The sequence below is a fragment of the Hyperolius riggenbachi genome, chromosome 11 (genome assembly GCF_040937935.1).
Source record: "Hyperolius riggenbachi isolate aHypRig1 chromosome 11, aHypRig1.pri, whole genome shotgun sequence".
In the NCBI taxonomy this organism is placed as follows: domain Eukaryota; kingdom Metazoa; phylum Chordata; class Amphibia; order Anura; family Hyperoliidae; genus Hyperolius; species Hyperolius riggenbachi.
In genome coordinates, this window is record NC_090656.1 from 113,455,142 (window position 1) to 113,599,320 (window position 144,179).

General features: G+C 45.4%; 1 protein-coding gene across 2 annotated transcripts; it reads left to right on the top strand.

The window, feature by feature from the left end:
- The first annotated feature begins 3,624 nt into the window (after window positions 1-3,624).
- MOB2 (MOB kinase activator 2) lies at window positions 3,625-103,893 on the top strand. Of its 2 annotated transcripts, none has more exons than XM_068261592.1 (5): window positions 3,625-3,746; window positions 93,678-93,838; window positions 98,366-98,459; window positions 101,997-102,121; window positions 102,846-103,893. In XM_068261592.1, exons 1-5 carry the CDS (start codon window positions 3,730-3,732, stop codon window positions 103,136-103,138), a joined length of 690 nt encoding a protein of 229 aa, XP_068117693.1. In that variant the 5' UTR covers window positions 3,625-3,729; the 3' UTR covers window positions 103,139-103,893. The 2 variants fall into 2 exon arrangements, with proteins under 2 accessions (XP_068117693.1, XP_068117692.1); XM_068261591.1 differs by lacking the exon at window positions 3,625-3,746 and adding an exon at window positions 65,044-65,194.
- The last annotated feature ends 40,286 nt before the right edge of the window (window positions 103,894-144,179 follow it).

Genomic DNA, 144,179 nt, shown 5'->3' on the forward strand with positions numbered 1-144,179 from the left:
ACAAACAGTGGGCGGAGCCAAAAACAAATTTCCCTGGGAAAATGTAAACTGCAGCCATTCTTATACTGTTTATGGCACGGTTCCCAAACTTTGCCCAGATTAATATTCAGGGAAGTGGGTGGAGCCTATAATAGCCAATCAAAATTCACCTGTTGATTTTCAAGTGGAATATTTAAATTGCTGCCATTTTTACACTGTTAATAGCAGAGACCTCAAACCTGCTACAGTTGGTCATTGGGTGACTGGAGTTCAAATGCTGGAGAGGGGGTGAAGCCAAAAACAGCCAATCTGATTTGTTTAATTTCTATTGGAATATACAAATGATTGATGCCAAGGACCCCAAAGCTCACAAACTTGGTCATTGAGTGTTTGTGCGTTAGGGTTAGAAAGTTGGCAGAGCCAACACCAGTCAAAAACATTTTCGGGCAACGCCGGGTCATCAGTGGGTGGAGACAAATACAAATTTCACTGGGAAAATGTAAACTGCAGCCATTCTTACACTGTTAATGGCAGGGTTCTTAAACTTTGCACAGTTGGTCACTGGGTGACTGGGATTAATATTCAGAAAAGTGGGTGAAGCCTACAAAAGTGAATCAAACTTTACCTATTGCTTTTCAAGGGGAATATTTATTTGCTGCCATTCTTGCACTGTTAATGGCACAGGGCCTCAAACCTGGTACAGTTGGTTATTGAGTAACTGGGGTTCAAATTCAGAAAAGGGGGTGGAGCCACAAACAGCCAATCAGATTTTTTTCATTTCAATGCAAATTATTGATACCAAAGACCGCAAAGCTCACAAACTTGGTCATTGAGTAATTGTGTGTTAGGGTTAGAAAAAGTTTGCGGAGCCAACACTAGCCAAATACATACCCGGGCAACGCCGGGCAATCAGCTAGTTGTCTATAATATATAATAACCAGGTTTTGCATGGAGATAACCAGATGAGAGATCATTGTCCCTAGCCTAGTAGTTTGACAACTTAAGCCTCAATTCACTAAGCAGTTTAGACTAGTCTACTGATGGTTTTTAGTCTACTGATGGTTTGATGTAATGTTTTAGACCTGTTTTTAGACCTTGTCTAAAACATTCGTAGCTAAGACTGACATCCAGGCAAACAAGGAGTAACCACGCCCACTTTTTCTGACAGAGATTAGACCAGCTGATTTCTGTCAGTAAAGTAATTCTGGGAGGTATTTTAGACGTGAGGATGGAATCTTGAATTAATTATGCAGGAGTTTAATTGTATCCAGAGGAGAGCTCATCAGAGGAGAAGGATGTCAGTCATAGCTACTTGTTTGTGAATTGCATCTTTTGATCATTTCCCCTGCTTTACCAACCTAATTACCAAATGTATTAGACCAGGTCTAAAACATTCAGTAATTATTAGTGAATTCCCTCGATGCAACTGATTTACACCAACTGTGCAGACACTTGCGCAAGGCAGGCACCGGAGAGACGGAGGGAGTCACTGCACATGGATAAAACTGGCCGCGACTGTCCGAAGTTACGGGACCTGGTACCGGCGACAGAAAAGGCTGAGGACAGCAGTGTGGGAGTGATCCATGCGGATGGGGCCGGAGGAAGCCCCAGGTATGTATAAATCTATGATCTTATTTCATCTCTGAGTCTCTTTAAAGTAAACCTAAAGCAATAGAAATAAATCCAGTTTAACTTACCTGGAGCTTCTACCACCTCCCTGCAGCCGCCCTGTGCTTGCGCCATCACTGAGCGATCCTCTGGTCCCCCGCAGCGTCCCACTTTTAGTTCAAGCTACTCAACAAGTTGATGGCCACTGCACCTGCGCAGCCCTGGCTGTGCGTGTGCTCAATCGCACTCCCGTCACTGGGAGCGTCTTACGCATGCACAGTATGAGAAAATCTCTACTGCGCATGCTCAGTCTATTGAGGATGCACATTGCCAAGGCCGTGCAGGTGCAGTGACCATTGACTCACTGAGTTACCCAAAATGAAATTGGGGCTCTGTGGGGAACCAGAGGATCACTCAGTGACGATGCAGGCAGTGTGGTTGCCGGGGGGGGGGGGGGGGGGGGGATGCGGTATAAGCCCCAGGTAAGTTAAATTGACTTTTTTCTATTACACTATAATCTCGTTATAGTAAACATTTCGGTATAGTAAACTACCTCTCCAGGTCCCAGTCAATCTCCAATATACAGTAAGTCTATGGGAGCAACGCCTGGTATAGTAAACTCTGATATAATAAAACTGTGGGTATAGTAAACCTGTTTTTTGGCCCCTACATGACACTGACTCCAGATACTACTTATGCAGTCCATTCTGTGCTTGCTAGAGGTTTCAAAGTCTTTATTTGCTTGCTGGATTGCTGAAAAGCATCTTCAGGCCCCAGGATATACATCTGCCTAGTTTAACACCATGCAGTTTAGCAGACAATTTGGCCACGAGAGATCATTTTCCCACAGTATATGGAAAAGAATGGCGGATTGCGCTGCTGTTACAAGAATGCACATTTGGAGGACAAGTTCTAGCATACCTTAGGGCTGCATAGCCAGGCAACACTAATCTCAAGGTGGACAAATTGCAGAAAGTGTCCTGCAAAAGGGTAAATACATTTCTGCTCACACTTGGGCCAATCATGCACCTTCTGTCAAAAATACAACCAGTCATGCTCTCCAACTTGTGCTAACTCCCGCCCACAGAGGTATCAGATGCCGCTGGGCATGCTGGACCATGTAGTCCCCCAGATGTGTAGTGTACACCCCATGTCCCTCAACTTGAAGGCAGCTTTGCTTCACAACCACCAGCCAGATCTGGGCACATAATAGACAAAGAACATGCTTTACTGATTGCTCAGTACTATAGTATACTGTACTTTATGTGCTTAATGTTTTCTGATATAGTAAACCACTTCTCCTGGGACCTTTGTGGGGATTCTACTGTACTTTAGGTTTCCTTTAAAGAGAAACCATGACCAAGAATTGAACTTAATCTCAATCAGTAGCTGATACCCCCTTTCCCATGAGAAATCTTTTCCTTTTCAGAAACGGCTCATCAGGGACCTCTGTATGGCTGATATTGTGGTAAAGCCCCTCCCACAGTGTGATGTCAGGACCATAGCCCCGACAGTTTCCTATCTGTGAACCTCATTGCATTGTGGGATAAAACAGCTGTTTACAGCAAGCAGCATCCCCTTCCAGTGACATCACCTGCCAGCAGTTAAAATGTCACCATGTGATGAATGTCAGAATGTAAATCAGGGAGAGGAAAGATTTTGCATTGGGAAAATACTAACTAAATCATTTGTACATAATTAATGTAAAAATGAAGCACTTTTTTTATTACATTAATTTCACTTCAGTTCCTCTTTAAATGGATTTGGCAAAGATGATTTTAGAACCCTGAACCCCCAGCCATGTAGGTTACCCCACTGGAGAGCACCATTGAAGCTTTGCATTGCACACAGCGCCCCCGTTAGTGATGAAAGCAAGAGCTGCCTGTGTATTGGGCTGAGGAGAGCGGGCTCTGCACGGTGACTAGGCACAATCTGTCACCGCACAAGTGGCTCCTCCACCGGCTTCTCCCACAACGCACTGCGCGATGTCTTCCGCCTCCCATACTGCTCTCTGGCGAGTGACGTCGAACCCGGAAGTGTGCGTGCTGCGGGCGGTGCTGTGTTTACTTCCGCCGGAGCTGGAGCTGGAGCCGGGGAGCGGGAGACACCGAGGATGAGCTGAGCCGGTGGGGGGCGACAGACATGGAGTGGCTTATGGGGTAAGCAGAGGGTGGCAGGCGGAGGGGGCGGAGAGAGCTGGGGCTGCCGCTGGACAGGACAAGGTGAAGGGCATGAGGGAGATGGGGAGAGCTGCTATGGAAGGGCAAGGCTGTCATCAGGCACAGGAAGTGACAGGTGCACTTCAGGTTGCATAGACTCACTGTAGTGACAGCAGTGAGAGGCAACATGACAGCAGGGTGACAGGTGGGAGCAAAGTGGGGAGATGTGGAACATGATACGCAGGAGATTAGATGAAGGAGAGGACAGTTCAGTGCATTGAGGTCCATGGGCACATGAGTGAACTACCCTGGAGAGACAAGAGTTGTCAACTGACCCAAGAGGTGACAGGTTCTCTTGTGGCTGTATTTATAGATTAGCTAGAACATATGAGGTGCAGAGGTGGGGGCTGATGCAGAATTTGATGTGCAGGATATCAGAAGAAGAAGAGGGCTCTGTGGGAATGTGTATGTGGTAAACATAAGGGTTGAGCTGAGGTGTATATGCTTGAAGCATGGCGGGTCATTCAGAATAATTATTGAGGACAGAATACTGGAGTTACTGGGTTAATTTATGTAATATATACATTAAATAAGACTAGAAACCGGAAGTGGTCCAGCAAAACCTGGACATGCTTTAAGTATTTTCTGCTGTTAAGTGACAGCAGTTTTTTTCTACATTCACTTATATCATTTTAAAATATAGTGGTATTGCTGAAGTAGGTGATTTGTGCAGCTAACTTGTGACAACCATGGGAGCCTCTACTCAGTCACTTTGGCTCCAGTTAGTGCTCTAACAGCCCCTACTGTTAGGTGAAGTGTCAGGTTTAATTTGAGGTATAGGTGTTAATCTGCAAGGCTAGACGGTATTCTGCGTGGGGACAATATGAGCAAGTATGTCAAGATCTGCTGCCTGTGCACATTGTTGAAGTGTTGTTAACTTCCTGTCACTAGTGCTATGACAGGAATTGAGGATAAAGTCCTCAGAGGGGATGTAGACATTATTTTCCTGACAGATGTTATAACATGTGCAGCTGAGCTTTTCTGTTTTTAAAGTTAAAATCCCATTAGTCCTTTACCTGTGACTTTGTATAAAAGACTTGAGCTATGACTTTGTCTAAACAATCTGGCTAGTATACTAATACCATGGTTCCTAACATTCCTGAGAGTACTGCAGTAAACCCTCTGTAACCTGTTTTATATGTCACTACTTGGCTTCATGCAATGTCATACATACCAAGCTCATTTTTACATTTCATCTCAACGCTTCTTTGTAGAGACAACTCCCAGAGCTTCACTTAAAAATATACTGTTGTGTTGCATTTGTGGATATTCTCAGATTTCATATGGTTATAATTTAATTAAATGACTACCATTTTTTTTTTTAAATTTAACTAGCTTTTAGTTTCTGAGTTCAAGCCCTCTTTACACAAGTCAGCAGTTTGTGCTTCAGTATATCAACAGTACCCTTCCCCCAGTGGAAAAATCTGCTTTTAGTTGCCATTGGCCTGAAAATTGGAAAAACAGAGTTTAGGGTTTGTGTATTGCAGGACTGCACAACATGCAGGAAAAAGCAATTGCTTCTGGAGATGTGAATTAAAGCACAGCTGACACTAGACTGCTCTGTGAGGGAATACTCTGGTGTAGCTTTGAAGAGTCACGTGACCAACTAAAAAGACTGGAAACATTCAGCACTTTTAGAGACCAGGGTTCGAATCTCGGCTCTGCCTTTTCTGTAAGCCAGCACCTATTCAGTAGGAGACCTTAGGCAAGTCTCCCTAACACTGCTACTGCCTATAGAGCGAGTCCTTGTGACTGCAGCTTTGGCGCTTTGAGTCCGCCAGGAGAAAAGCGCGATATAAATGGTATTTGTCTTGTCTACCTCAACTACATATAATAATTGGCTAAGGATTGCTTATATTGAAACCAGTAGTGCCTTAGACTTTTAATTCTGAGTCAAATCTTAATTATACTAAATAAACTCTATTTAAGGCATTCTCTTGTTTTGTTTTTTTTAAATGAAGGAAGTGGCGGGTTTGCTTTAAAGTATGGTTTTCTTCGTCTGTCATAGAATCCCAGGAACAAGCCTGCCTCTAATTCCCTTGGAACATGACTGTACTTGACTATGCTGCAAGAGGATGATATAAACCACCCTGGAGTAGAACGAAAATCTCACTTCAATTTTTTAAGAATCTAATGTACAAAACCTTCTTTTTTTTTTTTTAAATGACATATCCTCTTGACACTTAACCTTGTGTTTGATGGGAGTTTGAACCTGCCAGAGCTATTATACTACTATGGGTCCCAGCAGGCACCAGGGGTGTACCTATTATCTTGTGGCTACTTCAGCTTGGATACAGTGTGTCTGGACAGAACACATCCAGTTGGTCTATGGTCAGACCAGTTTGTTGCACAACAGGCAGGCTGTCAGATGGCCCATTCTGCTTTTTGGTTATAGTGTACGTGCAAGAACTGTAATAAGCTGTTTGAATTATTTTATTGCGGTCATACAGCATCATTACAAAGGGAAGCACTTTATATTGCTTTGTCTATTTGCATAAGTACAGCTTTTACTTAGATTCATCATATTGGCAGGCCTTATTTGAGACATGCAGAGCCACAGCAAACCTATCTCATACCTAGGTTATAGGCTCTTGTCAAATCTGTATAACACACACGTTCAGTGAAGGCTGCATGTTGTAGCTGTTACAGAAATACAGGGAGTGGACAATAAAAAGTGGAAGCACTTGGTAAAACGACTTATAACCTTGGCTAACATGGCGTAGGACCACCTTTGACATTCACGCTTGTAGTCTCCTTGGTATGGGTACATAGAGTTCCTGTGTACTTCTCAGCAGACTTATCCTGAAAAACATTGGCAAGTTCCATCAATGATGATGTAGATGGATAGCATGCTTGAACATTTGTCTCTGACACTGACCACAAGAACTCCATATTATTGAGGTTGGGCGACTGTGGAGGCCATGGCAGATGTGAAACTTCATCTTGGTGCTCAGAAAACCAGTCCTGGACGATGCAAGCTGTGTGAACAGGGGCTTTGTCAGCTGTTCCATGGGGGAACACATTTTGCATGATGAGATCGGTCTGGTCACTCAATGGTCATGTGGTCGTTACCAGTGACGTGACCTTGCAGGGTCATGATGGGTCTGGCGGAATACCACGATATGGCTGCTGATACCATAACTGAGCCCTTGCCATATTTTAGAGCTCTTTCATACGGGCAGCTAAAAGCGGTAATTTCACCAGTTGTCAGCTGCTCTCTTGCATTGGCTGGCCACTTATTAGCGCTCAGCACTGGTGGTGGACAGGCCCCCCCGCAGAGTCGGATCTGAGCATGTCCACAGCCGTGCCCACACATGTCACGGTTCTCTGCCACCGAGTAACACCACCGCTTGTCAGTCTTGCAAACTCTGCTATTAAGCTGCATTTTAATAGCACCAAAATGGTACTCGAAGATTGCAGACGAAAAACTAAGAAGGAAGGAAGCGTCTGGATTCTTTAAAGTGCTTCCTAGGTCCTCCTTGCTCCTGCCACTACTTACCAGGACCTTCCAGAAGATCCAGACAATGCTCATCTTCAAGCACAAGTGTGGCCGCTCCTGCGCAGTAGCACAGATCGGCTTTTGCACAACCGGCTCTGGTTTGCAGCGCTTATGCTTCAAGAGGTATGCGACTCTGACAAGCCCTTGTTGGAAATCTTTGAGGGTCCGTGAGCAGCAACAAGGGACTGGAGGACACCATGGGAAGCATCTACAGGATCCAGAGGCTTCCCTCTTCTTAGGAATTTCCTTTTTTTGACCCAAGCTTGGGCTTAAAGAGGAGCTGTCAGCCATACTATTTCAGGAAAAAAAACAAATATATAAGTAGATAAATACTTGCTCTACTTACATAACATATGTATTGCACTGTCCACATTATGGTTCCTATGAATTTTATAAAGGAAAAGTAGAGAATCCTATTCTAGACAGTTTCCATATTTACTGTGGCCATTTTGAAACCAGTTGTGATGTAATATCCGCCCTTAGTCTCCTCTGCCTGATTTGCTCGCCCTTCACTATAGAAAGTGCATTGTTTCAGCCTGAGAAATTTTGCCCAATCGGAGAGGAACAGAGGTGTGGGAGGGGAAAACAGGAGGGAAAGAGGCTTCAGTCAACCAGGCTGCATTAGTTAAGTCTGAGGGGAAGTAGAGAAGCAAAAAAAAAAGACAACCCAGCATGCCCTGCAACTTCTCTTTTGTGTAGCAAATAAGTCATGTAAACTGGAGAATGATAATTTATCAACAAGAAAAGTAATAGTGATTTTAACTTTTGGATTGCCTGATTAGCATCCTTATTACTTGTTTACCAGATACAAATAAAGAATTGATTTTTGATTTTATGCCCAACAGTTACTCTTTAACCTGCCTGGCGTTCTATTAAGATCGCCAGGGAGGCTGTGGGAGGGTTTTTTTTTTAATTAAAAAAAAAACTATTTCATGCAGCCAACTGAAAGTTGGCTGCATGAAAGCCCACTAGAGGGCGCTCCGGAGGCGTTCTTCCGATCGCCTCCGGCGCCCAGAATAAACAAGGAAGGCCGCAATGAGCAGCCTTCCTTGTTTTGCTTACACCGTCGCCATAGCGACGAGCAGAGTGACGTCATCGACGTCAGCCGACGTCCTGACGTCAGCCGCCTCCGATCCAGCCCTTAGCGCTGGCCGGAACTTTTTGTTCCGGCTACGCTGGGCTCAGGCGGCTGGGGGGACCCTCTTTCGCCGCTGCTCGCGGCGGATCGCCGCAGAGCGGCGGCGATCAGGCAGCACACGCGGCTGGCAAAGTGCCGGCTGCGTGTGCTGCTTTTTATTTGAGCCAAATCGGCCCAGCGGGGCCTGAGCGGCAGGCTCCGGCGGTACTGGACGAGCTGAGCTCGTCCAGACCGCCCAGCAGGTTAAGTACACTTTAAGGTACAAAGCAGTACAACATAGTGAAAAAAAAAAAAAGCCCTACCATTTTGCCAGGTGTTTTCATATTTCTGTCTACCCTCTGTATATATGCACCTGGTTGTAAAAGCACATAACAGAAGCTCAATGTAGTTTTGCCTTTGCAATGCAAAACTGATCCTGCAGGTTATCTATTAAGATGCAATAAGAGTTTCCCACCACTTTTTATCAGATGTATTTGTTTCACTAGTAGTAAAAGACTTGTGTCTTGCCTCACTTAGGGAGCCGACCTTTCATCAACCACCAGTCAGCCATTTTTTTTTAAAATAAGTGAATGGGATGTTCTCATATTTTCACTCTTGCCTTGTTCTGATGAGACATCTGTCTTGTTAGAACATGGGTGTCAAACTTGATCACGTAAGGGGCCAAAATATAAAACCTAGTCTAAGTCGCGATCCAAATTGTTACTAAAGATTTACCATTTATTGAACAATTGTCAAATAAAACGGTGTAACTACAGTGACCATGAGTGACCTGGATCCCCACTCCTTCCCATTCTGCAGAGTAGCGCAGTGCAGCAGATTAATATTTACCTGCTCCAGTGCTGCTTTGAATCTCCTCTAATCTTCCTGAAAGACACGTGTTCTATGCTTGTATACCTCTGGTTCTGAATGCACGTCACATGATTGGGTACTGGAGGTAAGATAAAATAGTGTGTAGCTGCCAGAAAGAACAGAACAGACATGATACGACGCAGCACTGAAGCAGGCAAGTATTATACTGCTCAGCTACTCTATGTGGAGAGAGAGTGAGGGGAGAGACGTGTGTGTACTGTGTGTGTGTGTACTGTGTGTGTGTTGTGTGTGTGTGTCTTTGAAGTGAACCAGAGATGGTTCACTAGTGCTTATTTATACTTACCTGAGGCTTTCTCCAGCCCCATGAGCAGTGCTGAGTCCGTCACCGTCCTCTGCCCCTCCGTTAAGCTGCTATGACTCCTGGTAAACCGGGTAGGCCTTTTGCTCATGCGTGGCTCGGCCGCATGCGCATATCTTGTCATGCTCCCATCCCCTGGAGCGTTCTGCGCCTGCTGCAGACGCAGAAGGCCCCATCGGATGTAAATGTGGCAGGGGCATGTGCGTGGCCGAGCCGCGAATGCGCGGAAGACCTCGACTGGCGGCGACTGACCGGATTACCTGCAGTTGTAACACCAGAACGGAGGGGCTGAGGAGGACAGTGAGGGACTCGGCGCTGCTCATGGCGCTGGAGGGAGCCCCGGCTATGTATAATTTAAGCCTAGTGTATCCTCTCTGGTACACTTTAATCAGCCGCCTGGGGTATTCTTGTTGTATTTAAAGGGGAACTGAAGTGAGAGGGATACAGAGGCTGCCATATTTATTTCCTTTTAAACAATACCAGTTGCCCGGCAGCCCTGCTGGTCTATTTGGCTGCAGTAGTGTCCTGGATAACACCAGAAACAAGCACGCAGCTAATCTTGTCACATCTGACAATAATGTCAGAAGCGCCTGATCTGCTGCATGCTTGTTCAGGGTCTCTGGCTAAAAGTATTAGAGGCAGAGGATCAACAGGACAGCCAGGCAACTGGTATTGCTTCAAAGGAAATAAATATGGCAGCCTCCATATCTCTCTCGATTCAGTTGTCCTTTAAAAATTCTGTGAACCAAATTTGTCAAGCCAAGTGCAAACTAAATGTAAAGCAGTTCCCCAAAGCACCCAAGTATTACAGCTGAAAGTTGGTTGCTCTGGGCAGCTGTGCTACTTCACTTCTCGTCGTGTTTGCAGCTGCCTGGGTAGATCCATACTGGGGTATCCTGGCTTATGTAGCAATGAACTGGAACTGAAGTTGTTTCTCTCAGTTGATTCCACTTTTTTTGTGATCTCTGGTAAATAGCAGAAGTCACTACAGATAAACGTTATGGAAGTGGCTAATCAACCTCTCCAGACAGAACTTTTGCAAGCCGGTTGCTTCATGGTTTTCCCTCTTTACTGCTATTTACACAGAAATAGGTGCCCATCCATACCACATATTGTTTTTTTGCTCATATTTCTCTATTACCATTGCTGACCACTTTCTGATATTTACAAGTCCGTGGCCCCTACTCAATTACTGTAACGAGTTTCCTCCCAGGAGATATTTTCACAGGTTACCAATAAAAATGTTTAGGCCCCTTTTACACCTACCTGGTCATATCACACCATGGCACTCTCCCTGCTGCAGCTTGTCGAAGTGGCTATTAAAGTCACACTCCCTGCAATGCGACAGAGGTGCTCCAGCTGCCACAGTGTGCAGTGTTTTACCGCTTGTTGTACACTGTAACGCTGTGGTCCTGGAAACAATGCAAGCCAATGGTAACACAAACATTTTCATGATTTTTTGTAGTTGTTGTGTGCATGCACAGATGGGGATTTCCAGCTGATGTATTTCCTGTCCAGCACTGTGCGTGTGACTGGGGGTGTGTACACATGACTGAGCGGCGAGGCTTTTGGGGGTGGGTTGCCTCCAAATTCCTGGTCTGCTTCATGTAACAAGGTGTGTGGAATGGTGTGATGCATAGCAGTAGGTAATTTTGCCCTGCGCATATTGCACCACACCAGTGCAAAAGGACCAGTAAGACACTAGCAAGAAATACAGTAGAAATGTGTTACTATTCATTTATCTACTTTGGTACTGTAAAGTGCTGGAAATTTATTTTATGGAGAAAATGGAAAAAATATTTCCTGGGAGAAAACTCAGGAAAAAATTAATAATTGAATAAGGGCCCATGTTAGTATAGCACGATCAAAAGCAACACAAAGCTAGAGCAAATCTTTGTCACAGACATTGCTACATAAGGGACAACTGATTTATAAGAGAAATGTATTCCAAACTGTCCATAAATGTCCCTCATGCATACCAGGTTTTTTTTATTCTTCTAAGTTGATTTCCAACTTTTTTTTTTTCATTTCCTTCCTCCTCCCCAAATACCAGTGAAAGAGTAGTGGTCCATTAGTGAGCATCAGCAACCGCTTGTTTGTGAATGCCAATAGCTAGCTGGTCTCAGGTCAGAGGTCATGTTGGGCATTATGGGATGGAAATTCAGTGTGCTAAACCCATGCTGCAGACCTGTGCCATCCCTAATGTTTATTAAGAGACTAACCAAGGGATGCAGCATTGGAAATAAAATATACTGTGGCTAAGAATGGAAAAGGAAACAAAAGGGAAGATAGAGATCTATTAATATGTGACAGAACTGCAAGCATTCTGAAATGCACATCTGTAATTAACAAAGCAGGGAAAGGAGGAGTGCAGCTTTGTCTGCTGCTTAGAATGGGGCCATAGACCAATGTCCGGAGGAAAATATATGTTAAGTTAAAATACAAATTTTTGGATGGCCGATTATTGAAATGCAAAGTATAGGTAGGTATAACTGGATTCCATTTTGTTACACCATAGGAATGTGTAAAGGTGTTGTCCAGTTGTAGCAGTGTTCTGTATGCTTGTCCACCAGGTAGGCTCAGTTCTATTTGGAAAGTGATGTCACTGGGTGTCTCTAGAGTCCTTAGTGGAGTTATATTTAGAACGTGGAGTAAACTATAGTGCTTCCAGACTGGGGTCTTCTACAGGCTGATATCTCTGGGGAAACCTGGACTTATTAAGCCTACCATAAATTTCTCGCTGCTGCCTTTCCACGAGCTCTGAGCTCACTCAGTAGAGTAGACTATTTTTATGCTATGAGAACTTCAGACAGTGGAAACTGCACCTATGTTATGACCTGACATTTCCAATATTTTCTTGCTATAAAGGGTCCAGTCTGTTGCCTTTATTCACAAGAACTTTATATTAACAACTGCGGCTATCCCCTTGCTGAAAAATAACAATCTTCATATGTTGTTGTTGTTTTATATTGCACTGATGGTATTCCATAGCACTGTGAAAATATTGTACAATACAGCAAAATGCATGGAACAAAGGCAATAGAGGTAAAACGCAATGTAAATAATGTCTTTAAAAATGTACATATAGATGAAACTGCAAAATAGATGCAGAAATGCCAAGATAACATGGAGAAATAGCCTTGCCAATGGAGGCTTACAGTCTAAAGGGAAAACTGATGGACATGGATAGCTTTTGTGGGACCAAGGTCATAGCCTATGTAGGTGAGCTTCTAGGCTGCAGTTGAAGATTTTAGATGTTGGCAAGCGTCAAACAGATTTTGGGAGAGAGTTCCCGGAAAAGAGATGAAACGTGTGAGAAATCCTGTAGACAAGATTGGGAAGAGGTCATGTGATTGTATAAGAGAAGAGAATTAACATGGTGGCAGGTTTCATGTACTTATGTATTTCATGTATTTAGTAATCCATTGTCAATGTAGTGAAGGGGCCAGTTTTGAGAGAGTTATGTAGGCAAACATCTAAAGCTTGACATGTGTCCTATTTGTTTCATGGGCAGCCAATGGGAAGGCTGTCAGAGTTGAGCAGTATTTAAGAAATGAAAAGAGAAATGGATAAGCCTAGCTGTGTTTGTTTGGTCTGGAGAGGTGCAAGCCAGCTTATTTATACACTTACCAAAGGATTATTAGGAACACCATATTAATATGGTGTTTGACCCTCTTTCACCGTCAGAACTGCCTTAAAGAGAACCCGAGGTGTGTTTAAAGAATGTAATCTGCATACAGAGGCTGGATCTGCCTATACAGCCCAGCCTCTGTTGCTATCCCAAACCCCACTAAGGTCCCCCTGCACTCTGCAATCCCTCATAAATCACAGCCATGCTGTGAGGCTTTGTTTACATCTGTAGTGTCAGTCTCAGCTGCTCCCCCGCCTCCTGCATAGCTCAGGTCCCAGCCCCCGTCCCTTCCCTCCAATCAGCAGGGAGGGAAGGGATGCAGGCGGGGACTGGAGTTCTGCAGGAGGCGGGGAGAGCAGCAGACTGACACTATAGAGATAAACACAGCCAGCTCTGACAAGCTGTTTGTCAGCAGCGTGGCTGTGATTTATGAGGGATTGCAGAGTGCAGGGGGACCTTAGGGGGGTTTGGGATAGCAACAGAGGCTAGGCTGTATAGGCAGATCCAGCCTCTGTATGCAGATAATATTCTTCAAACCCACCTCGGGTTCTCTTTAATGCTACGTGGCATTGATTCAACAAGGTGCTGAAAGCATTCTTTAGAAATGTTGGTCCATATTGATAGGATAGCTTCTTGCAGTTGATGGAAATTTGTGGGATGCACATCCAGGGCATGAAGCTCCCGTTCCATCACATCCCAAAGATGCTCTATTGGGTTGAGATCTGGTGACTGTGGGGGCCATTTTAGGACAGTGAACTCATTGTCATATTCAAGAAACCAATTTGAAATTATTTGAGCTGTGTGACATGGTGCATTATCCTGCTGGAAGTAGCCATCAGAGGATGGGTACATGGTAATCATGAAGGGATGGACATGGTCATAAACAATGCTCAGATAGCCCGTGGCATTTAAACGATGCCCAATTTGCACTAAGGGGCCTAAAGTACACCAAGAAAACATCCCCCACACCATTACACCACCACTAGCAGCCTGCACAGTGGTAACGAGGCATGATGGATCCATGTTCTCATTCTGTTTACGCCAAATTCTGACTCTATCGAGACTCATCAGACCAGACAACATTTTTCCAGTCTTCAACTGTCCAATTTTGGTGAGCTTGTGCAAATGGTAGCCTCTTTTTCCTATTTGTAGTGGAGATAGGTGGTACCCGGTGGGGTCTTCTGTTGTAGCCCATCCGCCTCAAGGATGTGCGTGTTGTGGCTTCACAAATGCTTTGTTGCATACCTTGGTTTTAACGAGTGGTTATTTCAGTCAACGTTGCTCTTCTATCAGCTTGAATCAGTCAGCCCATTCTCCTCTGACCTCTAGCATCAAAAAGGCATTTTCGCCCACAGGACTGCTGCATAATGGATGTTTTTCCCTTTTCACACCATTCTTTGTAAACCCTAGAAATGGTTGTGCGTGAAAATCCCAGTAACTGAGCAGATTGTGAAATACTCAGACCGGCCCATCTGGCACCAACAACCATGCCAAAATTTCTTAAATCGCCTTTCTTTCCCATTCTGACATTGTTTGGAGTTCAGGAGATTGTCCTGACCAGGACCACACCCCTAAATGCATCGAAGCAACTGCCATGTGATTGGTTGATAAGATAATTGCATTATTGAGAAATTGAACAGGTGTTCCTATTAATCCTTTAGGCGAGTGTAGATGAAACTGCAAAATAGACGCAGAAATGCCAAGATAACATATGAGAAATAGCCTTGCCAATGCAGGCTTAAAGTCTAAATGGAAAACTGATGGACATGGATAGCTTCTAGGCTGCATTTGAAGATTTTATATGATGGCAAGCGTCAAACAGATTTTGGGAGAGCGTTCCGGAGAAGAGATGAAACGTGTGAGAAATCCTGTTAACAAGATTGGGAAGAGGTCATGTGATTGTATAAGAGAAGAGAATTAACAGGGTGGCAGGTTTCATGTAGGATGGTATTTAGTAATCATTGTCAATGTAGTAAAGGGGCCAGGTTGGAGAGCGTTTTGTAGGCAAACAAAGAAGTGAAAAGAGAAATGGATAAGCCTAGCTGTGACTTGAATGGTCTGGAGAGGTGCAAGCCAGCTTATTTATGGATCACAGAGCAGGGTGTTACAATAATCTGTGTATTGCATGATGGGGCACCAGGATTTTACTTGTGTACTGCATCAGCTGATCTTTCCTGATGACAAAACTGGTAAATGTGATCTGAATGAGAGTCCTGAATAAAACTAAAACCTGTCACAGTCAGCTTGAGAATCTTATGTCATTGGTGTCTTATTGAGGTTTATTTACTTATTTTAATTGGTAAAAGAAAATTGAAGAAATGTGTTGCAATTTATAAGTAGCGTTTATCTTGAATAAAAAAGACTTGTTGCAAATTGTGTGAACACCTTTTGTAGTTAAGTCCACAGCTACCTCTTTTTAATCGGTTCTTAATAGTTTTTATGCCAGCACTCGGTTGATGGGTCACAACCTAGAGTCAGAGGGGCTCACAATCTAGTCCCTACCATAGTCATATGTTTATGTGTGTATCATGTAGTGCATGTATCATACTCTAGGGCCAATTAACTTATCTGTATGTTTTTGGGATGTGGGAGAAAACCGGCATGCCTGGAGGAAACCCACACAGACACGGGGAGAACATACAAACTATTTGCAGATGTTGACCTGACTGTGATTCAAAACGGGGCAGTGTTCTCCCCAGAAATTTTTTCCAGCCGGGTGGCAAGAAAAAGTAGCCGGGTGTGGCGTGATAACAGAATGCAGGGTCGGCGCTTCTCTGCATACAGCAGAGGAGAAGATGAGCCGATGACAGCCGGTGGTCACCAAAACTAGCCAGGTGTAGCACCAGCTAAAAGAGCCTGGGGAGAACACTGCGGGGACCCAGCGCTGGAAGGCGAGAGCGCTAACCATAACGCCACCATGCTGCCCACCATCCAAACGTGTAATGCAAACCGCACTGTGCATGCGTAATTAATGCAGCTTTTTTGTTATGTGTATTTATAAAGGAGGAAGCTGGAGATTTATTTAGACTGCAAGCTTTAATGGAGCAGGAACTCTTGTGAATAGTAAAGCTAGTCATTAGAGAGCGTTAGCAATATTAACACGAGTAATTAAGACTGTATTACAGCATGGAAATATTTGCAAACAAGGTTTATGACATGAGTCACTATAGGAATGCATAATTATAATAATAATAAGTTATTAACTTCCAATTCAGAAACCTATTGCACAGCACTAAATAGAGGGTGAATGTTACCTGCATACGAATGGAAACTCTGACACATCAGGAGACAAGGACCCTGCAATCCTTCCAGGAGGGGCCGCATTGATGGCACATCAAATGGTCAGAATGGGCAGAGACTGTAGTACACAAGTAATCTATTTTAGCTGCACAGGCTTGACGAAGGTAACATTGCACACAACAGCAGGCTGTTGCTCACACAGCTGTATTTTATATACTTCTACATCTTGCAATCCATTTTGTCTACTGTAATAGTGGTGCCGGCCGTGTGGGACTATTATTATTATGTAGCATGCAGCGCAGATCTATGGTTTGGGTAGGCAGTACACATGGCCACTATTCTAGATGCTGCACAGATGGCACCAGTCAGTGCTAACAGCTATGGTGTAGCTCAATAAATGGCAGGCTGTGTCAGTTGTAGTAATCTGTCTCAGCCAGCAAGGGGAGCACAGCCTGCAGCTCAGGAATACCTAAAAGACTGGTACAGGTAATTCTTTGAAGCAGGTGTAACAAGTTCATTGGTAAATTTGGAGCTGGTCTGCCCAGTCCAAAAGCTGACAAGGAATGTTTAGGAACCAGTTCCATTGAAAACTAAGAGAGAAATCCAAAGGTTAGACAGCAGCTGTAATTTTTAAAGCCCTTGCTCAGCTAATTTTTATGAACCTGATGGCCGCCTCCCACTTCCAGCAGCCTAACAATAATATTGTGATTATAAGAAATTTCCTGAATACCTCACTGTAGATGTAAACACTGGAAATACCTGTCCAGGTTCTGTCAGGCAGCATCCAGTATCTTTTCATTGCAAAGGAAATGGTAGCTTATTTTCTAGAACAGAGCAGATCACCCGACTTCTCTCATTTCACTCTTTATGGCCAGCACTGCAACTATTGTTCTTCCTTGCTCTGTGCAACTCTTGCCTAAACCTCCTCCGTCTCATTTAAACATGTGTTTTGCATACAGTAAAAGAAATAAGCAGCAGGTTGTGCATGTTAAAAACGTTACAATACAAAACGCATATACAGTGCTGCCCACATGTATTCATATACCCTGGCAAATTTTGACATAAAGTTACTTTTATTTAACCAGCAAGTCATTTTTTGACGGGAATGACATAGGTGTTTCCCAAAAGATAATAAGACTGTGTACCAGAGGCATTATTGTGGGGAAAAAAAATATTTCTCAGCTTTTATTTACATTTGAGCAAAAAGTGTCCAGTGCAAAATTATTCATACCCTTCTCAATAATCAATAGAAAAGCCTTTATTTGCTATTACAGCAATCAAATGCTCCCTAAAATTGCAGACCAACTTTTGGCAGGTCTCCACAGGTACTTTTGCTAATTCATCTTTAGCAATGATCTCCAAATGTTTCAGGTTGGATGGTCTTCTTGCCATCACCCTAATCTTTAGCTCCCTTCACGGATTCTCAATTGGATTCAAGTCAGGACTCTGGCTGGGCCACTCCAAAATGTGAATGTTGTTGTCTGCTAACCATTTCTTCACCACTTTTGCTGTGTGTTTTGGGTCATTGTCCTGCTGAAATGTCCACTGGTGCCCAAGGCCAAGTTTCTCTGCAGACTGCCTTATGTTGTCGTTGAGAATCCTCATGTATTGCTCTTTTTTCATGGTGCCGTTTACTGTGATTAGTTTCCCTGGTCCACTGGCTTAAAAACCAGGGCTGTGGAGTCGGTCCAAAAATCCACCGACTCCGACTCCTCAGTTTAGGATTCCACCGACTCCGACTCCACGACTCCGACTCCTCTAATTTGCATATTACAATTTTGTTGATTAAAAGTATGTAACATGAAATTTGTCTCTTAACTGCCAACGCTTAGGAATTTTACAAGACAACTGAAGTGAGAAGGATATGTAGACTACTATATTTATTCCCTTTAGACTAAAACTAGTCCTTGGTAAGAGTACTTGTAAAAGGTACAAACCGGAACAAAGAACATCAGGCCCTAGGCAATGTAAGTGTGGGTACATGTAAGAATGATGTGCAGGTACTCTGCAGGGGAATGAGGAGATTGTAAACAGACAACACCTCTGTATTCAATGTGCACAGCATTCTCAGTGGATTCCCTGCAGCTCTGTGGGGAGTGCATATGTAGAGTATAGTACTACTGTGTAACAAAGTAAACCTGAGACAGATGAAATTAAAGTTTTATACATACCTGGGGCTTCCTCCAGGCGCCTTCAGGATAATCAGTCCCCCGTTGTCCTCCTCCGCCACCTGGATCTTCTGCTATGAGTCCAGGTACTTGAGCCAGTCAGGCGTAGTGCGCATGCACACACTCTGCCGCCAGGAGCATACTACACCTGTGCAGCACTATTGCGCAGGTGCAGAATGTTCCTGGCTGTGGGAGCGGCATGCGGCCGGACAGCGCTGACTGGCTGAATAACCAGGACTCATAGCAGAAGATCCGGGTGGTGGAGGACAGCGAGGGACTGATTAGCCTGAAGGGGGCTGGAGGAAGCCCCAGGTATGTATAAAACTTTACTTTTCATCTGTCTCAGGTACCCTTTAATTTGTAGTCACCAAACCAAATTTTAACAACATATCAAATTATTTGATTTCATCAGCAAAGGGAGTGCATACATTTGCATAAATCAGCATCAATGCAGAATTATTTCCATCTCGTTGACCATCTCTATTAGTGACACAGCTACACATCAGGCTTTATTCTTACAGCATAGATGTTATTTAGTATATATAAGAGATTTCTGTGTACACATCATATATACAGTCACAATCAGATATGTATATCTGACCTTAAAAATACGGGGACTGCTTTATTGAAGCAGCACAAGTAACTAATTTTGATTGGTTTATTTCATTTTTGTGGACTAAGCACAGCTATTACTGTATATATACTGTATATATACATTATTTTTAATGACTATTATCTGAGAAATAGAACATTTTATCATATTTTCTATTTTAATTACAGTTACAAATTCATTAGGAGTCGGAGTCGGTGCATTTTTTCCCGACTCCGACTCCGACTCCAGGCACCCAAAATTGCCCGACTCCACGACTCCGACTCCACAGCCCTGTTAAAAACACCCCCAAAGCATTAGGTTCCCACCACAATGTTTGACGTGGGGATGGTGTTCTTTGGGTTGAAGGCTTCTCCTTTTTTATGCCAAATGAAGAAAACCTCATTGTGACCAAATAATTCAATTTTTGTTTCATCTGACCATAACACAGAAGACCAGAAGTCTTCTTCTTTGTCCATATGAGCATTTGCAAAGACCACGCGAGCTTTTGTATGCTGTATCTGGATTAGTGGCGTCCTCCTTATGCTGGGCATACACGGCGCGATTACTCTTATCAATCGAACCGCTGATGGGCGCGATTGATAATTTCCGACAGGTCCGATGACATCACTCTATCCCCGCCCGCTTGATCCCCGGCGGACAATAGCGGGGAATCGAGCGGAAGATAAGGAGTGCCCGCGGGGACGAGCGGGAATTGATCCGGAGGGCGGCGGGGACTAGCAGGGATGCGGTGGGGGTCGATCCGGCGGCTAATTGAGCTGCCGGGTCGACCTGTGTATTCCCAGCATTAGTCTGCATCTGTGTTCTGTTGGATTGTCTGCCTTGAGACATTGCCACCAGCAGACCCCAGAATCATCAGGATGGCCTTGGTGGTGAACCTTGGATTCTTTCTCACATCTCTCACTATCCTCCTGGCCAGCACAGGTGTCACTTTTGGCTTCCAACCATGTCCTCTGAGATTTTCTACAGTGCCGGAACCGCTTGTATTTTTCAATCATACTTTGCGATGCAGCCACTGGAACTGGACAACATTTAGGGCCCGTTTCCACTAGTGCGGAAACCGCCGCGATTCCGCAGAGTTTCCCCTCACATGAATCGCACAGGGGAACTCTGCCATAGAGGAGAATGGCGCCGCCGGCCGAATCGCTTATCCTAGCGATTCAGCCGGAACCCCCCGCAGAATTCGCTGCGGAGGCTGCGAATCCCATAGACGTGCATGGCACGGCTCATGGGATTCGCCTGCGATCCCGCTCAGAGCCGGCGCGCGTCTCGCAGACGCACGCCGCACTAGTGGAAACGGGCCATTAGGGATGGCATTGTAGCCCTTTCCTGACTTGAGCAGCCACAATGCACAGCCGCAGGTCCACACTGAGCTTTCTGAGCCATGACTGTCCACAAACCAACTGCAGAGAGCTGCTGTTTTTCACCTGAGTTGATTAAAACAGCTGTTCCCAAATAATCAGGGTAGTTAGGATGCTTTAGAGCAGCTTGGATTATTTGGAATGGTATAGAACTTTGGATTTTCCTCAGACTGTGACAGTTTGTGAAGGGTATGAATAATTTTGGACTGGACACTTTTTGCGCAAATGTAAATAAAAGCTGAGACATTTTTTTCCACCACAATAATGCTTCTTGTAGATCGTCTTATCTTTTGGGAGACACCTATGTCATTTCCCTTCAAAAAATTACTTGCTGGTTAAATAAAAGTAACTTTTAAGTCAAATTTTCCCAGAGGTATGAATAATTATGGGCAGCACTGTAGTAGAATTTTGCACTGCGGCCCTTAAGGTGGCCATACACTGGTCGATTTGCCATCAGATTCGACCAAAAGATAGATCCCTCTCTGATCAAATCTGTTCAGAGAGGGATCGTATGGCCACCTTACTGCAAACAGATTGTAAATCGATTTCAGCCTGAAACCGATCACAATCTGTGAAGCTGCCACTGCTACCGCGTCCACCCCCCCCCCCCTCCGGAAACATTACCTGTTCTGGCAGGCGCAAGTCCCCTTGTCCACCCGCTGTCTTCTTCTCCGCCTGGTCCCGACATCTTCTCCGCATCGGCTCCCGGCTGGCATCTTTTCCCATCACCTTCCGCATCACACATCCAGCATCCGCGTATAACTTTGTCACTCCAGTGACAGCGGAAGTTCAAATAGAGCGCCCTCTATTTGTACTTCCGCTGTCACTGCAGTGACACAGGAAGCTATGCCGGATGCCGTGATGCGGAAAAGATGCCAGCCAGGAGGTGACAGCAGGGACTCGCGCCGGCGGAGCAGGTAATGTATCTCCGCTGTATTGCGTCGGTCATTGGGCATTCGAACGCCGCAATCGACGCACTCACGACCCGCCGGTGATCGAGAAAAATCTTCGGCACAGATGGATCGACGGCAATGATGGATTTCGGACGGAAATCCATCGTTCTGTCAGCGGTGTGCACTGCGATTTCACGGCCGTTTCGATCACTGTGATCGAAACTGCCGTATTTCAGCGGTAAAATCGTCAGGTGTATGAGCCCCTTTAGACTTTTTTTTATTTTGTGCGATTTTGCTTGCATTATCCCCACTCCTAGGAAACCCATGCGATACTGCAAATTATGCTCCCTGCCTGCATCACACATCTGAAACAAGCATGCAGCTAGTCTTATCAGATTGTTGTCAGAAACATCTGATCTGCATGTTTGTTCAGTAACTATGGCTAAATGTATTAGAGGCAGATGATCAGTAGGACAGCCAGGCAACTGGTATTGTTTAAAATTAAATGTTAGCCTCCATGTCCCTCTCGCGTCTGGTTTGCTTTAATATCTACTGGTACAAATGAGCAGACTATATGAAGAATCCATATCAGAAGAGACTGATCGGTGACCTGATTTTCCACAAATTGTCTGTCTGACTAGCATAACTATTCCTCTATTACTGATCTATTCATGATATCAAAGTAGATTCTTTGTTCTGCCTACTGCGTGTAGAGATGTAAGGCATTCACTACTCCTACCCCTTCAAGAGCATCACGTGACTTTGTCTTCAGACTGGAAGCATACAAACTTGCAGCTCCAAAGCAGTAAGAACAAAGTATACTCAAGATTGAAGTACTTTTATTCAAAATGATATGTGGCATTCCTGACATGCTGCAGTCTTGTGTAAGATTAGCATTTGTATTCTATTTCCCTTATGATGCATTGCAGTTCTTTCAGAATAAGGTGTTCTCAGACCGTATAGAGTGACACAGAGGGTATCACACCTCTGTATTATCTAGACACCATCGCTTCTTATTGGCTCACCTTTCCAAGCAGCCCTGAATGACCCAGCAGCACTGATGTGTATCTCTGCACAATACTGCTATCCACACACTGCTGCTGGTCACTCAGGCTTGCTTCACACATAAGTGTGTCCTCTCAGCTTTGTATGTGTTTCAATGGTTGTGTTCACACGTAAAAGGTGTACATTTCCGGTGCGGTCCAGTCCTCTCAGTATTGTATGGGTTTCTATGGGTGTGTTCACACATAAAAGGTGTAATTTCCAGTTCAGTCAGGTAAAACTGATATAAAACATATGAAAAACTGACAGGGCAGTACTGGACCAGACCGGAAATGTGCCTTAACAGACCACTCCAGCGGAAAAAAAAGTAAGCAGTTAAGTTTAGGACTAGTCCAAGTCCTCATGGGGGATTCTCTGGGTTTTATTTTGTTTTGAACAGCATTTCCCCAACAACAGTTTAAGTGCCGAAATAGTAAGATACCAGCCGGCCTCCCTACTCCCTTGCACACTATGTTGTCAGTTAGACTAAAGGTGGCCACACACCATACAATTTTTTTTTTTTTTTAAATATTTATTCAATTCAAGAATAGCAATCAATGTTTCTGACTGATTGTAACAATTAAAAAAATTGACCAATGTACCACACACCTACGTTCAATTTTTCCCCAATCATAAATATATTAATTAAAAGCTCAGAAAAAAATTGATTGGAACTGCACATCAAGACATTGACAATCCATCACACACCATACAATTATTGATAAACTTGGTCTGAAATGTCCAACATGACCAATCCCCCCCCCCCCTCCAAAAAAAAACCCAGGAAATTTGATCGGATTTATCAATTAAAAAACAAAGAAAAACTCTATTTTTCAGGACGACTGATCGAAATTATCAAATTGGTGAAAAAAATTGGATTATTTAATTTGCGGTGTGTGTGGCCAACTCTTAGCAATTGCCACTCAGGGAATGCTTTTGAAAACAAAGCAAACCCTGAGTATCCCCCATGAGAAGATGGACTAGTCCAAAATCTGTTGGTTCTATCCGTTTGATTTTAAAGAGACTCTGAAGCGAGGATAAATTCTATTTTTTAACTTGTATTACTGTCAATGACTATAACAGCTGCTAAACTTCCGCTAACCCGCGGCAAAACAAGGGGTCTTTACCCCCCAAATCCCCCCCTGCAAAATCCACGACTTTCTTGGTCGTGGATTTTGCTATTCCTGGAGGCAGAGCTACTGAGCTGTAGCTCTGCCTCCATGCGCGTCATTCGCCGCGCGGATCTCCGCCTCTCCCCCGCCCCTTTCTGTGAAGGCAGATTGAGAGGTCAGGGGAGAGGCGGCGATCAGCTAGGATTGACGCACTGAGAGGCAGAGCTACAGCCATTAGCTCTGCCTCATTCAGTAAGCGCTCCCGGAACCTAGCAGAGGGGATTTGGGGTGTATAGAGCCCTCGTTTTGCCGCGGGATAGTGTTGGTTTAGCAGCTGTTATGGTCATTAACAGTAATACAAGTTAAAAAATAGAATCTATCCTCGCTTCAGATTCTCTTTAACTGCTTACTTTTCTCTGGAGTGGTCCTTTAAAGCGAAACCCAATTATGCTATTCCAGTTCTTCTTCTAGATTTCTGTTGCTGACATTCCCAGTAGATGGAAGAAGTGCACTCCATTGTTTTCTTGTACAATCTCAAACAGGGAGAGAAATCTGAGCCAGTACTCTACCTGCATGAAGTTTGTATGTTCTTCCCATGTTTGCATAGATTTCCTCTGGACACTCTGGTTTCCTCAGACATCCCAAAATAAACAGATTAATTAATTCCCTCAACCTGGCCATACATTTATAGACTGCCACCCCCTGTGGCAAAACGATAGATTCTTTTCTGATAAGAATTGATTTAGAAAATAATTGATTCCTACCACACACAGCACATCAGATTTCAATAAATTCCAGGAGAGAATCTATTGACAATCAATCGAACTGTGATGTTGCCCTTTTTGATGCAGTTCAAGGCTATGGCCCATTGATTGACTACCGCTCCTACCCTGCCCCAATTTACCTAGATCTTCCATCCTGTCCGAGCAGTACTTTTGAAAATCAATCGAAATTTGATGGATCTTGGGGAAATCAATTCCCGGCTGGAATGGAACGATAAAAATGATACGTTTATGGATACCTTTAGACTGTTATGGACCAGAGTGTAAAGGACAGTTAGTGACAGGACTGTGGACTCTGTAAAGCTCTGCAGAAGATCTTAGTTCTTTATAAATAACCCATAGAATAGAAGTGCGGTTTAAATGAAAATCAAAGCCTAAAGCCCCCCTCCCCTTCCCCTCAAGAAGCATCGGGTAGTCACTCTCAGTAGGTAGGGCAGCACTCTTTCCAATGGCCCCGGTTCCTTTGCTGGTGATTAAAGAAGGGGAGAGTGGCTGTAGCAGCTGAGCGCTGTAATCACAGCACAGGAGATTTGGGCGCACACTGAGTAACTTTGTGCCGTCTAAACACGGAGCAGAAGTTACATTTTAAAACACTATAATTCAGCCCCCAGCAATAGCTGGAACCCGAAATATATAATTCCCCACTATCCACGTGGATCTAGAGGGGGAATAGTAATTAGCGCTGCCGGAACTTGTGCAGCAGCAGGATAAGCCATATAGCAGATGTATACGGCGCCCAAGTCTCCTGGGGGAGACCCCAGGTAGGTGAGATGGGAGGGGGTGGGGGAAGTACGTACCATATAAATTAATAATGCAGAAATGCGTTTTAGCAATTTTACTGAAAAATAACCTGAGGGGGGGAAAACATATGGGGGCTGCCATATTTAATTCTCTTTAAACAATATCAGTTGCCTGGAAGTCCTCGTGATCTCTCTGGTCAGTAGTGTCTGAATCACACACCTGTGTTAGGCAGTGGGAGGGAAGGTTAGTATAGGCCAAGGATCAGGAACCTTTTTGGCTGAAAGAGCCATAAACGCCACATATTTTAAAATGTAATTCTGTGAGAGCCATACAATATGTTTGAAACTGGAACAGTAGAGCTCACATCCCTGTTGCCATGGTGATGTGTATACAGTTAATCCGCCAGGCAGCGGATGTGTCAGACACGTCTTCAGCTTCTCTTGGTTTTCAGCAACATCGGCAATTTCCCCGAGAGAGGAGAAATACAGACTAACAGCTTGTACAATTAGCTAGCTGACTTGGGGGATGATTCACTTTGTAGGACGAGATCCCCAAACTTTGGCCCAATAGCCTGCCTGTCGAATGACAGGCAGCCTATTGGGCTAATCAAAGTGCAGGGATCTCGTTCTACAAAGTCACTGGACCTGACAGGGTCCAGAGTGGGACAATTGGAGCAGCTGTTTATTTTGGGGTAGTGCATGATACAGCAGTAGTATGCACTACTTAGAAATTTTTATTTGCACTGCCACACTATGCTGCGCTGCTTGAGCAGTGTAGCTTAGTGAATCAACCCCTACTGGTTTGTTTGTGAGCCAGATGTAGCCATCAAAAGAGCCACATCTGGCTCCCGAGCAATAGGTTCCCTACCCCTGGTATAGGCAGTAGGAGGGGGTGGGGTTTGTTAGGCCCCTTTCAGATGGGCGGCTGAACGGCACGTTTTCCGAGCAGTTCAGCCTCCCGTCTGGCGCCTGCCAGCGCATTTCGGATGCAATTTAAATGCAGCGGAATTGCAGTGGTTGTAACACCACCAATGTCAAGTGTTGACACACGGTGACGTTACTAGGGGGCGGAGGAATGTGGCAACACTCAGATTTCAGTCCATGGGGGGCCGCCTGTGCAGTGCTGGTACCGAGCGTTAACAAGCACCCGCCCCAGTGCAGGCGAGCAGCTGACAGGTTGTGACTTCACCACTTGTCAGCTGCCTGTGTGAAAAAGCCCTTAGGCATTAGAAGGGGAGGCTGGCATTACAACAACTTATACATAAAAATCAGCGCAAAGTGAAAATTGAACATACTTGGTTGCAGCCAAAAAAAGGCCAGTCCCAATGTCCATTAAAAAGGATGTGCATCCAATCTCAGTGCTGACCTCTTTCACATAAACCGAATACGTTGTTTGCAGATAATTAAAGATAAGTTATATGATCATAAATGCCAGACTAAACGGGTGGCTTTTCATTTTTGATTTAAAAGCTTCCAGTGTTGGAGCTGTCTTAATTGGGTGTAGCAAAGTGTTCCAAAGGGTAAGGACAGCATGACAGAAGGCTTTGGCTCCAAAGGTTTTGAGTTGGACTCTGGGGTTGATCAAGTTCCTGTTGATCTGAGGTTGTAGTAGGTGTAACACACTTGCAACAAATCCTTCAGGTATCCTGGGTCTGGGTCATATAGATATTTGAATGTCAGCATGCCAGTTTTGAAGAGAATTCTCAGTTTTATGAGTAGCCAGTGGAGTGAGTAAAGGAATGGTGTTATGTGGAAGTGAAGTACATTTGCAGCTTGGTTGGGACATGCTTTCTTGGCGTGTGTATGCAGCTTCTGTATATAGGGATTTGCAGAATGGGATAGCAAATGTATGCTTTTAAGTGCATCCAGTGCTGTAGCCATGAAATAACTCCATGCTGTAGCTCTATTACAGCACAGTATGTTATGAGTGAATAATTCATACTGATATATCATATGTAAGTGGTATAGGTGTTCTGTAGGTCTGTGCAATCTGTTCCTGGAAATCCCTTAGCCACATAGAAGCAGCATAACTAAGTGGAGGTCACTATGCAGCATGCAGCTCCTGTGACTTGGCAGTCCCAGGCGGCAGTGTCCCTCATCTCCCTGGCTGGAAGGAAGCCCCTCTGCAGGCTCTGTTTTCTCTGCACAATAGCATTGTTTCACTATTCAGTTTTCTTGTTAAAAGCAGCAGGAAGGGTGGTGCAGACAACAATGCTTGGAATGGCTTTGATACTGGCCTTCATGGAATACACTGCTGATATGTGCAGAGCTATGGCAGGAGTGGCCAAATGATGCAAAGTGCTATACTGATGGCACTGAAGGATAGCTGTGCTTTATGTAATCCAGCAGACCACATTAAGGCTAGGTTCACAGTAGGACTTTGCGGTGTGTCATGATGACCGCATTGTAATGCATAGCAGCGCAATGCAAAAGTAATGCGATATTCACAGTGCACTGGGTGAGGTCTGACGGAGTGCGGTATCTCAACACACTGCGACTGTATGCTGCATGCAACACGCAGATAACATGCAGCGCTGCTTTCCTGTTCTGTTGCATTCCTGCTGTTACAGGGAACACAGCGTAACTGTCAATGTGAACCTCTTTCACAGTGCGACGTTAAAGTCACACGTTAGAAAATATTTTAACATGGACTAACGCACAGCAGTATTAAGTCTGTGCAACATTCACAGTGCACATGTTGCGTTGTGTGTAACGTGTAGAAATATTTAGAAAGTGCTGCATGCTGTGTGTTTAGCAATACATTTGTTGCGTTGTGTGTTGCACATGCTCAGTAAGGTTTTTTGTTTTTGTTTTAATGTAACGCATGCGCCGTTTTTCGTTCCAACACTGTGCAACAAAAATGGCGCACCAAATGCAGGGCTAGATAACGTCCAAGTTATAGTCTTTCAATGCGTTGCATTAGGGGCACGTTATGCGACCTTAACGTCGCATCAAACGCAACGTCCCACTGTGAAAGAGGCCTAAACATTTTGTTTAGCAGCAGGCTAGGTTCACAGTGGGACGTTATGTTCCCACATTTTAAAGTTATATAATGCTTTTTAACACAGGGCTGTGGAGTTGGAGTCGGAGCAATTTTGGGTACCTGGAGTCGGAGTCAGAGGTTTCATAAACTGAGGAGTCGGATGATTTTTGTATCAAATCCACAGCCCTGGTAAGTATTAGACTAAGCAGTCAGAGTTGAGGAGTCTGAGTTGGAGCCATTTTGGGTACCTGGAGTCGGAGTTGGAGTCTGAGTCAGTGGTTTCATAAACTGAGGAGTCGGATCACAGCCCTGGTTTAACGCACTGCAATGTTAAGGCTATGCGGCGTTCACAGTGTGACATTAGCGGTGCATTGTAAATGTTGTGTTATGCTATTACAGTGCGCTACCTCTAAATGCACATGGTAAAAGGTACAGGGAAGCATACTTTTCCTTGCCTGTATGCCTCACTGTACCTACTGTATGCTGCATTAACACATTGTTAATGTGCGTTATTACTTTTTGGTGCATTGTAATTTTACATTGCAACGTTAACATCGCATCAAAACGCAACGTCCCACTGTGAACCTAGCCATAGACTTATGTGCCATGGAAATCTCTTTAACCACTCTGCGACCGCCTAACGCAGGATGGCGGCTGCAGAGTGGCTCCCTCGTTCCTCAGCCATGCCCTATGACGTGATCTTGCGAGGAGCCAGATTAGACAGGAGCTCGCACTCTCCGGTCACTAAGCACAGCAGGGCACAGGGATCAGCCTGCCAGTAGCTGATTAGCGCTGGCAGGCTGCAATCTTTATTTACAAAAGAAAATACATGTATATAACGCTGCCATTTAAAGCAGCGCTGCACAGAGTATGTGCTTATCACTTAACTGTCCCTCTGATGGACTCACAATCTAATCCCTATCATAGGCATATGCATATATCATGTAGTGTATGGATTGTAGTGTAAGGCCAGTTTGGGGGGGGGTACAAAAAATGAAAAAAAATATTGCTTTTTTTATATAAAAAAAAACAAAACCCTAAGAATTGCAGCAGCAGTCAGATACCAGCAAAAAAAGAAGTACTATTTGTGGAAAGAAAAGGAAGCGTTTAATTTAGGGGGCGGGGCTATGGATGGAAGAAGGACGTCGAGTAAGTATAATAAAGTTTTATAAAAAAAAACAAAAACGCAAATTGGAAGCTGTGTGTGTGTGACTCAGAGGTTTTCTGTCCTATGCAGCCTGTCATTCCTTTATATGTGCTGCAGCCACCAGGGGGAGCTCTCCTGCATGCTAGAATACAGATTTAGGGCCCTTTTCCACCAGCGCGTTTGCGCTGGCTGAATCGCAAAACCGCAAACCGCTAGCGATTTTACAATCGCTACGGTTTGCTTTTTAACATAGGAATCGCGGTAGGTCATTTCCACTACCGTGATTCGCTTTTGTCGGGAACGCGAACGCGCGGCGGAGCGATAATTGCCGCGATTTTGCTATGCAGTGCATAGCATAGCAAAATCGCGGCCGCAAACGTCGGGGGAATCGCCGGTTTTGCGATTCAGCAATCGCTAGCGTTCAGCATGAACGCTAGCGATTGCAGGTGGAAAAGGGCCCTTAGGGCCAGGGCACACCAAAAAGCCCTAGCGCTAAGCGTTTGTGATTACGCTAGGGCCTAGCGTAATCACAAACGCTTAGCGCTTTTTAAAGCGATTTTCCTAGGTGATTCTAGGCATGTGCCTAGTGATTTTCTAATGATGCCTATTGGAGCCCTTTTGTGTAGCGTTTAATTTTTTTGTTACAGTGAAGCTGTAATTGAACAGCTTTTGTTAAAAAACCGCTTGGAAAATCGCTTTGATCTAGCTCTTTTCAGAGCGATTTTCCACTTTCCCATACTTAATATTGAGGCTGAATCGCCTCAGAAATCAGCAAAATTGCTGCAGGATCCGCGTTTGGGGAAAAAAGCTCATCGCTCTAATGTGCTCCAACCCATTCAAATAGATTAGCCAAGCGCTTTTCAATAAGCGCTCTTGGTGTGCACCAGCCCTAACACATCTAAAGGGATGCAGGAAAGCCCTCAGAATTGTCAACTTTCTCTGCTTTGATACAGTGAAAGACTCTCCAGATACCCCTTCATATCAAATCAGCAGTGGTAGGATGTGTGGCTCTCCCTATTGGCTGCCTGGCTCTCTCCAAAGGCTGTATGTCAAATCTACCGCACAGAGACAGCATGGAGAGAGCGAGTTATCGGCTGCAGTGAGCTGGAGAAAAATACCGAACACTTTTGCCCGGTAAATGAAATGGGGAAATCTTTATGAATTGACATTTCCTAAAGTAATTACCGCACAGGTCGGTAATTTTCCTCACTAGTCGGGAACTCAGATTTTCTGTGCAGAGATAGGTTTAGTGAATTGTAACTTGGGAAGGTGATCAGTAAAATAAGCTGTTTTGAGCATTAACAAATGCGGTAATGCTTTGTGAACAGAGCCCATAGTGTCCGAACAATCAAGTGTGGCAAAACGCATGCTTTTTCACTACTGCCAGGTGTAAACCTTCCCTTATTGTGATATGTGGTCACTTCAACCACCACTTTCTACCCACAAACACCTCCACCAGGCTGATTGTTGGCCGAGATGTTGGGCCGCTGTACATACGTTAGATTCTGAGCATCTAGCATGTGTGCGAGACCTAAAGCGGACCTGAACTCAGAAATTCCTCTCTGCTCGAATAACCTTGAGGCTAGGTTCACAGTGGAATGTTGCATTGTGATGAAATGTTAACGGCGTAACATAAAATTACAATGGTACAAAAAAGTCATAACGCACATTAACGTTGCCTACAGTAGGTACAGTGAAACCTACAAACACTGAAAAGTATGCTTCTTTGTATCTGTTAACCTGTGCATTTAGCGGTAATGCACTTCATTACCATAACGCAACATTTACACCACAATGCTAATGTCGCACTGTAAATGTCGCATAGACTTTATAACGTGCAGCCATAATGTTCCACTGTGACCCTAGCCTCAAAGAAAAACATTTCTTTCTTACAGCTGATAATCCTGCAAAATCTGCAGTTTGTCTGCAGTTTAACATCCAGTGTTTACAGATTAGCAGCTCTGCTGTGGCAGAGGAGATTCTTGAGCTGAAACAGCCGAAGAGATCAAATTACAGGGGTGATTAGTCCCAGATGGGGGGAATTAGACAGGCTAAACTCAGGGTGCATTTCTCTATTTTCCTTCTGTCCTGTGCAAGAGTTTAGGTACACTTTAAGGTCTGTAGTACTCAGGGGCGTAACAATAGACCATGCAAGGGATGAAGCCGAAGGGGGGCCCCGGAGCCACAGGGGGCCCTGTCCTGAGACTGACAACTGAGGGGAAGGAGAGAAAAAAAACGTTCTCCTCTCTGCACAATTGTTCTAATGACTGCATCTGCTCAGCCACTGATAAGGAATCATACAAAGTTTTGTAGACCGTCCCTATTCAGTGTGCAGGGGGAGGGGGCCCCGTCCAAAGTTTTGCAGGGGGGCCATTTGATTTCTAGTTACGCCCCTGGTAGTACTGCAATAGGAACATTCTCATGGAGATTGCATTGGGCATTGACGTGGTTATCTGTGCAATCTTTGCATGACTTGGCGTTATATTTTAGGTGCATTTTTGAGCAGGTATACTGTGTTATTCAGAAGATGCAATGTTCTGCAGAGTGACAAGGCTACAGCATAATAAATGCTCTGTAGGTATAGAAAGTAGTCATTGTCGTTGCAGCAGCCACTTAGTACTATTTTTAACTTAGAAAAGCTTTATAAAGCCAGAACATTAGCTGATCTAATGGAAAAGGATTCCTCACAACAGGCAGACTAGTGATTCAGTGCTGCAGGAGAGAGATTTGTTTGTTGAGTAAAGGTGTTGAATGGTACAGACTATACTCCCTTTTCCCTTCAGGTCTGTGTCTGCTCTTCTATATTTTGCTGCACAGTATTTATAGCAGGTGGGGTGTGTCTCTCCCTGCCTGGCATTACCTCCCCGCCCTCCTGTTTCCTGTCTCTCCACTTTAACCCTCTCCTGATCTATGGATTGCCAGTAAATGTGCATCACTGTGCCAGGCTGTACCTCTAAACGCACAACTATGTGCTGTAATGTCTCTCCTTTATAGGAGCCATTAACCAGCGTCCAGTATAAAATACTGCTGTTCCACCTATCCCACCCAGGATCAAGTTTATTAATTAAGCATAATTGACTCTGGAAGGAACATCTGAGACTGGAGTTTGGTGAAAAAGCTTTCAATCTGGATCTCTTTGTGAAGCTGGTTAAGTGTTGTCTGAGAATCAGGCGCTTTTATAAAGTCCACAAGTAGGTGACATCCTGGGCTGTACCAAGTAGATGTACCTGTGTGTATCAGCGTTGTCATACCTGTGGCTTTTGTGCATCGAAAATTAAAGCTTTATTGAGCTTATGATCACTAAGGCCTCTTTCACAGTGCGACGTTGAAGTCGCACGTTAGAAAATGTTCCAACGCAGACTAACGCACAGCAATGCAAAGTCTGTGCGACATTCACAGTGCACACATTGCGTTGTGTGTAACGTGTAGCGATGTTTAGAAAGTGCTGCATGTTGTGTGTTTAGCAATACATTTGCTGCGTTGTGTGTTGCACATGCTCAGTAATGTTTTATTTTTTTATGTAACACATGCGCCATTTTCGTTTCATCAGTATGTGACAAACGGCGCACCAAGAGACACATAACGTAGTACAAAATAACGTCCAATTTTATAACCTACATGCGCTGCGTTAGGGGCACGTTGTGCGGCCTTAAAGTCGCATCAAACGCAACGTCTTAGTGTGAAAGAGCCCTAAATGACATGGATTTGGACCATTGTGAAGGTTGCTGCTTTTTGTATCTGCTGGAAAGTGAAAAGCTAATATTCCCCTCCTCGACATGCAGCTTGCTGGCTGTTGTCTATCCTCTACCTATTTAATATTTTCTGACTCTAGTGACTGCGTAATTGTCACAGGTGTGTCCTTGCAGCATGAGAGTCTGGTTTAGGTGTTTCTAATGGGGATTACCATTGGGCAGCATGTGTATTCCTCATACTTCAGGCCGTACTACTTTCTAATGATTCTCATTTGCATTGCTATAGCATCCACTAACGTGTCCACACTGACAATGTTGCTGAAAATGAGACGTGAGCATAAGATCTCTTTCAGACGAGCCCCTGCACAGGCTGGGCACTTGTTAGCGCTCGTTGCTATCGCTGGACAGGCACCCCTCATCGGAGCAGTGCTTTTCAGCGCTGCTAGATTTGGGCGCAGCCATAGACTACAATAGGAATCATTCCTATTGCAGCGCTCAGTGAGTAACGTCGGCTCTGTCAGAAGACGGAGCCGAGGTTGCTTAAAAACATAATAATTCGGCCTCCAGCAATCGCTGGAAGCCGAATTATTTCATTCCCCCACTATCCATGGCGGGCTGGAGGGAGAATAGTAATTAAATCGGCCTGGACTTGTGCAGAAGCAGGATCAGCCATATACCGCTGTATCCTGCGCCCAAGTCTACCGGCGCCGATTTCAAATGTACTCCCCCTCATGGATTTGTATCATAGTGCTCAGACATGACTAGTCGCGTAGTCTGCAGCCCAGTGATGCCACTGCATGTCAAACGTGGTTTTACATCCACTGCCATTCGGCTGCATTTAAATTGCATCTGAATGGCGCTTGTGGGCGGCAGATGGGGCGCTGAATTGCCCAACAAGCACGCAGTTCGGTTGTCTGTCTGAAAGAGGCCTTAGTTTTAATATGGTAATCTTAATTTTTTTTTTTTGTTCTGAAATGCGAGGAGATAGTAGAGCATAACCTACAACATTGCACAGTGGTCGGTTATATAATTGGTCCTGTGCAAAATTCTGGTTCACCATGGATTAGAGATTCATGGGAAAGTAGTTTCCTTTACCACTCGTCTTTACTGGAACTGTCCTTGGTTTTCACGACTGAACTTATTCTTCGATTTTTATATTCTTAACCTTCATTTTAATACAAACATGGACTATGAAAGATTTATTCGCTTGGGATGTTTTTACGTTCTGGCTTGTATATCTGGCTTGTAGACATTTTATAGAGCTTATAGACTCACAACTACAGGATTTGAGCCAATAGTACTGTTTGGAGACTCTAGTCCGGTGTATTGTGCTGTAAACCATTAGTCTTGCTTCACATGCTGAGCTGCACATTACTGTATGTCCAGAACTGATAGGTCTTAATACAGCAGCATCACACGGCACTTGGCCACTTTCCCATTTTTGCGCTCCTGCAACGCAGCAGGCCGTCGCATCGCACAACTCTATTGGTCTCCGGTCACTGAATTGCAGCGCATGGATGGAAACAGACAGTGCAGTTTATGCAATCAGCAAATAACATGTGCGGAAGGGTTCTTAGAAATCATCACTTAAAGGAAACCTTAGTGCTGAATAGGATCAGAAATGGACGCCCTGTGCGTGTGTGGGGAGGTGTGCCTAGGCGTGTACCGCACCTCCCTTGGCACAGTAAATCCGCGGGCGTAAGTGCGCACTACTATGGGAAGATGAAGCTGGTGCGGGCGGTCACCAGGTGACATAGTAGACATACTGCACATGCATGTGCATTATGTCCAGGTCAGGTGACCACGTGCACCAACTACATCTTCCCTCTGTGGCCTTAATGCGCCTGCACTGACCAGGGCTATAGAATGGGGCCCTTTAAGGAAGATCGGAAGGAGACGCCGGGTCATGGGAAGAACAGTAAGCCTATGCGCACCTCCCCACACACGCACAGGGTGTCCATTTCCGATTCTATTCAGCACTGAGGTTTCCTTTAAAATCATCTTTTTTTTTTTCCACAAACGCAAGCTCGGGGGCTGCAGCATTTTTTAGATTTGAGGCGTTTCTGCCTCAGTAAAGTATAGGAAAGTGGAAAACCGCTCTGAAAACTGCTAGATTAGAGTGGTTTTCCTGGCGTTTTTGTTACAGAAGCTGTTCAGTAGCAGCTTTACTGTAACAATATATGAAATCTGCTACACAAAAAACGCTCCAAAAAACACTAGGCACGTTTAGAAAACCTCTCTATGGGCTCTATTCATAAAAAAATTGTGCCGTAAAAACTCATGGAGGGAAAATACCGCATCGGTATTTTAGACTTCTGGGTGGGCATTCATAAAAATTTTGGCAGCTAGGAAAGCAGAGCGGAGATCTTCCGCTGAAGGCTGGCGGTAAGCTGTCGGAAGGCATGCGGAAACACTTAAGCTGTTGGAACACCGGCAGAGTCCCTCCGTGCGCTGCTCTCTCTGGGAGGTCTGTCCCATTGACTTGTATGTAATCCGCAGGCTTCTCGCTAAATCAGAGGAAGCGGTATTTCCCGTCCACATACCGCTTCCTCTAATCTTTATTAATGGCCATTTTGTTACTTTTTTCTAGATAAATCTAGAAAAATACTGCAGAAGGCGGAAATTTCTCGCTCTGCTGGGGGATTGTAGATTTTCTTGTGGGAACAGCTTTTATGAATGCCCACTTTGCTAAATGGTCAGGAAAGTCCGCTGTTTTGAGCGGAAAACTTGCGGAAAAGTTTTTTATGAATAGAGCCCTGTGTGGTTGCCGGTAATGGAAGTCTATGGGCCGCAGATAAAAACGCATATGCCTTTTCTATGCATTTTCAATCCTGCGTTTTGTTGCATATTTTGCAGGAAAGCTGGCAAAACGCACATAATGAAAGTCAATGGGAACGCAATGGTATGCGGTTTTAAAAAGATTTTTTTTTACTATTTTCGCTTACTGCTGTCTTCCAAGTGATTTGCATAAATAGAAATATAAAACGCATAGAAAATGCATATGCATTTTGTATATGCGAACCGCAAACGCAATAAAATGTACACAAAATGCATGAAAAATGCATCGCAAACGCAGTAAAAACACACAAAGCACACAACATTAACCTAAAACTTGACAGAAAACGCAGCCTTTAACGCTATGTCATATGTGAACCCAGCCTCAATGCTAATTGCTTGTAACTGAGCCATTCAAAATCTGCTGCATTGCCTGGCCCAATTCCAAGCTGCTTGCAGTTTGCATTAAAGGATACCTGAAGTGACATGGTGAGATAGACATGGGTATGTACAGTGCCTAGCACACAAATAACTGCTGTGTTCCTTTTTTTTTCCGCCTGAAACAGTTAAATATCAGGTATGTAAGTGGCTGACTCAGTCCTGATTCAGACGGGAAGTGACTACAGTGTGACCCTCACGGATAAGAAATCCCCCTTTTTATCTTTCTTGCTTTCAGAAGCCATTTTCTGCTTGGAAAGTGTTTTATAGTTGGAATTTCTTATCAGGGAGAGTCACACTGTAGTTACTTTTTGTCTGAGTCCGGACTGAATCAGCTACTTACATACCTGATATTTAACTCTGTCAGGCAGAGAAAAAAAAGGAACACCGCATAGTTATTTGTGCGCTAGGCACTGTACATACCCATAGCTATCTCATCATGTCACATGTCACTTCGGGTATCCTTTAAATGTGTATACAGAAAGTCTGAAAAATTGGTGCTAGTATGGTTTAGGTCAGAGTTCCCCAACCCTGACTTCAAGGCCCACCCACAGTACATGTTTGCAGAAAACCACAAGCATTCACAGGTGAGGTAATTAGTGTCTCAGCAGAGCTGATTAACTACCTGTGTGGATTTCAACAAAACATGCACTTTTGGTGGGCTTTGAGGACAGGGTTGGGGAACACTAGGTGACCAAGCAAGAAATTCCATAGGCAATAGCTCTCCAATCACAGCGTCTACAAGCATTCTAATTGGCTGAATAGTGTGGGCGTATAATTGCTAAAACCTATCTGAAACCTAGAAACTTGAGTGGATGCTTTCCAACCAATCACGTTAGTGGAATTTCCCTATGAATGTTCACATTGGGTCACCTCAACATACTAGCTCCACAATATTAGTAGTTTTGTTTTTTATTGGCTCTTGTAACTAGTTGAAAGTAGAAATGATCAATGAGATGCAAATGGTTCCAACTTCATGCAGAATCTGCATGCAAATATATACAGCTTGGAAATCAAATGCCACAAGTGGGGAGTTCGATTTGTCCCATTTTCAAGCTGCATACATTTGCACACAGTATTTGCATAATCCTGCATCTACTCCGAACTATTTGCATCACAATGGCCATCTCTAGTCTTTAGGCCTCTTTTCCACGGACCGTTGAACTGTGGGCTTAGCAAGCAGTTACCAGGCAGCAGTGAGCAGTTGCCAGGCAGAAGCAAGCAGTTATGAGAGTTTGAGAGGCATTCCACTGCCTATCAACAGTCCATGGAAAAGAGGCTTTAGGTTTCTAGATTGGATAAGCTCTGTGCTGAATTCCAATACAGCCCCAGCTAATTCCGGTAATTGTAGAGAAAAAAGAAAACCTGGCTAGTTGAACTCTATATCACATCTCTGATTCATTGTTAGGTTATTGCATCTTTCATTGTTGCAGCCAGCTGCATCCTGCCCTCCATGCCTGCACATTAAGTTGCCGTACATTTCTATGCTATTTTCATGTGTTAGGTGTTATCAGGTGTGAAACAGAAATGTGGTGGTTGGTCTCTTGTAGCTGTACTTTGCTCAGGGCTGTATTGAGAAGCTGCTACTGCTTCTGCAAAATATGTGAGGAGTCCTGACCGCGTTAGCCACAGTTTAGATAGTGAGATGAGCTGTACATGGAGGACACATTTTATTGCTGTTACACTTCCTGTACATTCATTTGTGTGCTTCAGCCTAGTCATGCTACTCAGTGACCTGCAGTACTGTAACTTCAGAGGCATCTGGTAGAATGTTCTCTCTGATCTCTCTGCTGTTCCAATAGGGAATACCTGCTTTTCTAGAGATGCATTACTGGCAGTAAGCGCCACCTGCACTACCTTGCTTCCAAGGTAACAGTATTTTGGAGAAGTACAAAAGTAATTGGGAGCACAGAGCAGGAGCCATTGCTGGTCATTTTTAACACCTGCACTAAGGCCTCGTTCACATTGCGTTCCGACCGTGTTAGCGTTCGCCTTGGTCGTTTTTTGAAGCAATATTTTTTTTTTCCACTTGCCTGCGATTTCTGTTCGTTGGACGTTTTTGGTAAGCGTTTTTGCAGAGTGATTCCGTTTTTTTCTCTTTGATCTGGAAAAGAATAAATGGTACTTATCCGTTAGCCGGGCGCATCCGGCAGGTGGCGACAAAACTCCACCAGAGTTACATCTTTCCCTACTATCCATGTCGGCCTGGACTGGGAATATTAATTAGCGCCACCTGCCGGATGTGCCCGGCTAACGGATAAGTACCAAATTAATACATTGTATTTATTCTTAAAAATGCAAATGCAATCTCTGCACAAAGAGATTTTGTTTGCGGTTTTCCTGTATGTTCCATTGTAGCAAAATCCTCCAGCCCCTAACCCGATCCCCCATCCCCCCGGATATGGCCCATGCAGCTCATCTCTGAGCGGAAAGCGAACGGATCGCCCTAATCTGAACTAGCACATAGGATAGCATGGTGTAAGCGCTTTTAGGGCGTTTTGAAAAATCACAGGCGCTTAAAAAAAACGTACATCCATCCAAAGTTGATTGGCCAGTGACTGACCAAGTTGACTACTTCCATGTAGGATGCTGTCTAAGCAGAGAAGGGGGCACTTACCCCAGTATAAGGGCCCGTTTCCACGATCGCTGAAACCGCTGCGGTTCCGCAGAGTTTCCCCGCACATGAATCGCATGGGAAAACTCTGCCATAGGGGAGAATGGCGCCGCCAGTCGAATCGCTACCGCAACCCCCCACAGAATTTGCGGCGGAGGCTGTGATTCCCATAGCCGTGCATGGCACGGCTCATGGGATTCGCCTGCGATTCCGCCCACCCGCTCAGTGCCGGTGTGCGTCTCGCAGCCGTACGCCGCACAAGTGGAAACGAGCTCTAAGCCAAAATTTTGCTCTGGGAGCCATTTTAGGAGGAAATCCTACTTCATACTTGAGTATATATGGTAAGCACTCATGCTGCAGTACATAAAATTGGTTAAACATCGGCCAATCAATCAAAACTGGATGTGTGTATGTACTCTAATTCTAAACCTCTTTCTAATGGTGGCCATACATGGTACAATTTTTTTCATCCAATCTTACCATTTCTATGTAATATAAGGGAACTGCCTAAACTATCCTTTCAGTATATTCACTTAATTTACCCTTATATTACATAGGAATGGTAAGATTGTATGAAAAAATTGTACCATGTATGGCCACCATAACTGTATTTTTTAGAAAAGCTGTGAAATGCATTTGCTTTGTAGGCATGAAAAATAAAGTAAGAGCGCTAAAGTAAAGTTTGCTGTTAATCCTTGCAGCATCTAGCTGAAATGAATGGATTGTGAGTTTCTCCTCAAAAGATAAATGCACCTTTTTATGACTGAGTAGTGTAGCTAATGTTCCATGCCTTATGCCTTCTATAAACATGGGGCTTCATTCTGCAACGTAATGTTACATCAATTCATTTTGAGCATTCATGTTTGTAATTTTTATTATTCAGTGTGATTTCCCAAGAAGGGCCCTGACGCACCAAAGAGCGTTTTGCTGGACGTTTTCGTTTTTTAAAAACTGCCTCCATTGACTTGCATTAAAATCAAGGTAAAATTGTGGCTTTGCCTGGTTCACGATTTTGCAGTGATTTTACTGCAATTTTAATGTAAGTCAGTAGAGGTGTTTTTTTAAAATGAAAGTAGTTTTCGGGTGGGGTTACAAATGCTGCGTTTGGCTGCATATAAATTGCACTTGAATGCCGCTCGCAGCTGGGTGCCTGAAATGCCCTTCAAGTTGCCTCCTTCAGCTGCCTCCTTTCCAAGAACTGTTGATAGGCAGTGAAATGCCTCTTAAACTCTCTCAACTGCTCACTGCTGCCTGGTAACTGCTTGCTGAGCTCACAGCTCAACAGCCAGTGGAAAAGAGGCCTTAAGTCGTCGGCTGCATCAGCTAGTAGTGCCTTGGGGAAAGGATGTGCTTGTTGCAGTATAACTAAGGGCCGGTTCATGCTGACACTTATCTGCTAAACGGATCCGATTTCTGTTTGAACAGATCTCCTCCAGTTCCATTCCTGTTTAGTTCCGTTTCCCCATATCTTCCCCAGACCCCATCACCTAAATAGATTTTGCTGGCTAGAATAGTCCATTTTTTAGCCAGTGTGTACCACAGGATCCGTCTCTCATTGCCCCCAATTCAGTGCTTTAGCATTCGTTTTCATTCCGCTGGGCTCCGCTGTCCAGAGAAAAAAAAGAATTGCTGCAGCAACAAACGTACACTCCTTTCAGCGCAGCATGCGGAACGGAACCGTTCGAACTAACTAATCCATAGGTTAACATTACATCTGTTCAGTTACGATCTGCAAGCGGACCGTGTTTTATTGCCGGTGTGACCCGGGCTACTACAACCCCTAATGTGACCAACTCCTAAACCACTAGTGAGCAGTAAATTAAACCGCTGATAACAAGATGATATTGGATACAGAAGTGAGGACCAAGTGACACACATTTGACAAAAGCATTACATATGCTTATGAGAGAATAACCAAGCAGCTCAGGGTGACCCAAACCACTGGGAATGTATAGGGAGATAAAAGCGACCAAAAATGTCACTGAGCATATGCTTATGAGGAAACTCTGCCTCCCAGCTACCAGTATACAAAACAGTGTGGTTACTTTAGCCTTGTACACAGACTAGATAAAGCTCTACCGTTGTAGCCAATAATGACTGCCTCTGCTGAGAATCTAGCCTGTGTACAGCTCCCCTGATGCTCCAATGTCACAGCCAGCAATCAGCCTGGCTGATGGATTCAGCTGAACCCCGGCCAAGAGCGCTGTTCCCCTCTCTAGTCCTGTCCATCGTGTGATGTCACTCCCGCTGGCCTTCCCCACCCCAGCATAGGAACAGAGCATATCGCCAGCGATGTATCTACAGTGCTCCGGCCATGTAACGCCACTTATACCTCATCCATGTACAAGACTTCCCTGGGTAAATAAAATCAGAGAGCAGCGTGACCAGTATATGCTTGCTACATACTGTTATTATTATTCAGTTGTATAGTGCAGACACGTTTATTTTGCAGTTCTGTACACAGTATATTAAAGAGTTTGTTACTTTGTGCCAATCGGCTGGATTCAAAATATAATGACCCTACCGCAATGTAAGCCAGTTGAATGGGAACCCAATTTACTTACAGCAGTATAAGGCTTCTTTTCCAAGGATAGTTGAACTGTGTGCTCAGCAAGCAGTTACCAGGCAGCAGTGAACAGTTACTAGGCAACAGCAAGCCGTTGTGAGAGATTGAGAGGCATTTAACTGCCTTTCAACTGTCCGTGGAAAAGAGGCCATGTAAGGAGCCTGCATTAGGCCTCTTTTCCACAGACTGTTGATAGGCATTGAAATGCCTCTCAAACTCTCACAACTGCTGACTGGTAACTGCTCACTGCAGCCTGGAAACTGCTTGCTGAGCACACAGTTCAACTGTCCGTGGAAAAGAGGTCTCGGCATGAATCCAGGTGAAGTCCAGGGCCTTTTGTTTAGACTTTGAGCTGTCTGGAATATCCAGGCCTGTTTGGCCAACACCTTGGTAATGTACTATTGCACTGGGTAGCCGTGTCAGCCTCACACCCTTTCTAAGCCAATCTGCTTCACAGTATGTTTCTGGGGTATGAGAGGAGGCTGAAGTACCCAGAGGATAGCCACACACAGGCTGAACTGCACACTTGCTGAGCAGTTCAGTATCCTGTCTGCCGCCCGCCAGTGCAATTCTGGTGAAATTTAAATGTGGCAGAACTGCAGCGGTAGTAACACCATGCATGTCTGGCGCTGGCACTCAATGGTGTTACTGGGCTGCAGAGGGCCGTGACATGTTTAGTCTGATCACATCACAGTTGTGGCCGGACTCAGATCAGACTCCATGGGGGCTACCTGTCCAGCGCCAGTACCGAGCGGTACAATTGCCTGGCCAGTGCAGAAGAGCAGCTGATGGATGGTGAATTCACCACCTGTCAGATGTTGTCTGAAAGGGTCCAACCATAGGGAGAAACTGCTCGAGGGTATAGAACACACTAGGCAGAATAGTGTATGCGTTTTCCACTATGTGCTTTGGAAACCCCATATGAGATTCTGCCTAGTGTGTTCCTACCCTCATATTATCGATAAAACACTTTTTTGTAGTTTATGCTATTTTGGATGCAGTATGTATGCAGATTGAAATCAAACTGCATTTGATTGATTTGGTGTCAATCTGCATGCACATTGCAACCAAATTTGTATCCATTTAGAAGAATGTGCAACCTAATTTGTATCCACTTTGAAAAAATGCAATTTATTGAGCATTCAATCAAATTGTATGCAAATTGGAGTGTCTGTGGTATACTATTTATTGGCAGTGTGCTGAGGTGCATAAAGGTTTTTCTTCCATTTCAGTATCGGAGTAGCTGACAAACTTTTTCACCTGCCAGTTCTGTTTACATAGCTGGTTGTGAATCAGGCAATGACTAAATAGAATTATAATGTAGGCTAACAATGCATTCCATTGCCATGGTGGGGCGACAGCCATGACTAACCGCCTGCCCGCTTCAGCCGTGAACCATCTAGCATGTGTACAAGGCTTTAATGCCTAGTGCACACATGCTATTTTTCCTCATATCGATGGTCGAATCAATTATTTTCAACAGGTGCAATCTGATTTCTGATAGTTTTCTGATCAATTTTGTATTGCAGTGATCTGAAAAACAATTGGAAATCAGATCAGATTTGATGGAAATAATAAATTTGATCGTCAATCAGATGGAAATTTGCATCGTGTATACCAGGTAGGCAATGCTGCATGACCTACTGATAGCAGGGATGTATTATCAAGTGGCTGGATAGTGTAATGGTTAAGGGCTCTGCCTCTGACACAGGAGACCTGGGTTCAATTCTCGGCTCTGCCTGTTCAGTAAGCCAGCACTAATTCTGTAAGGAGTTTCTTGGGCAAGTCTCCCTAAAGGGAACCTAGACTGAGAAGGATATGGATTTTTCCTTTTAAATAATACCAGTTGCCTGACTCTCATGCTGATCCTGTGTCTCTAATACTTTTAGCCACAGCCCCTCAACAAGCATGCAGATCAGGTGCTCTGACTGAAGTCAGACTGGATTAGCTGCATGCTTGTTCAGGGGCTGTGGCTAAAAGTATTAGAGGCACAGGAACAGCAGGAGAGTCAGGCAACTGGTATTACTTACATGGAAAAATTCATATCCTTCTCAGTTTAGGTTCCCTTTAACACTGCTACTGCCTACTGAGTGCGCTCTAGTGGCTGCCTCGCAAGCACTTTGAGTCAGACAGGAGAAAGGCGCTATACAAATACTGGAGTTATTACTTCAATTATTATTATTATGACTGGTACACACCATGAGATGTTCTGGCAGATTTACTGCCAGATACATTATTACCAACATGTCCGATCTGATTTCCGATCGATTTTTCCTTTCAATTCTATGGAAGATCAATCAGAAATCAGATCGGACATGTTGGAAATAATCGATTTGACAGTATATCTGCCAGAAAATCTCATCGTGTGTACCAGGCATTAGTGCGATGCCTTATAACGAGGTCTTTTTTGAATTGAAAATAATGGTCACTTGCTCTACACTCCCTCTCTGTTGGCTGGGCCTTAGTTCCCTGGGACAGCACATATACAGTTCTGATATCACCATCAACTAGATTAGTGTGGCTGGGTGTTTCCTAAAACTTTGTGTAGCAGCCTCTCTGCTGGGTGATCATGCGTGCTGTGAGGACTGGGGACGATGTTTCAGGTTGCACTTTCTCATTTTTGCTAGTAACAATATCAGAACATAACATAACATAATGAATAGCAATATGAAAAATCTAAGTTCTTGGCAGAGCTCTGATGTTCCTTCATTCAGCCTCTAGATCTGTCTGTTCCCTTCTCTCTCTAGGATTTCAGTAAAACAAAGCTGCTTCTCAGACCAGGCATCCTCCACATGAATGCTGCAGACAGTGAGGACAGTTTACAATGTACTCCTATGGGCCGGCTCACATGGGCTCCTCACAACGTTAAACGATGGCCGCATTGCACGTCGCTTAAAGGGAACCCGAGGTGAGAGTGACATGGAAGCTGCTATATTTTTTCTAAATATGGCAGAAGATCAACAGGACGGACAGGCAACTGGCTTTGTTTTAAAGGAAATAAATATGGCAGCCTCCATGTCATTCTCGCCTTAGGTTCCCTTTAAACCGCTACTGTTATTTACCATCAATGCTGTGTTTTTACTGTCACTTGCACAAATGCCGCATTTTTATCCCAACTTTTTTAATTTGCCCAACGCTTAAGGCCCGTTTCCACTAGTGCGGTGCGGAATCGCCGCATATCACCGCTGACAAAATCGCATGCGGATGCGATTCCGCATGCGTTTTTTGCCGCGATTTCGCATGCGATTTCGCATAGGCAGGGTATATGCGATTTTAACCATGTCACTGCCTGTGTCAATTTACATTACTTTCAATGCGAAATCGCGGCAAAAAACGCATGCGATTTCCCTATTAAATACATTGCCTGCGATTCGCCTGCATGCCACACGCAGGCGAATTCTGCAGGGTCTACCGTGCAGAAAAATCCTGCACATAAAAACGCAAATGAAAACTGACAAGTGGAAACAGTCCCATCCACTTGTATTGCCTATGCGAATCCGCATGCGTTGTCTGCATGCGAATTCGCGCTAGTGGAAACGGGCCCTTAGACGATTCTGGAAACATCATCTAGCTTCCAGGGTCCTTTTTCCATGCAAGCATGCAGAAATGCACCCATGTGAGCCAGCCCTAAAACAAGACAATGGGATTGTCCCTCCTCCTTATCTCAAAACGTTGGAGGGAATGCAATATATATTTGTATCTGAGAACCAGCATCCAAATTTTCCATAGTAAAAACCACTTGTCTCAGTGTGGGGAACCTCCTGCTCCCCTTTCACCCTCCATATGGACAGTACATGCTGAGCAAGCATAACCATCTAAGGCCTGGAACCCGCTAGAGCAGTGGTTCTAAACCTGGTGTCTGCCGACCCCTGGGGGTACATCGGCAGCTGTCAGGGGGTCCCCCAGGGGCCGCAGACAAAATGGTGGATATCACCCCCAGGAGAGAACTGTCGGGCACGGCAGGCAGTGTCGGTGGGGCGTAGCAACTTGCTTATCCCCGTTTCTGCGTGGACTCCTGTCGCCGGGCTCTCCTCCTATCGCCACCAAGAGTCCTGTCACCATGGTTACCCGGCAGCCGCGCATGACGTCAGAGTTGCTGCCGAAAGTAACCATAGTGGGAAGACGCGGCAAGGGGAGGAGAGCCCAGCGAGAGGAGTCTGCGCGGGAATGGGGCTACGTAAGATTATAGTGGGGCACTAGCTGGCTATCTGTACTGGGGCACTAGCTGGCTATCTGTACTGGGGCACTGCCTGGCTATCTGTACTGGGGCACTGCCTGGCTATCTGTACTGGGGCACTGCCTGGCTATCTGTACTGGGGCACTGCCTGGCTATCTGTACTGGGGCACTGCCTGGCTATCTGTACTGGGGCACTGCCTGGCTATCTGTACTGGGGCACTGCCTGGCTATCTGTACTGGGGCACTGCCTGGCTATCTGTACTGGGGCACTGCCTGGCTATCTGTACTGGGGCACTGCCTGGCTATCTGTACTGGGGCACTAACTGGCTATCTGTACTGGGGCACTACCTGGCTATCTACACTGGGGCACTGCCTGGCTATCTACACTGGGGCACTACCTGGCTATCTACACTGGGGCACTACCTGGCTATCTACACTGGGGCACTACCTGGCTATCTACACTGGGGCACTACCTGGCTATCTACACTGGGGCACTACCTGGCTATCTACACTGGGGCACTACATGGCTATCTACACTGGGGCACTACCTGGCTATCTACACTGGGGCACTTTCAGGCTATCTACACTGGAGCACTTTCAGGCTATCTACACTGGGGCACTTTCAGGCTATCTACACTGGGGCACTTTCAGGCTATCTACACTGGGGCACTTTCAGGCTATCTACACTGGGGCACGTTCAGGCTATCTACACTGGGGCACGTTCAGGCTATCTACACTGGGGCACGTTCAGGCTATCTACACTGGGGCACGTTCAGGCTATCTACACTGGGGCACGTTCAGGCTATCTACACTGGGGCACGTTCAGGCTATCTACACTGGGGCACTTTCAGGCTATCTACACTGGGGCACTTTCAGGCTATCTACACTGGGGCACTTTCAGGCTATCTACACTGGGGCACTTTCAGGCTATCTACACTGGGGCACTTTCAGGCTATCTACACTGGGGCACTTTCAGGCTATCTACACTGGGGCACTTTCAGGCTATCTACACTGGGGCACTTTCAGGCTATCTACACTGGGGCACTTTCAGGCTATCTACACTGGGGCACTTTCAGGCTATCTACACTGGGGCACTTTCAGGCTATCTACACTGGGGCACTTTCAGGCTATCTACACTGGGGCACTTTCAGGCTATCTACACTGGGGCACTTTCAGGCTATCTACACTGGGGCACTTTCAGGCTATCTACACTGGGGCACTTTCAGGCTATCTACACTGGGGCACTTTCAGGCTATCTACACTGGGGCACTTTCAGGCTATCTACACTGGGGCACTTTCAGGCTATCTACACTGGGGCACTTTCAGGCTATCTACACTGGGGCACTTTCAGGCTATCTACACTGGGGCACTTTCAGGCTATCTACACTGGGGCACTTTCAGGCTATCTACACTGGGGCACTTTCAGGCTATCTACACTGGGGCACTTTCAGGCTATCTACACTGGGGCACTTTCAGGCTATCTACACTGGGGCACTTTCAGGCTATCTACACTGGGGCACTTTCAGGCTATCTACACTGGGGCACTTTCAGGCTATCTACACTGGGGCACTTTCAGGCTATCTACACTGGGGCACTTTCAGGTTATCTACACTGGGGCACTACCTGGCTATCTACACTGGGACACTACCTGGCTATCTACACTGGGACACTACCTGGCTATCTACACTGGGTCACTACCTGGCTATCTGCACTGGGTCACTACCTGGCTATCTACACTGGGGCACTGCCTGGCTATCTGTACTGGGGCACTATCTGGCTATCTACTCTGGGACACTACCTGGCTATCTACTCTGGGGCACTGCCTGGCTATCTGCACTGGGTCACTGCCTGGCTATCTGTACTGGGGCACTATCTGGCTATCTACTCTGGGGCACTGCCTGGCTATCTGTACTGGGGCACTATCTGGCTATCTACTCTGGGGCACTACCTGGCTATCTACTCTGGGGCACTGCCTGGCTATCTGCACTGGGTCACTGCCTGGCTATCTGTACTGGGGCACTATCTGGCTATCTACTCTGGGGCACTATCTGGCTATCTACTCTGGGGCACTATCTGGCTATCTACTCTGGGGCACTATCTGGCTATCTACTCTGGGGCACTATCTGGCTATCTACTCTGGGGCACTATCTGGCTATCTACTCTGGGGCACTATCTGGCTATCTACTCTGGGGCACTATCTGGCTATCTACTCTGGGGCACTATCTGGCTATCTACTCTGGGGCACTATCTGGCTATCTACTCTGGGGCACTATCTGGCTATCTACTCTGGGGCACTATCTGGCTATCTACTCTGGGGCACTATCTGGCTATCTACTCTGGGGCACTATCTGGCTATCTACTCTGGGGCACTATCAGGCTATCTGCACTGGGGCACTGCCTGGCTATCTGTACTGGGCCACTGCCTGGCTATCTGTACTGGGCCACTGCCTGGCTATCTGTACTGGGCCACTGCCTGGCTATCTGTACTGGGCCACTGCCTGGCTATCTGTACTGGGCCACTGCCTGGCTATCTGTACTGGGCCACTGCCTGGCTATCTGTACTGGGGCACTGCCTGGCTATCTGTACTGGGGCACTAACTGGCTATCTGTACTGGGGCACTAACTGGCTATCTGTACTGGGGCACTACCTGGCTATCTGTACTGGGGCACTACCTGGCTATCTACACTGGGGCACTACCTGGCTATCTACACTGGGACACTACCTGGCTATCTACACTGGGACACTACCTGGCTATCTACACTGGGTCACTACCTGGCTATCTGCACTGGGTCACTACCTGGCTATCTGCACTGGGTCACTACCTGGCTATCTGCACTGGGTCACTACCTGGCTATCTGCACTGGGTCACTGACTGGCTATCTGTACTGTGGCACTATCTGGCTATCTACTCTGGGACACTGCCTGGCTATCTACTCTGGGTCACTGCCTGGCTATCTGTACTGGGGCACTGCCTGGCTATCTGTATTGGGGCACTGCCTGGCTTCTGTATTGGGGCACTGCCTGGCTATCTGTACTGGGGCACTGCCTGGCTATCTGTACTGGGGCACTGCCTGGCTATCTGTATTGGGGCACTGCCTGGCTATCTGTACCGGGGCACTGCCTGGCTATCTGTATTGGGGCACTGCCTGGCTATCTGTACTGGGGCACTGCCTGGCTATCTGTACTGGGGCACTGCCTGGCTATCTGTACTGGGGCACTAACTGGCTATCTGTACTGGGGCACTAACTGGCTATCTGTACTGGGGCACTAACTGGCTATCTGTACCGGGGCACTAGCTGGCTATCTGTACCGGGGCACTGCCTGGCTATCTGTACCGGGGCACTGCCTGGCTATCTGTACCGGGGCACTGCCTGGCTATCTGTATTGGGGCACTGCCTGGCTATCTGTACTGGGGCACTGCCTGGCTATCTGTACTGGGGCACTGCCTGGCTATCTGTACTGGGGCACTAGCTGGCTATCTGTACCGGGGCACTGCCTGGCTATCTGTACCGGGGCACTGCCTGGCTATCTGTACCGGGGCACTGCCTGGCTATCTGTACTGGGGCACTGCCTGGCTATCTGTACTGGGGCACTGCCTGGCTATCTGTATTGGGGCACTGCCTGGCTATCTGTACCGGGGCACTGCCTGGCTATCTGTATTGGGGCACTGCCTGGCTATCTGTACTGGGGCACTGCCTGGCTATCTGTACTGGGGCACTGCCTGGCTATCTGTACTGGGGCACTAACTGGCTATCTGTACTGGGGCACTAACTGGCTATCTGTACCGGGGCACTAGCTGGCTATCTGTACCGGGGCACTGCCTGGCTATCTGTACCGGGGCACTGCCTGGCTATCTGTACTGGGGCACTGCCTGGCTATCTGTATTGGGGCACTGCCTGGCTATCTGTACTGGGGCACTGCCTGGCTATCTGTACTGGGGCACTGCCTGGCTATCTGTACTGGGGCACTAGCTGGCTATCTGTACCGGGGCACTGCCTGGCTATCTGTACCGGGGCACTGCCTGGCTATCTGTACCGGGGCACTGCCTGGCTATCTGTACTGGGGCACTGCCTGGCTATCTGTATTGGGGCACTGCCTGGCTATCTGTACTGGGGCACTGCCTGGCTATCTGTACTGGGGCACTGCCTGGCTATCTGTACTGGGGCACTAGCTGGCTATCTGTACCGGGGCACTGCCTGGCTATCTGTATTGGGGCACTGCCTGGCTATCTGTACTGGGGCACTGCCTGGCTATCTGTACCGGGGCTATTATCGCTAGTATTTAGCACCACCCACATCATGTAATTGCCACGCCCACTTTTTTGCCGCTTTTTCCGCTAGGGGGTACATTTGCCTAGGGATCACTCACAAAGGGGTACACATGCTAAAAAGATTGAGAACCACTGCACTAGAGCGCTTTTTTGAGTATTTAAGGAGCGCTTTAAATTGCTAGCAATTTCCCTAAACGCTCTGCCAATGTAAATAAATGTAACAAATTCCACAGTAGCGATTGTAATTAGCAAAATTGCAGCCACAGGACACGCAGCATTTTGAGAGCGTTTGCGCTTCAATGTAAAGTATTGAAGCGCTGGCAAATCGCTCATGAATCGCTACACATGTGTGCGATTTTAAATTACTACAAACAAAAAAATTATAATAATTTTGAAAGGACCAATCAGAATTAAAATCGCTAATTGCAAATCGCTATCACAATCGCTGCCAAAAAGCGTACACTTTTTTTTAAATACCTACCAAAATTGCCAGAAAACGCTCATGAAATCGTTAACACCCTACTTAAAAACGTTAGTGATTGCGCTAGCGATTTGTAGTAGGTTCCAGGCCTCAGGCTGCAAGGCTTCATTTGGAGAAATAACAAAAAAAAAAATGGATTGCTCACCTGAGAGATTTAAAGTGAACCTCCAGACTAAAAATCGACACAGCAGCACTGAAAAGGCCTGGTCTTTCTATCGTTTCCACTATAGCGAATCCGCATGCAGGCACTGCACGCGGATTCGCATAGGCAATGTAAGTGGATGGGGCCGTTTCCACTTGTGCGGCTGCGGGGGCGGTTTTTGGGGCGGCAGAAATCTGCACGGCAGAGCCGTCAGATTTCGCCTGCAGAAGGAATGTGCGCGAATCGCCGCTAATGTATCTAATAGGGAAATCGCATGCGGGGTGACCATGCGTTTTTTGCCGCGAAATCGCATGCGATTTCGCATAGGTATTAATGTTAATTTACACAGGCAGTGACATGGTTAAATTCGCATATACCTTACCTATGTGGAATCGCGGCAAAAACGCATGCGGAATCGCACCCGCATGCGATTTCGTCCGCGGTGGAATGCAGGCGATTCCGCACCGCACTAGTGGAAACGAGCCCTAACAGTTTCACAGCATCAGAACATTGTTTCTCTTATACAAGCCTCATTTTTAGCTGCACAGAAGAAAACTGCCCGGGCAGTTTTCCCCTTATGCTGTGCAAAGCATGATGGGATTTCTGATGTTGTTCTCGTTCTGCTGTTTTGGTGCAATTTTTTTTTTTCACTTTTTGAATTTGACATTTGAAGCCTAGCGTGTGCAGCTGGGAGGGGTTATCAGGACACAGGACAGTTGTGTCTCATGCTCCGTCACCTCCTTTCAACCAAAAAGATGTCTGCCCCCATGACAAAGATGGCAGCCCCCATGAATCACAAACATTTGCTGTTCTTTTAAAACAAATTAACTTAACTAATGTAACTTAACCTCCTGAGCGGTATGGACGAGCTCAGCTCGTCCATCACCGCCGGAGGCTGCCGCTCAGGCCGTGCTGGGCCGATTTTCTTCAAATAAAAAGCAGCACACGCAGCCGGCACTTTGCCAGCTGCGTGTGCTGCCTGATCGCCGCCGCTCTGCGGCGATCCGCCGCGAGCAGCGGCGAAAGAGGGTCCCCCCAGCCGTCCGAGCCCTGCGCAGCCGGACCAATCAGTTCCGGCCAGCGCTAAGGGCTGGATCGGAGGCGGCTGACGTCAGGACGTCCATGACGTCACTCCGCTCGTCGCCATGGCGACGAGGAAAGCCAAACAAGGAAGGCTGCTCATTGCGGCCTTCCTTGTTTATTCTGGGCGCCGGAGGCGATCGGAAGAACGCCTCCGGAGCGCCCTCTAGTGGGCTTTCATGCAGCCAACTTTCAGTTGGCTGCATGAAATATTTTTTTTTTAATTAAAAAAAAACCCTCCCGCAGCCTCCCTGGCGATCTCAATAGAACGCCGGGGAGGTTAATAACAGTATGTTTGTTTAGGCTGAAGTTCCCCTTTAAACTTGATAGTCCACGTAAAAGAGGTACATTTCTTGGCTGAGAGAGACAACGTTTTCTAGACAGCTTGGAGGAAGAGTTAAATGGCTGAAGTTTATCTGGGGTAGCATACTTGTATTTCATGCTGCAGGGGTTGTAGGCATACCTTCTGAAAGTTTATTTAAACCTATGCCAGGATAACCCTGCCATTTGAATGTATAGGTACAGAAAAGGCTTGTTTTAGTTGTATATCAAAGTGGATTTCAAGCGTAAGTGTGTAAAATGAATTGTGGTATAATCTGGGTTAGTGAAATCTCTTATAAGGCAGCAGTGCCGTAGATGGTTTGTAGACCTGCTGTCTTTGGATAGTGGACTCCTCAGCAGTGTGGAGGAAGAATGCAAGAGGTGAAAGATTACATTGTGGGCTCTCTGCTTACTGGACTGACACCTTCATGTGTGGATTGTCAAGGTAGACTCACACATTCCTGCTCTTTATCCTGTATAAAATGGGAGGTCTGACCTCTGTGAAATAGCTGTTGCAGCTGTTGGAAGAGGGCAGATACCTTTAGGAATCTTAATTCTTTTAATTCAGTAATGAAATTAGAAGTAATCTGTAATGTTAGTTGTTCTAAAGTTTTCTATATCCAGTCACAGTTATAAATATATTTGATTTGATCGCTTATTAAAAAAAAAAAAAAAAAAAAAGTGCCCGGATGTTTCCATTACGTCGATATTGAGGTGAACATTGTAGTTTACACAGCAGACAGTACAGTGTTTTTAAAAGGTAATTCCCAATTCCAGGGATGTTTTTATGTCGGAGTTCATGTGGAAAGGGAGTGTAGAAAAGGGTCAAAGTTTTTTGTTTTGTTTTGTTTTTTCCTCATCTCACGTCTTTGGGACCTTCATACAGTTTTCTGGGTTTAAAGGGCACCCGAAGTCACACCAAACTTATTAAAATGAATGCTTAAAGGGGCACTATGGCGGAAAATTGTAAAATTTAACAAATGTGCAAACATATACAAATAAGAAGTACGTTTTTTTTCCAGACGAAAATGAGCCATACATTTTCTCCTATGTTGCTGTCACTTACAGTAGGTAGTAGAAATCTGACAGAAGTGACAGGTTTTGGACCAGTCCATCTCTTCATAGAGGTTTCTCAGCAAGGCTTTTATTCTTTATAAAGATATTCCCTAAAAAGGATTTAAACAATGATGCTGGCTTCTTCTCTGCTCGCTACACAGTTTTTTGGCAGTTGAACAGAGCAGCTGCCATTCACTAAGTGCTTTTGAAAATAAATAAATCCCTGAGAATCCCCCATGAAGGGATGTACTAGTCCAAAAACTGTCCCTTCTGTCAGATTTCTACTACCTACTGTAAGTGACAGCAACATAGGAGAAAAGTAATTTATGGCTCATTTTACTCTGGAAAAAACGTACGGTACTTCTTATTTGTATGTTTGCACATATGTTAAATTTTAAAAATTTTCACCATAGTGCCCCTTTTAAATGTGTTCTTTAAAGAGCCCTGATACTCGCAGGCCGCAAGGTTATGCCAACCTCCCCTCCATTCCACCGCCTTTGCCTTGCGCCAAACTCATTCCCCTCAACTAGGCGTTGGCCCAACTGATGTCAGTTGAAGGGCAGCTGAGGGAGCTTGCCATCTACAGTACATGCTCTGGCCTAGCCCTTCCTCCCTGATTGTCAGCACTCCTACATGGCTGTGTGCAGCAGCTGCTGCAGGCCTGGGTATGCGCACCTTAGGAACACCACTCCTGCATATGTGATCAATGTAGCTCTACTTAAAGAGAACCTAAACTTAAAATAAAAGGTCAAAATAAAACATTCAGGTCATTCTTGCCTCCCATGTAGTCTGCTTATCAATCTTTCTCCTCTCATGCATCCTGTTTGTCCTCTGTGATCAATGTAATTCTCTGTCCTCCATTTTGAAAATGGCCAATACCCCATAACAGCTTCCTGGTCAGTACACTGTTAAACTGTAATATCACCCACTTGAGCCATAGGGAAACATGGACATTACTCTGCACATTCAGTTGTAACTGACAGCAGCTGATATATAACTGACAGCAAGTGGTACATTTCAGTTCTGACAAAATCTTGTCAGAACTGGAAGGGATCACTGTAAGAAGAAAATGGTGAGCTTCTGAGAGGAACTGATGGCGAGGTAAGTATGTAATATTCATTTGCAGGTACATCATGTTTATTTTAAATAATTTTACTCAGTTAAGGTTCCCTTTAAAGTGACCCCGAGGTGAGAGTGATATGGAGGCTGCCATATTTCCTTTTAAGCAATACCAGTTGCCAGGCTCTCCTGCTGATCCTCTGCCTCTAATACTTTCAGCCTCACCCCTTGAACAAGCATATGCAGATCAGGTGTTTATGACAATATTGTCAGAACTGACTGCTGCATGCTTGTTTCTGGTGCAATTCAGACACTACTGCAGCCAAATAGATCAACAGGGCTGCCAGGAACTAGTATTGTTTAAAAGTAAATAAATGTGACAGCCTCTATGTACCTGTCACCTTGGGTTTACTTGAAGGAACCCACTTTCCTAAGCGCTTGTGGTTTGTAAAGCTCTTGCTAATGCAATGCTATGGTTGATTTTTAAAGAATCACATCCCTCATGTGGGATCACACCCATAGCATTACGTTAGCAAGAGCTTTTAAAATCACAAGCGCTTAGAAAAGCACTGCTAGTGGGTCCCAGGCCTTAAGCTGATTATACATTGTAATGGCTTCGCTCTGTCCTCACAGGCATTCTCACCTCTCTGGATTCTTGTACAATGCAGTAATGCGACTTTTACTAATCCTGAAGAGGAACTTCATAGTTGCAGAATCGGATCCATTCATGTCAACGTGGATCAGAGGACTCCTCAGGCACAAGGTGTTTGGGTGCTCTTCTGAGGTATTTACTGGCATAGTTGCTTCCTGCCCTCAGGCAGTGTGTACAGCTTACAATGCCTTGTAAACCTGACTTTACTGTAATCTATGTGCTGTGGGCAGCCACTGTTCACCTCAGTCAGTCAGTGTTGTACTGGAGGCCTTCCATGCAGTCAACCTGGCTGACAGAAAACAAGAGGCTGCTTATGTATGTGGCCAGCATGTGGAACTGTCTGCCATTCCCAGCATGCAGGACTGTTTTCCTTACATTCTTACCAAATGCTTCTGAAATAATTGTAGAAATGAGTCTGTGTGCATCCGGCCATTGTGTATTTGTTTTTGTTAATTGTCTGCTTGTTTCAACATACATTCCAGAGCACATTCTGCAGTACAGACGGTATATACTGTGCATTTTTCTTTGCCGCAAATCGCGGCTGAACGGCAGTGCCTCCTGGTGCTTAAATTTACTTTCTGTGCCGCAAATTGCTGTTTAGCTGCAGGGGGGTAAGTTAAGGTTAGGGGGTCCTTTGTACACAGCACACACATTTTTTTTTTTATTCACTATGTGCTGAAATTCATTTTGGGGCTACAATTGTTGACCTCCTAAAAGAAGCTAGATGCTGGTCATGCTTATTTTTTTATCATTTTGAGCCCCTGGCTAGCCTATAATCCGTTTACAGAAATGCTTTCTGTGGTCCCCTTAAACCTTGCTGCAGTGGATAGTATACTGGCAATGAAGAGTAAACCAGAACCGTACCCGCACCTGACCTACCATTACACCAAGGCCTGTACTAACGCTAACCTTGATGTTTGGCCTATGGGGCAACACATTTTTTATAAATTAAAGTCTCTAGCACCAAATACTTGTGAGCCAATAAACATAGTCTGAATTAGCACATTGGTTCTTGGGGATATTTTATCATGGTGCAGAAATGTCGGCACTGTTACTAATTAACCTTCTGTATCTTCTTCCCTAGCCATACAAACATGCTTAAAGTGGAACTGTGGTGAAAATAACAATGAATACGAATACAGTTGCATATTTTTTACAATATTAAATTATAGATTATATAATCAGTGTTTGCTCATTGTAAAATATTACAATGTGAAGGCAGCTCTGTGTGCCCAAAATACTTTTTTTGCAAATCACGGCTTTGCAGCGACACCTCCAGGCATCCAAAATTACTTTCTTTGCCGCAAATCGCGGCTGAACGGCAGTGCCTCCTGGTGCTTAAATTTACTTTCCGTGCCGCAAATTGCTGTTTAGCTGCAGGGGGGTAGGTTAAGGTTAGGAGGTGGGGTTAAGTGTTAGGCACCACCTGGGGGCCTTTAAGGGTTAGGCATAGGTAGAGAGAGGTCTTAGGATTAAGCATTAGTAGAGGGAGATCTTGGTGTTAGACATTGGTAGAGAGAGGGCTTAGGGTTTGGCATCGGTAGAGAGAGATCTTGGGGTTAGGAATCGGTAGAGGAAGGTCTTAGGGTTAGGCATCGGTAGGGGGGGAGGTCTTAGGGTTAGGCATTGGTAGAGGGCGGTCTTAAGGTTAGGCATCAGTAGAGGGGGAGGTCTTAAGGTTAGGCATCAGTAGAGGGGGAGGTCTTAAGGTTAGGCATCGGTAGAAAGAGGTCTTGTGGTTAAGCATCGGTAGAGGGAGGTCTTGGGGTTAGGCATCTGTAAAGAGAGGTCTTAGGGTTAGACTTTGGTAAAGGGAGGTCTTAGGGTTAGGCATCAGTAGAGGGAGGTCTTAGGGTTAGGCATCAGTAGAGAGAGGTCTTAGGGTTAGGCATCAGTAGAGAGAGCTCAAAGATGATGGAGGTGTTGCGCCACTGGTGAGCAGCTAATTCTGATAGAGGTATCCCAATACCTCGAATAAAAATTGAATATAAGAAATCAGATAGCGCTAATAGAACATTTATCAAAATTTAATATAAGATCAATAATTAAAATATAATAAAATAGATTGATAGAAATTAGTGGGTTGTTATGTAAACTTCATTGTAATGAGTAAACATTAATTGTTGTTGTGTCTCAGAGCTGTTCCATCTGTAATGGTGACTTTTACAACAGAGGGTCTTTCCAGAGATAATACTCTTCAATGGTTAATAGTAGTTGGCACGTGATGCCTTTAAAACCTCTATAGGAGTGACATCATATAAATGTTCCTTTCTCAGATGATATCTGTCATACAGCAAAGATTATCCACTAATGCGTTCCAAACTTCATACTTTCAATGATCACAACACTCGAGTTTCTTCACTAAGCTTAGCCTTCTCATTTGATATAGGACAGTGATAGTTTAGTGAGTACTCACGATCCCCGTATCAGACTAGGACTTGCCGTTGAACTTGCACAAAGTCTTTGCGGGAGCCGCTCAATCTCAATGGCCCCGGCCGGCGGCACAATGAGAGAGACTGACACTGCGCGATGGAAGCTGCAGGGTCGGGCAGTCTGCCCGGCTCCCGGGAAGAGAGGCAGTTGAGCTGGAACACGAACTCCGTAACTCCACACTGTTTGCTGATGGTAAGCGGACGCCCCCTTCCGCGTAGCGTGTGACGTCACACGTATTGCCTGACGCTGACGTTTCGGAAGGTACGCCTTCCTTTCTCAAAGCTGGCAAAACGAGAAGTGGAGGGGGCTGTCTCTTATACTGTGTAGACTCGCTGGTTGTCATGGTCACAGCGGCAAGTGTCAGTCAAAGGCAAATAGCTCTATTTCACTGTTCAAGCCATGTGGTTTTAATGTATTTAGAGTATAGATCCAATTAGATTCTCTTCTCGACATTTGTTGGATAAAGTCTCCTCCCCTCCATGGTTTCAAAACTTTCTCTATAGCACAGAACTTCGTTCCCTTAAAGGAACAGTCATGAAATTCTTTATAGTGGGCTGACACTGGATGTTTGCTGTTCCCCTTCAATGTATTCACACAGTGTTCCCCCAATCTTTCTTTTAGAGTGCGTTTTGTCCTTCCCACATACTGTCTGGAGCAGGGACAAGTCAATACATATATAACTCCAGCTGTGTCACAATTCATTATTGTATTTATTTTGAACAGTTCCCCATTAGATGTCGATTTTACCTCACTCATTTTTTCCACAGGTAAACCATTCTCCCTACAGGCTCTACAGAAGCCACATTTTCTAAAATAACCTAGCTGCTTCATGATCTTCTTAGGGTTCTTAACTGTTGGGGCCACCAAATTTCCAATGTTCTTGGATTTTCTAAAAACAATTTTTGGGTGGGCGGGGAGCAAAGGAGTGAGGACAGGGTCTTCTCTTAGTATTCTCCAGTATTTATTAATTATAGTCCTTACTTTATTAGCCTGCGCTGAGTAATTCATAATAAGGGCCAACTGATGACCATTCTGTGTGTCCATCCTTGGTTTCTCTTTCAATAGGGTTTCCCTCTCTCTAGCTCCTGCTTTTTCTCTTGCTTGTGTTACTAACTCCTGTGGGTATCCTTTCTGTACAAACCTAGTTTGTAGAGTGTTGGCCTCCACTTCATAATCAGTCAGTTTAGAACAGTTTCTCCTCAACCTCAGGAATTGCCCCTGAGGTATATTGGTAAGCCATTTAAGATGATGGCAGCTGTCCCTATTAATATAACTGTTGGTATCAACTGGCTTCAAGAAGGTCTTTGTCATGATTTTGTTATTTTCACAGAATACTGTAAGATCTAGGTAGTTGACGGTCTCTCTACTGAAATCCCCCATAAACTTCAGGCCATATTTATTCACATTAATCCACCTTAAAAATTCCTCCAAATTAGCCTGTGTCCCCTTCCAAATAAAGAAGGCATCATCTATAAACCTCCTCCAGAGCACCAGGGCGGCTCCGGGGCCCATGGGGCCACCGAGAATAAACCTCTCCCAGTGGGCCATGTATAAATTTGCGAACGCCGGAGCGAATCGCGTCCCCATCGCCGTCCCGGTGCTCTGGAGGAAGTACTCCTCACCATACTTAAAATAATTATGCTTCAATATAAAAAAAATGCTCTCCAAGATAAACTGAATCTGCTCCTTTTCTAAAATGCCATCTTCCTCCAAAAAAAATTGAACTGCCTCCACTCCCTTAGTGTGCGGTATCACCGTGTACAGTGAAGTAACATCTAATGTGCAAAGCCAGTGGTCCTCCGCCCATTGATATTCTGACAATGTTTCAAGAAAATGTCTGGTGTCTTTAATATAGGACGGGGTAGACTTTACTATTCTCTGTAAATAGTGATCTACATATTTCGATAAGTTGGACGTCATGGACCCAATCCCCGATATAATGGGTCTTCCTGGGGGATTGTCTAGAGTCTTATGAATTTTAGGGAGATGATAATATACTGGTATTCTGGGTTTGTCCACATATAAAAATGCAAATTCATCATCATCTAAAACCCCCCTCTGTTTGCCTTCCTTAAAAAAATTCTCCAATCTTCTGAGGAACTTAAAAGTTGGATCTAGTTTTAAAACTTGATATGTGCTGACATCATAAAGCTGACGTAAAGCCTCCACATGATATTGCTCTAGATTTTGAATCACAACACCCCCCCCCCCCCCCCCCTTGTCAGCGGGGCGAATGATAATGGATTCATCGTTCTGCAGTGTCCTTAATGCTCTCCTTTCTATAGGCGTCAGATTATCTGTAAAACGATTATTCAATTTGTTTAGATCCTCCAATACTAATGTTTCGAAGGCATTCATGGGTTTACTAGATTCATTTAATGGATGGAACTTGGATTTGTTCTTTAAACCTGAATGTACAAATTGGTCCGGTTCACAATTGGTGGTCTCCTTCACCCCAATATTTTTAACAAAATGTTTTTTTAAACATAAGTTCCTCATGAATTTTTTGACGCTGATAAAAGCTTCAAACTTGTTCAGCTTATTAGATGGGGCGAACTTCATACCCTTCGCTAATATATTCTGCTCAATCTCAGAGATCGGTCTTTGACTGAGATTGAACACCCCATCCTCCCCCACACCTACTTGTACTCGGTGCTCCTCCTCAGTTTGGCGGATTTTTTTAGAGAGTCCCCTCCCCCTCCTTCCTCGCAATCTGACCTCATGTTTCTGTTTCTGTCTATGAACTGGTCTAATTTTTGTTGTTGTTGGCGTTTCTTGTCTGGTGGCATTTTTTGCATCTGTTGATGTTGATTGGTGGTGCTTCTTGTCTCCCGCTGAAAATTTGGCGCCCCAAATCTTAAGTTAGTACGATAATCTAAAAAAATGTGTGTTGCTCTTGGGGTTAGCCCCAAGTGCCTCATACCTATTGTGTGTGGGGACCGGTTGAATGATGTTCTGCATATCCCTCCCTTGAGCTTGCTTGATATTTGTGGGGTTAGGTCCTCCCTCACATCTTATTTCCCCTCCACTAGTCAAAATCTCCTGCGTGGCCTCAGTATTGCTAGCTACCTCTAAGTCTTGACCCATGGCAGCCATAACTCCCCTTTCTGGAGTTTTCTGTAAATTATCCTTTAAAATGGTTGGTTCTATAAGTCCTCCTTCTGACTCACCAACAGCCCTCTCAATGATGATTCCCCTAGTGATTGGTTCTGATAGCCTTCCCCCCTGCTCACCCTCAACCTTCCCAGTAGTAGTTCCTTCTTCAGTAGCGACTTTGGGGGACAGATCCACTATGGGTGGGGTTAATCCTGAGACTTCCTCATTCACAATAATTGCAACATCTGTCTGTATCTTCTCATCATCTTTAATGCAGTCTAGTTCCTCATTGAAATTTTCCTCCAAGGATACCTCTTCTAATTCCCATGCACCTTCAGGACTCACCTTTGGATGCCTGGCTAACGGTTTCTCCTCCCCATAAAGTCCATCCCTTTCAAATTTTTTCTTTTTGCGTTGAATAATATCCCCTTCCAAGGTAGTCAGTCTAATTTGTATACTTGATTCTAGATGTTTGTAGAAGTCATTTTGACGGAATGGCTCTATTTGTTTATATACTTGTTTTATATCTTCTCCTGTTTCGAGAAGTTGTATTTTCCTCAATTCAAGAATGAACTCCATTACTTGTAGGGAGAACCCTTTAAACATCCTGTCCCATCTCAACTGTGCTGATTCTGATTGTAGATCAAAGGATGATACTTTTTTTTTACTTCCAAGCCAGGTGGAACTATATTGTGTGAGTGGTATCGTTCTAATGTATAGACTTCCCATAGATTCTTAGTCTCCTGTATCAACATTTTTTCTAAATTTCTGCAGTGTGACTTAATTGCGTCTTTTTCAAACAATTTGATCCCCTGATTGGATTCCCGGCAGAAAAACTTTTCTAATCTGCCCAAACGATCTTCCCTATATTGCCACAAATTGGCACTGGCTGGAATGGTTACCGACATTGCGGCAGCAACACCTACCCTGGGATAGCAGAATAGATAAATCTCAAAGATGATGGAGGTGTTGCGCCACTGGTGAGCAGCTAATTCTGATAGAGGTATCCCAATACCTCGAATAAAAATTGAATATAAGAAATCAGATAGCGCTAATAGAACATTTATCAAAATTTAATATAAGATCAATAATTAAAATATAATAAAATAGATTGATAGAAATTAGTGGGTTGTTATGTAAACTTCATTGTAATGAGTAAACATTAATTGTTGTTGTGTCTCAGAGCTGTTCCATCTGTAATGGTGACTTTTACAACAGAGGGTCTTTCCAGAGATAATACTCTTCAATGGTGAATAGTAGTTGGCACGTGATGCCTTTAAAACCTCTATAGGAGTGACATCATATAAATGTTCCTTTCTCAGATGATATCTGTCATACAGCAAAGATTATCCACTAATGCGTTCCAAACTTCATACTTTCAATGATCACAACACTCGAGTTTCTTCACTAAGCTTAGCCTTCTCATTTGATATAGGACAGTGATAGTTTAGTGAGTACTCACGATCCCCGTATCAGACTAGGACTTGCCGTTGAACTTGCACAAAGTCTTTGCGGGAGCCGCTCAATCTCAATGGCCCCGGCCGGCGGCACAATGAGAGAGACTGACACTCTGCGCGATGGAAGCTGCAGGGTCGGGCAGTCTGCCCGGTTCCCGGGAAGAGAGGCAGTGGAGCTGGAACACGAACTCCGTAACTCCACACTGTTTGCTGATGGTAAGCGGACGCCCCCTTCCGCGTAGCGTGTGACGTCACACGTATTGCCTGACGCTGACGTTTCGGAAGGTACGCCTTCCTTTCTCAAAGCTGGCAAAACGAGAAGTGGAGGGGGCTGTCTCTTATACTGTGTAGACTCGCTGGTTGTCATGGTCACAGCGGCAAGTGTCAGTCAAAGGCAAATAGCTCTATTTCACTGTTCAAGCCATGTGGTTTTAATGTATTTAGAGTATAGATCCAATTAGATTCTCTTCTCGACATTTGTTGGATAAAGTCTCCTCCCCTCCATGGTTTCAAAACTTTCTTTATAGCACAGGGTTTCAATAGGGTTTCCCTCTCTCTAGCTCCTGCTTTTTCTCTTGCTTGTGTTACTAACTCCTGTGGGTATCCTTTCTGTACAAACCTAGTTTGTAGAGTGTTGGCCTCCACTATTGAAAGAGAAACCAAGGATGGACACACAGAATGGTCATCAGTTGGCCCTTATCATGAATTACTCAGCGCAGGCTAATAAAGTAAGGACTATAATTAATAAATACTGGAGAATACTAAGAGAAGACCCTGTCCTCACTCCTTTGCTCCCCGCCCACCCAAAAATTGTTTTTAGAAAATCCAAGAACAATTTTTGGGTGGGCGGGGAGCAAAGGAGTGAGGACAGGGTCTTCTCCTTAGTATTCTCCAGTATTAATTATAGTCCTTACTTTATTAGCCTGCGCTGAGTAATTCATGATAAGGGCCAACTGATGACCATTCTGTGTGTCCATCCTTGGTTTCTCTTTCAATAGTGGAGGCCAACACTCTACAAACTAGGTTTGTACAGAAAGGATACCCACAGGAGTTAGTAACACAAGCAAGAGAAAAAGCAGGAGCTAGAGAGAGGGAAACCCTATTGAAACCCTGTGCTATAGAGAAAGTTTTGAAACCATGGAGGGGAGGAGACTTTATCCAACAAATGTCGAGAAGAGAATCTAATTGGATCTATACTCTAAATACATTAAAACCACATGGCTTGAACAGTGAAATAGAGCTATTTGCCTTTGACTGACACTTGCCGCTGTGACCATGACAACCAGCGAGTCTACACAGTATAAGAGACAGCCCCCTCCACTTCTCGTTTTGCCAGCTTTGAGAAAGGAAGGCGTACCTTCCGAAACGTCAGCGTCAGGCAATACGTGTGACGTCACACGCTACGCGGAAGGGGGCGTCCGCTTACCATCAGCAAACAGTGTGGAGTTACGGAGTTCGTGTTTCAGCTCCACTGCCTCTCTTCCCGGGAGCCGGGCAGACTGCCCGACCCTGCAGCTTCCATCGCGCAGAGTGTCAGTCTCTCTCATTGTGCCGCCGGCCGGGGCCATTGAGATTGAGCGGCTCCCGCAAAGACTTTGTGCAAGTTCAACGGCAAGTCCTAGTCTGATACGGGGATCGTGAGTACTCACTAAACGATCACTGTCCTATATCAAATGAGAAGGCTAAGCTTAGTGAAGAAACTCGAGTGTTGTGATCATTGAAAGTATGAAGTTTGGAACGCATTAGTGGATAATCTTTGCTGTATGACAGATATCATCTGAGAAAGGAACATTTATATGATGTCACTCCTATAGAGGTTTTAAAGGCATCACGTGCCAACTACTATTCACCATTGAAGAGTATTATCTCTGGAAAGACCCTCTGTTGTAAAAGTCACCATTACAGATGGAACAGCTCTGAGACACAACAATTAATGTTTACTCATTACAATGAAGTTTACATAACAACCCACTAATTTCTATCAATCTATTTTATTATATTTTAATTATTGATCTTATATTAAATTTTGATAAATGTTCTATTAGCGCTATCTGATTTCTTATAATCAGTAGAGAGAGTTCTTAGGGTTAGACATCAGTAGAGAGAGGTCTTAGGGTTAGGCATCGGTAGAGAGAGGTCTTAGGGTTAGGCATTGGTAAAGGGAGGTCTTAGGGTTAGGCATCGGTAGAGGGAGGTCTTAGGGTTAGGCATCGGTAGAGAGAGGTCTTAGGGTTAGGCATCGGTAGAGGGAGGTCTTGGGGTTAGGCATTGATAGAGAGAAGTCTTGGAGTTAGGCATTGGTAGAGGGAGGTCTTGGGGTTAGGCATTGGTAGAGGGAGGTCTTGGGGTTAGGCATTGGTAGAGGGAGGTCTTGGGGTTAGGCATTGGTAGAGGGAGGTCTTGGGGTTAGGCATTGGTAGAGGGAGGTCTTGGGGTTAGGCATTGGTAGAGGGAGGTCTTGGGGTTAGGCATTGGTAGAGGGAGGTCTTGGGGTTAGGCATTGGTAGAGGGAGGTCTTGGGGTTAGGCATTGGTAGAGGGAGGTCTTGGGGTTAGGCATTGGTAGAGGGAGGTCTTGGGGTTAGGCATTGGTAGAGGGAGGTCTTGGTGTTAGGCATCGGTAGAGGGAGGTCTTGGGGTTAGGCATCGATAGAGGGAGGTCTTGGGGTTAGGCATTGATAGAGGTCTTAGGGTTAGGCATTGATAGAGGGAGGTCTTGGGGTTAGGCATAGAAAGAAAGCGGGTTCTGTGTGAGAGTCGTGTTAGGTTTAGACATTGTAAAATATCGGTAAAGATTACCAATATTTTGCTATTGGAATTAAGTAGTAAAATATTGGTTATTTTACAGATATTCTACTAGCGACAATTCCCTACGCCCTTTTTTCCAGGTACGCCAATTCATGGCACATGTTGTGTTTTCCTGCAAAATCCAGCAATATCCCTTCTGAGTAGAACCAAATGTGCTTTCATCATTGGGCTCCGTTCTGAGAAAATGCTGTAGTTAATGAGAATCCCTGACTATTATAGTGAAACATACCATGGTTTACATCAATCACACCATCACTTCAGACTGTTTTGTGACGCTGACTTTGTCAGCTCAGGAATTAGTTATTAGGTCAGCTCAGGAATTAGTTATTAGGTTTTAGTAAAGTTGTTAATTAGTATATAATTGACAGGCGTGCGCTCCCTGTTCTGTGTAGTGCTGAGAAGGTATGCTTCCCTAGACATGTCAGTAGTGCATATTTGGGAAGAAGGGGATCTTGGATAGGACAGCTCTCCTCCTCTCTATGAATAAGACCTTTCAGCCTGTTTGTTTTCCTCCTTGCCTCCCTCCCTCTCTCCTCCTCAGGCTACCATTGGAGGAGGACCTGGGAGGGCTTGGTTTCCCTTTTACTGGATGTGCTGGGAAGTTTTGGAGCTGCTCCTGTCATTGTGCTGTCTGTGTATTATGTGAGAATGCTGGGAGACCCCACTCCACTCTCTTCAGACAGGACCCTGCTCACCGGCAGCCCCAAACCTGGATTTAGTTGCAAGATGGTCCTGCAGGCTGTGGGCAGAGTATTGAGGTAGGAGTTTGTGGTATATTAGCTGTGGTTGCTGATCTCTTCACATAGTCTTGTGAAGAATTCCATGTGGCTGTAGACGAGGAGGGGGTTAACCAGTTAGTATCAGCTCCGCTTTACCTGTGTGAGTTCTATAACTATCGCAGCTCACATGTTGTGACTTGCAGATGGTATGGGTTATGTAATGTGCATGCAGGCTCCTCTTGTTGCGATGGTCCTGAATGTTGGGCTCTAGTGTTCCATGATATGCCTGGCTATCCTAGTAGAGTACGGAGTATGGCACAAGTATATTATAAGGGGAGTAACAGACTGTTGCCCAGAACAACCTGTAAGATTTGTTTTCCTTTACTAATCAGTACTAGTGAGGTTCAGTGGAAAGCTCTTTACTACTGGCAATAGGTACACCTCTAAGGTGTACAATGTGTATTCCTGTTGAGATAGTGTGTCATATGTACATATATATATTTTTTTTTTATGAACTATGCTTCAATCTTTTTATGTATTAATGTTTTCAATCTCAAAACTTATTATGATGGATTGCATTTTGGCAGGTTTGTGTACCCGATGCCGCCGGCAAATAATATGCCTACCCTTGCTTGTCAGTCGGTTTATTGAAATCAAGTACATTTCCAAAATTATAAAGATAAATAAAATTAGGCATAATTATGTAACTTAAAGCAATATGATTATTTTTCTTCAGCTAAGAAGCACTTGCATTAGATGTGTCCTGTCTAGGGGTACTGGAAATATGACTTCTATCATGTGGACATATGGCAAGTGAGCACACCTTCTGTCATGGGTTTCCTGCTTCTGCACCTCTCTGATGGGCAGGCTCAAGAGGCTTATACTGAGGTCCAAACACAAAAATCATAAATAAGAATCACTGTTATCTCTGTCCTCCCGTGCTCCTCAAATCATTTCTTAGCTAGCCTTTGTTTAGCATGGGCACTGATCTGGCCCCTTGCAGTGTAGTTTCATTTAGTGCTACTGTGTCTGTAATGGAAGGATGTCTCGTCTGTTAAATTATGTTACTGTACAATGTACATCCTACTAGAGTTTTGATTTATCTGGGTGGAAATTATGTGTGGAAAGTCTAGTTCTCCTTTAAAGGCACAATCTGGGATGTGCTAAGTAAAAGTGTCCTGGTATTGTTGCAATTACATTGTTGCTTAAAGTGTTTCCTGAAGGAAGTTAAAATGTAAAGTTTCAGAGCTTTTCCCACACACCCTCGCTGTGATAATGGTAAGCAGCTTCTGCCAGGCATTGTATTGTCTTTAAAGGGAACCTAAACTGAGAAGGGTATGGATTTTTCCCCTTAAAATAATACCAGTTCCCTGACTCTCCTCCTGATCCTGTGTCTCTAATACTTTTAGCCACAGCCCCTCAACAAGCATGCAGATCAGGTGCTCTGATTGAAGTCAGACTGGATTAGCTGTATGCTTGTTTCAGGTGTGTGATTCAGCCACTACTTTGGTCAATGAGAGCAACAGGACTTCCAAGCAACTGGTATTGTTTAAAAGGAAACCTCCATATCCCTCTCAATTAAGGTTCCCTTTAAATGTAGCACTTCTCCTTGAAGCAGCAATGCAAACTCATGTTCACTTCTCTCTGCTCATGTTCAAACTTTTACAGAAAGAAGAGTGGTCTGATTTCCCCATTAAAGGGAATCTGAAGTGAAAATAATTTTATGATGAGTTGTATGTGTAGTACAGCTAAGATGTAGAACATTAGTAGCAAATATATGAGTATCACATTGTTTCCAGTAAGGAAGACTTAAGAAACTTATTTATTTATTATTTATTTATTTATTGTATTTATAAAGCGCCAACATATTACGCAGCGCTGAACATTAATTTAGGTTACAGACAATATTTAGGGGTGACATACAGCAATATGACAATACAGGAATACAAGAAAACCAGATCACACAGCACAGTATTAGTACAAGGTAATGCTTAGTCAGTCACTGGATGGAAGCATGGAGATTAGGCAAGTTATATTCACTCAGATGCATAGCATGGGTTCACAGTAATGGAGGTGCCAGATCAGGTAGGACACAAAAGGAGGAGGACCCTGCCCAAAGGCTTACAATCTAGAGGGAGAGGTAAGGACACGAATGGCAGGGGACCAGAGTTCAGCTGTAGGTTTAGAGCACTTGTGAGGGGTAGTAGGCCAGAGTGAAAAGGTGAGTTTTGAGGGCTTTCTTGAAGATGTTGAAGGAGGGGGCTGCCCTAATGGGTGGAGGTAGGGAGTTCCATAGTGTTGGAGCAGCTCTTGAGAAGTCCTGGAGGCGTGCATGGGACTGGGTGATGCGGGGGGCGGTTAGGCGAAGTTCATTGGAAGAGCGGAGTGAGCGGCTAGGTGTGTACCTCTGAGTAAGATCGGAAATGTAGGTTGGACAGGTTTTGTGGACAGATTTGTAGGTCAGACACAGTATCTTGAATCTGATTCTGGACTGGATAGGAAGCCAGTGGAGGGATTCTAGGAGGGGATCTGCCGTGGTGGAGCGATGGGAGCAGTGGATAATTCTGGCTGCCGCATTCATGATGGACTGCAGTGGGGCTGTTCAGGTCATAGGGAGACCAGACAGCAGGGCATTGCAGTAGTCAAGGCGGGAAATTATGAGGGCATGGATGAGGAGTTTGGTGGTGGCAGAGGTCAGGAACTTCACTTGTTATCTATACAAAAGAGCTTGTCTGAGCTCTCCGACCCAACTTGGTCGGCTACAGTGCTATTTTCTGAAGCACTTGCATCAAAGAAACAGTGAAATACAACTTTAGATAAGATTTTACTGCAGGGAAGTTGAAGGGGTCATTAGCTCTGCTCTGTTTCATTGTGTAAAATTCAGAGTGTAGTTTGTAAACTGCAAATATTAGAGAATGATGCAAAAAAAGCTGTATAACTGAAATTAAAAAGGACTCTTTTATTTGTTATGTCTCCATTAAAGAAGCTATGTAGCAGCTGTATATTACATTTAATCGGGTTTAAATTACAAATCTCATTCCTAGAGAATACCCAATCCAATGATCTTTCATAGTAGTGTTTTTATGTTTTGTTTGTTTTTTTCACTAGTTCTAGATCTTTTTTGGGGAGTGTGCATGTATTGACACTTTCCAATCCATTTTCCAGACACATACCCCTCAGCATTTCTTTCCCGCTGCGTGGTAGGAGAAATGGGTGATTTCTGTGTGCCGAGGGGAGCCAGGTAGAGCCAGCACTATCTCACACATTGTACCCCGGGTGGTCATAATTACACAGCCTGGTGACGGGGGGGGGGGGGGGGTAGCGTGATCAGAAGGACCTGAGGCTGTGTCAGAATAAATCTGGTGGCGTGGGGAGCCTGAATGCACCCATGTAATATAGAGCAGAAGGGGTTGCTGCTGTGTCGGATTAGATCCGATGGCGGAGTGGCCATCGGCAGCCATATTGCTCCTTAGCGTACATAGTCCGACATCCGGAGCTGGGAGAACAGTCCACTGTTGGTGGATTGGAAAGGGTTAATAGTTGAGAAAGTTTCTTGTATGTGTGTTGGCAGCTGAGGCCAAGCTGCAGTTAGGGAATGAGTGCAGGTTAGATTGTTGTCAATAGCCGGCACCCAGTCATATGAAGATCTGTACCTGTTGTGCTCTGGATAGCAAGTCACCACTAAGCATGACTGACTTTATTTTACATGCAGCCAGGATAAAGGTTTTGATGTAATTATTATATAAGACATAGGGCATCCCCACCATGTTTTCCAGCATTTGTAGACAATCCTGTGCTCTCATTTTCTGTGTAATTAGATGCTGGATGTTTTGCCTCCTGATATGTGCTGACTTCTGGGTAAGCCTTGAGCCTGAGGCACAAACAGATGAGAATTCTGGGAAGTCCGGAGTACAAATCTGTATGCGGTTGCTATAGTTTCCAGCAAGTTTAGTATTAGAAAGTTGTAGCAGAGGCAGACTGTAATGAAAATCTAGCATAACATTACTTGTGTAACATTGACATACATACATACATACATACATACATACATACATACTTACATACTTATGCATATGACATCATTACTTAGGGCAACAATTGAGCACTTATGGTGTAACACCCTGGTGCCCGATCTCTGATGGATTTTGCTGACCGTAACCACCAGGTTCTGGCCCTCGGGGTTGCTCCCACCAGTGACTGAAACATGAGTAGGGAGCCTGCAGTGTGGAGAGGGCAGGAGTGGGAAGCCTGCAGTGTGGAGAGGGCAGGAGTGGGAAGCCTGCAGTGTGGAGAGGGCAGGAGTGGGAAGCCTGCAGTGTGGAGAGGGCAGGAGTGGGAAGCCTGCAGTGTGGAGAGGGCAGGAGTGGGAAGCCTGCAGTGTGGAGAGGGCAGGAGTGGGAAGCCTGCAGTGAGAGGGCAGGAGTGGGAAGCCTGCAGTGTGGAGAGGGCAGGATGGCATATGTACGACTGACTATTGACAGGAGTGGCAGGGAGCAAGGTGAGATAGAATGTGGATTAGGCTGGCTAGGGTTACAATGACAGACTGTGGACTGGAATGGTGATGACAGACAGGACTGGCAGGGCAGTCAACAGCATTGAAGGCCTACTGTGGCTGTAAGAAGCAAACAACACTAAACACTTTTTAGGCCAATTTTACACCAGGAGTCAAAACCTGTGTTGCATTACCCTATTCGTACAGGGGCGCAAAAGCAATAAAAGTCTATGCAGGAAGCATCCAATCCTACACAAGGGCTGCAGTGTGCTACCGCAAGCACGGCAGTGTTCTCCCCAGAATTTTTTACCAGCCGGGTGGCATGAAAAAGTAGCCGGGTGGGGCGAGATGAGAGAATACAGGGCCGGTGCTTCTGTGAGCAACTATGCTTACAGCATAGGAGGTGGTGAGCCGATAATAGCCGGGTGCTCACCAAAACTAGCCAGGTGGAGAACCCGGCTAAAAGAGCCTGGGGAGAACACTGCACTTTGCTTAAAGGATACCCGAAGTGACATGAGACGGACGTGTATGTACAATGCCTAGCACACAAATAGCTATGCTGTGTTCCTTTTTTATTTTTCTGCGTGAAAGAGTTAAATATCAGGTATGTAAGTGGCTGACTCAGTCCTGACTCAGACAGGAAGTGACTACAGTGTGACCCTCACTAATAAGAAATTCCAACTATAGCAAGAAAGAGATAAAAAGGGGGATTTCTTATCAGTGAGGGTCACACTGTAGTCCCTTCCTGTCTGAGTCAGGACTGAGTCAGCCACTTACATTCCTGATATTTAACTCTTTCAGGCAGAGAGAGAAAAAAAAAGGAACACAGCATAGTTATTTGTGTGCTAGGCACTGTACATACCAATGTATATCTCATCATGTCACCTGTCACTTCGGGTATCCTTTAATGCACATTGCTTGGGGTAATGGAAATCTATGGGTAACGTGGTAAGCGTAAACGATGGAGTTGGCCGCGTCATAGTGCACATGCACAGACTGACAGGAATGCTTAGCAGGGAGTACATGATGGAGGGGGGGGGGGGGGGGGTGCTATGCATATGATGTTGGTTCATTCTGCTGCAGGGTCAAATGAGTGAGGTTTGTGATGCAATACGGCACTGCAACACAAAAAAGAAACAAGTGTAAAACCGGCCTTTAAACAGGGTTTAAATGCCCTGGCTTTTGTGCCATTGCCATGGGAGTAAAACATCTCAAGTGAGTACAGTAGAATCCTTTTTATAGTAAACTCCAAGGGACCAGGAAAGGTAGTTTAATATATCAGAAGCTTACTATATCAGTACTACTGTATATCAGAATTGGTCATACATTGTATACAGGTCATAAGGGGCCCATACACTTAGCCGATTTCCCGCCGATATACAGCAGATTCGATCACTGTGATCGAATCTGCTGTGAAATCGTTGCGCAAACGCTGACCGAACGATCGATTTCCATCCGAAATCGATCGTTTCCGTCGATCTCTCCGTGCGGAAGATTTCACTCGATCGCCGGCTGGGAGTTCGTCGATAGCGGCGTTCGAATGTCCGACGACTGACGCTGGCGGCAATACATTACCTGATCCGGCCGGCGCAAGTCCCTGCTGTACATTTGCCGCGCTGGGCTATGGCTGGCTTCACTTACTTCTTGTCCCGACAGGAAGTTTAAACAGTAGTGCGCCCTCTACTGTTTAAACTTCCCCCAACAGGAAGTAAAGTGAAGCTGGAGCCCAGAGCGGAGAAGAGAGACAGCGGAGACTGGATCAGGTAATGAATGCGGGGGGTGGGGGAGGCGTTTGGGGGGTGCAGCGGCAGCTCCACAGATTGAGAATCTGTTTCATAGTGAAATCTATTCAAAATCTGTTTGTGGTGTAGGCAGCCATTAGCTCCCTCTTTGATCAGATTCAATCACAGAGGGATCTATCTGCTGGTCGATCTGGTGGCAATCGACCAGTGTATGACAGCCTATACAGGTACATTTCTGGGACCTGAGGCCTGGGTTTACTATATCTAGAGGTTTACTACATCACGGTTTGCTATAATGAGATTCTACTGTACGGACATGGTTTACTTCATATGTAGATTAACTACTACGTAATTGTTCTGGCCATTTTTACCAATTTATATTAAAAAAAAAATCTTTACAAATAACCTTGTATGTGGGTCAGTAATGCAGCCAGAGCTCACCATTACATGCTTTAAATTTGCCAAAAACAAATCCCCAAGTAACATTAAAGGACTAATTCAGATCTGTTTGTATGTGTGGTAATTGGAGGATTCATGATGTAGATGTCACATGGTGTAAACATGACTCTGGATTTCTCCGGTCACGTGACTGCCTGTTACCTTTTGTCCTGCAGAGAGTTGGCTATTGCTTTTAGCAGAAGGGTGCGGGACCATTTGCAAACAGTTTTCAAGGATGAAAGTAGAAAAAACAAAATGCAATCTGCCTTTGTTCCTAATTAATAGGTCAGTTGAATGTTGGATGAAGTTAAATTTTACTGCTTGCCAATAAATATTTCATTATATTTTGTCTTAAAGGGAAGGTCCAAGCAAAATAAAAAAATGAGTTTCACTTACCTGGGGCTACTACCAGCCCCATGCAGCCATCCTGTGCCCTCGAAGTCACTCACTGCTGCTCCAGTCCCCCACTGGCAGCATGCCGACCTCGGAGGTCGGCAGGGCCGCATTGCGTACATTTTTGCGCATTCACGCTAATGCAGAAACATTAACACATGCATTTTTACGCGTTAGTGGTTTAATGTGTACATTTTTACGCATTGATCCACTAACGCGTAAAATGTATGTGTTAATGTTCCCGCACTAACTGGAATGCGTAAAAATGTACGCAATGCAGCCCGCCGACCTCCGTAGTCGGCATGCTGCCAGTGGGGGACTGGAGCAGCAGTGAGTGACTATGAGGGCACAGGATGGCTGCATGGGGCTAGTAGAACCGCCAGGTAAGTGAAACTCATTTTTTTAATTTTGTTTGGACCTTCCCTTTAAGTTTGCCATACGCTGTTAGACATTTTAGTGGATTCATTGGATGAATGTAAACGTTGAAGCAGATGAAAATTGAGGGACTTTTCGGTTGATTTGTGATCTACATCTCTATCAATAATTGATTAGAAAAAGGATTTTCATTTTTTTAGATAACGTGAGGAAAGCCAATTCTCTCAGCAGGATAGCAATCCTCAGGCAGTACCTGGAAGGAGTTCCAGTTGATGTTCAGTTGTAAAAAGGAACTTTTAACACTGGATTAAACTTTCTCCCAATCATGAGCGGATACCCCCTTTTCCAAGAGAAATCTTTACCTTTTCTAGAATAGATCATCAAGGGGCTCTGTATGGCTGATCTTGTGGTGAAACCCCTCCTACAGTGTGATGTCAGGGCCACGGTACTGACAGTTTGCTGTCTGTGAACCTCGTTGCATTGTGGGAAAGAACAGCTGTTTCCAACCGCCAAGCAAGACCGAGATAGGCCGTACAATAATCAGAATCCCAAGATATGTTTTCTATCAGAGAAATTTTGATATCACAATAGGCATTTTCAATCAGAGTAGTGGTGCTTGGTAACCTTTAGTTTAAAACCATAATTTGTTGAATGTTTTGTGTGCACATAGTCAGTCATGCATTAAGTGGGCCATTTTTAGTTCTGTATTGCATGCAGGGAAGGCTAAGCTGCAAACTCTGTGTGCGATGATGGCTAGCGTGAGGAAATAAATACAGCTTGCAGATACATCTGTTGTATGCACGTCTAAAAAATACAACCAGTTCTGGTCTCTGCACGCCGCCACCTCTCTTAATGCAAGCTGACAAATTTATTTTCTGTTAAACAATGCAGATTGCCTGGCTGTCCTGCTGGTCATCTGCCTCTGTTTACCTTTAGCCATAGACCTTGAACAAGCATGCCCATCAGATGTTTCTGACTGAAGTCTGACTGGATTAGCTGCATGCTTGTTTCAGGTGTGTGATTCATACACTACTGCAACCGAAGAGATCAGCAGGACTGCCAGGCAACATGCATAGATTCAAATAAAATAAATATGGCAACCACCATATACCTCTTACTTTACAGATGCAGAATCAACTGTAGAGTTGTACAGCTGACAACGTGTTTTGTTGCTATGCAGGAAGCGGAGTGGCGCCAATATGAATTCACATGGTGGGGGTAAGGCAAGCAGCGCCAACAAAGGTAGTGGCTGTAAGTTTATCCACCTAGCGGATCGCTTGCTAGTGGAGGGCTGGGGCCACGCGACTTTAATATATCGAGCTCTAGGCCTCGTACACACTCTAAGCCATAACTTTTCTTTTTAATCAGGAGTACTAGATAACCTTGCCCGATAGCTGTTATTTCCAGGCACAGGTGCTAGAAGCTTGCTGCTACTCATCCTACTCCCTCCACAGTGCAGTACATGCTGCTTAGCAGATAGCCAAGTAGTGTGTTTGTACAGTAAAATGCTATGATCATATTGGACAACCTGTATGGAAAGTGTGTATGTAGCTTGATAAGACTGCAGTAGGGCTTGTGGAGTGTATTCAGTGTGCAGGATATACCCTGTCCAGCTCCAGGCTTGTCAGTTGTGTGGAGGTACAGATATACCATGTTCCTCTGCCGTGAGCATATTAATGCAGAGTTCTGAAAACTGTGGTCTGGCAGATGTATGTGAAGAACAAATGTAGATTTGTATGAGAAGGTAAAAGACACATCCGGCGCTGAGAAGAGCTTTGTACAAAGGGCTCTGTGTGGAGCTGTAGGTACAGTCCAGTGTAAGGGTGAACAGCACTGCACCGCCATAGATATAGCAAGGCAACATCTGTACACTGGTTATGTATCAGCACACTAAAGGCCCATACCCACTAAGTGATTTTTTTTCTAAACTATTTGGTGTGAAGAACAATCTTTTTCATGACTCCGCGCAACATCAGTTAACGAAAACTTGTTAAATTATGTTTTATGACGGCGCCATGAACAACCGCCATGTCCGATTTAAAGCTGAGTACCCCCGGCAGATCACCCCTCAGATATTCGTTCCCCGATCCATCTGGCCAAATCATCAAACGTCGTTTGCAGCATTGGAAATGATTGTGTAAAGATTGTTTATTTGATCGCAGCAAAAGTCATTGGGGATTAGAACGATCCTCCATGACTCAATTGGACATGGCGGTTGTTGAAAAATAGGCTATCGCTGCGGGTGGCGTGCATTGTGATACATCGTTTAACAAATTTTCGTTGAACTATGTTGCGCGATATTGAGAAAGATTGATGCCTAAAATAGTTTGTGAGCTTTGCAGTCTTTGGCATCAATAATCAAATCTGATTGGCTGTCTGAGGCTCCACCCTCTTTTCCGAATTTGACTCGGCCATTAACTGTGCAAGAATGGCAGCAATTAAAAATTCCCATTGAAAATCAATAGATTAATTTTGATTATTTTTTTTTAAGATCCAACCACTTTTCTTAATATTAATCCCAGTCACCCAGTGATCAACTGTGCAAAGTTTGAGAACCCTGCCATTAACAGTGTAAGAATGGCTGCAGTTTACATTTTCCCAGTGAAATTTGTTTTTGTCTCCGCCCACTTTTTGGTTATGGGGATAAAAAGTATCCTATATGTTATTCCAGGTAATGTATTATGTGTGTGCCAAATTTCATTCAAATCCGTTCAGCCATTGTTGTGTGATTGAGAAACAAACATCCAAACTTTCGCATTTATAATATTAGTAAGATTATTAGTGCTAGGCAGATATAGGCAGGGCCGGCCCTACCATGATGCAGGCTGAATTGTGATTCGGGGAAGCAGGCTGAAAGGGGCAGCATCAGCTCTACACTCACTTGATCTTTTTCAGTCTCTCCCTCTGCTATGCTGCTTTTGCCCTACTTGTGGAGCACAGAGCTTGCCTGTTGTGAGTCTGTGTGTGCTGGGATGCCCCTAAATTAATTATGCTCTGCTCTTTGCTAGCCACACCTCCTCCGTACCATGAGTTATTCTGCCTTCTGGTTTCCCTGCTGTGCAGATAAACTGCAGTGTGTGTGTGTATATATTCATGCGCGCACGTTGCCCCACCTACGCATCTGCACTCAGCCATACCCCCATTCACTCGCCTCTTAGTAGCCTATTAGAAAATATATATATTTTCGTGGGGGGGGTGGGGTGGATAAAGGGGGATGCATCCTCACAGGCTTGCTCCTGGCAGCAAAAGGTCTAGTACCTGCCCTGGATATAGGGACAAAGTTTTTATGAGTGATTAAACTGTATGAACAGAAGTCATGTAACAAGGGAGTGATAATTACAGCACAGGAGTAAGTAGAACATTATGTAAGATTGCGAACCGCTCTACAAACAGCAGAATGTTATGTAATCATGTTATTATTGTAGAGGCTGGCTTGAATTGCCTCCCTAGAAAAACTGAAAAAAAAGTACTGTATTCCCAATTAGGCCTCTTTCAATGAACATTGACTTGTCAGTATTAGTTGCCCTGTGGCAGCCAGTCAGTCTGATTACTTCACCCACACTGAAGAGAACTGTATAGTGCTCTGAAAGTGTTTTCTCTGACATGAACAAATTGCTTTTTAGCCCAGTAACATGATGAAAAATAAGCTTTGAACATTTCACATGTGCCATGTGGGTTCAACAGGTGGCGCTCCAAGCAGAAAAATGTAGTGTTTGTTCACACTGTGCCCATGGGTATGCATTTCAAACATGAACGACACATAGTTTAATGGGACCATTTAGACTGTGTTGGTTATGCAGCAATGGACAGCAATTCTGTTGCCTTCTCTTGTAGGACTGATCCCAGTCGCTGATTTAGACAGTGCTGTTGCTGACAGCTATGCGTGTAGCAATGCATTGCGATAACATCCTGTTGCACAATGGATCTTTGCAGTCTATACACTTTCTGATGTTCCTAGGTGTGAAATGCACACAGCAGCGCATGTAATGGAAACGAGCCTTTAACCTCCCAGGCGGTATGATTCTTTCCAGATTGTAGGGTCTAAAAGCGGCATGATTTTATTTACCGTATTTATTTTTTTTCTAATGTGCTCTCAGACCCTAAAAGCAGCAAAAAAATCATACTGCAGATAGATCTGCACATTCCTCGCCTCCCTGAGATCCAGCTGTGGAATTCATCCTCAGGGTGGCACTCTACCCCTGTGGTGAGATCACAGTCTGTCGTCATGTGACAAATGGCGATCTCGCCCAAGGAATAGAGAGCCTCCGAGGACATGAAGATGAGCTGCAGCATCCAGATCCTGGGGAGGTGTTATAAACGTCGATCTGCAGCGCTGACTTCCTACATCTCCCAGCAGCTACCCTGACCCAGGCTCGGGATTACTGCTCCCACCATTTTTTTTTTTCAACCCAAGCCTGGGTCAGGCTTACCACTAGAAGGTTAAAGGACAACTGACCTGAGAGGGATATGGAGGATGCCATATTTATTGTTTTTTTTTTAAATAAGCACATTGCCTGGCTATGGATGCATAAAAGATCAGCAGGATAGCCAGGGAACTGGTATTGTTTAAAATGAAATAAATATGGGAGCCCCCACATCTCCCTCAGGTCAGTTGTCCTTTAGTGTTCAAGCCAAATGGAATACCTGTGATCAAGCCTATTGATGACCTTAGTCGGTCAGTTCTAATGTAGAGATACTTGCCTAAGTAGAGGAAAGTCTTTGACTCGTCGAGAGGTTTCCTATGTTCTCCTCAACCTCCCTGCCAGTGGAGTTAAAACTGACCGCATTGCATACAGTGTGTTTAAGTCCTTACAGTGCGATTCTAATAACACCAAATACTTAATGATTGTAAGGCCTGGTTCACATTGCACAAAAAACATAGCGTTAAGCGGAGCGTAGAAGCGTATCTGTGGACGGATGCAATACATTTCAATGGGAAAGTTCACATTGGTATTATAAAACGGATCTGCTTCCTACGTTCTGCTAAACTGATCTGACTTTCCCGACCTGTACCATTTTCACGGAACTGACACGGACCTGAACGTATACAATGTGTCTGGAAAACGGACAATACTGATCCCATTGATCAAAGAGAATGGTGGAAACCGCTCACCCCAGAAAAAGCAGTGCCAGACCAGGATAGCTAGTCCTAGGAAATACTTGAAGACGAAAAAGGTCCGCACGATGCTCCTAAAATCCTATATTTTTATTTATGGACGTATCCAAAGGTCAACACATATCACCAGCTGACATGTTTCGGACCTACTGGTCCTTATTCATAGCTAGATTGCAAATAACACAAAAGGCCTCCTATATACCCTCCTTCGGTGGAGTGGGTGGTTCCCGAGACAATGTCCAGGGAAACACCCCTATCCCCACACACAGGAAGGGATATGTACAATATAGAGTGCAACACCTAAAAAAGCCAAGCAGGCATTGCTAATTGGTCCATAGCTAGGTGTTGAATTGAGACGGGAGGCCTACAGGCATAACGTACAAAATTCCAATCGAATCCCACACCAGTATATAAATGTAAAAAAATATATGGTAAAACCTATAAAAATATATAGAAAATGTGATTTGTACAATTAAAACCATCAAGGAGCAGCATATATAGAGGGAATAAGCACTAAGTTAGAAGCGCCAGATCCCAGCGGGAGTTCAGACCTTTTGGGAGTCTCGTGCCCATTCTAAAAATCCACAATGCCTCCCGGCTCTTGAGCCGTTTGGTTGTGTCCCCCCCCCTCTCTGTGCAGGAAAAACTCTCTCCAAGCCATGGAAGGAAAAAGAGGACATGTCACCTTGGTGGACCTGGCGAAAGTTCTTTGCCACATTGGAGACGTTGGTGCTAAGCCAAGCCGGACCACAGTAATGTTCCCCTATTCTAGCACGTAACGGTCTCGTGGTGCATCCCACATACTGTAGGGCACAAGTCCCACAGGTAATGAGATGCACCACGTTCGACGTCCCGCAATTAACAAATTGCCTAATGGGGAAACTGCGTCCGTTCGAGGTTGACGTAGCAACTCGGGTTCGAGTGTGGACCTTGCAATAGTGACATGTTCTCACTCCACATCTGTATGAGCCCAACACATTCAGCCAGGTAGAAGACCTGGTTCGGGACTCATACAGACTAGGAGACAATGTTTGTGCCAAAGTGGGAGCACGCCTGCTTGCAAAGCGTACCCCCTGTTGCAAAACACAACGTAGATCCTCATCACCCTCCAATACTGGGAGATACTTAAGGATAGACACAATCTTGTCATATTCCTCACTGTACGTTGTAACAAAAGTGGGTTAAGGAACCCCAACATTCGCATCCAAGTCACCCGTATTTCTAAGCAGAAGATCTCTGCTTTTGGAATTGGCCCTGACCTGCGCTCTATTGATCATCCAATTGGGGTACCCTCTCTCTTTCAGTCTAGTCCCTACCGTTTCAAACTCCACCCAAGCCAAGACCCCCTCGAGCAATTACGGCGGGCCCTGGTGAACTCCCCCACCGGGACTCCCCGTATAGTGTGTTTAGGGTGACAGCTAGTAGCCCGAAGGGTGGTATTCCCGCTACACGGCTTTCTGTAGGTCCTAGAGTGTATCCTCCCCTCATCGGAATCTCCCACCAAAGTTACATCCAGATAATCTATAGAACCTACCCCCCAATTGGAGGTGAACTGTAAATTTAAGGCATTGGTGTTCAACTCTATCATGAATGAGGGGATATCCTCGGGGTTACCCTTCCACACCAGAAGAAGGTCGTCAATGTACCTCCCGTACCACGCAACATCCCCCAGACGGCGGCTCCCACCTCCAAAGATGTGGCACTCCCCCCACCAACCCATGTACAGGTTGGCTAGGGACGGAGAAAACTTAGCCCCCATGGAGGCGTCACACCTCTGGAGGTAGAAGCCACCATCAAACATGAAATAATTGCGGGACAGGAGGTACTTGACGGCCAGACAAATGAAAGTTCTCAAATCCTCAGAGTACGCGGAGTATTTCTCAAGGTGATGCTCAATGGCTTGGATGGCCAGGTCATGGGGTATACATGAATACAGGGCCTTAACATCAATTGTCACCCACACAAAATGATCGTTCCAAGAGAAACCCTCTAGACTTGCAAGTAAATGTTTTGTGTCTCTGATAAAGCCTGGAAGCCTCATCACAAGTGGTTGTAACAGAGAATCAATCCACTCGCTCAGGCGCTCCCCCAGAGAGCCAATGCCAGCCACAATGGGCCTACCCTCCGGGGGAGCGCCCGGCTTGTGGATTTTGGGAAGGTGGTGGAAAATCGGGGTAACAGGATGGGTCACCGCCAAGTAGTCAAAAAGTTTCTGATCCAAAACCCCCAAATTTCGACCAAAAGACAGAAGTTCAAAAAGCTCCATCTGGAAAGGTCTCATGGGGTCTCCCTTAAGTCTCTGATAAACTGTGGGATCCCCCAGTTGTCTTAGAGCCTCCATTCTATAGCTCTCGCTATCGAGAACGACAACGGCCCCCCCTTTATCCGCATTTCGAATAACAATGTCAGAATTATTCTTAAGACTCTGGAGGGCCTGTCGCTCCCGATGCGACAAATTGGAGTTCCTAGAACCACGTGCACCCTCCAGCTCCACCAAATCCCTCTCTACCAACTCCTGGAAGGTCTCTACATGGGGGGTCCTACTAGCTAGAGGGTAGAAGTCTGGGTTCCGAGCACGGATGGGCTTAACATCATCTAAGGAGATTAATCCTGAGTTTTCAGCTGCCAGGCAGTCCAAAGCCCATCTGGCCCTGGTTTCCTCAAAATCTCCAATATCAGTAGCGCCCACCGTAGCCTTAGTCCCAGGAATCCCACTCTCACATTTTAAGAAATGTTTTCGCAGAAGGATGGTTCTCACAAACCTATTCACATCCACAATGGTTGTGAAAACATCCATGTGATTAGTAGGTGCAAAAGAGAGGCCCTTCGCGAGAACATCTTTCTCCATATCAGTGAGCTCATATTTTGATAAATTGACTACATTGCATGGTGTGACCCCCCCCCCCTGAACTACCCCTTTTGGTCCTATGTTTCACTCCCGCCCGTCTGGTCTTCCGTCTCCCCATCTCCTGCCCTTCCTGCGGCTCTTTCTCTGTGTCCTGTAGGGGGTAACCTGGCCCTGGAGGTTTTTTGAGGTTGCAGAAATATTGTTATCCATAACTCTCCTAGGCTGGATCGATTTCCTACGATCCGAGGAATCTGAAAAGTCCGACACCTCCGGAGAGCTAAAGCTGACTCGTCTACCCTGGTTCTTTCGTGAACTGCGTAGAAAAGGCCTCGGTGACCTAGGTGATCTAGCCATGGACTCCCACTTTCCCCATTCATATACCACCTCACGCCTATAATCCTCAACATCTCTCAGATACTTGGTTCTTTTTGTTTCGGTAATGATGGACTCTAATTTAGCAATGTTCTCACGCATTCTGTTATGCAATCTATCGTACTGTTCAAATTTTTCAAATCTAACAATATTTGTTTCCAGATCAGTAATTTTGAACCTTAAGTCCACCAATTTAGTTTTTTCATAGGAGATAATGAGTCTCATCAAGGCCAAGGAACAGTCCGTAAGGATCCCATTCCATTCCACTATGAATTGCTCAGAATACAATGTTGTGGGTACCTTTTTGATGCGAAGTCCCCTAGGTATATTTTTTTCAGCTACATATTGCTTTAATGTGGTCAAATCCCACCAAACCTTGGTCTTCTTCTCAATGAGAGACTCCAATTGTGCAAAGGATGTCCTCAAACCTATTTCTGGTTCAATGTCCCCGACATACGGATGCCTTGAAAACACGGCTGCGAACTTCTGACATCTGGTGGAATCATAGGCTAAGTCCCCCAAACCTATGAGATGTTTATCTGTCTCACCTGCTCTTATGACTTCGGATTCACAGTTATCGGCAGAAACAATAGGCTCCTGGTTTAAGGAGGTTGCCGTTTTCATTTGTCTTGCGATCTCCACAGCAGAAGGCCACTGCCATGTAGCCTCCTGCTCCTGCTGCAACAATGTGTGCTCGGCAGGCTGGCTATCAGAAACAGGAGGGGAGGCCTCATGGACCTGTGATATCGCTGTCTGAGAAACAGACTCCACAAGAGTCATATCTTTCTCCCTCCTGTCATTCTCAGATGTCTCCTCGCTGCGCATGCCTCCAGACTTATCTGCTGATCCCATTGGCTAGAAAACGTACCTGAATCATACCAAAAGTTCACTTCCGGGTTTTGATTTTCTCTACTTCTGGGGCACAGATCGATGCACACCACGTCAGGCACAGCAAGTTCCAGGCGGGCTGTCTGCTGCATAGGCACACTGCAACATAGGCCCAGCAACATAGGCCCATTGCAAGCCACATCACCCATCCACTACAGCATGGCTACTGGAAGCTACACCACTCACTACTTCAGTGTGGAGGACCTGATAGTGGTTGTCGAAGAACACCCTCAGCTCTTTGATAAGGGGCACCCAGACTATCCGAACCACAACAAGGCCTGAAAAAAACAACCACCACTGAAACCATCTCCCTTCTCCATTGTCCATTTTCCATACGTTTTTCATTCATACTGTAAAGGAACAGAACGTATGCGAAATGGTTGTAAAGCATGAACAAAACGTATCAAACGGAACGGAGAACGGATCCGTTTTCTCGGATCCGTTCCGGATCAGGTGCAACGTGAACCAGGCCTGAGAGTATAAGCACCACTGGATGGGTGATCTGGCCTAGGGGGGCTCATATAGTTACACTTGGCAGTATACAGGTATAACTGTTATCTTGTTCCTTCCCTCATCCTAGGAACGGTGTTCTTTGCTGGGAGGTAATGGAGCGTTAACACTAATGATCTTGTTACAGAGGTGTGCATGGTTGGGGTGGAGGCGGTATCGTGCTGCGTTCCAAACTTCCATCAATGTTTATTCAGTCCCGTGTTCTGTCTGTGCTTGTTGCTGACATTAGCAAGCCTGTGAGGCAGGAAATGTGCGCTCTGCAAACAAGTACAGGGAGCAAGGTGTGCAGCTCTCTGACAGTCTGTGCTTCACCGATAGCTTCTTCTGAAGTTGAGAACACTCTTGACTGTTTTTGTGCGGGTTTTCTGCAATGAAAGGCAGAGAACTGTTAATCAATGGGCTAGTTCACACGTAATATGATTTTTGCATGCAGAAAAAAAAACTGACATTCTGTATGATGACTGCGCATTTTGTCAGTTTTCTCTATCAATTACATCAGCTGCTGCAAAAAAATGTGCATGTTTTCCTGCATAGAAACACACTTAGCCGTGGTGGTAAGCAGATCCCCACACAGGCCTAGCGAGGGCATGTTAGGGCCCGTTTCCACTAGAGCGAATCCGCATGCGTTGTCCGCATGCGGATTCGCATAACCAATACAAGTGGATGGCCCTGTTTCCACTTGTCTGTTTTCTTCAGCGTTTTTCTGTGCAGGATTTTTCTGCACGGCAGAGCCCGCAGAATTCGCCTGCATGTGGAATGCAGGCGAATCGCAGGCAATGTATTTAATAGGGAAATCGCATGCGATTTCGCATTGAAAGTAATGTAAATTGACACAGGCAGTGACATGGTTAAAATCGTATATACCCTGCCTATGCGAAATCGCGGCAAAAAACTCATGCGGAATCGCACCCGCATGCGATTTCGTCAGCGGTGATATGTGGCGATTCCGCACCGCAATAGTGTAAACGAGCCCATAAAGTTTTTAGTGCAGACATCTTACATGTTTTAGTGCGTTTACTTTGTTGTGAGTTTTCACTATTACGAAAAACGTACAATTTTACTTTAATATTTTTCTAATTCAAAACCAATAAAAAAGTAAATTAAAAAAAAAAAAAGAAACGTACAATTTTAAATGTAATATTAACTCTCCACTGTCTCTTTTAAAGTCCGTTATGGTATAAAGGTAAAATGCTTGAAATGAAATAAATAACAAAAAAATCTTGTTCAGCAGCAGGTTAAAGAGAAACTGTAGTGAAAATAACCTCATGAATAAAATTGCATATTTTTTTACAATATTCAATGATAAATGATTTAGTCGGTGTTTGCCCATTGTAAAGTCTTCACTAGCCCTGATTCACATTCTGACATGTTATCATAGGTGGTGGCATCTTTAGTCCTGTCAGGTGATCTCTGCAGAATATTTGTTTAGCTCCCCTTTCCACTAGCCGCCGTGCGTCCTATGAGATGCGCGGCATTTCCTGGTCTGCGAGTACGCAGCCGAATCCCAGAAGCCGCGCAATGCAAAGCTATGGGATTCGCTGCCACTTGCATGAAAACTGACAGCAATGTCATCTGAATCGATAAGGCAAGGAATTCAGACGGCGACAGCATTATTCCCTATGACACAATTTCCCCTGCGCGATCTGCCTGTAGGGAAACTCTGTGCGCATTCGGACCGATTTCCGCGCTAGTGGAAATGGGCCCTTACTGAGAGTTCTATAGCCAGTAGAAAATATACCTGGTCTCCCAGAATGCTGTTCAGGTGAAAATTCCGCATCTAAGCATCACTAAGAGGGCAGGGCTACCAATATACAGCAATGTATAGATATAGGAAATGTTTGATGCTGAAACCAGTTAAAATTACCATAAAAGTGGGCATCTTGAATAATTTGCTGCATTCTACTATATGTCACTACAGTGTCTCTTTAAGGCTAGCTTCAATCTAGTGTCAAATACTGCCAATTCTCAATAATGCATTTCTAATAGAGACATTTTTGTGACAGTGTTCAGGTAAGGAAAGGTGGAAAGGTTTTATAATGGGCAAACACTGACTAGATAATCTTTAAATTAATATTGTGAAAAAAAAAAAAAAAAAATCAATTATACTCAAGAATTCACTGCAATTACTCTTTGTTCTGAAGGAAGAGCTCTTTATCTCGATTCTTTCTGAAATCACATATTGTACCTCACAACACCCCAAATTTGTTATCCTTTTCTAAAGTGAATGGGAGCCGCATTTACGACAGATACTTTCCCAAGGAGAGGGAAGGCTCTGGGTCCTATAGAGCCTTCCCTCTCCTCTCCTGGTCCCCTTGTTCCAGTGCTGGCTCGCCCAGTAGCAGTATTTGACTAATTTAGTTAATTAACGCTTTACCTGGCCGAAGGAGGCTTCAGAAGTCTTCAGAGAGCCCGAGTGCTCCTGAAGAAGGGTGGTCCTGTACTGCGCCTGCGCAAGCACGCTCACGCCTGTGCATTATGGAGCCGCACGTCTTCGGGATGACACGGCTCCCGAAGACTTCCAAATACCCTTTCGTGGGGGATTGAAACGGGGAGGGGGGGGAGCCGGCACAGGATAGAGGGCACCGAGAGAGGAGACGGAAGGCTCTATATGACCCAGAGCCTTCCCTCTCCTTAGGTAAGTATTTGCTTCATTTTTTTTAGAATGCGGTTCCCATTCACTTTAAGGCTCATTTTGCAAGTTATCATTGTGATGTCTGTACAAATGACTGCGATATGCCCCAGTTAACTCTGGAAAACGAAATAAAACTTAAAAAAAAAAAAGTCCTACATAGTGTAAATGGCCATTTTACACCATCCTTTATTCAGCGCTTTTGATTTTGAGTTTCTTTAAACTATGGGTACATTTCAGCCGATGTCAGAGAACCATGTATGTGTGAGCTGTGCACCTAGCAGACGTGTACATGTTTAGGAAGTAGTCTGGGGGAGTGCAGGAAGACCAAGTCTTCCATCTGCTGATGGACTGTGACACCCAGAGAGTTGTAGCAGCTACAGTAAGATCTGTATTGCTACAGGTTATTGCTGGGGTGACACAAGGGTCAGCACCTGCTGTGGGTAATGTTAGCAGGACAGTTTCTGCAGATTTGTTGCTCCTGTGTAATTCGCTGTGAAATGGCTTGAGGAATGGGTGCTTGTTTGGTGTTCCTGCAACATGTAACTCTGAAGGTTGAAAGGTGTGTTAATAATTCAGGATTGGGAAATGCTAGAAAGCCTTATGTGTGTATTCTGGATTAACTGTGCAGAAGCATCTTTCTGTGACCATTAAAGTGCACCCAAATACTAAACTGGTCCTCTTGTCTTCAGTGTCTGAATGCTGAGATCTGACTGGTACAGCCTAGTGCCCCTCCAGCATGTAAACAATGATAATGTCATTCTCTGCCTACCCAACAGAGCTATGCAGGAGGCGGAGCTTCTAGTGCCTAGGCTTCTTGATTATGTGACCTAATACTGCTGGGCCTTCTTCCACTGTAGATCACAAGCACTGCAATCATTCAATCACTTTTTTTTTTTTTCTTTTATTATCTTTGCTTTTGCGATCTGAGAAAAATTGATATTCTCATAAGAAGCTTTTTCCATGCAGTTTTGTGTGCGTTCACATTGAAGTAACACAAATGTAATGGGTACGTACACTCAGAACTTCCTCTCTGCTCTAAAATATAAGCAACAGCATAATAGCATTAAAAGAAAAACATTTGTTACAGCTGATAAAATATTCTGCAATGTCTACTTCCTGCTTTTAGGCGGATCGCTCAAACTCTCTCTTATCACGCGAACGACAGTCTGTACACACGCCCGATTTAGCGGTCGAACGACTGAACAACGGGTCGTTCAAACGACCCGTCCGCAAAAAACGGACGTGTGTATGGACCTATAGGGTTAACATCCTGTGTTGACAGATTAGCTGCTTTGCCGTGGCAGCAGAGATTCCTTAGCTGACAACAGCTGAGAGATCAGAGTTGTGATTAGTCACAGATGAGGGGAAATTAAACAGGCTAAACTCTCTAAATGCCTACAGGGTACATTTCTGTTTTGTTTCTGTCCTGTGCAAGCGTTCAGGTCCACTTTATAGCACACCCGAACTGAGAGGGATATGGAGGCTGACAATGCAGATTGCCTGGCTGTTCTGCTGATCCACTGCTTCTAATACTTATAGCCATAGACCCTGAACAAGCATGCAGCAGATCTGGTGTTTCTGACTGAAGTCTGACTGGCTTAGCCACATTCTTATTTTAGGTGTGGGATTCAGACACTTCTGAAGCCCAAGCAGTAAGCAGGACAGCCTGTAATCTGGCATTGTTTTTAAAAGGAAATAAATATGGCAGCCACGATACCCCTCTCGGGAGGGCAGGTTCTGATCAAAACCTGTCACTGCCAACATGAAAATGGATGTTAAAGTTTAGCTATAAAATAGGTTAGCTCAGTTGGTGCAGAGGGAAGCTTCAGAGGGATCACTTGCCTAAGGGTCAGGCTAGGTGCACGCTAGACATAAATGTGGGCCATTTTCCAGAACAGAGACAAGCAGATAATGTCAGCAGGATCCTATGTTCTCTATAGGAGCTATTCAGACATGTCCATTATTTATCTATTTTTTAACTTTATCTAGAAATGTTCAAAATAAACACGTCAGTTTCTTTATTTGCTATTATCTCTAGTGCTGTAGTGTAAAATCTTGCATGACGTGACTAGTTGCTGCATACACTACATATGCTGTCGGACACGATGAGTGTCTATAGAGATGTGCTACATCCGTTCTCACTAGTGCTTTGTCAAAAATATGAATAATCCACCCCAAACCCCGCCCAAATTAAGTGTCCCTTGCTGTCTTGTGTCAAAATCCATAATATAATGGTCACTTATGGATACAAAAATGTATATGGCTGGATCTACCGCATCCGCTGTGACTGTACACTGGAGTGGATCTAAGCTGAAGTACCGCATACAGTGCTGGGTAGGAATATATATGGAGAATGCAGACCGGACCCCTGACTCCAGACATAAACGGCGCAGGAAATTTGGGCACACCATGTGAATTACGGCTATGGCGGCGCTCAGACAGTAATTTGGGCGATGTCAAGAAATGGAGCTCAAATTACTATAAAAACCGCGGAATTTGGCCGCCAGCAATAGTCCACGGCGGCCTGGAGGGGGTATAGTAATTAACATCGCCGGAGCGTTTGCAAGAGCAGGGTTAGCTGTTTTTCACATGTACATTACATGTATACCCCCTGACCACCATCAGGCCCTAAGCAAGCACCTAGGTCACCTCAGGTTACCTCAGGTTATCCAGTGATGTGCAGTTACTGGGGAAATATTACACATTCTTCACACGCTGTCTGAGCCGGGTTTTGTAGGCCAAAACACCTCTGTCTGTGTGCACAACATTCTCAGTGGATTCACAACAGATCTACAGGGAATGTACAGTAGCACTGTGTAATCCTGATTAAATTATACAAATGCTAAGCCAACATGTAATAATATATCAAATTAATTGGTTTCATGAGCCAAGTTTTTACATTCATGTGGAATTAGCCCTACAGCTGGCAACAGTTAAACATGTTTACATCCAAATGAACTTGTATAAACCTATTATGGCCCAAATAAAATGAAGATGCTTCTGGTAACGTACTATAATCCAGACCGAAATGATATATAAATGTCAGGTTGCGTAATAGCACAACTGGACTTCCCACTGCTAGTAAAACTGGCTTGGCTGGATCCTTACAGCACAGACGTATTATGTTGTGGTTGTTATCTGTGTATTGTATTTTTCCAATATAATTTACATTTATTTGTAGTCAGTCGGGACCCGATTTCTGGCTAGGCCACAAAGGCCCAGGCCTTGGGTGGCTACAGCCCATGGGGCACCTGGACATGAAGCATGGGTTGCAGTGTTCTCCCCAGAATTTGTTTACAGCCGGGTGGCATGAAATAGTAGCCTGGTGGGGCGAGATGAAAATGCAGGGTAACTCTGCTTACAGCATAGGAGGAGGTGAGGAGCTGAGCCGATGACAGCCGGGTGGTCACCAAATCTAGCCGGGTGGAGCACCCGGCTAAAAGAGCCTGGGGAGAACACTGGGTTGCTATGAATGCTATATGAAAGGGAGAGCTGCAGATTGGGAGCATTACATGAAAGGGGAAGCTAATGCCCAATCGAGCGCTTTATGAAAGAGAGAGGCTACAGTACATGGAAGAGGGGGCTGCACATGGAAGGGGAGGGGGCACTACTGAACATGGTAAGGGAGCCCTAACATGCTTGGTCTAGGGGCAGTGAAGGAATAAATCCAGCCTTGGTCAAAGTTGGTACATTTTCACCCAACTCAGACTTCAGCTCTAGACTCCCAACAGTTGGTTCCGTTTCCCCAGCCTTGGAAAGAAGGCGTGGCCTAGGGCAGAAGATGCTTCAGTATATCTGGAAAGCCAGCATAGTGCAGTGCTGTAATGAATGGGAACATTCTATTCAGGGATGACTGACCTTTCCATAGATAATCTTCAGAGCTGACACTCATGGGAGTATCCGACCTGTTAGATGGAGACTGTTGGTAGATTGCGTTAGTTTGTCTGGTGCAGCGACCATTATTTTTGGCATTGATAGACTTGGGTAAAACTTCAGCTATTCCTAGTACGTGGTTTACATTTTTGCTTTCTTTCTTAAATTTTAATAATTAAACGCCACTGTGCTAAAGGGAGCCTGTCTTTTGACAAGTATGCTTGCTGCTAGGACCCTTATCTACTGAAAGATATTTTTTTTTTCTGTTCTACACCAAGCATTTTTTATCTGTGTGTTTCAGTGTGATTTTCATGCAGATGGATATTTTTATAGTACCACAGCATGAAAACTAAGAGAGCACAAGAAAATCGCTTGCTGCTGTTCTCTCTGGCTGCCCCGTTCACTTATACTACTGCACAGACGCACAACGCTCCGAGGTGCGCGATGGGGTGTGTGAAAAAAAGCACGGCCGGCTAGTATACTAAGGGTTATTGCAAGAGAACAAAGCAGCCGGAGAAGATGGTAAGGGACCCCACGCACCTCATGGGGCAGGAGAAAGCTCAGGTAAGTATAAATACAGCCATACATGCCATCTCAGGTTCCTTAAAGGGTCATTTCAGCTTTGTTGTATAGCTTAAAAGACAGTGTGGTTTCTAAACTGCAAATATAACATAATGATGCTAGCTTATAAAGTAAGCTATATAACTAAAAATGAAAATCAGACTCATAGAATCTTTGCTACCAATGTTCTATTCATTATCCAAACTACACATTTTATCGTTGCTAATATTAGTGCTGTGGGACATATTGGCACAAAATACAGTACATTCAATATAGGAATAATATGGTGCATATACTTGTCACAGTAACTCGGGTCATGTGCTATGTATTGCTACATTGATTAGTAATCTTTGAATAAATGATGGAGATAGCCCAGGGTTATCCTTCATAACTGCATCATCCTACTATAAGGTTGTTTCACTCACTGCAGAGTGAGAAGTGAGCAGTCAGAGATCCAGTCACAGTGATTCAGCAGGAGGTTTGGCCCCTGTGATGTGCAGTGTTGAATGGTGTCTGGATGCATGCAGCTCTGTGTATGTTATGTGAGTCTTGCTCCATCTATACCACATAATTATATCATGTCCTCTGTGTGGAGGAAGACTTGTGTGTGCTGTTTCCTTCCTGTGTGGCCGGCACTCTTGCCACCTCCTCGCTTGCCCACTTTAGAGTGGTGACGTCACAACCCCTGTGCCAGTCTGTGCCCTGTTACCCACCCTTGTGTGTCTGACTTGTCAGACGGTGCCCATCTGTTTCCTGTGTGTGTTTTGTGCTCTGGTATGAATAACATGCCTGGGCAGTGCCCCCTTCTCCTCACCCTCCCCCTGTCTCCAGGATTCACGGGTAGCTCTGGGATTCCTTTTAAGGCAAAGACTCCTCCATGAGAACGAGAGTATCGGGAAGCAATACTGGCAAGGGTTTCTGCTCTTTTAACTCTGCTTGTGCCAGTATTGTAGATCTGAGGTATATGAAGGAGCTGGCAGCTCTACAAAAGTCTACAACTTTTTCCTCTGACATGTTGGTTTTTACATGCAGGGTTCCTGTGAGTGCCATCTACCTGTCAAGGTTGATACATTGATCATATAGGATTATTTAAAGTGACCATTTCACAAGTAATGGTCTTTTTCCACGATAGAGGGACTTAAAGTGAACCTTAAGTCAGGAAAAAAAAATTAGTTTTACTCACCTGGGGCTTCTACCAGCCCCCTGCAGCAATCCTGTGCCCTCGCAGCCACTCACTAATCCTCTGGTCCCCCTGCCAGCTAGTTTCATTTTTGCCGACAGGACTGGCCACGCGTAGCTTTTTCTGCATTCCCAAATGCAATTAGCGCTTTTGCGAGCCGCAACGCGTACAAAAATATGCGTTGCCGCATATCTATACGTTCGTAATGCGGCAACGCGTAATTTTGTACGTGTTGCGGCCCGCAATAGCGCTAATTGCAGTCGGGAATGCGGAAAAAGCTACGCGTGGCCAGTTCTGTCGGCGAAAATGAAACTAGCTGGCAGCGGGGGACCAGAGGATTTGTGAGTGGCTGCGAGGGCACAGGACTGCTGCAGGGGGCTGGTAGAAGCCCCAGGTGAGTAAAACTCTTTTTTTCTGACTTAAGGTTCACTTTAAAGTGAACCCAAGACACAGATGTTTCCTTGTTCCCATAAGGGGTACATAAACACACACAGACGTTTCTTCATTAGATGACAGGAGGCTCTTCTCCAGCCTTCAAACACACCACAGACATACACTTGCTGCAGGCAGCAATCTTTTCAGAGTTCAGTCTGTGCCCTGCCCCCTTACAACCTGAACAGAATGATGTTGTGGTGCTAAGCAGCCACTCCTCCTGCTGTTATCTACTTTTAACAAACGATTGCTTTAGTGCACATAACCATATTTTTATATTGGGATTTTTTTTCCGACAGAAGAATAACATTTAGGCACTGAGATTACTAAGCTGGCAGATGGAATAAATATGCTTTATCCGTTCCTGGAGATGAGCCCTGTACACACATATGAGGCATGTCACCTGGCAGTGATTGGGATCCGATTCCTCAGGCGACATTGCAGGGCTGAGGCTGTTGAGATGTTGCTAGCCTGCATTCTATTGCTTTATGGGGGAGGAGAGCCGATGGAACAGCATGGGAGGAGCATGTCACAGGGGGAGGGGCAAGAGGGGAGAGCAATGCTCTCTCAGCCAGCCCTCGGCCGAATAGATGCCTCAGGCTGAAAACTGACATCAAATGCGATTAGATTATCTTCAGAAGTGATCATTATCCGTCACCTTGGCATCAGTACACAGCTATAGTCTAGTAAAATGAGCCGCACAGCTGCTGTATGGCCTTTAATCCTTCAGAGGACATCCTTTTTCCTCTGCTTTTATGATGTCTGATGGGGCAAAGCAAATAATCGTGTTTAAAGGGAACCTAAACTGAGAGGGATATGGATGTTTCCTTTTAAACAATACCAGTTGCCTGGCAGTCCTGCTGATCTCTTTGGCTGCAGCAGTGGCTGAATCACAAACCTGAAACAAGCATGCAGCTAATCCAGTCAGAGCAAGAAGTTTTAAACCAGGATGATACCATTTATTGGCTAACTAAAAAATGAATAAAAATAAGTAAGCTTTCGGCCTTTCAGCCTTCGTCTGGCTTATATCCTGTTAGTTTGCAAACTGATGGTACAGACAGCCAAAAAGGCCGAAAGCTTGCTTATTTTTATTCATTTTTTAGTTAGCCAATAAATGGTATCATCCTGGTTTAAAACTTCTTGCTTTTACTGATGGCTAACACGGTACAATACCCTACTGCTAATCCAGTCAGAGCACCTGATCTGCATGCTTGTTCAGGGGCTGTGGCTGAAAGTATTAGAGACACAGGATCAGCAGGAGAGTCAGGGAACTGATATTATTTTAAAAGGGAAAAATGCATATCCTTCTCAGTTTAGGTTCCCTTTAAGGTAAATATTATAGACCACCAGCAGATTGTCAACAATAGTTATCATGCAAGCTGCTAAATATTCGTTCTTCCTGATTGCGTGTCTGGCTGCTATAAGTAATTTATCGGGCAGGATAAACCTGATACAAGCATACGGTTAAGGTGCCTACATGCAAAAATTATTGTCCCATGCAGGGATTGGGACTCTGTAATTGGGATGCTGTACAGGCGTGTCATTAGGTATGGCCTACCGACTTTCTGTTGCTTTATAGAGGGGAGGAGGGACAGCACACAAAGGAGTGGCTTCCAGCATACCTGCATCCCTCACTATCCTTGCAGTGGGCACCACTGTTCCCAAACATCCCTCCCCTAATATACTCACAGGGACACCCTGTATCCAGAGTGCTGTAAGAACATCACAGAAGATTTGGATGCAGCCAGCGCCACCATAGGCCATAATAGGTATTACGGCTATAGTGGAATTCAGTGAGTACCGTGCCCAAATTACTATAAAAACACTGTAATTGCGTCTTTCCCTACTATCCGCGGCGACATGGAGGGGGGATAGTAATTAGCACTGCCGGGACTTGTGGAGGAGCAGGGTGAGGTGTTTATTGGCTTTACCTTGCGCCCAAATCTCCTGGCGGCTGATTCATACGTATACCGTGTATCCTAGGTGCCATGACAGTGCAGTGTGGTGGTCATCCTTCACCACTGATTGGCTGTGAAGCCTGACTATTGTAGCTGCTGACTATTCCCACCCCCGATATACCAGCCGGGAGGAGTAATGGCTTCATGAGTGAGGGGTGTGGCAATACAGAAGCAATGTTTTCTCAGATGTAGTGTGAGGAGTTGCAGGAAGAGCTGAAATGGCCCAGAGAGGACTCCAGCATACATGGCTGACTGCCCTTGGTAGGTATTCCACAACCGCAAAATTGATGACCCCTGTAAGGCAATATGGGGGTGGGGTTAGGTTTGTTATGTTAACTTATTTGGAGGGAGGGCAATTTAAGCCCAAAAAAATGAATACATGGGGTTTGTAGAGCAAAATAAATCTTGTTTCATAAATGTAGTCCCATCCTGAAGCTAAGAAGGCAGCCAGTGCTAGCTCCGCTCATCACTGAGCAATTCATGGTATTCTTGACAGGTAAGCAACCTTACCTCTCCACCTTTATGACAACCATCAGCCTCAGCCATAAAGGGTTATTTATCCTCCGAAATTGTAAAGGAAGTCTAAAGAAACGGTTTGAGGTACAAACTTTATTTTATGGTGTTCATTAATGCAAATGGTGCTGATTAACCTTCTCCTTCAATAGCTGTCCTTGTTACACAGTGCTGACCCAATTCTCCATCTTTTCTGTAGAAAATCCAAGGCAAAGCCAAATGGTAAGAAGCCGGCCTCAGAAGAGAAGAAGCTATACCTGGAACCTGAGTACACCCGTGTCCGCGTCACAGACTTTGAATTCAAGCAACTAGTGACATTACCGCAGGAGATCGACCTCAACGAGTGGCTGGCCAGCAACAGTAAGGCTTCACATTTCTCACAGTGGGAGAGCGCTATCACAACAATTACACAAAGGTTGAGGGATATTCCTCCTGTGGTAGAGAGAGAGAGAGCACTGTAGGGAATTTAAATATGTCATAAAAACAAAGAGCAGTAAACCTTTCTTTAAACATTTAATTTGTATTTATTTTTTTCAGCTTTTTGCTTTGGCCAGCTGAGGCCATATATTACTGCACAGGAAGCAGATCATGTAGCTTCCTGTCTGTGTCTTATTTTGGTGTGCACCAGGCCTTACTGGACAAGCTTAGTAAGGCCTGGTGCACACCAAAATAAGCTAGCAGATCCGCAAAATGCTAGCAGATTTTGAAACGCTTTTTGTTATTTTTCTGTAGCGTTTCAGCTAGCGTTTTTTGTGAAGCGTTTTTGGTGTAGTAGATTTCAGATATTGTTACAATAAAGCTGTTACTGAACAGCTTCTGTAACAAAAACGCCTGCAAAACCGCGCTGAACTGGCGTTTTTCAGAGCGGTTTGCGTTTTTCCTATACTTAACATTGAGGCAGAAACACATCCACAATCCAAAAAATGCCTCACCCCGGGAGTGTGCTTTTCTGCAAAACGCCTCCCGCTCTGGTGTGAACCACCCCATTGAGATACATTGACCAAGCGTATCCGCGGCTGCAGAAATGCTGAAAAAGCCGCTCGGTGTGCACCAGCCCTAAGACTAGTCCCATGAAGAGCTTCATACCCCCACCTGGTTCCTTCCTCAGGGATAACATGTAATAGTGCAAGGTAATGTACTGTGCATAAATCTCCTTGTGTTCACTAGCAATGTCCATGATCATTCACTTTAATTGGGTGCTTCCTACTTCCAGGATAACACCCATATGAGGCATTCATGATGTAGTTATCTGAAATAGACGGTTCTAATTTGGGTAAGTAACGGCTTCATTGACCATCAGCCATTGTTTTAGGTAAATGTTGCTTTTTACGTATATGGTAGATTCATTTAATTTAATGGGGAGGGGTTATTTTATTTTTTTGGTCAGTTGTTAATGGAATATATTAAGGTGAATACAAGGAGAGGTGTATACAACATCTTATCTTACACATTTATACGTGATACCTGGGAAAGAAAAATAAACCGCATCTTATGTCTGGACTGTAAACTATTCAATCCAGGGTATGTAGATCAAGCAAAGATTGGTGAGAAGCACATCCAGCCTATGGAGCAGAGTGTGTAGAGCAGCAGTACACCAATGAGATCATCATTGTGGTCTCTGTGCATGTAGGGAAGCCTCCATGACTGTTTCTCATTGTGCCTGCCTGAGGTCTGCTATGCAAGAATTCTCATGATGCTAACTCAAGGATAGCTGAATAATAATCATTGATTGATGAATGGATAGATGAAACATATATATATATTATACAGTACATGTTTGTTTTTTTGTTTTTTTTAATGGATACAGAGAAATTTGAAAACAGAGCGAAAATAATAAAGAAGATTATTGAACTGTCTGATTTAGTTAACAATTCACAAATTAATAGGGGGAGTAAATCATTACAGCGATGGAGATTATGCAAAAGATGTGATAAACCAAGAAAGAAATTGGAGTAGTTTGTAATAACTTCCAAATTAGAATAACAAGAGCAACAACATTAAAATTAAAGCAGGAAAAGGAGAATATTGAAATCTTGTTGCCGCGGATGCAAACTGGCGGGGCGCTTACTCTAAGTATGAGCACAACTTCTAATACAAATACATTTACTGTTTATGTGACTGGGTTTGCCCAGAGTACAGCTGTCAGGAAGGGTCCACGTTGGAGGTTATCGCACCCAGTTTCCCCGCATGCAGAATCGCACCAGATGTGACAGCCCATGTTAATAAATGGGCTTGTCCACATCAAAATGTAGTTACTGCAGGCAAAAAAAAATGGTGCCAGCAGTATAATATGGCTTCCGGTGTGCAATTCTAACAGCTGACTGTCTGCTGACTTTGTGAAATGCACGTTAAACGCGCCATGGAAGAGATAAATTTTCTGCGGTGAACAGCAGCAATGCAAGTGTGGTCCCAGCCTAAGGGCTGTATACGCACTGGATGCTGCACCGGACTTAAGGTGGCCATACACACACCGATTTTTTTTTTCCATTGAATTCCCAGCAGATATGATCACTCTGAATCTGACGGGAATTAATTATTTTAAATGATGCATCAATCTTGACCAAAAATTGATCAAAAGTATCAATCGGAATGGATAGAATACCTAGGTCATTTGGGGTGGGGCAGGAGCAGTGGTAGGTCGATAGACCATAGTGTTGCATTGCAACAATAAGTGCTACACTGTGGCTTGATTGATTAAAAATCGATATGTTGTCTTTCTGAAAGAAATCGATTGTTTTGGAACATTGGGTGGAAATCTATAAGCGCTTACTGCTGATCTCAATTGGCAGATGTCAGGCCCAGATTTACCTTACCATGCCTATATACACAGATGTCTTGGCACCTTAGACTTCTCTTTCCATGAACCTACAAACTCCTGACGAAAGGCAGTGCAAGTGTGCTGGCTGTCCCAGCTGCCTCTCTTCCTTTACCTCCATTGCTCTCCTTAGTATCAGGTAACCAGAAATACCCTCAACATTACGTAGCTAGAAGTGCCCCCAGGTATTGGGTAGCTAGAGGAACCTCAGTATTAAGTAGCTAGAGGTGCCCCTGACTGAATGGAGATCTTGTCAGTGGAATGATGAGCAGGTTTGGTAACATCTCCTTTCCACTCTCATCAGGACCCTACATAGGCAAGGAGGGAGGGAGTGAGCTGCCTTTCTATCATCTGGCGCCTATAGGCACATGCTTACAGCACCTTTATGGTAAATCTGACCCTGGCAGATGTGACTCCTGTTTTAGCTACAGCCCAGAGACTGGGAAGGGTAAATGTGAGGAGGGGATGCAGCTGGATAGAACAGGGAACGCAGACAGTCTTACTAATAGTTTCAGAGAAATCACTCCAGGGCTGCTTTGAAACAGCATTATTTACCTTTCACATGTCACATACAAAACCAGAAAGCAAATACAAATACATAGGGTCCATTTACAAAACTTCTCATAAATGACTTATTTATCACCTAATTGATAAAAAATAACCTTTCAGCACATTTACAAGCAAAATAATCACTCAAGTAAGTTGTTTCTGATTAACGTCATTTCAATATTACCTTTCTTACCTGATTTATATTACCGTATTTTTCGGAATATAAGACGCTCCGGACTATAAGACGCACCTAGGTTTAGAGGGCAAAAACCAGGGAAAGATATAGATGTACTAAACCTGATGCGTCTATGGTCCAGGGGCATCTTGTAGATGTTTTCCTCCTGTCCCCCAGGGTGTCCTTCTCCTGTCTCAGTGGGTATCATTCTCCTGTCCCCCTTGTGGCCTCCTCCTGCCCCTTCCCCCTGTGGCTTCCTCCTGTCCCACTTGTGGCCTCTCTTGTCCCCCCTTGTGGCCTCTCTTGTCCCCCCTTGTGGCCTCCTCCTGTCCCCCCCCCCCTCTGGCCTCCTCCTGACCCCTGTTGTGGCTTCCTCCTGCCCCCATTGTGGCCTTCTCATGTCCCCCCTTGTAGCCTCCTCCTGACCAACTTTGTGGTTTCCTGCTATCCCCAATGTGTCCTGCCCGTCCTCCTTCTGTGCCTCATTGTGCCCTCTTCATGGCCTCCTCTTGTCCCCTTGTGGTCTCCAACTGTGCCCTCTTGAGTCATCTCTGTCTCCCTTTGTGGTGTCCCTCTTGATGTCCACCTCAAGTACCCCTTTGTGGCCTTCCCCCATTACCGCGGGAATCACTCACCTGACTTGACCATGCCCGTGGTGATCTGCCGTCCTGGGTCCTCTGTGTGCCTGGCATCCTCCTCCAGTCTTCCACTCCCCCTGCAACTTCCTGGTCGCGTCATTACAGACGTCGCGTCTGTAATGACACGACCAGGAAGTACCAGCACTAGAGAGAAGGCGAGAGAGACAAGCGGCTGATCTCGCGGGCTCCAAGGACGAGGTGAGTGGTGCCCGCGGCTGCAACACCCGCCGCTGCCTTATTGCTTTGCAAGGGGAGCGAAAACTGCACCGCACACACTGCAGTCCCGCCCGGTACCAATCCCCAGGAACCGATCGCGGAGCCCTGTAAAAGGGGGACAACAGTGCCGCTCAGAGCCCTGCAATGCTGACAGGCTGGCTGCCCGACACTGCCGCAGACACATTTACACGCCACTTGCACAGGCTGCCCGACACTGCCGCCAGACACCTGCATACACAGGTGACATTTCTGTACGATTTTTTCATTCCTTGGAATATAAGACAGTGACTTTTCCCCCCCTCTTTTGGGGGAGGAAAAGTGCGTCTTATATTCCGAAAAATACGGTATATTTTTGCTCTTTGGGAACTTAAAAAAGTAACATAGATAAGGTGAAAAAGCTTTGTGAATCCTGCCCAATGTGATTATGGGCTTATCATGGCTCAAGGTGTTTTGCTTAGAATGCTCTTTCTTTGACTTGTTCTTCTTTTTTTCAGTTACCACTTTTTTCAACCACATCAACCTTCAGTACAGCACCATCTCAGAGTTCTGCACAGGGGAGACTTGCCAGACCATGGCTGCCTGCAACACGTAAGTGCCGTCACATTTCTGTGTATGTTCCTCTCAGCAGCAAACCAAGGCATCCCTGCTCTCCTGAGCAACATCTCCGCTTCTGGGAGTGCCGCACCTTTGTTATAAATACTTCGGTTCACCATGTATCTTGTAGCGTAGCTCCTCTGATTTTATGTTACTCTACTCCTGCATACAAAGTGTATATGTGTGGCTCAGGATTCCCCTGCACTTCGTTCTGCAATGATGTGATATTTACATTCTTTTATTGCAATGAGGTAAACTGGTTCTCCAGGAATTGGGCAGTTAGGCAGCTCCACGGAGGTGACCACTATAGTGATGTACACAAAATAAACCTCTGTTTGTTCTTCACAGTGCTATTGTAGTGCCTCATCTTCTCTCCTCCTCTGTCTCTTACTGTGCTGGCCAGGTGTTATTTTGAAACCTTATGACACATTCCCCTGTACAGCCTTATGGGCGAGAGGCTTGTCCTGGATTACAAGGGTTACTAGACCCTACTTGTTGGTCCAGAGCAAGTACAGGAAAGATGATCAAGTGACCATGCTAATTACAGTAAAGGCATTCATGTGTTGGGGTTTGTTTGGTTTTTCTGAGGTTTTGTGGTGTGATTTTGCATATTTGCTTTATTGGCAACACACAATACAATAAAATATTCCATTTTATGGCAATTAGATACAAACAGCTGGACATTTTTTTTAATGCTTTTCAAAATTACCAAAACCCTTAGAATCCCCATGTGGAGATGGACTAGCCCAAAACCTGTCTGTTATGTCAGATTTTAAAGGACCACTATAGCGAGAAAAAAAACAACCAGTTTAAATCTGACAGAACTAACAGGTTTTGATTAGTCCATCTCCTCATGGGGGATTCTCAGGGTTTTCCTTATGCTCAAAAGCATTTTTTGAACAGCAGTTGCCAAGTCTAACCGCTAAAATATTAAGATACTATCCAGCCTCCCTAGTCCCTTGCACACTATTTTGGCAGTTATACTTAAAGGGAAGGTTCAAGCAAAATAAAAAAATGAGTTTCAATTACCTGGGGCTTCTACCAAACACATGCAGCCATCCTTTGGCCTCGTAGTCACTCACTGCTGCTCCAGTCCCCTGCTGGCAGCTTGCCGACCTCTGAGGTCGGCAGGCCGCATTGCGTTAATTTTTTACGTATTCCCGCTAGTGCAGGAACATTAACACATACATTTTTACGCATTACTGGTTCAATGCGTACATTTTTTACGCATTGAACCAGTAATGCGTAAAAATGTATGTGTTAATGTTCCTGCACCCTTTAAGGGTTCACACTCGGAACGCAAATTGTGATTTTGTGTTCCCAAATTACGTGATTTTGCCGCAATTTGCGTTTGTGATTCTCATTCAATGGAATGAGAATCGCATTACAATCGCCCCCAAAATGCTACATGCAGCATGTTTGCGATTTATGCAAATCCCAAACGCTGCTGTGAGAATGATCGCAAAGGGATACACTAGTAACAGCGCTTTGCTGATCACCGGTGGTCAGCAAAGTGCTAAAAAAGTGCACAAGAGATATATATATATATATATATATATATATATATATATATATATATATATATATATATATATATATATATATATATATATATATATATACCCTTTAGCCTCCTGGGCGGTAACCCCGAGCTACGGTTGGGGCAAAAAAACACAGCTCAGAGCAGTAACCCCGACCTGTACTCGGAGGAGCTACTGGAGGCTCTATGCAGAGCAATGTGTGCAGCGGGCGTTTCAACTCGCCTCCCGGGGGATCCTGACGTTGGCCGCCATTCTTCTTCCGCTCCTCCGAGGCTCTGCTTCCCCCTGGTGAGATGGCCGTCTGTCGTCATGATGGCAGCCAGCAATCTCACTACAGGGTTACAGCACCACCCGGAGGATAGAGGGAAAACTGCAGCGCTGGATCCCAGCGAGGTGAGTGAGTGTTGGGCTGCTGCAGATCTCCCTAGCAGCATGATTTTTTTTTTCCAGGTTTTAGGGTCTGTAAGCATGCAAAAAATTGCACCTCTTTTAGACCCTAAAATCTGGAAAGAATCATAACGCCAAGGCGGTTAAAACAAGCTGGAGGACAGTTTATAAAGTCTTACAGCCTCCCTCCTGATGATAATGGGGATGCCAAAGGAGCACTTTTTTAAAGAGGTACCATAAACAGGCAGATTACTTGTAAAACCTGTAGACAGTGATGTATAAATGAACTGCCCAGTTTTTATTATTCTCATTATGCATGTGCATAGTGCTGGCAAGTGTTCTGTAGCATTTCATAGAAAACACTGAACAGTAAGTGCTCCACAATGGGGCTCACAATTTAATTTTCTTACCACAATCTAGGGCCAGTTTTGGTGGAATGCAATTATCCCGTATTTCGGTTTTTTTTTGTGGGAGGAGCATATGGAGAAAACCACATAAAAAACAGGGAAGATATACCGTATACAAAATCCATGTAGATGGTGTCCTGGCCTGGGTTTGAAAATAGGAATCTAGTGCTGCAATATGAGTACTAACCACGTAGCCACCGTTCTGTCCTACAGCTAGTAAAGAAAACCTGTAGTTAGGGGAACGTCTGTCTCTCCAGGAAATTGTAGCTACATGGGCTCTGCTGATCCAATAGTTTAACAGCTTGTCTCTGAAACAAATTTGCATAGCCAGGGTTTCTGACTGTTGTGCTTGTTGCAGGCTAGGGATTTAGCTTACGGAAACTGCCAAGCAAGTCTTCCTTCCAGACTGAGACGTGCTCTGTGGTGTGTTTGTGTTTCAATTAGTAGGGATAGCTTCCATAGATACACCCAGCGCCACCTCCCTGATCACATATCAGCATTGCATTGGACCAGAGGCTAGCTTGATCAGGTGGGCAGGAAGATTTGAGGCCATTTCTCAGGAAGCCACACCCTCCTGTTCTTACACTGGGTAGAAAGGGGTGTAGATTTAAAGGGCGTGGCCCTGTCAACCCACTTGACTATGAGGTAGCCTGTTCTCCAGTGAGGCAGCTAGTGTAGAGTTAGGTGGCCAGGAGGGAGATGTAGCATCAGACACCATTTCGGTCAAAATCCTTCACTAGGAAGAGCAGACTGCATTTGGATCTGCAGTAGCTTTTTGCATATATTTTTACCAAAAGTAAACAGGAACGCTGGTGAGTAAATATAGTCGATCAGAATTCCATTCTGTATGGACATTTAATTCAGATTGTATGCAGCTTGGTATTGGGTCAGTCCAAATCACCAAGAATTGCATGGGATTGGCCCAATACCAAGTCTCATACAGTTTGCATTGAATTTGCATGCAAGCCAGAATGACTAGCATGAATGCTTAGTAATGAGGTGGCAAATAATACAGCCTCATCCTTTGGTGGGCACTGTGGCGAGTGTGACGTTGGTCTATCGGAAGGGCAGGTAGCGTCTATGGGAAGGGCAGGTAGCAGTCACTGGTATCTCCGTATGGCTGCTAGGTTGCCTGGATGCTGACAATGGCAGATCATGCACCTATTTACTGTGTGTGTTATTCCTCCCTGTTACAGACAATACTACTGGTATGATGAGCGGGGGAAGAAGATAAAGTGCACAGCACCGCAGTACATTGACTTTGTAATGAGTTCTGTACAGAAATTGGTGACAGACGAGGATGTCTTCCCCACCAAATACGGTGAGTGGTCACTCTGAGGACGAGAACATTTAGGTTCACTTATGGATATAGAGATATATATATAGCTACGATATAGATACAATGGGGAATCCGGGACGTACTTTCTGTCCAGCAGGAAATTTGTCACTGGAAAACGGGCATGCGAGTGGCACGTGGGGGGGGGGGGGTTTGGGGAGCGGCGCTCTGCATATGACCCTGTCGGCGATCTCTTCCGCAGGGTCATATGAATACTTTTTGGGGGTGCGCCATAGCACCATAACGCTTGCCTCCCATGTAAAACTGGCCTCAATCTTTTGAAATGCAGCATTGGATGTTTCTTAAAACCATAGCTCAAAAATTTCTACCATAATACCCTCTCACGTTGCCAAAATCACAATCCCTGTGCATAGCTCAAACATTTCTACTGAATTCTATCCTCTCACATTGCCAAATCCCCAATCCCTGTGCATAGCTCATGTTATTTTAAACATTTCATGTACCATAAGCCAAACAAAATGGAGGTTTTGGCAGATTGTGGTGTTCAAAACCTTGGTGTACTTTTCTATGCCTATAGAGGTGGGACACCAGTCTGTAGGACAGTTGGGGGGAACCTACCAGTGAATAGTAGATGGAGAGTATGGAGAATCCATAGAAACTCTAGAGAAGCTGGGTGTATCTAGTGTTCTGCTCATAGTATCTTTTCCATGATGTTTCATTGTGTCTTGTGTTTGTGCTTATTCTACAGGCAGGGAATTTCCCAGCTCCTTTGACTCATTGGTGAAAAAAATCTGCAGATACCTATTCCATGTTGTCGCTCACATTTATTCAGCTCATTTCAAAGAGATAGTCGCCATGGAGCTACACGGACACTTAAACACTCTGTTTATTCACTTCCTCCTGTTTGTGCGGGAGTTTAATCTACTGGACCCCAAGGAGACCGCCATCCTGGACGACCTGTCTGAAATGCTCTTCTCGGAGGACAGCAGGGAGGCAGCAGGGGCCACAGGAGGGCCACAGAACCATGTGAAGGAGAGATGAGTCCTCCCCCACAATGTCCCACTTCCTATCCTTCTACAGCCCCCTCCCAGCGTGCCCTGACCCCTATAAGAGAGCTGGCTGAGCTTCCAGCTCAAAGCACAGGGGAAACGGGGTTATAGGAACTGCGCTGCCAGTTTTGGAGGTGGGGAGGGCCCTGCCTGTATTGCCCCAGCCTGAAGGGGAGCAGACCTCGCTCTCATCTTTAGCAGGACGTTGCACCGAGTATCACCTTATTTTTATTTGTGTCTTGAGGATTTTTTCTTTGTGTTTTTCCCCTCTTTACCTTCAGTTTTTTTCTGATTCTTTTTTCCATCTCGCACTCTCCCCTCCCCCTACTTTTATTTTCCTTTCTTTTCTGTCCCCTCTCTTTTTCTTTTATGGGTGGCACTGCCGTTACTGGCCTAATTCTATTATCCTAATAAAAGAAAATATTTGCATTTTCTATTTTATTTTGCTGTGGCTTTGGAGGAATGTTAGAGGCACCTGAGTGGGGGGTGAGACCCGGGTGGAATGAGCCACCTGAGTGGAGAAGAGGCCGTGCAGCCCCCCCCGCTCTGGAATGATTTGAGACTTCTGCGTCGTCACCTGCCGTGGTCATCCCTTCTCCCCCCCCCCCCCCCCCCCCTCTCTATATGTGTTCTGGAGGAATGCTGGGTGCTCGCCCCCCTCTGCGGGGTGGAATAATAATGTTGGCTTCTTTTTAGTTTATCTGGTAAATAATGATAATAATATTAATAATAAAACAGATTCTATCAGCCTGTTGAGTTCATGTTGTTTTGCATTGCTAGAAAATATACTTCTAGAATAAATGTGATGGAATCCCAGGCACAATTTAACCACTTGATGTTTCTAGTACAGTATATCTACGCCCCTAAAAACTCCATATAAGCCTCAGGGGCGCAGATATACGTACTCCGCTGCGACCGCCACTGTACGCACTTTCACGCTCGTTCTCACCGCCACCAGTTAACCCAGAGATCAATAAATGGGAATACGCCTGCAGTCATTTGTATACACTGTAAATTACACTTGCAAGTATTTGTTCCTGTTTGCGTACTGAAAGCACACACAGGAAGCTAATGACTGAGGACATCTTGTGGCCAAATAGTAAAATTACACAGACCCATATTGCTTTCAATAAAGAGACCTACGTATAATTTAAAACGAACTCCTTACCTCCCACACTCTCCCATAAATACCCAAATAAACTTTTGCATGAAAAAAAAAAATACAATAAGAAAACCCCCAAAAACAAATAGTTAACTTAGGGACTGAACTTTTTTAATATGTATTTCAAGAGGGTATATTACTGTTTTTTTTTTTTTTGTAAATTATGAGCTCGTAAATAGTGATGGATGCAAAACTGAAATTCACCTTTTTTTCCAAATAAAATATTGGCGCCATACATTGTGATAGGGACAACATTTAAATGGTGTAATAACCGGGACAAATGGGCACATGTGGGTTTTAATCATGGTAGCATGTATTATTTTAAAACCATAATGGCCGAAAACAGACAAATAATTTTTTTTCTTAATATTCCTGTTAAAATGCATTTAGAAAAAAATAATTCTTAGCAAAATGTACCACCCAAAAAAAGCCTAATTGGTGGCGGAAAAAACAAGATATAGATCATTTTGTTGTGATAGGTAGTGATAAAGTTATTGGCGAATAAATGGGAGGAGCACTGAAATGTGAAAATTGCTCGGATGCATAATGTGAAAATACACTGAAGGTTGAAGTGGTAAAGAATAAAGCCAAGACACGACATAGAACATTTATATTTTGCTTTTCTCCAGGTGGACTCAAAGGGCCTTAGCTGCAGCCACAAGGAGTGCGTTCTGTAGGCGGTAGCAGTGTTGGGGAGTCTTGCTTAAGATCTCCTTACTGAGTAGGTATTGGCTTACTGAATGGGAAGAGCCGAGATTTGAACGCGGGTTTCTTGTGACAGAGGCACTGCTCTTAAATGGAATAAAAAAACATGAAGATACTGCTGCACACCTCACCGCTGGAAGAGAAGCAGATCAGAGGGAACCAGAGAAAGCCTTCCTTGGGAGGACAGAGAAAAGATCACCTGGCTGGGTGGTGTAATGGTTATAGGGACGCTTAAGTCAAATACAAAAAAAAAATAAAATTTTTTTTTAACTTACCTGAGGCTTCTTCCAGCCCCTGGACTCGTACTGTGCTCACGATGTCCTCTTGACTCCATCTGGCCAACAGTGGCGACCCCCGCAAAGCTGGCTGGTCGGCGGCTACTGTGCATGCGTGGCCCCGAGCCATGCGCACCATGATTGCCATGTGTAGTAGCGATTTCTGCATACTGCACATATGCGTAGGGTGCGTACGGCTCAGGGCCACAGATGCGCAGTAGCAGTCTACTCGCTTCAAACGGCCAGCAGAGATAATCAGTAGGACATTGTGGGCCCAGTAGTCCAGGGGCTGGAAAAAGCTCTAGGTAAGTTATAAAAAAAAAAAAAAAAAATATATATATATTTTTATTTGACTTCAGCGTCCCTATAACCATTACATCCAGCCAGGTCAGCCAGGTGATCTTTTCTCTGTCCTCTCAAGGAAGGCTTCCTCTGGTTCCCTCTGATCTGCTTCTCTTCCAGCGGTGAGGTGTGCAGCAAAGTGTCTTCATCAAGGAATGTCTGTCTCTGCTCTTTTCAGTCACTGCACTGGATACTGTCGCTCAAAGCAGAGTATCATAAGGCCTTTTTTCCATGGAAGGCTGGAACTGCTTGTTTGTCGGGCAGTTCAGCCACAAGTGCCATTTAGCTGCAATTGCATGGAGCTGATTGACAGCGTTCGGTAACACTGCACGTGTCATACTTGATACACAGTTATCCCACGACGAAAAACGTTGGTTGTCCGGTCTGAGCACAGCAAAGCTGGTCTTAGATGCAACTCCATGGGAGAAGCGACCTGGCCGCCGCTAAGAAGCACCCGGCTGGTGGGAAGGAGCAGCTGACGGGTGGAAAAGAGGCCTAAGGTCCTGAGCCCACTGATGCAGTTGTGTCCGCTTTTCAGTAACACATCAATGTTAGAGATGCTGAAAAGTGGACAGAAGCAGATACAACTGCGTCAGTGGGCTCAGGCCCTAAGAAAACTAGCAGCTTCTTGCTGTTACAGTGGCACTTAAAGGGACCCTGAGCAGTAAAAATAAACACAATCAGGACTTACATGGGGCTTCCTCCAGCCCACCGTAGGTAGGGAGGTCCCCCGACATCCTCCCGGTTGCGCAGTGCGCAGTACTGTCAAGCCGGCCGAGGTGGTGACTCGTATCGGCCGGCGTGGTGACGCGTCACCATTAAAATTGACGGTCGTCAATTCTGCAGCGGGACCGGGAGAGGAGCCAGGAGGACGCCGAGGGACCTCCCGACCTACGGTGGGCTGGAGGAAGCCCCAGGTAAGTCCCAATTTTGTTTATTTTTACTGCTCAGGGTCCCTTTAAATGCTACCTGAATTAACACGCAACATGAGATAAACATCCATGTTCAGTGTTCATTCCTGTATAGAAGTAGACTGTTCTTTTTCCTTTCGTCACTGAAAGGGTTAAGAATTCAGGTATACAAAGGACTTTCTCTAGTTTGGACAATAACTTAATTCTCACTGATAACTAAAATGTAGGCCATAAATTGCTTGCCAAGCTGATCATTTTTGGGTGCATAGAATAGATAAAGAAAAAAATCAATAGTTCATAGAACACTAAAAGAATACATGAAACCTACTTTTCTAGCGTCTAAACACAAAATAAAACTGGGACTATTTAGGAGTAGGATGATAGACGTGTTTACCTCCTCAGTTTTTCAGTTCACGTTTGCTTTAAAGAGGGACTCCAGTGAAAATAATGTAGTAAAAAAGTGCTTCATTTTTACAATAATTATGTATAAATGATTAACCTCTTGAGGACTGCAGGGCTAAACCCCCCTAGTGACCAGGCCATTTTTAGTAAAATTGGCCACTGCAGCTTTAAGGCCAAGCTGCAGGGCCGCACAACTCAGCACACAAGTGATCCCCCCCCCCTTTTCTCCCCACCAACAGAGCTCTCTGGTGGGGTCTGATCGCTCCCCCCATGTTTATTTTTTGTATAATACATATTAGTGTTCGTGTTTAAAAAACAAACTGTTTCTTTAACCACCCTGGCGTTCTGATTAAATCGCCAGGGTGGCTGCGGGAGGGTTTTTTTTAAATAAAAAAAAAACTATTTCATGCAGCCAACTGAAAGTTGGCTGCATGAAAGCCCACTAGAGGGCGCTCCGGAGGCGATCTTCCGATCGCCTCCGGCGCCCAGAATAAACAAGGAAGGCCGCAATGAGCGGCCTTCCTTGTTTTGCTTATATCGTCGCCATAGCGACGAGCGGAGTGACGTCAGCCGACGTCCTGACGTCAGCCGCCTCCGATCCAGCCCTTAGCGCTGGCCGGAACTTTTTCTTCCGGCTGCGCAGGGCTCAGGCGGCTAGGGGGGCCCTCTTTCGCCGCTGCTCGCGGCGAATCGCCGCAGAGCGGCGGCGATCAGGCAGCACACGCGGCTGGCAAAGTGCCGGCTGCGTGTGCTGCACTTTATTTGATAAAAATCGGCCCAGCAGGGCCTGAGCGGCAGCCTCCGGCGGTGATGGACGAGCTGAGCTCGTCCAGACCGCTCAGGAGGTTAAACCCCTTCCCTCCCTCCCCACAGCCAGCCAATTACGGCGATCAGCTGTCATAGGCTTCTGCCTATGAGAGCCGATCGCTCTCTTGTCCCCCAGGGGGACAGCCGTGTCACACGGCTGTCCCCATTGCAGCGCTGCACAGTGTAAATAGAAGGCGATCACCCCGTCTAACAGTCTCCTGAGCGGCAATAGCCGCTCGGAGACTGAAGGTGGGGCGGAGCTCCGCCCCCCAAGCAGGAGATGCGCGCGCGATCTCCTGCAAAACAGTGCCCCAGGACTTTACGCCAATTGGCGTTAGGCGGTCCTGGGGCTGCCGCCGCGGCCACGCCCATCGGCGTGACACGGTCGGCAAGAGGTTAAGTCAGTGTTTGCCCATTGTAAAATCTTTCCTCTCCCTGATTTACGGTACATTCTGACATTTATCACATGGTGACATTTTTACTGCTGACAGGGATGTTTGTGAAAGGAGATGCTGCTTGCTTTTTTTGGCAGTTGGAAATAGCTGTAAACAGCTGTTATTTCCCACAATGCAACAAGGCTCCCACAGTGTGTCAGAACCTCAGTGCTATGAGGCGCTGACATCACACTGTGGGCAGGGCCGGTGCTACCATAGAGGCAAAGGAGGCAGCTGCCCCAGAGCTTGTAGGGGCCCCCAGTGGCTACAAGAGGAAAAACAAAATTTCAAATCTGCCTTATACTTTTTGAGAAAATCGATTTTAAAGTTTCAAAGGGAAAAAAATACACATTTAAAAACCTGCCGACTTTTTAATGGTTAATAGCAAATCCACCTTAAATGCTAGAAACCCTATGGATATGTTAAGGAGATCATTAGGAATAAGAGGAAAAAACAATTTTTCAAAAAGACCTTATAGTTTTTGAGAAAATCGATTTTAGAGTTTCGAAGGAAAAAAAGTATACTTTTAAATGCGGTAAATGTCACTTTTAGTAGCTAACCTAACGGTAGTGTAATTTTACATGCATCAAACGATAGAGCAATGAATTTCCTGATGGGGTTTCCAGGGAGTCTATACGCAGCCGCAGCGCTTTGGCCAGGGATCGCTATACAGCCGCAATATGGCTGTATGAAGATCCCTGGCATTTTTTCCTATTTTCCCCCCCAAAAAATTCTGTTTAGAGTGTGGGAATTTAAAAAAAAAAAAAAAATGATGTGGGGTCCCCCCTCCTGAAACTTTTTAACCCCTTGTCCCCCATGCAGGCTGAGGTAGCCAGAATGTGGAGCTCCGACCGATTGGGGCTTCACACCCTGACTATACCAGCTGCAAAAAGGTCCCGTAATGCCGATTTTTGTTCCGTGGCATCTGTTGGGGGGGGCCCAGGTTTATTTTGCCCTGGGGCCCCATTGTTGCTTAAACCGGCCCTGACTGGGGGGGGGGGGGGGTTTCACCTCAAACCAACCATACAGAGACCCCTGATGATCTGTTTGAGAAAAGGAATAGATTTCTCCAGGGAAAGGGAGTATCAGCTACTGATTGGAATGAAGTTCAATTCTTAGTTATGGTTTCTCTTTAAAGAGACTCTGAAGCGAGAAATCTCGCTTCAGAGCTCATAGTTAGCAGGGGCATGTGTGCCCCTGCTAAACCGCCGCTATCGTGCCGCTAAACGGGGGTCCCTTCACCCCCAAACCCCCCACTGCAACACTTGGTCGCAGACTTGGTTGCTCCTGGAGGCAGGGCTAACGGCTGCAGCCCTGCCTCCAGTCGTGTCTATCAGCGGCGCATCGCCGCCTCTCCCCCGCCCCTCTCAGTGAAGGAAGACAGAGGGGCGGGGGAGAAGCGGGGATACGCGCTGACAGACGCGCGTGGGGCAGGGCTGCGGCGGTTAGCCCTGCCCCAACCAGGAAGCGCTCCCCTGCTGCACCGAGGGGATTTGGGGGTGAAGGGACCCCCGTTTAGCGGCGGTTTAGCAGGGGCACACATGCCCCTGCTATCTATGAGGTCTGAAGCGAGATTTATTCTCGCTTCAGACTCTCTTTAAGGAACAATGTGCATAAAGAGCTGGAGACTCCTGAATACTTTTCTCCACACCAGGTAGCTTTTAAAATGATGCCCAGAATTCTACTTTAACCTCTTGCCGACCGCGTCACGCCGATGGGCGTGGCCGCGGCGGCAGCCCCAGGACCGCCTAACGCCGATTGGCGTAAAGTCCTGGGGCTCTGTATTGCAGGAGATCGCACGCGCATTTCCTGCTTGGGGGGCGAAGCTCCGCCCCGCCTTCAGTCTCCGAGCGGCTATTGCCGCTCGGGAGACTGTTAGACGGCGTGATCGCTGTCTATTTACGCTGTGCAGCGCTGCACTGGGGACAAGAGAGGGATCGGCTCTCATAGGGTGAAGCCTATGAGAGCTGATCTCTATGTTTGGCTGGCTGGGGGGAGGGAGGGAGGGAGGGAGGGAAGGAAATTAAAGAAACGGGCTTTTAAAAAAAAAAAAAGACAAAAATATTTGTCACAAAAAAATAAAAAAGGGGCCAGCGATCAGACCCCACCAACAGAGAGCTCTGTTGGTGGGGAGAAAAGGAGGGGGGGGGGAGGGATCACCTTTGTGCTATGTTGTACGGCCCTGCAGCTTGGCTTTAAAGCTGCAGTGGCCAATTTGACTAAAAATGGCCTGGTCACTAGGGGAGTTTAGCCCTGCAGTCCTTAACCACTTGCCGACCGCGCACTCATAACGCGCGTCGGCAAAGTGGCAGCTGCAGGACCAGCTACGCAGTACTGCGTCGCCAGCTGCAGGCTGATTAATCAGGAAGCAGCCGCTCGTGCGAGCGGCTGCTTCCTGTCAATTCACGGCGGGGGGCTCCGTGAATAGCCTGCGGGCCGCCGATGGCGGCTCGCAGGCTAAATGTAAACACAAGCGGAAATAATCCGCTTTGTTTACATTTTTATGGCGCTGCTGCACAGCAGCGCCGTAAGGCAGATCGGCGATCCCCGGCCAATCAGCGGCCGGGGATCGCCGCCATGTGACAGGGGACGTCCCGTCACTGGCTGCACAGGACGGATAGCGTCCTGTGCAGCCCGGATCTCTCCAGGGGGGGCCAGGTAGGAGAGGGAGGGGGAGGATTTCGCCGCGGAGGGGGGCTTTGAGGTGCCCCCCCGCAACACCCGCAGGCAGGAGCGATCAGACCCCCCCAGCACATCATCCCCCTAGTGGGGAAAAAAGGGGGGCGATCTGGTCGCTCTGCCTGCACGCTGATCTGTGCTGGGGGCTGCAGAGCCCACCCAGCACAGATCACAGAATACAGCGCTGGTCGTTAAGGGGGGGTAAAGGGTGGGTCCTCAAGTGGTTAAGAGGTGAACTTGCATTTTCAATGACAAAAATGGGACAGTCCTAGATTTGCTATGGTGAGGCTGAAGTGTAGTAGCTTCCTACTATGAAAGTGTGCATACACTGTGTGAATCTGTGAGCAGTCTGGAAGGATTCAACTGCCAAATATTTTCCCCAGTGCTATTCCAGTCAGATTTGTATGCTTAAAGTTTGTATGGGGAAGTGAAGAAATCCCAAGAGAGGAGGGTGCGATCAGGCCACTCAGTGTTGCTCGGCAGCTCCTTGTAGAAATTCACTGTAAAAACAAAGAGAAGGGGCACTCTGAGACTCCCAGTAACTTCAAGGAGAGGCTTCAGCAGGATGGGTCTCACCTTTATCTTTTGTGGCTAGTACAGCGTACACAGCCCCGATGAACATGCGTCCCTCTTTGCTTAGCCGGGTACCGGGCTCTCCGTTCTGGCGTGGTGGAAGTGACGTCACTCCTCCTGGCGCTCTGCACAAGCGTAACTGCGGAGAACAGGACGTTGGCACCCAGCCGCACTGAGGTTGCGTGGCATATGCGTCTGTATCTCCGCATAGGGAGAGGGACATACGCAACCACTTGTACGTGACTGAGGCGTCAATTGGTTTGCATGAGTGGGATAATGGAGAGGGGCCACTACTAAAACTATAACTAAGGATTATATAAAAAAGAGGGGGTCACAAGGGTATAAAATTTATTTTTTAATAATTAATACATTTTATTAATACAGACGCATATGCCACGCAACCTCAGTTAAGCAAAGAGGGACGCATGTTCATCGGGGCTGTTCATCGGGGCTGTGTACGCTGTACTAGCCACAAAAGATAAAGGTGAGACCCATCCTGCTGAAGCCTCTCCTTGAAGTTACTGGGAGTCTCAGAGCGCCCCTTCTCTTTGTTAGATTTGTATGCTAGCCTTTCACTCCACTACAAAAAAAAACAGTTTGCATCAAATGTAGTAAAAATGTACCCTCCTGCCTTTTCATTAATCAGACCCACAAAATCAGTCAGAAGTTATAGATCGATTTTGGCTGCAGCAGCAGATTTTAGGCAGTTTAGAACAAATGGTTGCAAGTGCCAAAAATCAATTACATTTAAAAAGTGTTTAGCCAGCATTACAAACTAGTGACGCGTCTGTACAGCACTCCACCCTAAACTGTTGCCTGAGTGATCGAGTCCCGATCCATGCGGGTGACAGTTATGTGTGCGTATGTGTGTACACGCGTGTGCAACTTAAAGGAAACCAGAGCCCAGTAATATTAAAAAATGTATACATACCTGGGGCATCCTCCAGTCCCATCCGCTCCGATCGCTGCCATGCCGCCGTCCTCCGCTATCTGTAGCTCTGATACCGTGTCCCGTCACTTCTGCCAGGCGGAGCAAGTCTGACGTAAGAGAAGTGCGCCCTCTATGTATCACTCCAGAGGCTGCTGGATAGATACGCCAATAGCACACTTCCCCTTTGTAGACTGGAGCCGGCTGACGGCAGTGACAGTGAGGGAGGTGACAATCAATGAAGTTGTGTTGTTGTTAAAGGGAGTCTGAAGGCATTTTAAAAAAAGAAAAACTTACTTACCTAAGTAAGGAAGGAGAGGGAAAGCCCTAGGTCCTATAAAGCAGCGTTCCCCTAACCCTGTCCTCAGGGCCCACCAAAGGTGCATGTTTTGTAGAAATCTACAGAGGTAGGTAATCGGCTCTGCTGAGACACTAATTACCCCACCTGTGCATGTTTGTGGTTTCCTGAAAAATGTGAACTGTTGGTGGGCCTTGAGGACAGGGTTGAGGAACTCTGCTCTATAGGACACGGGGAGATTTATTAACGCATTACCGGCAGTTTTTTTCTTCTTAATCTTTTCTAACAAGCAGGGAGAACAGTTCTGCATGATAAGAACCTTTTTAAATCCTAGGTAATAGTGGCAATTTAGCATGAATTTCTAGAGCTGCACTACAGTTGAGAAAAGTGCAAATCCATCCCTAAACTGGCGGATTAAGAAGTGCTTGATAGCAGTTCTACAGATGTAGAACTGCAGGCTAGACATGATTTGTGATGTGCTCCTCCCCCCTGCTGAATTCCTCCTCCGAGCCTGCTGCTATCAATACAGCAGGTGTGTTGGTTACCTCAGCAACAGCAATTCCCCTCACACACTGCACTGCCTGGGAGACCTTCCTAGCTCCTCCTATTTTACAACAGCTTTAGAAGGAATCTGCACTATCTAATGATTTCTTAAGCTGCCTGAGACAGTTCTGCACGGATTTGTAAAAACCTACCAATGTTTTGTCTCAGACACTCTTGATAAATCTAGCTTACAGAGCCTTACCTCTCCTTAGGTAAGTACAGTATCTGATAAAATAAATAAAAATCCTCAATGCCCCAGCTAATGACAAATATGGTTATAAATAAGCATGATTTAGTGGCTACACCAGTGTCTACCCACTGTATTCATCAAGCTTCTAAGTAGTAAGCTGTTGATAAAAATAGAAAAAACGTTTTGCGGGATTACATTTTTTTAGGATGCTTCAATATTTGCTGCTGTAAATACCCATTGGAAAATGTTACCTACTGTGTGATTTTTTTTTTTTTTGTGTGTGCTGTTAATATAGTGTACTGGTTAAGGGCTCTGCCTCTGACACAGGTGCCAAGGGTTCAAACCTTGTCTCTGCCTGTTCAGTAATCCTGCAACTGTTCAGTAAGGAGGCATTGGGCAAAACTCCCTAACCCTGCTACCGCCTATAGAGCACATCCAAGTGGCTGCAGCTCTGATGGTTTCAGTCTGCCAGGAGAAAAGTACAATATTATTAGTTTTGTGTAAGGGATCTCTTTATTATGTACACTTCAAGTACCACGTTTCCTTCAAGTTCAGTTTCAGCTGCTAAAGGACTGCTGTTTTCTAGTGATTGCTGTGATTTTTCTGTGCTTCATATAGGAGGCCAAATGCACAACAAAATACAGCAGGCACAACTATTGCAATTGTAGGAAATCTCGTTGTAAACAGAGCACACTAATGGAAACATCCCTGCAGGGTTTCTATACATTCAAAGTGTACCTAGCATTTTGTGATCTGATTGTAGACTAGCCCTAAGGATATGAGATTGCTGTGGCAGCACTGGCCTCGGTCCCTCTATGCTACAGGAAGAATCTCTGTCATGCTGGCTCATCCAGTTTCTGGGTAATCCTCCTCTTCCCTGTAGTAGGAGAAGCTGCTGCCTCTGGGGATAGAACAGCTGGGAATTGTATGTCCCTCAATGAGGCGTGAACTGAAGCTGGTCTTCTATATTCAGCAGAAAGTGATGGGATGCCACTGGAGCATATAGACCAGTTAGTATTACTGTCTGAGCATAAATGCTGGCCTGCACTAAGTTAGTAAGGCCCATCAGTGGATGTAAAATGTCTTCTCTTCTGTGGTCTTTTTAAAGTGAACCTGAGGTGAAAGTGATGTGGAGGCTGCTATATTTCCCTTCAAACAATACCAGTTGCCTGGCTGTCCTGCTGATCCTCTGCCTCTAATACCTTCAGCCACAGACCCTGAACAAGCATGCAGCAGATCAGGTGTTTCTGACATTATTGTCAGATCTGACAGATTAACTGCATGCTTGTTTCTGGTGTGATTCAGACACTACTGCAGCCAAATAGACCAGCAGGATGCCAGGCAACTGGTATTGTTTAAAAGGAAATTAGTATGGCAGCCTCCATATCGCTCTCACCTCGGGTTCTCTTTCATACAGTATGTATAGGTAGTTCTAAATAACTTACTTTACATGTTATTGCATTCTGTGTCCTGTCTCACCCCCATAACTAAGGCCTCTTTCACAGTGCGACTTTTGTCGCACGTTAAAACAACGTTTAACGCAGAATAACTCGCTGCAATGAAAAATCAATACCCCGTTCACAGTGCACACGTTGTGTTGGTGACTAACGCTGTACGTTAAGTGAAAGTGCTGCATGCAGTGCGTTATACACGTTATTAGCTGTGTTGGAGTGTTTGCACATGCTCAGTAATGACTTGGAAACATACTTTTCGTTGCCTGTAGGCTCTATTGTATGTGACCGTAACGGGGCATTAAGTTGCGGTGTGACTTTTTTGGGGCATTGCGTTGTAATTTGTGATGCAACATTAACCGCAACGCCCTACTGTGGAAGAGGCCTAAAGCTATGATCACAGTGGGGTGTTGCATCAGACAATAGAATTGCATTGCTAATGTGCTGGGATTATATTGTAATGTTCAGCAGCACGTTAGCAGTGCAGTGGGATCCATCGGCATATTGGGATGCATTCAGTGTGGTGCTGCATAATGTGTGCTTTAAAGGGAACCCGAGGTGAGAGGGATATGGAGGCTGATATGTTTCATTTCTTTTAAATAATGCTCAATGCATAGCTGTCCTGCTGATCCTCTGCCTCTAATACGTTAAGGGCCCGTTTCCACTAGAGCGAATCTGCATGCGTTTCCTGCATGCAGATTCGCATAGACAATACAAGAGGATGGGACTGTTTCCACTTGTCAGGATTTCTGAGCGTTTTTCTATGCAGAAAAAATCTATACGGCAGAGCCATCAGAATTCGCATACAATGTATTTAATAGGAAATTCCCATGCGGTTTTGGTATGCGAATTGTCATGCGAATTCGCATACGATTTTGAAGGAAACAATGGAAAAGCACACAGGCACTGCCATGGTTAAAATCGCATACATAGTCATCCATGCGAATTGTATGCGAATTTGCATGAAAATTTGCATTCAATCGCATGCGAAATTCGCATCCGCATGCAAATTTTTCCGTGGCGATTCCCACCGCACAAGTGGAAACGGGCCCTGAGCCATAGAACCAGAAGGAACACTGTATAAAGGCCTTTGCAGGTTTTTTTTACAATCTTGAATAATTCTATGTAGAAAAGGTGCTATACAGCCCTTTAACCTTCTGCCGACCGCGTCACGCCGATGGGCATGGCCACGGCGGCAGCCCCAGGACCGCCTAACGCCGATTGGCGTAAAGTCCTGGGGCTCTGTTTTGCAGGAGATTGCATGCTGGCTGCGCGCGCATCTCCTGCTCGGTGGGCGGAGCGGAGCCTTCAGTCTCCGAGCGGCGACTGTTAAACGGCGTAATTGCCGTCTAATTAGTGGTACAGCGCTGCGATCAGCAGCAGCGCTGTACTGGGGGCAGCCGTGTGACATGGCTGTCCCCTCCATATGCTGGGCAGTGATCAGCTGTCATAGGCTTCAGCCTATGACAGCTGATCACCCGGATTGGCTGGCGGAGGGAGGGAGGAAGGGAGCAGGGCTACAAGGAAAAAAAAATAGCCATTTTTATTTAAAAAATGTAAACATAAATATTGATTTAAAAAAAATAAATAAACATGGGGGGGCGATCAGACCCCACCAACAGACAGCTCTGTTGATGGGGAGAAAAGAGGGGGGGAATAGCTGCATGCTTGTTTCAGACACTACTGACCACACAGATCAGCAGGACTGCCAGGCAACTGGTATTGTTTAAAAGGACATAAATATGGCAGCTTCCATAGGTCTCACACCTCTGTCTGGTTCCTTTTAAGGCTAGGCTGACACAATGCTGGATGAATGTGTACTGGAGTATCACACCGTTTGACTGTTGGGGCCAACAATGGTTTCAGGGCCACTCAGAGTCCCCTTTGTCAAGGCACAGGACAGATTATAATACATGTACATTCAGTGGAACCTTGGTTTGTGAGAATAATTAGTTACGGAAACATGCTTGTAATCCAAAGCATTCTTATATCAAAGCGTATTTCCCCATAAGGATTAATGGAAACTCAGATGATTTGTTCCACAATCCAAAAACACTAAGCCCTTTTACACAGTAAGACGTTGCGTTTGATGCGACGGTTAAGGTCGCACAAAGTGCCCCTAACACAACGCATTGTGCACTATAACTTGGACGTTATAGTGCATTCTTTAGCCCTGCATTTGGTGCGCCATTTTTGTCGCACAGTGATAGAACGAAAACGGCGCACGCATTTAAAAAAAAAAAAAAAAAAAAGAAACATTACTGAGCATATGCAAACAGTCTAATGCAGCTAAAAAACGTGTATAACGCATAGCATGCAGCACTTTCATTTAACGTGCAGCATTAGACACCAACGCAATGTCTGCACTGTGAACAGCCCATTGATTTTTCATTGCTGTGAGTTATCCTGCGTTAAATGTTGTTGTAACGTGCAACTTAATACAAAAGTACTGTACGGTATGAAGTACAAAATGTAAGAAAGACTCACTATAACTTACAGAATCATTGCTATCTGTTGCTTCTCGACAACCCTCTTTTTTTTTGTCTGTAACAAGGAACTTATCTAGTGACAGTTGCTTTTGCCTCTTTTTAAGGATTTCATGGAGATGTGACATGGAACAGTCCCTACACTCAGATTACATACAATCCTGCAGCGTCATAGGCAGAAGAACCATCGGCTCAGTTGTGATGACGTGACGCACGTATACATTCTGTGCTTGTATATCGAGACGTTGCCTGCTTATCAAATCAAAATTTCATAAAGATTTTTGCTTGTCCTAAACCAAGTTACTTGCAATTCAGGGTTTTGCTGTATTATAATCTGTCCTGCGTCTTGACAAAGGAGACCTTGAGTGGCCCTGAAAGGATTGCTGGCCATAACACTCCGATGGTGTGATACTCCTGAGATGAAGCAATAAAGCACACTTCCCGGTTGCCTGTGTATGGACCTTTTCTTTGGATTGTTGGATTTCACGCTGCTACAGGTCCAGCTTGGAAGTTTGGCACCTACAGACAGTGGTTCCACCCAGAGCCGGATTAAGGCTAAATGGGGCCCTAAGCAAAGTAACTGATTTGGGCCCCCCCATCATGTCGTAATAGAATCAGAAGATGCAGCTGCACAGCAACATGCCGCACACACCGGGGCAGCCGAGCTATTGGAAGCTATGGGCAACAGCCCGCTTTCCTCTGTGGGTGCACAATGCAGGGAATAGCAGTGGCAAAATGCAAAATGAGAGATGAATGGCTGGGACATTTGCACTCAGGGGCTGGGGCACCCCTGTGAAGAGGGCGCCAGATATCACAGCAGCAGCACTTTCCCCCTGCATCTCCAGCCTGGCAATAGCAGAAAGCTCTGGACACCGGCAAACCGGAAGCCGTTCCCCAGACATAATTACATAACCACCCCCACCACCGAACAACCGATTTCCTCCCAAACTAGACAGCCACCATGCAGCCTCCATCCCAGTGAATACGATAGTCCAGCAGAGAAGGCAGCCGCAGCGGGGGAGAATGACAGCACCAGATGACTCACATTCACCTATTGCAATCCAAGCAATAGAGGTCCCGTCATCCGGAACTCATCTGTCTCCTCTAGAGTGCTGCCGCTCTGTTACTACTACTATTACTACTTCCTACTTCCTGTCTGATCTGAGAATCAAGAAGTTCAGAGCGAGCGGCTGCACTGTAGAAGAGACAGATGGGTTTCAGATGACGGGATCTCTATTGCTTGGATCATGGATAGGTGAGTGAGCGTTTGCCATCTGCTGCTATCATTTTTGCTGCAGCTGTGTTCTCTGTGGGAAGGGAGGGAGGAGTGGGCAGCAGCAGAGCGCACAGTAGCAGGAGGGGGACCTAGAAGGAGAGCCTAGCTCTGAAGACAATCAGCAGCGCACGGCATCATTTGACAAGACAAATAACATTTATATTGCGCTTTTCTCCTGGCGGACTCAAAGCGGCAGAGCTGCAGCCACTAGGACGCGCCCTATAGGCAGTAGCAGTGTTAGAGAGACTTGCCTAAGGTCTCCTACTGAATAGGTGCTGGCTTACTGAACAAGCAGAGCGAGATTCGAACCCTGGTCTCCTGTGTCAGAGGCAGAGCCCTTAAAGGGACTCCGAGCAGTGCCTTTAAGCATACCCACAACTAATTAATTACATCTTCACACCTACCAGCATGATGTTTGTAATTATATCCCACTGGGTTCCTTATATTTCATTGCATTGTGCTGAATTGAGCTGCCGACTTTGGAGAAAAGTCATCCTGTGTAATATAATGTAACTATGGAAAGATGCATATCCTTTTGAAGCTCTCTTTCTCCTCTTTCCAATGATAGATAAACTGCCACCCTACGCATTTTAGTTTTCGCGACCAAAATTGTTGTGGCTGCAAATTCGACTATAATTCGAAAATAGCGAAAACTAAAAGGCATAGGGCGGCGGTTTATATATCATTGGAAAGAGGAGAAAGAGAGCTTTAAAATGATATGCATCTTTCCATAGTTACTGCACTGCTCAGAGTCCCTTTAACCATTATACCATCCAGCCACCGCTGACAGGATGGCAAGGGCTGGTTTATGTGCTGATGGGGCCCCTTTGACTCTGAAGCGACTGCTTTTGTTGCCTGGTCGGTAATCCGGCCCTGGTTCCACCTCAAGAAGAGATTCTTACTTGTCTCTCATGTGGAAGCCATCCTGTGGGTAAAGAGAAAAAATCCCAGTTAGGGCTCGTTCACACCTAGGGCCTTTTGCATTTTTTTTTTTTTTTTGAGGGCAGGCCATTTTAAAAAAAACTCCCTGAAATCGTTAGTCCCTTATGGGATAGTTCATATCAGCGCGTTGTCTGTTTTCCGCTCAGCAAAGCGCTGCATGTACCATTTTTGGGGCAATTCTGCTACAATGGAAAGTATAGGAAAAACCGCAAACCACTCACAAATCGCTTTATCCGGCGATTGCGTTTGTGTGTTTATGAATAAATAGATTGTATTTATTCTTTTCCGGGTCAAAGAGTTCACTTCCTGACTTGCGTCAGGAAGTGAAAAAAAAAATCGATCTGCAAAAGCACTTTGAAAAAGCACTCAACACAAAATCATAGCGTTTAGTGGAGCGCTTAGAGGGGGAGGGGGGGAAGCACAAAAAATAAAAATATCGCGGGCATCAGCAATTTTTATTTTAGATGTGAACAAAGCTTTAGGGCTGGTGCACACCACAAGAGCTTTTTAACCACTTGAGGACCGCAGTGTTAAACCCCCTAAAGACCAGGTCATTTTTTTTTTTTTTTGCTAAATTGGCCACTGCAGCTTTAAGGCAGGGTGCACAACTCCGCACACAAGTGATTCCCCCCCCCCCCCCCCCCCTTTTTCTCCCCATCAACAGAGCTTTCTGTTGGGGTCTGATCGCTCCCCCAAAGCGGTGCACGGACCATTTTGGGGGCGATTTTGTTATAATGGAAGGTATAGGAAGAGTGCTAAACGCTCACAAAACCGTTTTCTGGGGCGACTGTGTTCGCGTTTTATGTATTATTTTCTGGGTCAAAAGTTCACTTCCTGACTTGCGTCAGGGAGTGAATTAGAAAAGTGCTTTTCACAAAAAAAAAACCAATGCGAGCGGAACGCAATGTGAACGAGCCCTCAGACTTGCTAGTAATGGTATTGCTATTAGGCCTCTTTTCCATGGACTGTTGAACTGTGTGCTCAGCAAGCAGTTACCAGGCAGCAGTGAGCAGCTTCCAGGCAGTAGTGAGCAGTTACCAGGCAGCAGCAAGCAGTTGGGAGAGTTTGAGAGGCATTTCACTGCTATCAACAGTCCATGGAAAAGAGGCCTAGCGTTGTTCAAATCTGGGTCTCTTCATCTGGAAACCCGGATTATGCTGTACACAGCAGTTCAGCACCAAAGCTAGTGGAGAGGGTAATGGGATTGAATTGGAGTCTCGTGAAGCGCAATGTGGGCTGCAACCCCATGCCGCTTTCCACTAGCTTTAGTGCTGAACTGCTGTGTACAACACAACTCAGATTTCCAAATGAGGAAATCCGGATTCAAATACTAACACTAATTGCTACAATCCCGCCAGGATTGCTCTTCATGTAGCGTATTTTTTGTAAGTTAAGTTCGGGTTGAGTTTGGACCAATTTTGTGGTTGTTTTGTTTTCTCTTCTTAAACTAAGGGTGCATAAGTACATCCATGTTTGATTGATCAATGATTGGCCAATCAAAATTAAATGTGTGTATGCAGCTTTGAGCCTAGTACAAACTTTCAATTTTGATTGGCCAATCACTGACTAATTTTACCACCTCCATGTAGTATGAGGGCTTACCTACACAATGGGCTCTATTCATAAAACGTTTGCGGTAAAAAAAATCTTGGAGGGAAAACACCGCATCAGTATTTTACACTTTTGTGTGCTAATTCATATAAATGTTTACACTTGCGATAATAGGTCGGGGAATTCCTGCACTAAACTGCATAGCTCCCAACTGTCCCTTTTTCGGAGGGACAGTCCCTTTTTTTGAGCCCTGTCCCCCTGTCCCTCTTTCACCCTCATTTGTCCCTCTTTCAGGACTTTGTCCCTCTTTCTATGTAAGTATGTATATTTCTATACTAAAAATGTGTTTGATTGACTCTAATCTTTATTCCCAACCTTTAAATTGATATATTACTAATTTTAAAATGTTACTATGAAGGAAAATGTACCAGGATAGAAAGGACCAGTGTAGTTTGAATTATAAAACAACATATGTTTCTTATGAAATCTTTATGGTATGTGTGACTAGAGGCGTGGTGAGGGCTTGGCCAGGGGTGTGGCAGGGGCGTGGCTTAAGTGTCCCTTTTTCTCATCTCAAAAAGTTGGGAGGTATGAAACTGGCGGTGCTGCTGAGTTGTTACATTTGCTGGCTGAGTTGATACAGTTTCTCCTGCAGAGACAGCGTTAGTATAAAGGAGGCAGCCCCAGCATCCCTTTACATGTGCATTTTCTGCCTCTCCTTCTCCTGAATCTGTCTATTAAAGCGGTTTAACACCCAGCATTACAACTTTGCTTTAAAAGATTGCTTACAGCTTAGAAATTATTATGCCAGATTTTTTTTAAAGCAGAAATTCACTGAATGGGTTAAACATGACATTTAAAGCAGGCCATACACTGGCTCGATTCGCGGCCGTTTCGACAGCAGATTCGATCCTGGGATCGAATCTGCTGCCAATCGTTCGCGGTAAACGCAGCCGCCGATCCGATTTCCTCCCGAAATCGGATCGGTCCGTCGATCGCGCCGTGCGGGAAATTACCCTCGATCGCCCGCGGGTAAAGTGCGCGTCGCTAGCGGCGGCCGATCCGATCAAGTATACATTACCTGAGGCTGGCTCCCGGGTGTCTTCTCCATGCTGCACGGCTCTGTTCCGGCTCCATCCATCCCGGCGCTTCCTGTGTCACTGCAGTGACCAGGAAGTTCAAATAGAGGGCGCTCTATTTGAACTTCCTGGTCACGGAGTAACACAGGAAGCGCCGGGATGGAGCCGGAACAGAGCCGTGCAATGCGGAGAAGAGGACCCGGAGCCAGCATCAGGTAATGTATACGGGGGGGGGGGGGGGACAGGCGGCAGGAGCAGCTCAGCAGATGGTGAATCGGTTTCAGGCTGAAATCGATTCACAATCTGTTTGCAGTAAAGGCAGCCATACGATCCCTCTCTGATCAGATTCGATCAGATAGGGATCTGTCAGCTGGTCGATCTAATGGCACATCGACCAGTGTATGGCCACCTTTAGTGTTGGATTTAACTAGGAATCCGCATCCGTTCTTATCTTTAGTTACAAATGTATCTTTGTTTGGAATGCAATTAGACCTCTGAAAAGCCTGCAGGGGAAACCCTCTTTGTTCTCTCAGAGCAGTGTTTGTTTATTACTTTGTAAATAGATACATTTGTAACTAAACCTAAGCATGGAGGAGGATTTCTAGCTAAATGCAGCACTAAAATGTCATGTTTAATCCATTCAGTGAATTTCTGCTAAAAAAAAAATATGGCATAATCGTTTCTAAGCTGTAAGCAATCTTTTAAAGCAAAGTTGAAATGCTGGGTGTTAGACCACTTTAAAGGTGCATACACACATCAGACTATAGTCTTTGGAAAATGAAAGATCACAGACCAATTTTACCACCCTTCATGTAGTATGAGAGCCATACCTACACAGTCTTTTCTATGGAGCTGAACTCCACATCAGAAAAAAATCTTTGCAAGATGCTGCACACACAGATGCTGTACAGACACAAAAGATCAGTATCTGCAAAAGATCTGTTCCTGCCAAAAATCCATGCAAATTGCAATGAAAGTCTATGAGATCTGCAGATCATCATACACACATGATTTAACTGACATTCATCTGCAGATCAAGCAGTCATCTGCAGATCTGAAAATCCACCCTGGTGGATCTGATCTGCAGATGAATGTCAGTTAAATCATGTGTGTATGATGATCTGCAGATCTCATAGACTATCATTGCAGTTTGCAGGAATGGATTTTTGGCAGGAACAGATCTTTTGCAGATAATGATCTTTTGTGTCTGTACAGCATCTGTGTGTGCAGCATCTTGCAAAGAATTTTTTCTGATGTGGAGTTCAGCTCCATAGAAAAGACTGTGTAGAGTATGGCTCTCATACTACATGAAGGGTGGTAAGATTGGTCTGTGATCTTTCATTTTCCAAAGACTGTAGTCTGATGTGTGTATGCACCTTAAGTCTTCCTAAACAATCTATTTAATTGCTGTAGCTTAGAAGCACTTCAATAAATGTTACACATGCAGGCTTTCTGATGTGACATATATCTGAAAACAGGTACCCAAGGGGTTAAAAAAACACAGAGTTGGTATTCCAGAATGCCTTGTCTGCTCTCCTCTCACTGCAGCTGCCTGGGAGGTCTTTCTAATTCACTTGCTGTTATCTTGACTGTTACCCCTGGCTTATCGCCTTATCTAAACAGCCCCTCCACTCACATTCCGCCTGCTCTAATCTTTATGAATTAACCTTCAGTGACATGTGTTGTGATAATCTCCGCACAAGGCGGTAATTTCCCCGCACTGCACAGGAATGTCAGATTTTCATGTGGAAACAGCCTTTATGAATGCCCACTTTGCTAAATGGTCGGGAAAGTCAGCTGTTTTGCGTGGAAAACTTGTGGTAAAGTTTTATGAATAGAGCCCCATCTGTTCATAATATTCACAATCTGTTCATCCTCATACTACATGGAGGTGGTAAAATGGCCAATGATTAGCCAATCAAAATTTAAGGTGTGTACCAGGCCAAAGGATTGAGGGTAAGGGTGGGGCTTTTAAACTATTTGGTGGTTTCTAGGGATGGTCAATGAGATATAAATAAAGTGGACCCAAATACAAGATTTCAGAAATAAAATCTATTTTCTAAATTATAATAATAAATAGCAGCCTTTTTTCAGCTGCATGATGACAAATATAAAATATTTTACATTTATTGGAGGAACCCCTCCCTTCCTTTCATATTGCCAGGACAGAATCCGGCAGACTGGTGGAGGAGATAAAAAAACAAAACACTTTCCTTCCATGTCCATGTCAGCATACTCCGGGGGTTAATCCCGCCCCTTAACCCCACCAGGACTTGTTAGTATAAATTTTAGCCCCTCCTTAGCCAATGTGCTTTTTTTCCTCGTCCTCCCTCAGGACTGTTAGTAAATTTTATTGGTTATTTTATTCCTTTTTTTTTTGTTGTTTTGTTTTTTCCATTTATTTTTTGCCCTACCTGCTGCTGTCTTGGTAGCTTAGCCACGCAGTGCCTCTCTGCGTGAAGCCCCGCCGTTTCGCCTTAAACAGGCGTAGGTTAGGGGTCCCCCTCTTTCTGCTGGTCTTTCTGGGGGTTTGCTGCGGGCCTGTTCGCTGTAAATCAGCGTGTCTAGGAGTGGGCAGCACCGGCAGTGCACAGCGCTCCACGCTGGTGCACTGTTCTTCCGGCGGAAGTGACGTCATCGCGGCTTCCGGTCCGGCGCAGCCATATTCAGAGAGGGTTGGCGTCCCCTCGCCGCGGACAATCCTCGGAACGCTGGCGAGGGTGGATACCGCGACCCTTCTCTGCCATCACCACCACACGGAGGGCACTGAGCGCAGGTCTGAGGTGGGTGCTAGTGGGGAAAAACTAGCACTAGACGGTATGTGTCTTACTTCTACATTTTTCAATGTATACTTATGGACGCTATGTGTTCCCTCAGGAGAGTGTCACTACGGTGAGAGGTGTAACCTTTGCATAGGAATCATCTTTTCTTCCAGGTGTGTTTAGTGCGAAATTTATAATACCTATAGGATTCCTATGGGTTGATTGTGTATTCATACCCTATACATATCTTTTGACAGGAGTCTGAGTATGGAGGTGGCCCTTACTGCCCACGAAACAGACCAGCCAGATAATGATAGGTAGGGCACGGGTTTTTTTATCTTAAATGATTTTTTTTTTTTTTGTTACTTGAGGTGAAGATCCTACAGAAATAAATATTTCTGTTTCTCTATTCCCCTGCAGCCTATCCCAACCTGAAGATAACCCTTCTACTCCTAGAAGAAAGTCATCTTCAGAGTCAAATAGATCCCGCTCTACCAAGATAGGACAACAGGATAAATCACAAGGAGGCAGGAAGAAATGTTGGGCTTGTGGCCTAGGCTGCATGCCAGGGAAACTTGTTTGCTCTGACTGTTTTTATTCCATCCCCACGGAGGATGAACCAGGAGAAGACTTTAAGTTAATGGTCAGGGAGATGGTTCAGCAATCCCTAGCAGAGCAATCGTCATCTCACGCAGCACCATCACACTCTGGCGACACTGTCGCAGATAACTTTGATCAGCCGGAAGAGGGGGATAACCTGGCTGTGGGTTTTGACTTCGCCCTGGTAACCCCATTTGTAAAAGCAGTAAGGCAAGCTTTGGAGTGGGAATTGGAAGAGGAACCACCAGAGAAAAAGAGGAGATTTTTCCCTCATTTAAAGAAAAGACCCCTGACTTTCCCTCTTATGGAGGAAATCACTGAGCTTATTCAAGAGGAAGGTCTCCATGAATAACCGCTTCTCAAAGCTGTATCCGTTAGAAGGTGACATTATTAAGCAACTGGAGAATCCCCCGGTGGTTGACGCATCTGTTATGCGTCTAGCGAAGCATGTCACGTTGCCATTGGAAGATGTAGTATCATTCCGGGAGCCTCTAGAAAGAAAGGTGGACACTGATTTAAAGAGAGCATACAGTTCGATGGGAGCGATCTGTAAGCCGGCTATTGCACTAACCTCTATCTCTCGCGCCTTGAAAGCTTGGACAGATAACTTGGAGGGTGCCATTCAGGAGAATGTGGACCGGAAGACGCTTATCAAAGCTCTGGAGGACTTTAAACTGGCATCAGATTATATTAGTGAAGCAGCAATAGATATAATTAGATGTGCTACAAGAGCGATCATTCATACAGTGACAGCAAAGCGGGCCATGTGGCTCAGACCATGGGCAGCGGATACGAATTCAAAGACTGCATGGTGCAGGATCCCATATGATGGCAAGAACCTATTTGGTCAGAAGATGGACTCTGCGATTTCGCGAGTCACAGGAGGAAGGTCCGGGTTAATACCCCAAGACAGAAAACGTAAACCATCAGCATCTAATGACAGGAGATCATTTCAGAGCAGAGGCAGAGATTACAGACAGACCAAAGGAAGTCAGTCCTTTCGGAAGAACTGGCAGAGCGGCCAGGCTAGCCTATCAAGATTCGGTAAGCAGAAGTCCTCTAACACCAGCACACAGCCCGCCAAGTCTTTCTGAAGGTACGCTCGCCCACCTGGAGCCGGTAGGAGGACGACTTCAGATCTTTGCACATCAGTGGGCGATCGAAATAAAGGACAATTGGGTCACAAGTACTCTAACCTGGGGTCACTCTTGGGAGTTCAAGAGGGAACCTGTATTACCACATTTCAAGGCCACAGCAATACCAAAGTCTGCACAAAAGAGGGAAAGTTTAAACCTATATATTCAGGAGTTACTACAGAAAAGGGCAATAGTGGAGGTGAATCCGGCAGAAAGATTTACAGGCCTGTATTCTCCCCTATTTTTTGTAGTAAAAAAATCAGGCCAACTCAGACCAGTCTTGGATCTACGCTTCTTGAATCAACATGTACAGCAGGAAAGATTCAAGATGGAGTCATTGCAAACAATCATTCCGACAATCCAACTGAACGAGTGGATGCTCTCGATCGATCTGGCAGATGCTTACCTCCATGTTCCGATAAAGGCTACATTTCAGAAATACCTCAGATTCTCTGTTGGAAATGCGCACTACCAGTTTCGGGTATTGCCCTTTGGCATATGCACTGCCCCAAGAATCTTCACGAAGATACTGATCACAGTTATTGCCTTATTAAGGAGGCAGGGCCTGCACGTGCATCATTACCTGGACGATATCCTGTTGGTAGCACCATCCAGACCTGTCTTAATAGAACACAAGATGAAGCTTTTACAGACACTTCAGAGGTTCGGGTGGCTCATAAATTGGGAAAAGAGCAAGTTAGAACCGACGCAAAGAATAGTATTTCTCGGAGCAGAGGTCGACACGAACAAGAATGCGGTCAAGCTACCAGCAGACAAGCTGGAGACCATAAAGGAGAGAATCGCAGTGGTTCGGGCAAACGCAACTTTAACAGCAAGACAATGCCTGAGCATACTGGGAACACTTGCAGCCACCATACCGATGGTAAGATGGGCAAGATGGAACTTCCGCAGTTTCCAGAAAGGGTTTCTGGATCAATGGAGGAATCAGGATTACAACCAGCAGATAGTTATCCTTCCCAGCATGAAGAAAGAGCTGGCATGGTGGGAGCAAGACGTGAATCTTCTAAATCATCACAGGCTGATATCACCAGAGCCCATCGTAGTAACGACAGACGCAAGTCATTGGGGTTGGGGTGCTCACCTAGACCGCAATTATGCGCAAGGCAGATGGGATGCAAACCCAGTGGACACTCCAGCAAATGTATTAGAATTGAGAGCGGTGTTAAAAGCACTACTGCACTTTGCCCCCCTAATCAGGAACAAAGAAGTATTACTAAAGATAGACAATACTACGGCAGTAGCTTATTTAAGAAATCAGGGGGGAACTCGGAGCCGTGCCTTACTGATGGAGGTGGAACCAATCATGGCATGGGCACAACACAACCTTCTCAACCTTCACGCAACCCACATTCCGGGAGTGAGGAATTGTATAGCAGACTCTCTCAGCAGACAATGGTTAGACCCCAGCGAGTGGAGTCTCAGCATGGAGATATACAGGATGGTTTGCAAGAGATGGGGAGAACCGCAGGTAGACCTCATGGCATCGCCGACCAATACGAAGTGCCATCAATTTTTTTCGGGATACAAGTACCACCAAGCGGCGGGCTGGGATGCCCTATCGATCCAATGGAATTTCAGCCTAGCATATATTTATCCGCCAACTGCAATGATTTACAGAGTACTAAAGAAGATACAGCAAGAGAGAGCAACAGTTGTCATAATCCTACCATACTGGCCACGCAGACCTTGGTTCCCGCTATTACAGAAACTAGCCATGGAGCCTCACATGACTCTGCCTTGTCCTCCGAATCTCCTCTCACAGAATGGGGTGATACATCCGCACCCGGAACTTCTAAACCTAACGGCATGGAAGCTGAAAGGGACAGGCTGCAGAGTTTAGGATGTTCCAAGGATGTCATTGACACATTACTCAAGGCAAGAAAAAATACAACAAATATGTCGTACAACCGAACATGGAAAAAGTTCATCGATTTTCTAAGTGAGGAAATGATACAGTTAGAGACAGTGCAAGTAACGACAATCTTGGACTTTCTGCAGAGAGGCGTTGGACTTGGCTTGAGCCTCAGTACAATCAAAACACAGATATCAGCATTGTCGGCACTTACCCACAGAAGGTGGGCATTGGAACCACTAGTAGTCCAGTTTGTCCAGGCAGTCGCTAAAATTAGACCTCCAATGAAAAACTGGTACCCCCAGTGGGACTTGCCTCTGGTTCTCAAGGGTATATCTAGACAACCATTTCTGCCAATCGAAACATGCACCATGACTAACCTCACGTTAAAGGCCGTGTTCCTTACAGCAATTACGTCAGCAAGGAGAATCTCGGAGCTACAGGCGCTTAGTTGTGACCCACCGCACACACAATTCTTTCCGGACAGAGTAGCGTTAAGGCCCATAGACCAGTTTGTGCCAAAGGTGGCAAAGACATATCACTTCAATCAAGAATGGAGTTTACCAACGTTTCATGATTCCTCACTGGAGTTTGCCAATTCTTTAAGTGTACCAGAAATATTAAAGATATATATCGATCTAACGAAGGATTTTCGTAAGACAAGGAGGTTATTCGTCATTCCTGAAGGTTACAGGAAGGGAGAAGCAGCCACATCTAAGACGCTGGCAACCTGGTTGGTAAAGGCTATCAGGATGGCGTACAAAGTGATGGGCAGTACTCCACCAGAAGAGATAACCGCGCATTCCACGAGATCAGTCTCATCCTCATGGGCAGCTTTAGTCAAGGTGTCACCTGAGGTTATATGTCGGGCCGCGAACTGGTCCTCACTCAACACTTTTGTAAATCATTATAAGGTGGATCCAGGAGCACTGTCCACAGTTAACTTTGGGAAGGAGGTGTTATCTGCCGTGAAGATAAACACTCTCTAATCATATTCACTATTGTAACTTAAGTTGTTCTGTTTCTATCGCTAATAAATGTACATTGTTAAAAGCAATAATTGTCCCTCCCTTTGTGCAATATATAGTTAAATCCCCGGAGTATGCTGACATGGACATGGAAGGAAAACGGAAAATTGTATACTCACCTATCGGTAATTTTCCTTTCCTTTCAAGGTCCATGTCAGCATACGGAGCACCCACCCGGTAGTACAGTCTATTATCGGGACTAGTTAAAAAAGCACATTGGCTAAGGAGGGGCTAAAATTTATACTAACAAGTCCTGGTGGGGTTAAGGGGCGGGATTAACCCCCGGAGTATGCTGACATGGACCTTGAAAGGAAAGGAAAATTACCGATAGGTGAGTATACAATTTTCCGTTGTCTGTCTGCTACTGATGATGTCACAGAGGAGGTGATCTCAGCTTGTGTGAGATTTCACATAGACGATGCCCCTGTGAGGGAGGGTAGCTGATGACAAACACACCCATGATCTAAAACCTACTACTAAGCTCAGAAGTATAACTCTAGTTATGAAAAGAGAAGGGTGTAAAGCAGGGGTCTCAAACTCAATTTACCTGGGGGCTGCAGGAAGCAAAGTCAGGATGAGGCTGGGCCGCATAAGGAATTTCACAATCGCGGTGCATCGCCGCCTCTGCCCGCCCCTCTCACTCTTCCTTCACTGAGAGGGGCGGGGAGAGGCAGCGATCCGTGCGGCGATTGATGTCAGGAGGGGCAGAGCTGAAGCTGATAGCTCTGCCCTTTCCAGGAAATACCGGTGGATTGCACCCTGGGCGATTTGGGGGCTCTGCAGCCCTCGTTTAGCAGCGGGGATGCGGCGGATTACTTGGGAGCACTGAAGCAAACTATAAGGAAGCTTTTGCCAGCGAGGGCCACAAAATATTGTATCGAGGGCCGCAAATGGCCTGCGGGCCGCGAGTTTGAGACCCCTGGTGTAAAGCATACACTGAAATGCTCATAGGCTTGAAGGATTGTTTATCTTTGTATGTGTCAGAGTGGTGCAACTAAATATTTTGAATTAAAAAAAATGTTTGGTTTAGGACTGCTATAATTGAGTTGATGCAGGATTATGCAAATTGTGTAAGCAAATATATGCAGCTTGAAAAGGAGCCATTCAAATCCTGCCAAGGTGGAATTCAATTGGTCCATTCTCAAGTGGTTTAAGAATTTGCATAATCTTGCATCAGCTTGGAATTATTTGCATCTCATTGACCTAGGGGAGGAGTTGATGTTCCCTTACATGCAAACCATACTGGAGGACTTGTATGGATACCATTACCAGTAAGTCTAAAGCTACATACACACTTGAGATAAAAGTCTTTGGAAAAGGCAAGATCACAGACAAATTTTACCCCGTTCCATGTAGTATGAGAGCCATACCTACACAGTCTATTCTATGGAGCTGAACTCCCCATCAGATAAAAATCTTTGCAAGATGCTGCACTCAAAGATGCTGCACACATTCAACAGATCAGTATCTGCAAAAGATCAGTTCCTGAAAAAGATCCGTTCTTGCAAAATGCATTCATAGTCTGTGAGATCTGCAGATCCTCATACACACCTTGTTTAACCCCCCTGGTGGTATAAAAAATTCCGCCAGAAGGGAGCGCAGCAGTTTTTTTTTTCTTATATCATGTAGCGAGCCCAGGGCTCGCTACATGATAGCCGCTGCTCAGCGGCATCCACCCGCTCGATCGCTTCCGGCGATCTCCGATCAGGAAATCCCGTTCAAAGAACGGGATTTCCTGGAGGGCTTCCCCCATCGCCATGGCGACAGGGCGGGATGACGTCGGGACGTCATTGAGAGTCCCGAACCACCCCTCAGCGCTGCCTAGCACTGATTGGCCAGGCAGCGCACGGGGTCTGGGGGGGGGGGGTGGCTGGGCGCACGGCGTGACGGATAGCGGTGATCGGTGTGCTGACGCAGCTAGCAGAGTGCTAGCTGCGTGCAGCAAAAAAAAATTAAACAAATCGGCCCAGCAGGGCCGGAGAAAACCTCCTGCGCGGCTTACCCCAAACTACGTTTGGGGTTACCGCCAAGGAGGTTAACAGACATGGGCGTCCGCAGAAAATTTTCCAGGGGGGGGGGCAAAAAAGGAAGTTTGCAGCGGCTGGGCAGCGGGCGGAACTTACCTCGTCTCGTCGCACGCGCCGGATGGACAGTGCAGTTTCTAGGTTAAAATGCACTCAGGGCGAGGGTGTAAAAATTGCGCCCCCCCCCCGAGCAAGGTATGGGTGCCCGCAGTATAGGTTAGCCAGGTCTAGTTGCACTTAGTATAGGTCCCCCCAGTATAGGTAGCCAAGAATAGGTACCCCAGTATAGGTAGCCAGGCATAGGTGAGCCAGTATAGTTGCCACCGCTATAGGTTAGCCAGGTAGGTGCCTCCAGTATAGGTAGCCAGTATAGTTGCCCCCAGTATAGGTTAGATAGGCAGGCGCCCCCGGTATAAGTTAGATAGGTAGGTGCCCCAGTACAGGTTAGCTAGGTGGGTGCCTCTAATATAGGTAGCCAGAATAGTTGCCCCCAGCATAGGTTAGATAGGTAGGTGCCCCCAGTATAGGTTATTTAGGTAGGTGCCTGCAATATAGGTAGCCAGTATAGTTGCCACCTGTATAGGCTAGCTAGGTAGGTGCCCCCAATACAGGTTAGATAAGTGCCCCCAGCATAGGTTAGATAGGTAGCTGCCCCCCAGTGTAGGTTAGTTGGTAGCTGCCCCCCCAGTGTAGGTTAGATTAGGTAGGTGCCCCCCAGTGTGGGTTAGATAGGTAGCTGCCCCCCAGCGTAGGTTAGATTAGGTAGCTGCCCCCAGTATAGATTAGATAGGTAGCTGCCCCCCAGTGTAGGTTAGATAGGTAGCTGCCCCCCAGTGTAGATTAGATAGGTAGCTGCCCCCCAGTGTAGGTTAGATAGGTAGCTGCCCCCCAGTGTAGGTTAGATAGGTAGCTGCCCCCCAGTGTAGGTTAGATAGGTAGCTGCCCCCCAGTGTAGGTTAGATAGGTAGCTGCCCCCCAATATAGGTTAGATAGGTAGGTGCCCCCCAGTATAGGTTAGATAGGTAGCTGCCCCCCAGTGTAGGTTAGATAGGTAGCTGCCCCCCAGTGTAGGTTAGATTAGGTAGGTGCCCCCCAGTGTAGGTTAGATTAGGTAGGTGCCCCTCAGTATAGGTTAGATAGGTAGCTGCCCCCTATAATGGAGGGGGGAGCCAGAGTCGCGGGGAGGGCAGCCCGACCTCTCCCTTCCTCTCCTGTCCCGGGCCTCCCTCCTGCTCCCCCCTCCAGACTGCAGAGTAATGCGCAGGGAGCGCTGTATACAACATACCTCCCTGCGTTCCAAGCGCTGCTCTCTCGCCGCCGGTCTCTTCCTCTCTGCCTATACGATGATACACACACTGCTTCCTGTTTAGCCGGAAGCAGCGTGTGTATCATCGTATAGGCGGCAGAGAGGAAGAGACCGGCGGCGAGAGAGCAGCGCTTGGAACACAGGGAGGTATGTTGTATACAGCGCTCCCTGCGTATTACTCTGCAGTCTGGAGGGGGGAGCAGGAGGGCGGCCCGGGAGAGGAGAGGAAGGGAGAGGTCGGGCTGCCCTCCCTGCGGCTCCGGCTCCCCCCTCCATTATAGCGCCCCCCTCCCAACAGCGCCCCGGGCGGCCCAAGAAACGGGCCTGCGGATGGATTAGCCGCTACTCTGGTGCGGCACCAGAACTTCCGGCGCAGGAGCGAGACGAGGTAAGTTCCGCCCGCTGCCCAGCCGCTGCACACTTCATTCCGGAGGGGACAGCAAGGGAGAGAGAGCCCCCTAAGGTGAGGGAAGGGGGGGGGGGAGACGTCCGCCCTTCCCCACTGTGCCCATAGCTCTCTCTCTTCTCTGCGCTGCTCCCCTCCTGCTGGCTGCACGGGAACGCGGCCGGGGGGGGGGGGCAGCGGGCGGCCAGGGTCTGGCAGATGCCCGGTTTTGCCATATGTGCGGACGCCCATGTTAACAGACAAGTTAATGTAGCTCTCATACTACATGGAAGGGGGTAAAATTGGTCTGTGATCTTGCCTTTTCCAAAGACTTATCTTGAGGCCTGTTTTCCACGAACTGTTGAGCTGTGTGCTAAACAAGCAGTTACCAGGCAGCAGCGAGAGTTACCAGGCAGCATTGAGCAGTTACCAGGCAGCAGTGAGCAGTTGTGAGAGTTTGAGAGGCATTTCACTGCCTATCAACAGTTCGTGGAAAAGAGGCCTCAGTGTGTATGTAGCCTAAAGGCTCATACACACATCAGACCATGGTCTTTTGAAAATGAAAGATCACAGACCAGTTTTACCCCCTTCCATGTAGTATGAGAGCCATACCTACACAGTCTATTCTATGGAGCTGAACTCCCCATCAGAAAAAAAACTTTTCAAGATGCTGCACACACAGATGCTGTACAGACACAAAAGATCAGTAGCTGCAAAAGATCTGTTCCTGCCAAAAATCCAACCCTGCAAATTGCAATGATAGTCTATGAGATCTGCAGATCATCATACACACATGATTTAACTGACAGATCTGCAGATCTGAAAATCCAACCTGGTGGATCTGATCTGCAGATGAATGTCAGTTAAATCATGTGTGTACGATGATCTGCAGTTCTCATAGACTATCATTGCAATTTGCAGGGCTGGATTTTTGGCAGGAACAGATCTTTTGCAGCTACAGATCTTTTGTGTCTGTACAGCATCTGTGTGTGCAGCATCTTGCAAAGTTTTTTTTCTGATGGGGAGTTCAGCTCCATAGAATAGACTGTGTAGAGCATGGCTCTCATACTACATGGAAGGGGGTAAAACAGATCTGTGATCTTTCATTTTCAAAAGACTATGGTCTGATGTGTGTATGAGCCTTTAGGCCTCCTTTCCACGGACTGTTGAGCTGTGTGCTCAGCAAGCAGTTACCAGGCAGAAGTAAGCAGTTATCATGCAGCAACAAGCAGTTACTAGGTAGCAGTGAGCAGTTAAGAGAGTTTGAGAGGCATTTCACTGCCTATCAGCAGTTTGTGGAAAGCAGGCCTAATTGAAGTTTTTGCTGGGCAGAAGTGGAATTTTGCTTGAAACAGTGCCTAACCTAAGCTGATATTTATTTCCTCTGACTTGTTCCATTCAGAGAGCAGACATGTTGGAATTGTGGGCAGAGGGGCCCCACATAGGTAGTCATTTGTCAGCTCCAGCCTGCTTTCCTATTTCTGTGACTGGAGACAGAGTTTTTGGACGTATGCATTGTGAATTCTGGCCACATGACTCCGGGTCCAGTTAAAAATGGCGCCAGCCAAAAAATGGCGCCTGGTTACGCACGATATTTAAAAAAAAACTATATTTATCGTTTTTACGAAAAACGATATTTTTCGTTTTTGAGAGTTTAAAGTTCCTTTCCTGGATATGTGTGTGTCTGTATATATGTGTGTGTGTGTGTGTGTGTGTGTGTATATATGTGTGTGTGTGTGTATATGTGTGAGTGTATGTGTGTATATATATATGTGTGTGTGTGTGTGTATATACAGTGTGTGTATATACAGTGTGTGTGTGTATATACAGTGTGTGTGTATATATATGTGTATTTGTGGGTGTTTGTGTGTATGCATGCTTGTGTGTATGCATGCTTGTGTGTCTGTGTGTGTATATATATGTGTGTGTTTGTGTGTGTGTGTGTATATATGCGTGTGTATTTATGTAGGTGTGTGTGTGTATACAGTGTGTGTGTATATATGTGTATGTGTGTGTATGTATGCGTGTGTGTGTGTATATATATATATGTGTGTGTGCTTGTGTGTGTGTGTATGCTTGTGTGTCTGTGTGTGTGTATATATATGTATATATATATATATATATATATATATATATATATATATATATATATATATATATATATATATATAAATATATGTGTGTCTGTGTGTGTATATATGTGTGTCTGTGTATATGTGTGTGTGTATATGTGTGTGTGTATTTATGTAGGTATGTGTGTGTGTATTTATGTAGGTATGTGTGTGTGTGTGTATTTATGTGTGTCTGTGTGTGTATGTATGTATGTATATATATATTCATACACACACACACACACACACACACACACACACACACACGGAGCAAAACCCCATATTCAACACATTTCAAAACGATATTTATCGTTTTATGACTTACATTTAAAAACGATATTTATAGTTTTATGGAAGTCATAAAACGATAAATATCGTTTTTAGTGCGGCGCCATTTTTAACTCATAAAACGATAAATATCGTTTTATAATGCAAATTAATGCGGCGCCATTTTTACACTGTAGGCTCTGGCGCCATTTTTAACTGATCCCCATGAGTCCAGCTGCACAAACCAAACAATGTAGCAGCTCCCATTTTGTCTTGCTTATAAAAACCCCAGCCTTGGGGAGTTTTAAATCCCTTTCCTGAAACGTGCAACTCGCACTTATCCCTGCATTATTGTTGCAGGTCAGTGGACTTACTAAGTACTAATAGTAGTGCCTCGAAGCTAGTATGGTGAACATTTCTGCTTGCCTTTAAAAAGCTTTCTTACTAGCAGGGATGCTCTTACAAGTATCTACAAGTCTGTAGCTACTCATAATATAAATGGTAATGAAGGGGTGATTAATCACCTGTATCCATGAGGGATATGGGGGTTAACTTACCCAGAAGTCCATGGGATCCTCTGCATGCCATTCGCATCATATGCAAAGTGTTGGTTGCATTCCATGACTCACTACAGTGCTTCCTTCTTTTGGCCGAAAGAAGGTGAGTAAAAAGCGGCCAACACTTCGCGTATGACGCGACTGGCACGCAGAGCATCCCGCGGACTTCTGGGTAGGTTAACCCCATCACCCGTGGTCACAGGTGATTAATCACCCCTTCATTTGAGATGGCCCGAACGGTTTGCTGGCGAACGGTTACAGGCGAACTTTGGGTGGTGCGAAGGCGAACTTTCCCGGAAGTTCGGTTCGCCCCATAATGCTCCATTAGGGTCAACTTTGAGCCTCTACATCAAAGTCAGCAGGCACATTGTAGCCAATCAGGCTACACTCACTCCTGGAGCCACTCCACCCCCCCCCCCCCCGTATATAAGGCAGGGAGCGCCAGCCATTATACTCACTCGTGTGCCTCCAGTAATTGGAGAAGAGCGAGCTGCTGCAGACTGTCTTTCATAGGGAAAGATTAGTTAGGCTCTTGTAGGCTTGTTAGCTTGCTCCTGGCTGATTCTTATTGCTAAAATAGCACCCCACATCAGCTCTTTTGAGAGCTAATGTTGTTATTGTGATCTATTTTTTTTTCTGTGTGTCCCACTGATCTAACTGACACTTGTGTTGCATAGACAGCTTTTGTAATTCATACTGTGTGTGTGCCACTGCCCGGCCCAGCACATTCAGTGACTACCTGTGTGTGTGTGTGATAGGCAGCTGCACATTGTAATACCCATTACTGCACTTGTGTTGCATAGACAGCTTTTGTAATTCATAGTGTGTGTGTGTGTGTGTGTGTGTGTGCGTGCGTGCGTGCGCGCGTGCCTGCCACTGCCCGGCCCAGCACATTCAGTGACTACCTGTGTGTGTGATAGGCAGCTGCACATTGTAATACCCATTACTGCATATACCTAGCTGTTGTGCTGAGCAGTGAACCCACCTCATCACTGCATATACCTACCTTTTGTGTTATCCACTTGCCGACCGTGTCAAGCCGATGGGCGTGGCCACGGCGGCAGCCCCAGGACCGCCTAACGCCGATCGGCGTAAAGTCCTGGGGCTTGCATTTGCAGGAGATCGCGCGCACATCCTGCTTGGTGGGCAGAGCGGAGCTCTGCATTCAGTCTCCGAGCGGCGATCGCGATGTGACACGGCTGTCCCCCGGGGGACAAGAGAGCGATCAGCTCTCATAGGCTGAAGCCTATGACAGCCGATCGCCGTTATTGGCTGCCTGGGGGGTGGGAGAGACAGAGGGAAAAATATATTAAAAAATTAATTTAATTAAAAAAAAAATATTTATATAAAAAACACAAACACTGCAGGGGCAATCAGACCCCACCAATAGAGAGCTCTGTTGGTGGGGACAAAAGGGGGGGGGGGGGAGGGTGACTTGTGTGCTGTGTTGTGCGGCCCTGCAGCTTGGCCTTAAAGCTGCAGTGACCAATTTTGAACAAAATGGCCTGGTCACTAGGGCGGTTTAAGCCCATGGTCCTCAAGAGGTTAAGTGAACCCACCTCATCACAGCATGTACCTAGCTGTTGTGTTCAGTGAACCCACCTCATCACTGCATATACTTACCTACCTTTTGTGTTGAGTGAACCCACCTCATCACTGCATATACCTAGCTGTTGTGTCAAGTGAACCCACCTCATCACTGCATATACTTGCCTACATTTTGTGTTCAGTGAACCCACCTCATCACTGCATATACCTAGCTGTTGTGACAAGTGGTGTCATCATTGTCCGCCATAATAGATTCTTGTTAAAGGATTTAAAGTTAATTCATTTCAAATACAGCAAGCCCTCGAAAGTCCTCCTGTATTGTTATTTTTGGTCACTACCTCGGGACGTGCATGCCATGCCTGCTGCCTTCCTTGGATGTGTGTGGTAGCCGTTCCTGCTCCTTTGCCCACAGCATGCCTGCTGCCTTCCTTGGATGTGTGGTGGTGGTAGCCGTTTCTTAGGCTCCAACTCCGGACCGGAATAGAACCAGGATTCCCCGGCCATTACCTGTGGTCACTCACAATGGCAGACTTGCCCTCCATAAAAGATTCTCGCCTCCTTGAGGAGGAGACCAACCTGGTGAATCGCAGTGAAGGCACCATTAGACTTGCCCTCCATAACAGATTCTTGTTAAAGGATTTAAAGTTGATTCATTTCACATACACAGCAGGGCCTTGAAAGTCCTCCTCCTGTATTGTTATTTTTGGTCACTACGTCGGGACTTGTATGCCTGCCTGCTGCCTTCCTTGGATGTGTGGTGGTAGCCGTTTCTTAGGCTTCAACTCCGGACCGGAATAGAACCAGGATTCCCCGGGCATTACCCTTGGTCACAATGGCAGACTTGCCCTCCATAATACATTCTTGTTGCAGGTACTGAATTGCAAGCAGAAAATGTAATTTAAAAAAAAAAATAGATGTAAGCTTTAACAATGGTAGAGAAAGAACCATGGAAAGTTGATAAGGCAATCAGACATTACCTAACCTGACATCACTGAGTAAGGAAGAGTTAAGCTGGCCATACACTGGCCCGATTTGCGCCCGTTTCGACAGCAGATTCGATCACTGGGATCGAATCTGCTGCCAATCGTTCACGCTACACGCCGAATTTCGATCCATTTCGTCCGATCCCGTCGATCGCGCCGTGCGGAAAATAACCGTCGATCGCCCGCGGGTAAAGAGCGCATCGCTAGCGGCGTTCGAGTGCCCGACGACCGACGCAATAGAGCCCGCATACATTACCTGCTCCGCCGGCGCGACTCCAGTCTCCCGGTCACCGCTGCTCTGTCTGCGCTCTGGTCTCCAGGTCCGGCATGCCTCACTTTTTCTAGCCCGGCAGGAAGTTTAAACAGTAGAGCGCCCTCTACTGTTTAAACTTCCTGCCGGGCTAGAAGAAGTGAGGCATGCCGGACCTGGAGACCAGAGCGCAGACAGAGCAGCGGTGACCGGGGGACTGGAGTCGCGCCGGCGGAGCAGGTAATGTATGCGGGGGCAGCAGCAGCAGCACCACCACAACAGATTGTGAACGGTTTCAGGCTGAAATCGGTTCACAATCTGTTTGCTGTAAAGGTAGCCATACGACCCCTCTCTGATCAGATTCGATCAGAGAGGGATCTATCTGTTGGTCGAATCTGATGGCAAATCGACCAGTGTATGGCCACCTTAATCTCGCCATGGTGCGCAGTAGTCCAGCACGGCCGTCACTACACAAACAGCTGTTTGTGGTGCGTTACACAGTGAGTTTGGTGTGTCAGTGTGAAGCAGTACACTAATTACACTCCCTGATTGATGTATACACATGCAAGACGTTTTAAAGCACTTTAGGCCTGCAATTTAGCATTCAATGGGATTTCTGCCCATAAAACGCTGCTTTGCGTCAAATCCAGATTTTTCCCCGGGACTTTTGGCATGTATCCCACTCCGCTACCTGGGGGTCCAGGTGTTAGACCCATTGAAACATCTTTTCTATCACTTTTCTGGCCAGCATAAGTGTTTCTAGTTTTCCAAGTTCGCCTCCCCATTGAAGTCTATTGCGGTTCGCGAAAGTTCGCGGAAAACCCGAACTTTTGCAGAACTTCGCGTTCGAGGTTCGGGCCATCTCTACTCTTCATTACCTTTTATTTTACGAGTAGCTACGGACTCCTAGCTACTCGTAAGAGCAGCCCTGCTTACTAGTAGAGATGGTTAATGAGATGTTTATTATCCAGTTTGCATGCAGATTGAGCCTATCAAATGCACTTTTTGCTGATTTTGACTGGCTGAAGTCCATCTGAATTAATTTTGAAATATAGATGCAAGCAAACTCAAATTATTAGCTTCTTGGGCCACGTTCACAGTGGTGTGTAATGGCAAAACGTAATGGCTGCTTTGTAACAGCTTACTGTACTACACCACCTATGCGATATTCACACTTTGGCTGGAGCATTGCAGTATAATGCTGTGCAGAATTGTAATTGCGTTAGCACAAAACATGCATGTTAACAGTGAAGCATTTTCTGCTTCACTGTATACAATACGCTGATAACGCGGGGCTGCGATTTCCCCGTCCATTGTGTTATTTTCCAGCTGTTACAGGGAATGCAACGGCTGCTGTGAATCCAGCCTTAACCTCCTGAGGACCGCAGTGCTAAACCCCCCCCAGTGGCCAAGACACTTTTAGTAAAATAGGCCACTGCAGCTTTAAGGCCAAGCAGCAGGGCCGCACAACTCAGCACACAAGTGATTTCCCAACACCCCCCGCCTCCCCTTTTCTCCCAACCAACAGAGCTCTCTGTTGGTGGGGTCTGATCGCTCCCCCCCCCCCCCCGTTTATTTTTGTTTACACAAATATTTTTGTTTTTGTTTTTTAATAAAAAATTCTGTTTCTTTAAATATTTTCCCTTCTCTTCCCACAGCTGGCCAATCATGGCGATCGGCTGTCATAGGCTTCTGCCTATAAGAACCGATCGCTCTCTAGTGTCCCAGCCGTGTCAGGTGGGTCTTTCACTGTAGCAGAGCAGAAAGGTGACATTTTGGGGGGCTTTTCTGAATCCCTTTAGATGTGAAAATCTGTATTCTAGCATACAGAAGAGCTCCCCCTGGTGGCTGCAGCACATATAAAGGGATGACAGGCTGCATTGGACAGAAAACCTCTGAGTCATACACACAGCTCCCTGCCTCACCGCTGACCTGCTCCACGGCTGGTAAGTGACACTTACCAAGTAGGGCTTAGTGAATTGAGGCATGTTTGTTCAGTAAATTACTGAACTTCTGCCTCATGCTGAAAAACGTGAAAAACTAAAGTGAATTTGGAAAAAAAAAAGTGTAAAATATCGAATAAAATGATTTTACCGAAATGCCCTTTGTGTATTTTATTATGTGAACTAAAGTTGAAATCGCACTTGTTTGCAAATAGCGATCACACACACACTGACAGCCTGCTGCTCCTTACATGCCGCCTACCACAACCACCACTACTACTAACAGCCTGCTGCTCCCTCAACCGTCCCCACCCCGCAACCACCACCACCACAGCTGACATCTTGCTCCTCCCTTCGGCCTAAATTTATTTTTATTTTTTTATTTCGATTTAAAAAAAAAGTACTGCATGTTATGTTTTTTTTTTTTTAATCTGAATCAAAAATCGGATTGTATAAAAAAAAAAAAATCGGAATTTCATGTAGTGTGCAAGAGGCCTTACACTGCCTCCCCTGCAGTACTTACCGCCTGCTCCTCACTCACATCTGGGCAGACAGCAATTATACAGTCATAAAATAATACACAAAATGTCTTACCTGTCAAAAGATTAGAGTACGCACCAGCCGGGCCGATGATTCAGAGAAGTCAGCAACACACACCTGCCACCACAAGCCGCTCTATACTCTTACCTTTTTCATCTCTGGAACTGAGCAACATGGCACAGGAAAGCATGGGAAAGCCAGCTTACTGATGAGTTTATCATCATGACCCCTCCACCACCTGTTATCTTTGGCACCAATAGATTTACAGTAAGGTATAATGCAGTAAAGCTTGTGGTATAGCCCTCGCCTATCCAACTCTAACTATGCTAGTGTTAATGTATAAGTAAATGCCGTCATATTGGTTTTGCTTTAATTTTACTTTTTTTCAACTAGATGCCCCCACACTTTATCCTGAGTACTTACAGTATAACATTACACAGGAAGTGATTGTGTGTGTTCATTTTAAGGAATGATCAGTGGCTTCTCTCAGAAGCCACTGATCATTCGATCACAGACACTCTGGCTTTGGGACATGCTCCCATTTACCGATCGGTGCTCAGCAGGACTGGGGGTTGCACATACAGTATATATGTACGTGTATGTATACACGCACACACACCCCTACCCCTCCCCGATCCCTAAGTAAAGTTTTCAGGGGCGTATATATGTGTACTAAGGACCCTGAACTTACATTAAAATTGTGGTAATGCTGCAATTTTAATGCAAGTCAACGGGAGCATTTTTTAGAAAGCTCTGGAGGTCAAAAAGTGCTCAAAAAAGTGCTTATACAGTAGTGTGTCTGAGCCCTAAAGGGTTGGATCAAACTACAACTGAGCAGCCACAACAGTTAGTTTATCCTATGCCCTTTACCCACTCTGTGCTGTATTAAAAATCATGCAGGTCAGGAATGCACATTGCCTAACCAGTGAGAATGGACTTGGTGAACAGATCCATAAGAAAGCTTGAGTGAGTCTGTTTGATTTGTCCGTAGCTCTGCTGCCATCCGCTCCAGAAAATAGCCTGGTATTCAGCCTAGTATGAACCATCCCCATAAACTATTGGCTACAGCATTATGGGTCATAGCATTCATTTAAATGCGTAATTTTACCAATATTCTACTATCACCTGTTATCGATAGTCAAATGATTAGGGTGATGATACAGCCACTATACAGAGGTAGTTACAGCTACTATGTTGATGGCACAACTGCAGCCGCTATACTGAAGTAGCTGCCAAATAGCCGCTATGTTGATGGCACAGCTGCTATGAAAAAATATTGCAGCAAATTAGCCACTATTTCAGTGGTTCAGCCACTTAATAGAAGTATTGCGCACAAATTCTACAGGATGCAACCTATACATCTGCAACAGTGGTAAAATTACATTGACTGTAAAGCGGCACTCAAATTACCTCACACTGTTATTCACTATTCCGTGGGTCATGTGCTCTTTTATTTGACCCTATCCACTATCTGCTGCTAACACCCCCTCTTTGCAGGATGTATGGTGACCTGGGTCAGTCGTTCTTTATCAAGTACATTACTGGTTAACCCACAGTTCAGTTGAACAACATTAAGTTGCAAATTGTTTAGTATAGGGTCCTCTTACACTGTTGTGCTGCAGTACTCATGCCTACCGCAGCTTGTCACAGTGGCCATTAAAGTCAATGAGACATGGCACCCTGCCTGTGATGCAATGGAAGTGCTCTGGATAAAGCACAAGCTGCAGTGTGTTACTGGGAGGCTCTCTGCAGTATCCCTGGAAGTGCACCAGAAGTTATGTTATCTTTTTTTTTTCTTGGGTTGCACCACGCCTATATTGCACGGAGCAACCTTTCGGCTCTGGTGCAATTGTTCCAAATTGCACTGCACCAGTGTAAAAGAACCCTTATGAATTATACCAGATTTTTCTTTCTCTGCTTTAAGTGAGAGGGATATGGAGGCTGCCATATTGATTTCCTTTTAAACATCGCATGTTGCGTTGCTGTCCTGCTGATCCTCTACCTTCAATACTTTTAGCCATAGCCCCTGAACAAGCATACAGCAGATCAGGTGCTCTGACTGAAGTTTGACTGGATTAGCTGCATGCTTGTTTCAAGTGTGTGATTCAGACACTAATGAAGCAGGACAGCCAGGCAAGCAAGTAACAATGGAAGCCTCGCTTTAGATTCCCTTTAATCTCTCACTACCTAATGCAGATAAGAGTATTTTGGAGATTAAAGAAAGAGAAATTTACCTCAGAAGCACAACTGCATGTTCCCAAACACATCTTTCCCCTCTTCTCCCAACTGACTGATAATTTGTGTGTTCAAAAACCCTTATGCTAGGTACACACCACACAATTTTCTGTTAGATTCTTCTGTTAGATTTACCTACAACATGGAAAAAAGCTAACAGAAAATTGTATGGTGTGTACCTAGCATTAGACGTTTATTTCATTACCCAATACACAAACAGAAATACAAATTACTGGTCAACATACACTTCAGAATGAATATATGGATTCCTTTTGCAAAAGAAACAATTTTTCGAAATGTCAGCCAACTTGTAATGATGTGTATCTATCAAACTTCAAGAACTGAAAATATAAAATCATTCATTTTCTAACATCTCAGTCAAAATGGCATTTCAGCTTTTATGGACGAAATGTAAAATCAGAGATGGATTTACAATTTAGAGGCCTGTAGG

What these genes read in the sequence shown, in the direction of transcription:
- MOB2 (XM_068261591.1), top strand. Translation starts at nt 65,085, where the DNA reads ATGCTGGGAGACCCCACTCCACTCTCTTCAGACAGGACCCTGCTCACC. An exon ending in GCTGTGGGCAGAGTATTGAG is followed by an intron (nt 65,195 to 93,677) that starts GTAGGAGTTTGT and finishes TCTTTTCTGTAG; the next exon opens with AAAATCCAAGGCAAAGCCAA. An exon ending in TGTCTTCCCCACCAAATACG is followed by an intron (nt 102,122 to 102,845) that starts GTGAGTGGTCAC and finishes CTTATTCTACAG; the next exon opens with GCAGGGAATTTCCCAGCTCC.